Source organism: Mauremys mutica, chromosome 1, assembly GCF_020497125.1.
Source record: "Mauremys mutica isolate MM-2020 ecotype Southern chromosome 1, ASM2049712v1, whole genome shotgun sequence".
NCBI classification, from domain to species: Eukaryota; Metazoa; Chordata; order Testudines; family Geoemydidae; genus Mauremys; species Mauremys mutica.
In genome coordinates, this window is record NC_059072.1 from 1568045 (window position 1) to 1710096 (window position 142052).

The window sequence follows — 142052 nt, forward strand, 5'->3', positions numbered from 1 at the left end:
AGGTGCCACAGGACTCTTTGCTGCTTTTACATATCCAGACTAACACGGCCACCCCTCTGATATTCTGTTTCAAAACCAGTTCCTTAAATTTACCATAGCTTGAAGCATCATCAATAGGCATCCTATTGAATATGTCCAGAGCTCTACCAGTCAATTTTGCTATCAATGTGGTCATCTTTTGATCTTCAGGGATCGCATGGAGGGTGCACAGTCTCTCAAAGGTGATGAAATATTTGGCAGTATCGCTGGATTCATCATACTGTGGACATAGTCGCTCCCATTGGTGGATTTTTGGGGAAGTGGAACCAGCAGCTGGAGGGTTTTGTCTCTTCAACTCCATAACAGCCAGTTCATGCTTCTGGGACTCCATCTGGGCGTGTATTTATCTGTCTCTTAACTCCAGGGTAGCCGCCTTCCTGGCTGCCTCTGCCTCTTTGAGTTTCAATGGAAACTCCTGGTCCTTTGCCTTCTCTGTTTCCAGTCTAGCCAGCTCCAGTTTAGTAACTGCTTCACTGGTAGTCATTGTCCTGCTTTCTTGTGCTGGGCCTCATCCCGTCTGCAGTTCACTGAAACTGGGATGCACTCAGCTCAGGGGCAGCTTAGTTAACAGAGACTTTCGCAGCGCCCAGTGTTCAGTCTTTCTGGGCAATTTGCACCCTGTGCAGTTCTAGCTTCTTCTGATCTTCACTCTTACTTTTTTGCTTCCTTTTCTGTCCCTACTTCCCTCACTCGAAATAAGCAAACAGAAAATAACAAACCAGTAACCACTTTGTCTGTCCTCCAGCCACCACACCTAAAACTCACTTAAAATCACTACCAGTGTCTCAGAGCAATCAGCTGTGCCCAGACCCTGCTCGACTACGCCACTGTGATGGGTTGGATCACAGAAACCCCCTGGGAACTGCCAACTGAAGTGCCAAGACTACTTCTGCCCTTGCCCTCCCTGCCAGCCTGGGACTTCAGTGCCCTGCCTGGTTTGAGCCAGACCCGCTAGCCTGCTGCAAACCCAGACCCGGGTCTGAACCACGTCCCCTAACAGCTGTAGGCTTAACTGAAAGCAGTTTAATAAGTGTTCCTGTTTTAACACTCAGATGCCCAACTTCCAATGGGGTTCAAACCCCAAATAAATCTGTTTTACCCTCCTGAATGGTGGCCTCCAACACAACCTTCCCGTACATTTTGGAGGCCGCCACGATGGTCGTGGGCCCCACCACCTGCGCCAACACCTGCTTTGAGCAGGGGGTTGGACTAGATACCTCCTGAGGTCTCTTCAAAACCTAATATGCTCTGATCCTATGGTGTGAGTCCAGTGACCCCCGTGGAGCTCTGGCCAGTTCACACCCGCTGGGGTTCTAGCCCCGGTGATTCCAACGGAGCGCTGAGCAACGCCCACCCGCTGGGGCTCTGACCCCAAGGACTCCAGTAGCCCCACAGCAGCCTGTACCCGCTGGGGATCCCCCCACTGACTTCAGGGGGCTCCAGCTGATTTACATTCCCTGGGGCTCTGCCTGGAACTTTCCATGGGACGAGATGGACGTGAGCAGTTGGGCCAGTCAGGGCCAGGGCACGATGGCTCCCCACAGCCACACTGACCTCAGCGCTGACCGACGGCGGGTGGGGAGGGGGAGGAAACAGCTTTTATTGTATCTGTTCTCTCAGCCCTGACAAACGCTTCCTCCTGCTCCCAGCCCGGCCGGTGGCTGGGCCCTGGCTCCTCTTAGCTCTGTCTGCCTGGGCGTTCAATGATTGTAGCTGCCATCAGCACAGATCTGCATGTTCAGTACTGACACCCGGTCCCCTCCCCGCCCTGGTCTATAAATGCCCCGGGCCCGGCCAGTGTCCCATGCAGGCTGCACTTGGACTGGCCTTGCACCAGAGCAGCTACCCAGCGAGACACTCAGGTGAGACCCTGGCTTCCTCCAGCTTCTTCTTCCTCCTGCGCTGGGGGCTGGCGGCAGCTGATCTGTTACAGGGGTGGGTGGCCAGGCTTGTCCCGTGTGTGTCCCCTGAGCCTGGGGCCGTCTCTGTCTCCCCCCTTCCTCCCCCCCAGCACAGCCCTGCACGCGGCACCCTAATGCCCTGCGGAGCTGTGCCCAGCGCTCTGCCCCTCCGGGAGCTGGGCCCGGCCTCCAGTCCTGTGTCCAGTCCCTGCTGGAGCATCTCTCTGCAGGGCGGCTCTCCCATTCGACCCCTTCTTCCAGTCATGGTGCAACGGGGGTCCCAGCCCCCACCATGGGGTGCTGTAACTATAACCACACCCTTCCCCACAACCACACTGTGTTGGATTTCCAGACACCCATTGTCCCTGGAGCTGGAGATCTGAGTGTGATTCAAACACCTGTTAGTGGGGAAAGGCCCCAGGGGTGTGGTCAGTGGGTGTTTCATGTACCAGGTGCTGGGTGATAACACGAGAGGCTCCGTGTTTCTAACACTAGCCCAGCTCTCTAGTCAGAGAACGATTGCAGAGGTGCTGCACCTGCAGCTGGCATTCCAGCCACGTGCACACAGACTGGCCTCCATCCTGGTGGCACTGGGGCCTCTTCCAAACTCTCCCTCCTGCCACCTGTCCCCTCCCCCCAAGTTCTATGTAGGTGGCTACTGAGGGGACCTGCCAGCCCCAGCACTGGGGGAGAGAGGGGCAGCGGGAGATGGCAAATGCCCCATCTGAGTGACCACGGCCTCCCTGCTGACCCCCCCTTTGTCCCCACCTGCAGCCCTGGGCTGAGGAGTTCCTGGAGATGCTGCTTGCAGAGCCCAGCCACTGAGGAGCTGGGACCTGGCTCCCTGCTGGGTGTCCAGTTCTGTCCCTGGGGCCCGGCTCAGTAAGGGGTGGAAGAGGAAGGGCCCTTCGGACCCAGGCAGATGGGCACCTTCCCCTGTGAGATGCCCCATTGGAGAAGGGGGGCTGCTCCTGGGGGTGTCTCAGGCTCTCGTGGCCCCATCTCCCTGGTGTGTTTTCTCCGCAGGGGAAGCGAGACGATGAAGTAGGCCAGTCGCCTACTTCAGCCTCTGCCTCCTCGGGTGCCTGATTTTTAGCCCCTCGTTGGCCAGTGAATACTTGCCCGGCCCTCGGAGCTGGAGTCCCCGGGGGCTGGTTCCCATGGTGGGAACTGGGAAGTGAATTCATTTCCCTCGTCGCTCCCAGAGCCACTGCCCATCTCCTGCTGCTGGGGGTCACTGCCCGGGGGGAGCCCAGGCCCTGCGGCCCCTCCCCAGGGAGCGGGTGAGAGAAGGTGGGTGAAAGGCCCCCCAGGGTCGGCTCTTCCCATGAGGATTGGGTGGGGCCAGTCCCTGGGCAAGGGGCGCTCAGCCCCCGTCAGCTCCAGGCTCCCATCCCACCCTCCCGTGGTCCCCTCCCACTGGCCGGCCGTGTCCCCACGGGGTCCCTCTCCAAGGGCTGCTCATGGCTCCGCTCCAGCCCCAGCTTCTCCCCCATCCGGCCTCTGCTCCCGGCTGGGCTGCCCCAGTCCCTGCACACTGTGTCTTTCTCCTCAGACTGTCCCGTTCTTCCCCCCGCTGGGACACGGCTCCACCCCGTCCCTCTGTGCCCCCAGGCCTGAGCAGGGCAGAGCCTGCCCAGTGTTCCCCTCCCCTCTGCCCCAGCCCCACAGATCCCTGCTATCCCCCCTCTATGTCCCATCTCCCTGGGCACCTCTCTCCCCTTCCCTCCTCCTACAACCCCCAGCTCCTTTCATCCAGAACTGGGCCCCTGCCCCGATTTCCTGCCTAGTCCCAGTCTGTGCCAACCCCACTGCTCCCCCAGCTTCACCCCGTGGCCCTGGGGTTCCCTTCCTGCCCCGCTGCCAAGTTCCCTGGCCCCACTGTCCTGCATGGCCCAAGGGGAGAAGCTCAGGGTGGCAGGAATTCCCTCTGCCCGAGGGCTGCAGCTCAACGGGGGCCACTGTGGCTGGCAGCTCCATATTTCCCTGTTCCCAGGGCTGGGAGTCCATGGGGCTCTGTGGGGCAGGGGAGGGTCTATCAGCCACCCCACTGTGCACTGCCTCCTTCCTCCACTCAGGGAGCCATGGGAAAGGAGCCCCTGCCCCATTCAAACCCAGAGGCCCTGCCCTGCTGGGATCCCTGCTCAGGGCTGGGTTCCAGGGGCCCCGTTCTGCCAATGTGGGGTCTGGGCAAACTCAGCTTCTTCCTGCAGCGCCAGAGCCTGGAGGGTCCTGCCAGCCAGACACAGCCCCAAACGGGCTCCCGATGTTTTTGTGCTAATGGGAAAGCTGTGGCTGTGCCTCCGAAACAGCCTCTAACGGCGGTGTCCTGTCCCCACCATCGGCCACCCCCATCCCCCTCTCTCTGCAGGGGCACAGGCTGGGCCCTGTCCCAGGGGCTGGCTACTCTTCCATGGCTACTGCTATGGATACTTCACCCAAGAGAAAACCTGGCTAGAGGCTGAGGTGAGAGGCTGGGGGCATCGGGGCTCAGGGGCGCTGGGCTGGAGTCGGAGGCTGGAGGGATGGGGAGGTTTAGGTTGAATATCAGAGTCAGTGAGCTGGGCTGGGGCTGGACTGGGGAATCCACTCCGGTGGGAGGGGTGGGAGCTCAGGGCTGGCACATTTCCCACTGCCCCAGACAGAGCCCTGGGAACAGGCTGTGAGGGAACAACCTGCCCTGGCCTGGCTGGGGAGCAGAATACAATGGAAACGTAGCTCCCGGTGGGGCACGATCTCCTCTGGACCCGACGCGCTTGTCATGCGCTGTGTCTGCCAGGGACAGCAGGGACGGCCTGGGCCCAGGTGGGGTCTTGTCTCCCTCTATCAGGCAGCTCTGGAAGGGCCTGCTCCTTACTCGGTGTTACCAGAGCAGCTCCCTGAGCTCCGGTGGCAGGGCTGTGCTGAAGGTCTCTGGTTCAATCCCCATTGCTGGCTGGCATGTGGCCAGGGAGTCACTGCACAGGACATGAGGGTGGTGATGGGGCCCTGTGTACATAGGAACGGCCATACTGAGTGAGAGCAATGGGCCATCTAGCCCAGTGTCCTGCCTTCTGGCAGTGGCCAGTGCTGGGTGCTTCAGAGGGAATGAACAGAACAGGTCAATTATCGAGTGGTCCATCCCGTTGAATGAGAGGAGAGGCATTTCTTGATTTAGTCCTAAGTGATGCACAGGATTTGGTTCAAGAGGTGAATATAGTGAAACTGCTTGGTAATAGTGACCATGGTATAATAACATTTAACATCCCTGTTGGGGGGAGGGGAGAACACCACAGCAGTCCACCAAGGTAATATTTAATTTCAGGAAGGGGAACTATACAAGAATGAGGAAGTTAAATTGAAATTAAAAGGCACCGTGCCAAAAGTGAAATCCCTGTCGCCCATTCCCAGCTGCTGGCAAAGAGATGCTAGAGACACCATCCCTGTCCATCCTGGCTAATAGCCATTGATGGACCTGTCCTCCATGAATTTATCTAGTTCTTTTTTGAACCCTGTTATGGTCTTGGGCTTCACAACATCCTCTGGCAAGGAGTTCCACAGGTTGGCTGTGTGTTGTGTGAAAAAACACTTCCTTTTGTTTGTTTTAAACCTGCTGCCTATTAATCATTTCGTTGGGTGACCCCTAGTTCTTGTGTTGTAAGAAAGAGTCCCCACCTGGCCAGCCCCCCTTCCCAGCCCAGGGGCATCGTGCTCTCCCTACCCCACGTTTTGCCTGCCCCCCGGCACTTTTTGGCATTCAGTAGGGAGCTTGGACGGGGAGCAGGAGGGAGCTGTTTCTAACGCCGGCCCATCCCGGTCGCTGGTCTGCAGCCTGGCAGCTGCCTGACAGAGCCTGGCTGGGGAGGTGGCTTCCACTCCCTTCCCAGCTCGGCTGCCAGGGACCATGGCTGAGCGAGCCAGAAACATGCCGGGGGCAAGGGGGCTCTGGCTCGTTCTCCCTCGGTTCCTGGCACCCGAGCCCGGACGGGGAGCAGAAGCCGCCTCCCCAGCCAGGCTCTCCCAGGCAGCCGCCAGCCCACCATGCAGCAGAGCAGCGTGTTAGTGGCTGGGAGGGGCTGGTCCCGCCCCTTCCACTCCCCAGCATCTTGGAAATCCCCCCTGATGCAGCACTCAGCCCTGCCCCCACCCCTCCTCTTCCCACCCCATTCCATCCCTCCCCGCACCTCTTTCTGCCCCCCACTCTTCCCCCTCCCCCCAGCACCTCCTGCACACTGATTGCTGTGGGCGAGTGGCACTGGAGGGCAGCGGGAGGACAGGCCTGCCTATGAGTTCTGAGTATGCACTATTTTTTCCCGTGGGTGCTCCAGCCCCAGAGCACCCATGGACTCTGTGCCTGTGCAGGCTGGTTTCCAGGCCAGGCTCAGTCAGTGTCTCTCCCTGGGGTCCCGCCCAGCCGCTGCTGTTCCCCCATAAACCCTGCATAGAGCCAGGGCCGGCTCCAGACCCCAGCATGCAAAGTGCGTGCTTGGAGCGGCATGCCGCGGGGGCGCTCTGCCGGTCGCCGGGAGGGCGGCAGGTGGCTCCGGTGGACCTCCCGCAGGTGTGCCTGCAGAGGGTCCGCTGGTCCCGCCGCTGCCTGCGGATGCTCCACCGAAGCCGCGGGACCAGGGGACCCTCCGCAGACACGCCTGCGGGAGGTCCACCGGAGCCGCGGGACCGGCGACCGGCAGAGCGCCCCCCACGGCGTGCCGCCGTGCTTGGGGCGGTGAAATCGCTAGAGCCGCCCCTGCATAGAGCTGCCCCCAGCTGCAGTGTCTGACAGTTACAGCCTGCTCCACACGCTGCTCCCCAGCTCCTGGTGCTGCATGTTGTTCCTCGGTGGGTTCCTCTGCATCCAGCGTCTCTGCTGCTCCGGGCTCGCTGTGCTGCTTGTCCCTGAGCCAGGCCATTAGGTTTCCTAATATCCAACCTATACCTCCCCCACTGCAACTTGAGACCATTACTCCTTGTTCTGTCATCTGCCACCACTGAGAACAGTCTAGATCCATCCTCTTTGGAACCCCCTTTCAGGTAGTTGAAAGCAGCTATCAAATCCCCCCTCATTCTTCTCTTCTGCAGACTAAGTAATCCCAGTCCCCTCAGCCTCACCACGTAAGTCATGTGCTCCAGCCCCCTAATCATTTTTGTTGCCCTCCGCTGGACTCTCTCCAATTTATCCACATCCTTCTTGTAGCGTGGGGCCCAAAACTGGACACAGTATCCAGATGAGGCCTCACCAATGTCAAAGAGAGGGGAATGATTACGTCCCTCGATCTGCTGGCAATGCCCCTACTTATACAGCCCAAAATGCCATTAGCCTTCTTGGCAACAAGGGCACACTGCTGACTCATATCCAGCTTCTCGTCCACTGTAACCCCTAGGTCCTTTTCTGCAGAACTGCTGCTTAGCCACTCGGTCCCTAGTCTGTAGCAGTGCATGGGATTCTTCCGTCTTCAATGCAGGACTCTGCACTTGTCCTTATTGAAGCTCATCAGATTTCTTTTGGCCCAATCTTCTAATTTGTCTAGGTCCCTCTGTATCCTATCCCTACCCTCCAGCGTATCTACCACTCCTCCTAGTTTAGTGTCATCTGCAAACTTGCTGAGGGTGCAGTCCACACCATCCTCCAGATCAGTAATGAAGGTATTGAACAAAACCATCCCCAGGACTGACCCTTGGGGCACTCTACTTGATACTGGCTGCCAACTAGATATGGAGCCATTGATCACTACCCGTTGAGCCCAATGTTCTAGCCAGCTTTCTATCCACCTTATAGTCCATTCATCCAGCCCATACTTCTTTAACTTGCTGGAAGAATACTGTGGGAGACCGTATCAAAAGCTTTGCTAAAGTCAAGGAATAACGCGCCCACTGCTTTTCCCTCATCCGCAGAGCCAGTTATCTCCTCATAGAAGGCAATCAGGTTGGTCAGGCATGACTTGCTCTTGGTGAATCCATCCTAACTGTTCCTGAACACTTTCCTCTCCTCTAAGTGCTTCAAAATTGATTTCCTGAGGACCTGCTCCATGATTTTTCCAGGGACCGAGGTGAGGCTGACTGGCCTGTAGTGCCCCGAATCCTCCTTCTTCCCTTTTTTAAAGATGGGCACTACATTAGCCTGTTCATTTTCACTCAAGGTTACGGGCAGCTCCCTTTGGAGGAGGATGCACAGAAAAAATCCACTTTTATCATTGACATAGGACTCTATGAATTCCCAGTTTTACCTTTTGGTTTGGTCAATGCGGGTGCGACCGTTCAGAGACTGGTCAACAAAGTAATAAATGGTTTATAGAATTTTGCAAGGTCATTGTCATAAATATAAAGGGAATGGTAACAACCTTTATGTATGAAGTAACATCAAATCCCTCCTGGGCAGAGGTACAGAATTACTTACCTGTAAGGGGTTAATCAGTTCGATTAACGTAGTTGGCACCTGACCAGAAGGACCAATGGGGAAAGAAGATATTTTCAAATTGGGGGCGGGGAGGAGGTTTTGTTTGTGCTCTCTTTGTGTTCCCTCTTGAGACAAAGAGAGACACCAAGCAGGTAATCCAGCTCCTACTAAAATGATACATCTAAAATTCCAGAAATTGGAAGTAATAGCAAGGAAATGCATTAGATTATCTTTTGTTTTAGTTTGTGAATTTTCCCTATGCTAAGAGGGAGTTTTATTTCTGTAAAATTACCTTCCATCCTGATTTTACAGAAGTGCTTCTTTTACTTTTTTTTTTATAATAAAGTTCTTCTTTTAAGAACCTGATTGGTTTTTGGTGTCCTAAAAACCCAAGGGTATGCTCTGTGCTCACCTTGTTAACCTATTTGGTTGGTATATTATTCTCAAGCCGCCCCAGGAAAGGGGGTGAAGGGGCTTGGGGGGATATAGGGCTCCAAGTGGTCCCTCCCTGAATGTTTGTGTAAATCACTTGGTGGTGGCAGTAATCCAAGGACAAGGAAAGGAATTTGTGCATAGGGGAAGTTTTAAACCTAATGTCAGGGACTCGAACCCCGACAGCGAAGTTCGTTGTCTGACCGCAGAGAGACAGGCAACACCAGCAAGGTCCGATCAAAAGCTCTTTATTGACAAGTGCACGCATCAATAGAGAGCAGCTCGTCTCCAGAGAGAACCAGCTGCTCTTTACTTCTTAGTATCAGCCTATATAGACAGTTTTATTACGTCATAGATCATTTACTTGAGCAACCCACCCCCCTTTTTCTAACAACTAGAAACTAGACACTTTTAATATACACGCATGCCTAGTCCCCTATGTCTACAACATTAGATTGTTAATAATATTTTAACAAGCACCAAAAGTTAGGAATGTAGGGGAGTTAAAAACAAACCGAAAACCAAACCAGGGAGTGAGAGTGAGGACGCTGGGAGGCTGGGCTTTCTTATCAGTTCTTCAAACAAACTGTTCCTAACACAGCACAGCTGGTACTATGCCAGGAATCCAGCCCCTCACTTATCTCACTTTTTCCCAGCGCTTTGTGAAACATGCTGCTTCTCAGTATTTTCCACTCCACGATTACCCAGAAGCCCTTGTTAGCCTGACTTCGGTCAGGTTGGCATAACTGGTTTTGTGCTACATCTCTATTCAGGCCTAACACTAAGATGGTGGAATATGAGCTTAGGGGGTCTTTCATGTGGGTCCCCACATGTGTACCCCAGAGTTCAGAGTGGGGAAGCAACCCTGTTAGTCATACACATAGGACATAGCGGTGCTCAGCAACACATGGGATGATCATGGAAAGCACCTGGGGGTTGAGCTGCCAAAGCTCAAAGAGGCTGGTCTAACCAGGGAAGGAGAGGAATTATTTCAGCTCAGTGCTAATGTGGACAGGAGGACAAACGGATATAAATTGTCAGTCAGGAAATTTAGGCTTGAAATTAGACGAAGGTTTCTAACCATCAGAGGAGTGCAATTCTGGAACAGCCTACCGAGGGAAACAGTGGGGGCGAAGGACCTCCATGACTTTAAGATTAAGCTAGATAAGTTTATGGAGGGGATGGTTGTGACGGAGCGATTCTGGCGGGACCCAACTGAGAGTGCCAAATCAGGACCAATTGCTTAAACTGGGCAGTCACAGCCCTAGGCTGGGGTTTTTCCACCTCTAAGGCAAATCAAACCAGCCAGACAAAAAGGACTTTGGTCTCACCCCACTGGCTAACCACAAGTCACACAAGCAATTTCCTTAGACACTCCAGTCTCCCAGCATCACCACCAGTGCACTCGTCCTGGGGATGAATAGTTATGAAAACCAACACCCCAATAAAAGAAAAAGGTTCTCTCGATCCCAAAGGACCAAGCCCCAGACCCAGGTCAATAGACACATCAGACCTTACCCACAAATCACGCTGTTGCCAATCCTTTAGAATCTAAAATCTAAAGGTTTATTTACAAAGGGAAAAAGGTAGAGATGAGAGGTAGAATTGGTTAAATGGAATCAATTACACACAGTAATGGCAAAGTTCTTAGTTCAGGCTTGCAGCAGTGATGGAGTAAACTGCAGGTTCAAATTGAGTCTCTGGAATACACCCCCGCTGGGATGGGTCATTCAGTCCCTTGTGTAGAGCTTCAGTTTGTAGCAAAGTCCCTCCAGAGGTCAGAAGCAGGTTTGAAGACCAGAGGGAGATGATGCATCAGCCTTATATAGACTTTTCCAGGTGTAAGAATCTCTTTGTCCTCACTGTGGAAAATTACAGCAAAATGGAGTCTGCAGTCACATGGACAAGTCTTTGCATACCTTGCTGAGTCACAAGGCGTGTCTGCCTTCTCTCCATGGGTCAATTGTGTAGCTGATGGTCCTTAATGGGCCATCAAGCCAGCTAGGCAGGGCTAACACCAGCTTGTCTGGGATATTTCCCAGAAGCAGAGCATAATACAAAATACAGACAGTACAGAGCCAATATTTATAACTTCAACTACAAAATGATACACAGACATACAGACAGCATAATCATAACCAGCAACCCGGAACCTGGTCTTAGACACCTTATATGACCCCCTTTACTTAAGATTTGGTGCCACTACAGGACCTTGGTTGCAACCCATGTTCTATATGGTCCCAATTTATATCAATAACGTCACAATGGTATGATAGGATAACGGGTTTAGTCAATAGGTCAATTACGTGCCACTGGTACTACTGGTAATTAGTACAAAGGGTCAATGATGGGATATTGTTAGCCTTTTTCCAGAGGGTCTGGCTGGAGAGTCTTGCCCACATGCTCGGGGTTCAGCTGACCGCCATATTTGGGGTCGGGAAGGAATTTTCCTCCAGGGTAGATTGGCAGTGGCCCTGGAGGTTTTTCGCCTTCCTCCGAAGCATGGGGCAGGGGTCGCTTGCTGGTGGATTATCTGCTACTTGAAGTCTTTAAATCATGATTTGGAGCATTCAACAGCAGAGTCAAGGGAGAGAATTATTTCAGGAGTGGGTGGATCGGCTTATGTGGCCTGCATCATGCAGGAGATCAGACTAGATGATCATAATGGTCCCTTCTGATCTTGAATTCTATGAACCATAAAACCCTCCAAGTGCAAAATTGGAGCAGACAAAGCCCCTTATCTAGGGCATTAGGTTGGACGGGGACAAATATTCCTTGACCCACTTAAAGTAGAAGCCATTGTAGCCTCTAGGGCTGCCTGCTGACTTGCCTATATATCTTTTCTTATAAGTTTCTTATTTTCTTATGGTTTTGATTGTTTGTTTTATTATAATAGATTTATATTATAGTTTGCCTGTAACGCAAGGGACCTAGAGGCCACATCCACCAGGACAAATCTTCTAGTTAATCCACACAACCAGCTGCCGAGGCTGAACGGGACGTTTCTGAGAGCTCGGGACTGGGCGCACGTGGTGGGTGCTGCTGGCCCTGCTGGCCGGCTGGCAGCCGCAGAGCAATGCCGCCGGTGGCACCGATGGGAGACGGGGGAGCTCCGGGGGCAGCACTGCTGGGCAGCACAGATGCACCCTGCTGCAGCCGCTCCTGTCTGGCCCCAGAGCGCAGGAGAGGCTGGTGTTTCGGGGGGTGGCGGCGCAGACTCCTGCACGAGGCTCCCTCCAGCCCACAGGCTGTTGTCACTTGCTAAAGACGCCCGACTGCTCTTGGCCTCCTCACTTCTCACCGTGACAAAATGCCAGAGACAGAGACCTCCTGGGCCACGTCGCAGCCTTTCACCCCTCGGGGGGTCCACGGAGCCTGGGGCAGCGTCAGCCTCTGCCCCTCGGCAGCTCCCCCTGCACCCGCCCACGGAGGAGCTGCCCACGAGGGACACGGCCCCGTACAAAACCCTGGGGAATTAATAACCCAGAACTCTGTTCAGGGACAGGGAAGAGGGGATCAGGACCCACCCGAATCCCTGAACACATGGATAGAACAAGGGGATCGTCACCAACATTCCCGGCTCCTTCCATCGGCTGAGGTGCTGGCAGCCCACTCCAGGCGCATACAGCTTCTGCTTCCCTCCCCAGCAAACAGCCCAAGGGACACACGATAGAGGCGGGGCCGTGGGCTGTCAGGCCTAATGGTCGGAGCAGGAGCAGAAGCAGGACACGGCTCCAATACAAGGGTCAGAGCCGGAGTCAGGCATTAATAGCCAAGCCGAGGGTCAGAGGCAGGAGGGGACCCAGGCGGCACATCAAGTGTCAGAGCCGGAGCCCAGGGGCAGGGTAAGGAAGCCGGGACCAGGAGCAAGCTGAGGCGGCCAGGACTGAGCAGGAGCAGGGCTGGGAAACAAGCAGGAGCAGCAGCAGGAGGAGCAGGGCTGGAGCAGGACAGGAGCACGGGGAGGAGCAGCAGGCACAGGGAGGATGGCGGCCGTGGCATGAACACACGGAGCAGCCCGAGAGCTGCTGGGCTAAGAGCCGGCCAGCTGCCCTTCCTGCCCAGGCAGGGGGTGCAGTCAGGCGGGCGGCCTGCAGCCGGCTGGCTGCGCTGGGTGGGTCGCCAGGTGACTAATTCTGCTGCAGCCCCTGATCCCCGACAGTGCGACCCCCAGCTTCATCCAGCGCCCCCGTCCCCCAGACCGACCGCCGAGATCACTGCAGTGGGGAGCAGAGTAACTCTCCTGTGGCTGGGCTTTGGGAGCGTCGTCGCGGGGGTCTGTGCACACGAGAGAGACTGGGGGCAGCAGCGTGGGGCTGCGGGACAGCGCGTGGGATGACGCTGCAGGTGCTTCCTGTTGGGCTGTGCTGGAGATGGACGTGGAACCTGAGGGCAGGTCGGGGTGTGCTCCCCTCGGCGATGTACGGACGGCAGGAGCAGGGGGTGCTGGAGACTCTCCCTTCACTTGCTATTTTCATGCGTCTGAGGCTTGGACAGGTCCTGGTGTAACTTCAGCTGCCAGTAAATGTAGCCCTGGTTGTCAGCGCTGACATTATATAGCAATGATCAGTGTCTCCAGGGTCACTGGGCAGCCTCTGCCTGTGACCTGCCCATGTTACTTTTATAAACTATTTGTAAATTACATTAAAAATATGTTAATGTACATGAACGTGCTAAAGTGCAGGAAGTGCGAGACTAAGGCTGCCCATGTAACCTTAACTCAGCCCCTGGTACATGTGAGTCATGATACAGTCTTGAGTTACAGGCTCACTGTCCATCAGGCCTGATGCTGGCAGATGGGCACAGCCAGGGCTGCAGTCACTGGACGGGGATAGAGTCAAAGAGCAGCAGAAACCCGCACCCCAGGGAACAGGGCACTGAGAACGGCCTATACCCCCCGCGGAGCTCCCTGCTGGGCCTGGGGTGCTGCTGAGGGGCTGAGCCCACCCAGCCCAGCCCCAGGACTCTCCTTCCCTGGGCGCTCTCTGGCCTGACTACGCAGGAATCCGACTGCCGGGCAGCCCCCGGGCACGGGCACAGACACCCCCAGAGCAGAGGGGTAACGGGGTCTGAGGGAGAAACGTGCTGCTCCGTGCACAGCAGGCCGGTGACACTGACTCCTGGGGCAGGGACACATCCCCTCTGCACGGCGGCTGAGCCCTGCCTGGGACAGAGGTTCCCCTGGGTGTAGCCAGACCCAGGTGGGCAGGACATGGAGGGGGCCTGGCTGGGGGCAGCTCACTCAGCAGGGAGGAGGCAGCAGCCCAGTTCCTGAGCGGGTGCCCCAGTCGCGGGGCAGGGCTCTCGCTCTCTCCTCTGCCCTCTGGCTGGGGTGGGGGCACGTGGGGTGGGGGAGGTAGGAGCAGTAGCACATGGACCAGGCGTCTCCCCTTTCACACTGAGCCTCGGCCTCTCTTTGCAGGATGGGGCTGCCCCAATCTGGGGCGCTCAGGGCTCCATCCCACCCTCCTCTTCCTCAGGGCTGGGCACAGGAGCTGGGATCTTCTCCCAGGGGCACGGAACGGGGCGGGGGAGGGGTCACCGTATGAGCAGGGACGGCCCAGCCTGCCCCACCCCACGGGTCATCTCTGTTTTTCTTTCTAGGTTTTCAGAAATGGCACGATTATCCCCTCAGCACCTCAGAGCCAGCCCTTCGGGGGAGGAAGGGGAACGAATGACTAACGAGGAGAGGCCTGTCCTTGTGGTAAAAACACTGGGGATCAGTACCTGCAAGGCACAGCCCCTTCATCTCGCTCCCCTCTGCCCTACCCTGGTTGCTCATCCCTCCTGTCCTCATCTCAGCGCTCTCCAGAGCAGGACGTGTCTAGCCTGCCTGCCATGCACCTGCCCATCTTGCAGAACAGGAATACAAACCAAAAAAGACTGAGCCAGGACTCCTGGGTTCCAATCCCAGCTCTGCTGGAGGGATCCTGTGTGACCCTGGGAACATCCCTTCTCCTCTTCCCTCTTACATTTATCACTGTCCCTGACTGATGGGGTGTTCTCTGCCCCCAGCCTTCACACAGCCTCTCCCAGAGTGTCCCCTTATTGTGCTGGCCCCAGGCCTCTCCTCCAGGGACAGGGGCTCTCCTGCTTCAATCCCATTCAAATAGCAGCTAGAACAGTCACCAAGCTGCCAAACCCAGTTTGTGAGATTTCAGCTTTAAAACCAAACTGGCCTCCTGGCAAAGCCACAAACGTGAGCCCCGTTCAGTGGCACCAGGGGTAGGGACCCCACAGTACAGCTCCTTTCAAGGAATCTGTTGGTTTAGCACAAGCTGGACAAAATCAGCCCTGTGTATGTGAGCGGGATCTGAACGGGCTCCCCCCTGCCCTCTGGGGTGAGCTGGGGAACAGACTGTATCTGACACACCTGGGCTGCCGAGGTGCTCGGCAGACAGACCTGCTTTGCCACAGAGCTCAGTTTGGGCTGCTCGGGGTTAATCTGGGAGGCAGGGGTGTGAAATGTTGTTATCCTCATTGTACGAGTCGAGGGCAGCAGAACCGTCCCCAGCCTGCCTGATAGACCCTCAAGCACTGAGCTGGTGGGGCCAGGGTCCTGATCTCAGGCGGTGTTTGTCATGGGGGAAAATGTCCACAAGGGGGTTCTCAGGAGGCAGAGGGACCTGCCAACCCACCAGATACTGACAAACAAGGAGGGAAAGTGAGGGAAATGCTAGGTCCCGTTGCTGCATGTCCCCTGTACAGCCCTGCAGCCCTCCCGACTCAGCCAGCAGCTCATAGGCTGCAAGGCCAGCAGGGACCATTGTGACCATTTAGTCTGACCCCCTGTGTCACACAAGCCAGAGAAGGTGCCCACAATAATTCCTAGAGCAGAGCTTTTAGAAAAACAACCAGTCTGGATTTAACACCTGTCAGTGATGGAGAATCCACCACGACCGCAGTAAATTATTCCAAGGGTAATGACTCCCACTGTTCAAAATTTATGCCTTATTTCCAATCTATATTTGTCTACCTTCAACTTCCAGCCATTGGATTGTGTTTGGCTTCTCTGCCAGACTGAAGAGCCCGTTATTAAATATTTGATCACTAAATAGATAATTACAGACTGTAATCAAGTCATCTATTAACCTTCTCTTTGTTAAATGAAATAAATTGAGCTCTTAGAGGTTGCTGGCAAGTTAAAGTAGTATGGGCCGGATGATTGGACTATAAGGTGGATAGAAAGCTGGCTAGATGGTCGGGCTCAACGGGTAGCGATCAACGGCTCCATGTCTAGTTGGCAGCCGGTATCAAGTGGAGTGCCCCAAGGGTCGGTGCTGGGGCTGGTTTTGTTCAATATCTTCATTAATGATCTGGAGGATGGCGTGGACTGCACTCTCAGCAAGTTTGCAGATGACACTAAACTGGGAGGAGTGGTAGATACGCTGGAGGGTAGAAATAGGATACAGAGGGACCTAGACAAATTAGAAGATTGGGCCAAAAGAAATCTGATGAGCTTCAATAAGGACAAGTGCAGAGTCCTGTATTGAGGACGGAAGAATCCCATTCACTGCTACAGACTAGGGACCGAGTGGCTAGGCAGCAGTTCTGCAGAAAAGGACCTAGGGGTTACAGTGGACGAGAAGCTGGATATGAGTCAACAGTGTGCCCTTGTTGCCAAGAAGGCTAACGGCATTTTGGGCTGTATAAGTAGGGGCATTGCCAGCAGATCGAGGGATGTGATCATTCCCCTCTATTCGACATTGGTGAAGCCTCATCTGGATACTGTGTCCAGTTTTGGGCCCCACACTACAAGAAGGAAGTGGATAAATTGGAGAGAGTCCAGCGGAGGGCAACAAAAATGATGAGGGGGCTGGAGCACATGACTTATGAGGAGAGGCTGAGGGAACTGGGATTGTTTAGTCTGCAGAAGAGAAGAATGAGGGGGGATTTGATAGCTGCTTTCAACTACCTGAAGGGAGGTTCAAAAGAGGATGGATCTAGACTGTTCTCAGTGGTGGCAGATGACAGAACAAGGAGTAATGGTATCAAGTTGCAGTGGGGGAGGTTTAAGTTGGATATTAGGAAACACTATTTCACTAGGAGGGTGGTGAAGCACTGGAATGGGTTACCTAGGGAGGTGGTGGAATCTCCTTCCTTAGAGGTTTTTAAAGTCCAGCTTGACAAAGCCCTGTCTGGGATGATTTAGTTGGGGATTTTTCCTGCTTTGAGCAGGGGGTTGGACTAGATGACCTCCTGAGGTCCCTTCCAACCCTGATATTCTATGTCAATTTCTTAAATGTTTTACTGGTTCTGCCCTTTAAAACTTCCTCTTACCTGAATTAATGTCAGAAATCACCTGTTTCAAATTACCTGGTGTAATGGGAGCTGAGGGCAGCTGGAGGATGTTAGGGAAACATTAGCCACTTTGCAAACATTCCATGGAAGCCTCCTTTAAACATCCTTTAATCTCCAAGTATTTACTATCACGCAAATGTCCAGTTGAGGTGCTAGAGTTGATGAGGAGGAGCCCTCAAGGTTAAATCAGCAGGATCCCAATTTGGAAAATTCTTTTAATGCTCTTCTTAGTTTCTATGCACTCCAAAATGACTTGGACACCGAACCCCAAATGTTTTATTACCTAGGCCTGGCCAGGGAGCGTTTGAGTCCTTTTGGAGGTTAAACTGCAGTTTTCAAATAAATGCAGAGCCTTATGTGGCTGATGAGGCAGAACCGCACCTGATGATAATGTCCATGAGTATCAGGAAAACAAACTGATCTATGTTTGTTATGTTGTCTGTAATATTTACTTTGTAATACCAGGCTAATGATAAAAGATTTACAAGCTTGTAAAGCTGGGCGTCGGTCCAGGGGTTGTATTAATTATTCCACAAATATCAGTAATCAGCAAGGAAATGTTTGTTTAGGAACATATTTTTGTGACAGAATCATCTAGGCACCAGGATGTGAGATGTAGCTGTCATTTGGGATGGGAACTTTTCTAGCTCTTGTTATCTTTAGTATCAGAATTATGGAGAGGCAGCAGCCTCTGCATAGTTAAGCTTACCATTGAATTTCAGTTTAGAGCTGAATTTTGCATGGTCTCTAAAATCTAGAAAAAGAATCATAGAACTCAGCTCCCGAAAGAACTTCAACACCAGCCCCTTTGGCGCCAGAACAGGAATGTGGAGGGGACATGTGGAGCCACTTACTGGCTTCTCAGAACACGGTCTGAGCCTACAACAACAGCACAGGTCTCTGCTCTTTGAGCTAGAGGAGTAACTCCTTCACCCAGTAGTAGTAGGCTCTTATCCAGATGAGTGACTAGCAGGGAACACCTAATGAACCAGTGAGTCATGCTGACTTAGCCCCATAATTATAGCTTTGAACCTAGGGGAAACAGGTGTCATTCACCTTTTACAGCGAGAGTAGCTGAAACCAAGGTCTGGAGACAAGGAAGATGATTAGACCTTGATTTGGCCCTTTGAAGTGACAGGAGGCAGTGCTGGGGATCGAGGAATGGTTGCTGTGCAGGGCTCAGACTCCTTAACTCAACTCCCAAAGAGCTTCACCATCAGCCCCCCTCCGAGCCCGAGCAGGAACATGGAGGGGATGAGCTGAAGGAGTATCTCTTTCATCCAGTAGTAGTTGACTCTTATCCAAATCAGTCACCAGCAGGGAACATCTAATGAACCAGGGGTCACATTAACTCAATCCCATAAAGATACCTTTGAACCTATGGGAAGAAGGTATCCTTCACCTTTTATAGCGAGATAAATTAACCGAACTCAACTGATACCACAAGGTCATTAGCGGCCGAGTCAGAGCGAGCATCTAGGTCCTTCGCAGTCACTTAGCCACCCTGAAGAACTGGGCCTGCTGTCTGTGCTTGGCTATGCAGACTATCCAAGGAGGCCTGTGTGACGTTATTGATATAAATGGGGACCATATAGAACATGGGTTGCAACCAAGGTCCTGTAGTGGCACCAAATCCTAAGTAAAGGGGGTCATATAAGGTGTCTAAGACCAGGTTCTGGGTTGCTGATTATAATTATGCTGTCTATATGTCTGTATCATTTTTAGTTGAAGTTATGAATGTTGGCTCTATGCTGTCTGTATTTCAAGTTTGTGCTGTGCTTCTGGGGGAAGCCTCCCAGACAAGCTGGTGTTAGCTCTGCCTAGCCTGTTTGATGGCCCATTAAGGACCATTAAGGACACAATGGACCCATGGAGAGAAGGCAGACACGCCTTGTGACTCAGCAAAGTATGCAGGGACTGGCCCATGTGACTCCAGGCTCCATCTTGCTGTAAATTTCCACAGTGAAGACAAAGAGATTCTTACACCTGGAAAGGCCTATATAAGGCTGATGCTTCATCTCCATCTTGTCTTCAATCCTGCTTCTGACCTCTGGAGGGATTTTGCTACAAACTGAAGCTCTACACAAGGGACTGAATGACCCATCCCAGCGGGGGATGTTCCAGAGACTCAATTTGAACCTGCAGTTTACTCCATCTCTGCTGCAAGCCTAAACTAAGAACTTTGCCATTACTGTATGTAATTGATTCCATTTAACCAATTCTACCTCTCATCTCTACCTTTTTCCCTTTGTAAATAAACCTTTAGATTTTAGATTCTAAAGGATTGGCAACAGCGTGATTTGTGGGTAAGATCTGATGTGTATATTGACCTGGGTCTGGGGCTTGGTCCTTTGGGATCGAGGGAACCTTTTTCTTTTATTGGGGTGTTGGTTTTCATAACCATTCATCCCCAGGACGAGTGCACTGGTGGTGATGCTGGGAGACTGGAGTGTCTAAGGAAATTGCTTGTGTGACTTGTGGTTAGCCAGTGGGGTGAGACCAAAGTCCTTTTTGTCTGGCTGGTTTGGTTTGCCTTAGAGGTGGAAAAACCCCAGCCTAGGGCTGTGACTGCCCAGTTTAAGCAATTGGTCCTGATTTGGCACTCTCAGTTGGGTCCCGCCAGAATCGCTCCGTCACAGTGGCGTAGTCGTGCTTGGATCCACAGAACCAGGTCAATTAAGTTTTGGGTCAGAACCCCACGCTATCCAAATTTTAACTTTGGGATTGAGAGTTTGGTTGGTTAAAGATCAGTGACCATGAGACAGAGAGCATCAGGAAAAGCAAGGAAACTGCAAGCCTTGAGAGACAGCCTGCAGTTTGATTATGAGCAAGAACTGGCAGAAATTCGAATGGAGAAAGAGGCTGATGAGAGAAAGAAAGAAGTTGCTAAGAGAGAAGAAAAAGCTCGTAAGAGGCGTCTGGAGCTGCTGGCTGCTGAGGAGAAAACTCGACAGATGCAACAGGAGACAGCTAGACTCCAAATCCAAGTCAAAAAAGCAATGGAAGAACAGCAGAGACTGTATCCTCTTGAAAGTCCAGTTTGTAACAATGTTGGTATGTTGTATAACTCTGAGCAGTTGTCTGGGGGTAACCAAATGTACCCCAACAATGCCACCTTTTATGTCAATGCTGCTACTGTGTGTTCAGTAGGGGGTGGCCCCATAAATTGTGCCAGTGCTATGGTTGGGAATGGTAATGGAAAATTCATAGAGTGTGTAGAAGTCAATGGTAAAAGCTGTTTAGGGCAAATTATGGCTTCTAACATCACTCTTGTTAGAGCAGATCTGGTCAAAGAGGAAGATTATTTACCAAATCAGAGTGTGAATGTTGTAATCCTCTGTGAGTTTACTGTCCGTGTGCCTTTAGCCAGAATCCACCTTGAGTGGAATGGGGCTCAGCATGAGGTGATAGCTGGCGTCAGGAAGTTATTGCCTAAAGATCTTTTAATTGGGGAAAATGTTAAAGCTTTGTTCAATCCAGGTAGCCAGTCACAGGAGAGGAATAATCTTAAACCTGTGTCTATTGTGAGCAATAATTTGCCTGAGGTGGGTTGCTCCAAAGGTTTGTCTGTGCAAAAAAGCAGTGTGTCTGGAAATGAAGTTTCTGAATGTCTGTCTAATGTCTCAGAAGTTAATCTGGAGTTAGATCAAGAGCAGAAAGATCTCATTGGGGAGGAAAATGTTTCTCAGGAGCAGATTAAAGTAGATGGTCAGGTTAAAGCCCTAACTAAGGAAGGAGAGGGTAAATTTGTAATGGGTAATGGATTGGTGGCTAGTGCAGCTTGTAGAAGTAAACCTGAAATGGGTAACTGTGATTTGCTAAAAGTAGCTCAGTGTAGTGAAAAGAGCAGCAGCTTATCTGTTGGGAGTGGCAATGTGCCTGGTAGGGAAAGTTTGGAGGAGCCTAGGCAGCCTTGTGAGCTGATGGCTTTGTCTAATCAGCAGTTTGGGGAGGGAGGGATAGTGGAAGATGAGTGTCCATATCCCTTACCTGTTTCCTGTGTGGAGAAATGTGACAGTGGAGGGAATGTGCCTGTCTCTGTCAGGAGTATTGACTTGCCTATGAAGGAAGCTACCCCAGTCTCCAAGCAGTTGTCTGTGAACAGCCCTGTGTGCTGGGACGAGGGAAATGAAATCCCAAGCTGTGTGTCTGGTGAAGGAGAATGTGTCTCCGGCTCTTCTGTGTCTGTGGAGCAAACAGAAGGGGCCTTTCAGCCTGTGATGGTTGAGGGTGATTCAGTTGTCTCGAAGTTGGTTGTAAATACAGCTAAAGCCCAGGAAGGGAATGGTCCTGAGTTTGTGTCTGCTGGGGAAAATGGCACTGTGACTAGGTTGCATCCAGTTAGTGTCTTAGCAAAATCCCAGAGAACAGACAATTCTGGTGCTTGTAGTTTGCCAGTTGCTAATGTGTGGTTGGAAAAGGGTGTAGCAACTCTGTCTGATCAGGGTGATACCCTAGCCAGGGCACAAGGAGAGCATGAAGGTGATTTAATGGTGTTACTTACTGACAGTTTGACAACTTGTAGCAAGAAGGAAAAGATTCCTGAACTTGTTCATGGCCAAGGGAAGGAGACTGCTTCTGACCTGTTATCTAGAAAGTCTGTAGGTGTGCCTAAAAGGGGATTGTGTAGAAATCCGCCTGTGGGGCCTGAAGTGAGTCTAAGTGTAGGTGAGACCCAGAAAGCGGCTGTGGTTGCTCAGGGAAGTGTTCCTGTAAAGCAAGCCCTAGGTGGAGAGGGGAAGGGCAGAATTTCTGTGAGGGGTGAATTGCTGCTTAGAGAAGCTCCTAGGGAAAGGAATCCTCGTGGTAGCCTGTGCAAGCAGTTTACTGCAACTGAAGGGTGTAAAAGTGATTTAATCAGGGAAGTTTCAGTTCCTAACAGCCAGAAATTTTCTGTTGTGAATGGATCCACTGACTTTCCTTTTGAAAGATCCAGTGTGGGCAGCTTTGAAAAGGTCTCAGGTGGAGTAGAAGCTGTTAAGGAAGTTGAGCAGCCCTATAACCACCTGGCTGTGTGTAGCCAGCTTGTTGGGGAGACAATGCTGTTGGGACAGGAATGTCTCCATGCTGAATCGGTAAGTGAGCAGTCTGTGCTTCAGGATCTGAGGACAGATTCAGTTACTGGTTTTTCAAAGCAGAACAGTTTTATGGCTGAATGCTTGAGGAGGCAGGGGAGAGCAAGCCAGCTCTCACCCTCAGACTCTTTGGATTTGTGTGGTATCTCTGTTAGACAAAGTCCAGCCGTGGAATCCATAGCAGCTAAGAAGTTAAAAGCTAGTGTCTGTGTTGATGCGAATTACTTGGCTGGCAGGGAGAAGAAAGACTTGCTAATAGCTGTTAGCACAGAGGGCCCACCCCATCAGGCAGTGATCTCTGTTAAGCAAGAGAAATCAGGGTTTAATCCTAAAGGACAAGAAGGAAAGAGAAGACTGAATTTTGCAAAGGGAACTCACAGGTTAACCCTAAAAGGCCCAAACTCCAATGGTATTGAGCCAAGGATGTGGCATGACAAACATGTTTGTAGATGGACACTTGCAATCAATTTGTTGTTATTGCTAATGCTAACTGTAACAATGTATAATGTGCCTAATCTTTTGGAAAATCCCTTGAACATGTTGAAAGGAATACATGAAAACCCACTTTATGTTAAAGGGCCTTGCTATACAGATGTTTCACAGTTAATGCCTGTAAACAGTGTTGGAACTTTTCACAGGGGAAAATACATTCCAGACCTGATGTGCTGTATGAAAGGGGAAACTGAGGCACACTACCATATTGCGTTCATGGCTAAATGCCGAAAGTCCTGTACTATGAACAACATCAATATCTACATTGGTTTAATGTTAATTGGGTTCAAAACATTGGCCAAAGCTGGTATGGATAAAGTAGCTGTTTTCTTTAGCTCTTGGCAAGATCACCTGAAACATACAGGAACCATGCTGCAAAAGCTAACCAAGTTATACCTTAAGTTTGTAAAAAGATTCATTCATGTTATTGAACATGACTTTGATAAACCATTTCGGTTATACACTGGTACGGCCTCTAGCCCAACACTAGCTGTAGTGAGACAGACCCAAGGAAAGGGGGCTCTTGGGATGCAGTCAGCGATGTTTTGTCATCCCTTCCTGCATCAATTTTGCGTTGGGGGTGTGACGTTATTGATATAAATGGGGACCATATAGAACATGGGTTGCAACCAAGGTCCTGTAGTGGCACCAAATCCTAAGTAAAGGGGGTCATATAAGGTGTCTAAGACCAGGTTCTGGGTTGCTGATTATAATTATGCTGTCTATATGTCTGTATCATTTTTAGTTGAAGTTATGAATGTTGGCTCTATGCTGTCTGTATTTCAAGTTTGTGCTGTGCTTCTGGGGGAGCCTCCCAGACAAGCTGGTGTTAGCTCTGCCTAGCCTGTTTGATGGCCCATTAAGGACCATTAAGGACACAATGGACCCATGGAGAGAAGGCAGACACGCCTTGTGACTCAGCAAAGTATGCAGGGACTGGCCCATGTGACTCCAGGCTCCATCTTGCTGTAAATTTCCACAGTGAAGACAAAGAGATTCTTACACCTGGAAAGGCCTATATAAGGCTGATGCTTCATCTCCATCTTGTCTTCAATCCTGCTTCTGACCTCTGGAGGGATTTTGCTACAAACTGAAGCTCTACACAAGGGACTGAATGACCCATCCCAGCGGGGGATGTTCCAGAGACTCAATTTGAACCTGCAGTTTACTCCATCTCTGCTGCAAGCCTAAACTAAGAACTTTGCCATTACTGTATGTAATTGATTCCATTTAACCAATTCTACCTCTCATCTCTACCTTTTTCCCTTTGTAAATAAACCTTTAGATTTTAGATTCTAAAGGATTGGCAACAGCGTGATTTGTGGGTAAGATCTGATGTGTATATTGACCTGGGTCTGGGGCTTGGTCCTTTGGGATCGAGGGAACCTTTTTCTTTTATTGGGGTGTTGGTTTTCATAACCATTCATCCCCAGGACGAGTGCACTGGTGGTGATGCTGGGAGACTGGAGTGTCTAAGGAAATTGCTTGTGTGACTTGTGGTTAGCCAGTGGGGTGAGACCAAAGTCCTTTTTGTCTGGCTGGTTTGGTTTGCCTTAGAGGTGGAAAAACCCCAGCCTAGGGCTGTGACTGCCCAGTTTAAGCAATTGGTCCTGATTTGGCACTCTCAGTTGGGTCCCGCCAGAATCGCTCCGTCACAGCCTGTCTGGCCAAGCCACCTCTCTAAAGCACCCTGAGACACCAGTGAATTTGCCTAGCAAAGAACTGAGTGTGCCGGGATTTCTGAGAGCACAGGGAGCAGTTAAGGAGGACAGGGACATTGCAGAGAAGAGAAATGTTTTCTTTGTATCAGTCTTCACCACGGCAGTTGTTGGGTAGATTGCAGCCCTGGACCTGCTCTTTCCAGCTTATGAAGATTGGGAGCTGTCGGGGCTGGGCGTGCCAGAAGAGGAGATACTGGAGCAGACTGACAATTTAAAGACTCCAGGCCCAGTTGAGATTTCCTGTGCTGAAAGGGGATTTATGAATGAAGTGACTGAGCAATCGGCAATAGTATCTGATCTCCCATTGATAGCAGGTTCTGGACTGGAGAGTAGCAGATGGGAGACCTCTATTGTTAAAAGACTCTATGGGGATCTAGGGAATTGCAGAGCAGTGAGTCTTACTGCAGGACCCAGTTAACTGCTTGAGTTGGTCGTTAAAATCATGCGATAACCAGCTAGCAGGGCACGCTATGGGACGGACAGCCCAGCATGGCTCTGCGAAGGAAATGGGCCTCACTGAATCTCTTAGGCTTTGTCTACGCTGGCAAGTGAATGACAAAATTTTTGTCATTCAGAGGTGTTAAAAAACCACCCCTCTGAAAGACAAAAGTTTTGCCGACAACAAGTGCTGGTGTGAAAAGCACTTTGTCAGCGGATGAGCTCTCCTGCCGACTACGCTAAAGCCGCTCACTGGGGTGGAAGGGTTTTGTCGGTGGGAGAGCTCTCTCCTGCCGACTACGCTAACGCCGCTCACTGGGGTGGAAGGGTTTTGTCGGTGGGAGAGCTCTCTCCTGCCGACAACGGTAACGCTGCTCACTGGGGTGGAAGGGTTTGTCGGTGGGACAGCTCTCTCCTGCTGACAACGCTAACGCCGCTCGCTGGGATGGAAGGTTTTTGTTGGCGGGAGAGCTCTCTCCTGCCGACAACGTTAATGTAGCTCGCTGGGGTGGAAGGGTTTTGTTGGCAGGACAGCTCTCTCTTGCTGACATACAGTGACTACACTGAGCGCCTTTAGTGGCACGGCTGTAGCAGCACAGCGCTGTCGCTAAAGCTGCGTAGTACGGACACAGCCTTCGATTCTTTGAGTGTGTCAGTGAAGCCGTTGATAAAGAAGAACCAGCTGACTGACTGCATTTAGGCTTTTGAAAGGCCTTTGACAAGGTGTCCCAGATCCGGCCAGGCTCCCCTGCTAGCCGCTGACCAGACTGCTGTGAGGGGGCCCAGACCATGAATCCCTGGTTCGATTTTGGCTGCCCTGGCTGGTTTTGCTACGGACTTGCCAGTTGCTGGACCAAGGATGTTATTTACTGGAGGCTTTTGTTGTTGCTGGTTTTCTGGGTGTTTTTGCCGGGAATGCAGTGATCACATCATGGCTGGGAGCAGACCACAGCCTGAATCCAGGCCCACTGTGCAATGCACGAGCAGAATGCAGTGTGCTGGGTGCCAGGCCCTCACTGCTGGCTGCTGAAACTGTGGTGGCTCCTCTATCTCGGCCCCTGGGAAGCAGGACAGATGAAATTCACCAGCAATGCAGGGGTCAGGGGCTCCTTGGAGGGGATGGTAGAGGACTCCCTCACAGACGAGGTGGGGTGGGCGAGTGTAGGGGCTCATGGCCCAGAAGGGTCAGGTTACAGGGAAGGAGGAGGGTCAGGCTAGTGTAGAGAGACCATCCATCCTGAATTGGGTTGAAAGTCACAAAATGCAGAATTCATGTCCTGGTCCTGGGCTGAATGACTCCGGGACAGCATTTTCCTGGTTTCCCTGCGATGCTGCTCTGCTCTTGTCCGAGGTTCAGGAGTGGCACCGGCCTCTTCCTGGTGGGAGGTGCTGAGGTGGTAGGGTTGCCAACTTTCTACTCGCACAAAACCAAACACCCTTGCTCCCCCCCTGCCCTCCACTGAGGCCTCACCCCTTCTCTGAGGCCCTGCCCCCTGCTCACTCCATCCCCCATCCCTCTGTCGCTCACTCTCCCCACCCTCGCTCACTCGCTCATGTTCACCGGGCTGGCTCAGGGGGCTGGTGTTCGGGAGGGGGTTGGGGATCTGGCTGGGGGTGCAGGCTCTGGGGTGGAACCAGGGATGAGGGTTTTGGGGTGCAGGAGGGAGCTCCGGGCTGGAGCTGAGGGGTTAGGAGTATGGGAGGGGCCTCCAGGCTGTGGCAGGGAGTTGGGGTTCGGGAGGGGGTTGGGGCTCTGGGCTGGGGGTGCGGGTTCTGTCGTGGGGGCCAGAGATTAGGCGTTCAGGGTGAAGGAGGGGGCTCTGAGATGGGGCAGGGGGTTGGGTGTGGGCTCAAGCTGGGTGTGCGGGCTCTGGTGTGGGGCTGGGGATGAGGGATTTGGGATGTGGGGCAGGTCTGGGCTGGGGCTGAGGGGTTTGGCGGGCAGGAGGGGGATCAGGACTGGGGCAGGGGGGTGGGAGTGTGTGGGGGGGTGAGGGATCCAACTGGGGGTGCGGACTCTGCAGTGGGACTGGGAATGAGGGTTTGGGGTGCAGGAGGGGGATTGGGATTGGGGCAGGGGGTTGGGGCATGGGAGAAGGTCAAGGGTGAAGGCTCCACGTGATGCTTATCTTAAGCAGCTCCTGGAAGCAGCGGCATGTCCCTCCTCTGGCTCCTATGTGGAGGCGAGGCCAGGTGGCTCTGCACGCTGCCCCATCTGCAGGTGCTGCCCCTGCAGCTCCCATTGGCCAGAGTTCCTGGCCAATGGGAGCTGTGGAGGTGGCACTTGTGGCGGGGGCAGTGCATGGAGCCCCCTGGCTGCCCCATATGTAGGAGCCAAAGGGGGAACATGCATCTGTTTCTGGGAGCCGCAGAGTCGCGGCAGGTAGGAGCCTGTCTTAGCCCTGCCACGCCGCCGACTGGACCTTTAACTGCCCGGTCAGTGGTGCTGACTGGAGGCACCAGGTCCCTTTTCAATCAAATGTTCAGGTTGAAAAACAGACACCTGGCAACCCTATGAGGTGGGCCTTAGCCACCCCCGCAAAAGGCCCTGCCCCATGCTCCTCACCTTCCCCCGAGGTCCCACCACTGGCCAGGCCAGAAGCTGGGCAATGGTAAGAGCCACCCAGGGAGCCCGGACCACTGTGGGGAGCCCTGGACCTCCACCTGCCCTGAGCGTCGCACCCCGGGGGGGAGTACAGGGGTCAGGGGCTGCTCTCTGGCACCTCTGATCTGGCAGCCCTGGGCATTCTGGGTGGCTCTTACCACAGCCCGGCTCCAGCTTCTGGCCTGGCCCGACTCAGGGCCTTAGGGGAAGAGGAGGAGCAGGGGCCAGGCCACGGGGGAGGGCGGGATCCTGCATGTGTCCCTCTCTTGCCTTAGAAAAGGTGATCACCCAGGCTGGTGGGGGAGCAGGGGCCATGGGCAGTGGCTGTTCTCTGCCTCAGAGTTGCCAACTCTAACACCTGCTATTCCAAGCTCCCCGGAGCATCAGCGGGCTGCAGCCCTTTGTCCCCTTGGTCCCTTTGGCTCATTCTTGGGCAGCGACTCTCTGCCTGGGAACCCTTCACAGCAACAGAGCCCCTCACCCCGCTGCCCGAGGCCCCAGGACCAGGACTGGCCCCCGAGACACCCCAGTAGCCTAGGGCCCCCGAGGATCCCACCAAAGGCTGCAGCACTTGGGCTTTCAGGGCCCGTGGTGGGTGCTGCATCGCACACAGGCCGGCATCGCACGGGCCTGACATGGTCGCTCTTCACTCACCAGAGGAAGCACAGGAGAGCACAGATAACCCAGAGCCCAACAGCAGAGTCAGATGCATTTACCTCCATCCTCATTCTGTGCATCAGTTCCAGCTCTCAGTGGAGCAGGAGAGCTCCTCCACCTGCTACCAAAATGATTTAGCCAGTAGTGTTTATTGTGAGGAGAATCCATATTTATGGCCCTCTGGACACCTGGCCCCTCACCAGCTCCCCTGCCCTGGAGAGTCCTTGGGGGCCGTCGGAGTTCAGCAAGGCCGGGTCCCCCAGCTCGTCAGGCTTCTCCAGGCAGCTCCTCAGCCTGAGCGGGTGAGAATGGCCGGAAGAGCAAACAGCTCTGCTCCTACCCTGTTGGGACCAGCCAGACCCTCTGTCACTCTCACTAGGTGACCTTGTTGCTAGGCGGCCTTTGCCGTGCCAAGCTGGTTCCTCTGGGCAGGGGCAGCCTTTTGTCTAGAGCGGTTACGTGCCCGTGGCTGGCCTCTAGGTAGGCGGCCCGCGTTGGTTAGCCCATAGCCCCTTTCACGTTCCAGTCCAACACACGGGGCAGACGCACAAGAGAGACAACAGCCGATGCCCACACTCAGAACGGAGATTGCAGCGTGGTGAAGATACATCCAAGGCGTTCGTCACTTAGCACAGAACTCATCGATGGCACAGACCGACTCCCCCGCTCGTCACCCAGGCTCCTCGCCCAGCCCTAACGAAGGTGGGTGGCCTTGGGGTGAGGGGTGACGTATTGTCAGGATCAGACTCCGGCTAAGGGATGGGAAACACAGAGCAGGGTTAACAGGTCAATGTTCACCATGACAGGAGATAAACAGCAGAGATCTCAGGGGGCCCTACTTGGTTCTGTGTTGTTTCCTGCATTTCCTAACGCTCTGGAAAGGGGGGTGAGCAGCGAGGGGGTGAAGTGTGCAGTTGACACAGAGTTACTGTGGTTAGTCAGGCAGAGCGAGGACTGTGAGACACTTCACAGGGCCCCAAAGAAGCCAAGGGGATGGGTGACACGATGGCAAGGGAAGCTCAGTGCTGCCAAAGGCAGGGTATTGCTCCGGGGAGGGAATGCTCTGAACTGTCACACGTGAAAGTAGAATGAATTATATTGTAGAAGTAGAATGAATTAAAGAAATGCTGTATGTTCCTTTAAGCAGGACTGAGGAATTTTGAGATAAAGTTGTCAGGAAGAGGAACATTAAGGTATTAAACAATGGGTCCACTTAAGCTGATGGTGGGACATTAACAAGAGATTGGTGAGAGTTAATAAGGACATGATATATGTGTCTAGCCCCAGGTAAACTTTTCAGTTCTGCTCCCTTTGTCATCTTGTTAATTTCACACCTTTTTTTCTGTATAAATAAGGTGGTTTGAGCCTTGTATGGCGCTCACATTTTCTGAGTGTATTAGCAGAGGTCTGTGCTAATAAACAGAGTGGTCTGACAAATTGTGAGTCCTGAGTCTGAATTTGATACACACTTGGTGGGGTTGTGCATCAGCCAGGAAAGGGCCCTGGGTGTCAGCGTGGAAGCTCCGTGGAGACATCTGCTCGATGTGTAGCTGTGGCCAAAAAAGCAAACGCTGTTAGGATGCACAAGGGACAGGATGGAGAATAATACATAAGAACAAAGAACGGCCAGATTGGCTCAGACCAAAGGTCCATCTAGCCCAGTATCCTGTCTTCCGACAGTGGCCAATGCCAGGTGCCCCAGAGGGAATGAACAGAACAAGTAATCAACAAGTGATTCATCCCGTCGCCCATTCCCAGCTTCTGGCAAACAGAGGCTAGGGACACCATCCCTGCCCCTCCTGGCTAATAGACATTGATGGACCTGCCCTCCATGAACTTATCTAGTTCTTTTTTGAACCCTGTTATAGTTTTGGCCTTCACAACATCCTCTGGCGGGGAGTTCCACAGGTTGACTGTGTGTTGTGTGAAAAAATACTTCCTTTGTTTGTTTTAAATCTGCTGCCTATTAATTTCATTTAGCTACCCCTGGTTCTTGTGTTATGAGGAGTAAATAACACTTCCTTATTTACTTTCTCCACACCAGTCATGATTTTATAGACCTCTATCATATCCCCCCTTAGTTATCTCTTTTCCAAGATGAAAAGTCCTAGTCTTATTAATTGCTTCTCATATGGAAGCCATTCCATAGCCCTAATCATTTTTGTTGCCTTTTTCTGAACCTTTTCCAATTCCAGTATATCTTTTTTTCAGATGGGGTGACCACATCTGTACTCAGTATTCAAGATGGGGGTGTACTATGGATTTGTATAGAGGCAACATGATATTTCCTGTCTTACTATTTATCCCTTTCTTAATTATTTCCAATATTCTGTTTGCTTTTTTGACTGCTGTTGCACATTGAGTGGATGTTTTCAGAGAACTATCCACAATGACTCCAAGATCTCTTTCTTGAGTGGTAACAATTAATTTAGACCACATAATTTTATATGTATAGTTGGGATTATCTTTTCCAATGCGCATTAATTTGCATTTATCAATATTGAATTTCATCTGCCATTTTATTGCCCAGTCACCCAGTTTTGTGAGATCCTTCGCAGTCTGCCTGGGACTTAACCATCTTGAGTAGTTTTGCATCATCTGCAAATTTTAGCATCTCACTGTTTACCCCTTTTCCAGATCATTTATGAATATGTTGACTAGGACTGGGCCCAGTACAGACCCCTGGAGGACACCACTATTTACCTCTCTCCATTTTGAAAAATGACCATTTATTCCTACCCTTTGTTTCCTATCATTTAACCAGTTACTGATCCATGAGAGGACCTTCCCTCTTATCCCATGGCAGCTTACTTTGCTTAAGAGCCTTTGGTGAGGGACCTTGTCAAAGGCTTTCTGAAAATCTAAGTACACTATATCCACTGGATCCCCCTTTTCCACATGCTTGTTGACCCCCTCAGAGAGTTCTAGTAGATTGGTGAGGCATGATTTCCCTTTACAAAAACCATGTTGACTCTTCCCTAACAAATTATGTTCATCTATGTGTCTGGCAATTTTGTTCTTTACTATAGCTTCAACCTGTTTACCCGGAACTGAAGTCAGGCTAACCGGCCTGTAATTGCCCCGGTCACCTTTGGAGCCCTTTTTAAAAATTGACATCTGTGACATTATTGACAGAATCTGTAACTGCATAGATCACTGTTGTAACCACTGTTTTATATTTGCAGCAAATATTGTACAAAGGTTGTCATGTGAGGTGTCTATGGGAAGGTTAGGATCGGCTGTTTATAATTATGCTGTCTATATGTGTGTATCATTTTTGTAGTTGAAGTTATGAATATTGGCTCTATACTGTCTGTATTTCCAACTTGTGCTGTGCTTCTGGGGAACACCCCAGACAAGTTGGTGTTAGCTCTGCCTAGCTTGCTTGATGGCCCATTAAGGAGCATCAGCTACACAACTGACCCAATGAGGGAAGACAGATATGCCTTGTGACTCAGCAAGGCTGGCAGGGACATGCTTATGGACAGAACTTTGAGGTTTTCCATGCCATGTGCTGGGTGGCTTGTCCTTGGAACAAAGAAAGCAGAGACCACATGGCAAGAGAATATCAAAAGCTGCTGCAGCTTCTCCAACTTGTTTTCAGTCCTGCTTCTTACCTCTGGAGGAACTTTGCTACAAACTGAAGCTCTGAACAAAGGACTGATGACCCATCCCAGCTGGGGATGTTCCAGAGACTTGATTTGAACCTGCAGTTTATTCCATCACTGTTACAAGCCTGAACCAAGAACTTTGCCATTACTGTATGTAATTGATTCCATTTAACCAATTCTAGCTCTCATCTCTATCTTTTTCCTGTTATGAATAAACCTTTATGTTACGAGATGGACTAATGGCGGTAGACAGAACAGAAGTGTACCCACTACCCGTCGCTCCACTAGTGGATTCATTAACTTGAATTGTGGTTTCCTCAGTTTTTAGTGGGGGAATCACTGTCTTGGGCCCCGTAGGGCTATCCTTAGAGGTTTTTGCCAGAGACCCACCCATCTGTCTGCTGACACTCAACCTGAAAAGATAATTACTCAGAGATCAGTGGGAATTATAGTCTAATCCAGGTTTTCCTACTTCTATTACACTGTCCGTTACAGGGGGCGGGACAGAAGGATCTCAATACAACCTCAGAGCTTCATCGCACACATGGCTTCCACTCTGGGGAATTACGAACGAGAAGTTCAGTTCCGCCCACACACCTAACGCCCAAATGAACAGAGCAGAAAAACAACAGTAACCGGTTAAACAGAACAGAACAAAACCAAATAGTGCACCAAAACCAGATAGTGTTTCCTTATCCTATTAGGGCTCACTTTATCGGAACATGAACCCCAGGGGCCACGGTGAAGCAGAGAAAGAGGGGCCAAACACCCCGTTGGCACCGTTCCCAGTTCACCGCAGCCGTCCGGAGTCCAATGTCCGAGCTAGGAGAGTCCCGTCTGGAGTCGCCAAAAACTGTTACCGAAATATCGGGTCTGCCTAGCTGAGAGCCAATAACAGCCTGACAGGGATAAAGAAAAATGCTTTATTCTGCAGAAGAAAGGAGAGCTCTGTAGTAAATACAGAAAACTCTACTGCACACAAGTTTCACAAGCTTTTTATACACTTTCAGACAAAGACCATGCCGTGTTAACACTTTATTGGTGGGTGTCAAGCCCCGTAATACCGTTATCTGTTCAAGAAAGACTGGCTTGAAGCGGAATCTTTTCTGTCTCTGACTGCAAGCAGAAAAAATTAGTTACAAGGTTCAAGGTACTGTACGTGAGGCCTTTTGGAGGCTTCTGCCTCCACCTACTGGCCGTTTGCAAAACTATTAATAGGACTAAATAGCTTTCACATTTAGATTTTAGATTCTAAAGGATTGGCAACAGCGTGATTTGTGGGTAAGATCTGACTTGTATATTGACCTGGGTCTGGGGCTTGGTCCTTTGGGATCAGGAGAACCCTTTTTCTTTTACTGAGGTGTTGATTTTCATAACCATTTATCCCCATAATGAGTGGCTGCTGCTGGTGATACTGGGAAACTGGAGTGTCTAAGGGAATTGTTTGTATGACTTGTGGTTAGCCAGTGGGGTGAGACCAAAGTCCTCTCTGTCTGGCTGGTTTGGTTTGCCTTGGTGTGCAAAGGAACCCAACCTTGGGATGTGACTGCCCTGCTCTGAGCAGTTTGTCCTGAATTGATACTCTCAGTTGGGTCCCGCCAGAACCAGCATCGTTACAGTGTCACATTAGCTGTCCTCCAATCATATGGTACAGAAGCTGATTTAAATGAGAGGTTACAGACTACAGTTAGTAGTTCTGCAATTTCACATTTCAGTTCCTTCAGAACTCATGGGTGAATCCCATCTGATCCTGGTGACTTATAACTGTTTAGTTTATCAATTTGTTCCAAAACCTCCTCTAATGACACCTCAATCTGAGATAATTCCTCAGATTTGTCTCCTAAAAAGAATGGCTCAGTTTTGGGAATATCCCTCAGATCCTCAGCCGTGAAGACTGATGCAAAGAATTCATTGAATTTCTCTGCAATGCCCTCGTCCTTTTGTGCTCCTTTAGCATCTTGATCGTCCAGTGGCCCCACTGGTTGTTTAGCAGGCTTCCTGCTTTTGATGAACTTAAAACAATTTTATTCTTATTTTTTGCATCTTTGGCTAGCTGTTCATCAAATTCTTTTTTGGCCTGCGCAATTATATTTTTACACTTCATTTGCCAGAGTTTATGCTCCTTTCCATTTTCTTCACTAGGATTTAACTTCCACTTTTTAAAGGATGCCTTTTTGCCTCTCACTGCTTCTTTTACTTTGTTGTTTAGCCACGGTGGCACTTTTTTGGTTCTTTTACTATGTCTTTTAATTTGGGGTATACATTTAAGTCGAGTCTCTATTATGGTGTCTTCGAAAAGTTTCCGTGCAGCTTGCAGGGATTTCACTTTTTGTGCTGTACCTTTTAATTTCTGTTTAATGAACCTCCTCATTACAGTGCTGTTACATAAATCAATGGTGTCGCCTTGTCTGCATGCTGTGTGCAGTCTGGGTCAGCCCCAGGGGTGGAATGATGCCCATATGGAGAGAGAATAACAGATTGGGATGTTTCATAGTAGCAGCTGTGTTAGTCTGTATCCACAAAAAGAACAGGAGCACTTGTGGCACCTTAGAAACTAACACATTTATTTCAGCATAAGCTCACGTGAGCTACTGCCCACTTCATCGGATGCATGCAGTGGAAAATACAGTAGGAAGATATATATATACACAGAGAACATGAAACAATGGGTGTTACCATACACATTCTAACAAGAGTGATCAGTTAAGGTGAGCTATTATCAGCAGTAATGAAAATGGCCCATTTCCAGAAATTGACAAGGAGATATGCTTATTTTACCCCCCATACAGTTCCTCATATCTCCTTGTCAATTGCTGGAAATGGGCCACTGCCATTACCACCACAAAAAGTTCTTTTTCTCTCTCCTGCTGATAATAGCTCACCTTAACTGATCACTCTCGTTAGAATGTGTATGGTAACAGCCATTGTTTCATGTTCTCTGTGTATATATACATCTTCCTACTGTATTTTCCACTGCATGCATTTGATGAAGTGAGCTGTAGCCCACGAAAGCTTATGCTCAAATCAATTTGTTAGTCTCTAAGGTGCCACAAGTGCTCCTGTTCTTTTTGCAGATTGGGATGGTTACCTTACAGAGATGATGCAGGACAGGGGACACACTAAAGATACACAGAATAACGACTGCTCTAGGGAAGGGAGATCAGGCACATTGGTTCAGCCCATCTCCTAGCACAAGAACACAGGGACTGTTGAATACTGAAAGGCACCAGAAAGGAAATACTTTTCTCAAACATCATGTGATTAGACTGTGGAACTCACTGCCACAATATATTGTTGAGGTCAATAGCTTAGCTGGATTCAGAAAATGTCTCAACATTTACGTGGATAACAAGAACATGCAGAGTTCTAACAGTGAGGATAAAACGATCCCAGAGCTCAGGCTGGGCTATAAACTCTCCTGCATCAGGGCATGAGCTGGGTGCTGAGCACTGCGGGTCAGGCAGCATCTTCACCAAAGCAGATTATCCCCTCGCTGCCACTGCTGGGATTCTTGCCCCGGCCCATGTAGCAGCTGGTCCTGGCCACTGCCGGAGACAGGAGACTGGCTTACAGAGCCCTGGACTGATCCTTCCTGAACCCCCGGGATGGCAAAGAGCCAGCTGCAGCCTGGCCTAGGGAGACGGCAGTGATGGCGGGGAAGGACTCAGGTTTGGGCAGAGGCCAAGGATGGACCCATTACCCAAAGCCTCTGCCTCTGACCTCACCCTAATAAAGGCTTCCTGATGGTCCCAGCTCAGCTGCCAGGCAGGTCACAGAGTCTCTGTTTGCTGTGGGCTGGGATCCTTGTATTTGCCAGCTGGGCTGATTTGCATGTTCAGCATCCTCACCCTCTCCCTTCTCACCCTCCCTCCCCGAACCCCTAGTAGGTCTATAAATACTCCGGAGAGCCAGCGCCCTGCACAGGCTGAGCTCCGATCCTCATCGCTCCAAACAGACGGACAGGTGAGTCCCTTCCCCTCCCGACCCTTCTCCCTCCGCGCTCGGGGCTGGGCTCTCGGTGGCAGCCGAGCCCTGTGACGGGGCCTCATGGCCCGACTTGCCCTGTGTGAGTCCCTGGGGCCGTCTCTGTCCCACCCCTTCCCCCACAGCGCGGCCCCTTACCCCCGTCCCCAGGTGTCGGTGCTGAGCATCCTCTCCCTGGGGTCTGCTCCCCGCACCCCTGCCCTGCCCTGCCCTGCCCGGCTGGAGAGGAGGGGCAGGGAGAGCCGCAGGCTGACGGGCCCTTGGGAACCAGCCCAGGGAGGGGGCCCCGCACAGCTCCCCTGCCCCACGGGGGCCTCTGAGTTGAGTCCCCTGGGTCTGGTATCCTTCTTGGGGCCCTTCCATCCCAGCCAGGCCCTTTAACAAACAGCCCAGCTCTGAACCACCTCCCCCGTGTAATGCCACATGGGGAGGGGAGGGTCGCTCCGGGGGGTGTCCCAGGCTCTCATGGCCCATCTCCCTGGTGTGTTTTCTCCCCAGGGGAAGTGAGACGATGGGGCCAGTCGCCTACTTCAGCCTCTGCCTCCTCGGCTGCCTGATCTTTAACCCCTCGCTGGCAGGTGAGTCCCTGCCTGGCCCCTCGGGAAGTGGATTCATTTCCCTCGTCACTCCCAGAGCCACTGCCCGTCTCCTGCTGCTGGGGGTCACTGCCCGGGGGGAGCCCAGGCCCTGCGGCCCCTCCCCAGGGAGCGGATGAGAGAAGGTGGGTGAAAGGCCCCCCAGGGTCGGCTCTTCCCATGAGGATTGGGTGGGGCCAGTCCCTGGGCAAGGGGCGCTCAGCCCCCGTCAGCTCCAGGCTCCCATCCCCCCCTCCCGTGGTCCCCTCCCACTGGCCGGCCGTGTCCCCACGGGGTCCCTCTCCAAGGGCTGCTCATGGCTCTGCTCCAGCCCCAGCTTCTCCCCCATCCGGCCTCTGCTCCCGGCTGGGCTGCCCCAGTCCCTGCACACTGTGTCTTTCTCCTCAGACTGTCCCGTTCCCTCCCCTGCTGGGACACGGCTCCACCCCGTCCCTCTGTGCCCCCAGGCCTGAGCAGGGCAGAGCCTGCCCAGTGTTCCCCTCCCCTCTGCCCCAGCCCCACAGATCCCTGCTATCCCCCCTCTATGTCCCACCTCCCTGGGCACCTCTCTCCCTTCCCTCCTCCTACAACCCCCCAGCTCCTTCCATCCAGAACTGGGCCCCTGCCCCGATTTCCTGCCTAGTCCCAGTCTGTGCCAACCCCACTGCTCCCCCAGCTTCACCCCGTGGCCCTGGGGTTCCCTTCCTGCCCCCCCGCCAGCTTCCCTGGCCCCACTGTCCCGCATGGCCCAAGGGGAGATGGGGAGAAGCTCAGGGTGGCAGGAATTCCCTCTGCCCGAGGGCTGCAGCTGAACGGGGGCCACTGTGGCTGGCAGCTCCATATTTCCCCCCTTTCCCGGAGCTTGGAGTCCATGGGGCTCCCTGGGGCAGGGGCAGGGAGGGTCTATCAGCCACCCCACACTGCACTGGCTCCTTCCTCCCCACAGGGAGCCATGGGAAAGGAGCCCCTGCCCCATCCAAACCCAGAGGCCCTGCCCTGCTGGGATCCCTGCTCAGGGCTGGGTGCCAGGGGCCCCGTTCTGCCGATGTGGGGTCTGGGCAAACCCAGCTTCTTCCTGCAGCGCCAGGGCCTGGAGGGTCCTGCCAGCCAGACACAGCCCCAAATGGGATCCCAATTTTATTTGTGCTAATGGGAAAGAAATGGCTCTGCCTCTGAAACAGCCTCTAACTGCAGAGTCCTGTCCCTACCATTGCCCCGCATCCCCCTCTCTCTTCAGGGGGACAAGACGTGTCCTGTCCCAGGGGCTGGCTACCCTTCCAAGGCTACTGCTATGGATACTTCTTCCAAGAGAAAACCTGGCTGGATGCTGAGGTGAGAGGCTGGGGGCATCGGGGCTCAGGGGCGCTGGGCTGGAGTTGGAGGGATGGGGAGGTTTAGGTTGAATATCAGAGTCTGTGAGCTGGGCTGGGCTGGGCTGGGGAATCCGCTCCGATGGGAGGGGTGGGAGCTCAGGGCTGGCACATTTCCCACTGCCCCAGACAGAGCCCTGGGAACAGGCTGTGAGGGAACAACCTGCCCTGGCCAGGCTGGGGAGCAGAATACAATGAAAACGCAGCCCCCGGTGGGGCACGATCTCCTCTGGACCCAAAGCTCTTGGCATGGGCTGTGTCTGCCAGGGACACAAGGGACGGCCTGGGCCCAGGTGGGGTCATGTCTCTGTGATGGGTTTCCCAGGTTGCAGCCTGGAACTGGGGTATCGCTGAGCCCTCTGGCTTACCAACCTGGGCTCCCTCTCACACTGTGGTAATGTGACAAGCTGCAAACCCCTCCAGGTCCTGCACTTGCACAAACATCCACAGGCAGGGACACACCCAGCTTCAGTTACACGAGTGCTTTCACCAGCCGCTCATGAACCAACAGAGAGACTCCAACCAGTTCCCCACAGCTCCCCAGCCTGGGACCCCAGAGCTGGACCATCTTGCCCTGGTCAGAAGCCTGACGAGTGTAAGTTATTACCCAGTCTGCCCCCCCCCCCAATGTGGAGAGGACAATGCACCAGCCCCTCTTCCTGAGCAGATTTCCCTTGTACTTCAAGCAACACACTGTCTTAGGTAACAAAATATAAAACAGGGTTATTAACTACAGAAAGAGAGAGATTTTAAGTGATTATAACTAAGTGTATGGATCAAAGTAAATTACCTAAGAAATAAAATAATCATAATTTGAGTTCTATAAAGTACACAGGATCAGAATCACAGAATCATAGAATATCAGGGTCGGAAGGGACCTCAGGAGGTATCTAGTCCAACCCCCTGCTCAAAGCAGGACCAATCCCCAACTAAATCATCCCAGCCAGGGCTTTGTCAAGTCAGGGACCAATTTCGTTAGAATCTAGATCTATCCTCTTTGGAATAACACGTCCACTGCTTTCCCCTCAGCCACAGAGTCAGTTATCTCATCATAGAAGGCAATTAGGTTAGTCAGGCATGACTTGCTCCTGGTGAATCCATGCTGACTGTTCCTGACCATCAGTACATAAGAACGGCCGTACCGGGTCAGACCAAAGGTCCATCTAGCCCAGTAGCCTGTCTACCGACAATGGCCAATGCCAGGTGCCCCAGAGGGAGTGAACCTAACAGGCAATGATCAAGTGATCTCTCTCCTGCCATCCATCTCCATCCTCTGACAAACAGAGGCTAGGGACACCATTCTTACCCATCCTGGCTAATAGCCATTTATGGACTTAACCACCATGAATTTATCCAGTTCTCTTTTAAACTCTCTTATAGTCCAGCCTTCACAACCTCCTCAGGTAAGGAGTTCCACAAGTTGACTGTGCACTCTGTGAAGAAGAACTTCCTTTGATTTATTTTAAACCTGCTGCCTATTAATTTCATTTGGTAACCCCTAGTTCTTGTATTATGGGAATAAATAAATAACTTTTCCTTATCCACTTTCTCAACATCACTCATGATTTTATACACCCTTAGTCTCCTCTTTTCCAAGCTGAAGAGTCCTAGCCTCTTTAATCTCTCCCCATATGGGACCCATTCCAAACCCCTAATCATTTTAGTTGCCCTTTTCTGAACCTTTTCTAGTGCTAGAATATCTTTTTTGAGGTGAGGAGACCACATCTGTACACAGTATTCGAGATGTGAGCGTACCATTGATTTATATAAGGGCAATAATATAGTCTCAGTCTTATTCTCTATCCCCTTTTTAATGATTCCTAACATCCTGTTTGCTTTTTTGACCACCTCTGCACACTGCATGGATGTCTTCAGAGAACTATCCACGATGACTCCAAGATCTTTTTCCTGACTCGTTGTAGATAAATTTGCCCCCATCATGTTGTATGTATAGTTGGGGTTATTTTTTCCAATGTGCATTACTTTACATTTATACACATTAAATTTCATTTGCCATTTTGTTGCTCAATCACTTAGTTTTGTGAGATCTTTTTGAATATCTTCACAGTCTGCTTTGGTCTTAACTATCTTGAGCAGTTTAGTATCATCTGCAAACTTTGCCACCTTACTGTTTACCCCTTTCTCCAGATCATTTATGAATAAGTTGAATAGGATTGGTCCTAGGACTGACCCTTGGGGACCACCACTAGTTACCCCTCTCCATTCTGAGAATTTACCATTAATTCCTACCCTTTGTTCCCTGTCTTTTAACCAGTTCTCAGTCCATGAAAGGACCTTCCCTTTTATCTCATAACAGCTTAATTTATGTAAGAGACTTTGGTGAAGGCCCTTGTCAAAGGCTTTCTGGAAATCTAAGTACACTATGTCCACTGGATCCTCCTTGTCCACATCTTTGTTGAACCCTTCAAAGAACTCTAATAGATTAGTAAGACACGATTTCCCTTTACAGAAACCATGATGACGATTGCTCAACAGTTTATGTTTTTCTATGTGTCTGACAATTTTATTCTTAACTATTGCTTCGATTAATTTGCCCGGTATCGACGTTAGACTTACCGGTCTATAATTGCCAGGGTCACCTCTAGAGCCCTTTTTATATATTGGCATTACATTAGCTAACTTCCAGTCATTGGGTACTGAAGCCGATTTAAAGGACAGGTTACAAACCATAGTTAATAGTTCTGCAACTTCACATTTGAGTTCTTTCACAACTCTTGGGTGAATGCCATCTGGTCCCGGTGACTTGTTAATGTTGAGTTTATCAATTAATTCCAAAACCTCCTTGTGATGTTATTGATATAAACTGGGACCATATAGAATATGGTTTGCAACCAAGGTCCTGTAGTGGCATCAAATCTTATGTAAACGCGGTCATATAAGGTGTCTAAGACCAGGTTATGGGTTCCTGGTTATGATTATGCTGTCTGTGCATATGTATCATTTTGTAGTTGAAGTTATGAGTATTGGCTCTATACTGTCTGTATTTCATATTTGTGCTCTGCTTCTAGGTGACACCGCAGACAAGTTGGTGTTAGGTCTGCCTAGCCTGCGTGATGGCCCATTAAGGACCATCAGCTACACAATTGACCCATGGAGAGAAGGCAGACACACCCTGTGACTCAGCAAAGTATGCAGGGACTTGCCCATGTGACTCCAGACTCCATTTTGCTGTAATTTTCCACAGTAAGGACAAAGAGGTTCTTACACCTGGAAAAGCCTATATAAGGCTAAAGCAGCAAAGAATCCTGTGGCACCTTATAGACTAACAGACGTTTTGCAGCATGAGCTTTCGTGGGTGAATACCCACTTCTTCGTCTTGCATCCGAAGAAGTGGGTATTCACCCACGAAAGCTCATGCTGCAAAACGTCTGTTAGTCTATAAGGTGCCACAGGATTCTTTGCTGCTTTTACAGAACCAGACTAACACGGCTACCCCTCCGATATATAAGGCTAATGCCTCATCTCCATCTGGTCTTCAATCCTGCTTCTTACCTCTGGAGGGACTTTGCTACAAGCTGAGTCTCTACACAAGGGACTGATGACCCATCCCAGCTGGGGAAGTTCTCCAGAGACTTGATTTGAACCTGCAGTTTACTGCATCACTGCTACAAGCCTAAACTAAGAACTTTGCCATTACTGTACGGAATTGATTCCATTTAACCAATTCTAGCTCTCATCTCTACCTTTTCCCCTTTATGAATAAACCTTTAGATTTTAGATTCTAAAGGATTGGCAACAGCGTGATTTGTGGGTAAGATCTGATGTGTATATTGACCTGGGTCTGGGGCTTGATTCTTTGGGATCGAGAGAACCTTTTTCTTTTATTGGGGTGTTGGTTTTTATAACCATTCATCCCCAGGACGAGTGGGTCTGGGGGTGTGTAGCAGGGTGGACCCTGCTCCTGCCCTGAGGGGTTTAAAAAGTGGCCTGGCAGGGCTTGAGAGCGGCTGCTCAAAAAGCTGGGCTGACTGGGGTAGTGGCTGCAGCTGGGGCCATGCCCCAAACTGAGCCAAGGGCCTTATAAGAAGGCCAGGGAAGCCAGAAGCCAAGACAGTCTTCCTCTGCCTGAAGAGGAAGAAGGGCCTGGCTGCAGGGGCTATAGGCAAGGTACCTAGGGTGAAGCAGGGCTGGGGAAAGGCTGAGGAGCTGGGGAGCTCCAGCCTAGAAAGCCCCAGGCTGCGGCCTAGCGAAGGGCCAACAGGTACTGGGGGTTGCAGAGGGCAGCCCAGGGGTAGGCCAAGGCAGCATGTCCAAACCCTCCTTGCCTGTGATGAATAGGCTGATACTGCAGTCTGCCCCAGAGTGTGGGGCTAGACAATGGCTGGCAGTAGCCAAATACTGAGGCAAGGTGGGGATAGAGGGTGAGGGTTCCCCAAGGAGGGGAGACCCAGAGAGAAAGGGGTTACTGCCAGGGGGCAGCACCCCATGTAAAAGGGCACCGGGTCCAGGGAGGGACACGGGGGCCAGAGGACAGGTGGATCACCAGCCTGCAGAGGGCGCTCCAGCGCTGGAACAGAGCTAATTCCCGGAGTCACCAGCAGGAGGCGCCGCAGGGGTGAGTCCGACCCGTCTACAGGGTGATACTGGGAGACTGGAGTGTCTAAGGAAATTGCTTGTGTGACTTGTGATTAGCCAGTGGGGTGAAACCGAAGTCCTTTTTGTCTGGCTGGTTTGGTTTGCCTTAGAGGTGGAAAAACCCCAGCCTAGGGCTGTGACTGCCCTGTTTGAGCAATTGGTCCTGAATTGCTACTCTCAGTTGGGTCCCGCCAGAACCGCATCGTCACACTCCTCTAGTGACACTTCAATCTGTGACAGTTCCTCAGATTTGTCACCTACAAAAGCCAGCTCAGGTTTGGGAATCTTCTGAACATCCTCAACCATGAAGACTGAAGCAAAGGATCCATTTAATTTCTCCGCAATGACTTTATCGTCTTTAAGCGCTCCTTTTGTATCTCAATCATCAAGGAGCCCCACTGGTTGTTTAGCAGGCTTCCTGCTTCTGATGTACTTAAAAAACATTTTGTTATTACCTTTGGAGTTTGTGGCTAGCCATTTTTCAAACTCCTCTTTGGCTTTTCTTATTACATTTTTACACTTAATTTGGCAGTGTTTATGCTCCTTTCTATTTGCCTCACTAGGATTTGACTTCCACTTTTTAAAGGAAGTCTTTTTATCTCTCACTGCTTCTTTTACATGATTGTTAAGCCATGGTGGCTCTTTTTTAGTTCTTTTACTGTGTTTCTTAATTTGGGGTATACATTGAAGTTGGGCCTCTATTATGGTGTCTTTAAAAAGCGCCCATGCAGCTTGCAGGGATTTCACTTTAGTCACTGTACCTTTTAACTTCTGTTTAACTAACTGCCTCATTTTTGCATAGTTCCCCCTTTTGAAATTAAATGCCACAATGTTGGGCTGTTGAGATGTTCTTCCCACCACAGGGATGTTGAATGCTATTGTATTATGGTCACTATTTCCATGCGGTCCTGCTATAGTTACCTCTTGGACCAGCTTCTGTGCTCCACTCAGGATTAAATCTACAGTTGCCTCTCCCCTTGTGGGTTCCCGTACCAGCTGCTCCATGAAGCAGTCATTTAAAGTATCGAGAAATTTTATCTCTGCATTTTGTCCTGAAGTGAAAAGTTCCCAGTCAATATGGGGATAATTGAAATCCCCCACTATTATTGGGTTCTTAATTTTGATAGCCTCTCTAATTTCCCTTAGCATTTCATCATCACTATTACTGTCCTGGTCAGGTGGTCGATAATAGATCCCTAATGTTATATTCTTATTAGAACATGAAATTTCTATCCATAGAGATTCTATGGAACACATGGATTCGCTTAAGATTTTTACTTCATTTGATTCTACATTTTCTTTCACATGTAGTGCCACTCCCCCGCCTCCACACGACGTGTTCTGTCCTTCCGATATATTTTGTACCCCGGAATGATTGTGTCCTATTGATTGCTCTCAGTCCACCAGGTTTCTGTGATGCCTATATCCTCCTTTATCACAAGGCACTCTAGTTCACCCATCTTATTATTTAGACTTCTGGCATTTGTGTACAAGCACTTTAAAAACTTGTCCCTGTTTATTAGCCTGCCTTTTTCTGATATGCCAGATTCTTTTTTATGTGACTGTTTATCATCTGATCCGGCCCTTACATTATACTTCTCATTCCTCTGCTCCTGACTATAACCTGGAGATTCTCTATCATCAGACTCTCTCCTAAGAGAAGTCTGTGTCCGATCCACACGCTCCACTGCAGCAGTCGGCTTTCCCCCATCTCCTAGTCTAAAAACTGCTCTACAACCTTTTTAATGTTTAGTGCCAGCAGTCTGGTTCCACTTTGGTTTAGGTGGAGCCCATCTCTCCTGTATAGGCTCCTCCCATCCCAGAAGTTTCCCCAGTTCCTAATGAACGTGAACCCCTCCTCTCTACACCATCGTCTCATCCACGCATTGAGACTCCGAAGCTCTGCCTGCCTACCTGGCCCTGCGCGTGGAACTGGGAGCATTTCTGAGAATGCCACCATAGAGGTCCTGGATTTCAGTCTCTTCCCTAGCAGCCTAAATTTGGCTTCCAGGACATCTTTCCTACCTTCCCTATGTCATTGGTACCTACATGTACCATGACCACTGGCTCCTCCCCAGCACTATACATAAGTCTGTCTAGATGCCTCGAGAGATCCGCAACCTTCGCACCAGGCAGGCAAGTCACCATACGGTTCTGCCGGTCATCACAAACCCAGCTATCTACATTTCTAATGATCGAATCTCCCATTACTAACAGCTGCCTTTTCCTAGCAACTGGAGTTCCCTCCCCCGGAGAGGTAACCTCAGTGCGAGAGGCGACCCCAGCACCATCTGGAAGGAGGGTCCCAACTACAGGAAGGTTTCCCTCTGCTCCCATTGACTGCTCTGCTTCCCTGGGCCGTTCTTCCTCCTCAACAGCACAGGGGCTGTCTGAGCGGAGGTGGGACAATTCTACAGTGTCCCGGAAAGCCTCATCAACACCTCTCTGCCTCTCTCAGCTCCTCCAGTTCCGCCACCCTGGCCTCCAAAGTCCGTACATGGTCTCTGAGGGCCAGGAGCTCCTTGCACCGACTGCACACATATGCCACCTGCACACTTTCCTCTCCTCAAAGTGCTTCAAAATTGAGTCAGTGATAAACCAGGGCTGCCCGGGAAGGGGGGGCAAGTTGGGCAATTTGCCCCAGGCTCCGCAGGGGCCCCCACGAGAATGGCTGAGGCTCCCTTCCTGGCCCAGCCCGACCCAACCCCGCCCCCACCCCTCTCCCAGAGCCTCAGCGCATCCAGGAGCTTCGCTCGTCAGCGGCAGCGTGTCTCCGGCGGGGCCCCTGAGCTCCGCCCTGCTCAGAGCCGCGTGGTCAGGGGGCGGGGCTGGGAGCTCCATGCTGAGCGGAGGGAGCTGAGCTGAGCGTGGAGCTCACAGCCCCGCCCCGTTACTACGTGGCTCTGAGCGGGGCGGAGCTCAGGGGCCCCGCCGGAGACACGCTGCCGCTGATGAGCGAAGCTCCTGGATGCGCTGAGGCTCTGGGAGAGGGGGAGCTGGGGGTAAGAAGCCAGGGCCGGGGGCGTTGGCTAAGGGACAGGGAGGGGGCAGAGGTGCGGGGGGGCGGCCAGGGGACAGGGAACGGGGGGGTTGGATTGTGGGCGTTCCGGGGGTCTGTCAGGACTCAGCGGGGCGGGGGGGATAGGGGTCGGGGCAGTCAGGGGACAGGGAGCAGGGGTGGGGTCCCAGGGTGGGGGGGGGTGGGGTCTCTGGGGGACGGTGAGGGGACAAGGAGCAGGATGGGTCGGGGATTCTGAGGGGTGGGCAGTCGGGGGGGCAGGAAGTGGGTGGGGGTCGGATGGGGGCAGGGCCAGGCTGTTTGGGAGGCACAGCCTGCCCTACCCTAAAGCTCATTCAGCAGTTTGAGGCTTGCAGAAGAGCCGAGCTGTGAGCTTCTCCCTTAGGGCTCCCATCCCTTCCACTGCTCAAATGCCAAATTCTAGTCTGTATTTAATTTCAGTGCCATAGGGAGATTCATGTCAGGGGAGGGGAGCTTCATTTCAGATTAGCCTCTGGGGGAGGGATCACATGAGAAGAGCAATATCCTGCCCAACCCTACCAAGGGAGCCCCCCACCCCCCGCATTCCCTGAGGCTCCAGAGGGGTTAATTCAGTGGGTCTCAAGCTTGTATACTGGTGACCCTTTCACATAGCAAACCTCTGAGTGTGACCCCCCCCTTATAAATTGAAAACGCTTTTTTATATATTTAACACTATTATAAATGCTGGAGGCAAAGCAGGGTTTGAGGTGGAGGCTGATAGCTCACAACCCCCAGTAATAACCTCGTGACCCCCTGAGGGGTCCTGACCCTCAGTCTGAGACCCCCTGGGTTAATTTAATTTTAGCACCCTGTGTCCATTCACAGGCATGTGCGATTTTGAGCATTTCAGTTTTCACAACATAGGCTCATCCCAGATTCTGGAACAAGCTCAAATGCTCAGTTCGTGGCGTATGTACATAAGCTATACTAAAGGCAAACCCACAATAACCGTCTCCAGTTTGTGAGGGACCCCATGGAGCCAGTCTCTAGAAAACAGATAAATGCATGGAGGTTAAGTCCATTAATGGCTATTAGCCAGGCTGGGTAAGGAATGGTGTCCCTAGACTCTGTTCGTCAGAGGGTGGAGATGGATGGCAGGAGAGAGATCACTTGATCATTGCCTGTTAGGTTCACTCCCTCTGGGGCACTTGGCATTGGCCACTGTCAGTAGACAGGATACTGGGCTGGATGGACCTTTGGTCTGACCCAGTCTGGCTGTTCTTATGTTCTAACCTAACTGAACCCAAAGTTATGGAGACAGATATGAGTTAAGGAAGCCACCAGAGTATCAGAAACCTGGAAAAATCTCTGACCGGATGGGCTCAGGCATTTGGTCACAAGCTGAAGTGGTTCAAAAGTTTTGGATTTTTTTTAAGCAGAATTTTTTTATTGTTTCTTTAAACAATCAAACACAGCAAGCAGCAAATATTTGGCCACACACTTCTGAAACCCCAAAACATATTCAGATTTTGGCAGACTAATTTCAGCTTTTCAATTAAAAAAACCACAACAAATTTTGAAGGAAAGCAGACATTGTCCGTGATTTTTTTCCGCTTTTTTAAAAACCCCTAGTTTTTGATCCAAAAAATGTTTTGATGAAAAATATTTGTCCAACCCTTTTAATGAGCTTTAGTGCCTTTTAGCACTAGCTGATGCTGAGAACCAATGATACCTTGTAAAGAAGTTTTCTCAAAACTGGGTTTGTGCCAAGATGCAGAAGGTTTATTTTTCCCAGGGCTGCCTGTGGGTGCGGAGCAAGTGGGGCAATTTGTGCCGGGCCCCACAGGGGCCCCCACGAGACTATAGTACTGTATAGTATTGCAATTTTTTTTTATGGAAGAGGCCCCCAAAATTGCTTTGCCCCCGGCCCCCTGAATCCTCTGGGTGGCCCTGGGATCAACCCTTGAAAGGGGGTTCCAAAGAGGATAGATCTAGACTGTTCTCAATGGTACCAGATCACAGAACAAGGCGTAATAGTCTCAAGTTTGGGTGAGGGGAGAGATAGCTCAGTGGTTTGAGTATTGGCTTGTTAAACCCTGTGTTGTGAGTTAAATTCTTGAGGGGCCATTTGGGGAAAAAATCTGTCTGGGGATTGGTCCTGCTTTAAGCAGGGGGTTGGACTAGATATCTCCTGAGGTCCCTTTCAACCCTGATGTTCTATGATTCTTCTTTTCTGCAGACTAAACAATCCCAGTTCCCTCAGCCTCTCCTCATAAGTCATGTGCTCCAGTCCCCCAATCATTTTTGTTGCCCTCCACTGGACTCTTCCCAATTTTTCTACATCCTTCTTGTAGTGTGGGACCCAAAACTGGACACAGTACTCCAGATGAGGCCTCACCAAGTCCCATAGAGGGGAATGATCACATCTGCTGGCAATGCCCCTACTTATACAGCTCAAAATGCCGTTAGCCTTCTTGGCAACAAGGGCACACTGTCGACTCATATCCAGCTTCTCGTCCACCGTAACCCCAGGTCCTTTTCTGCAGAACTGCTGCCCAACCATTCGGTCCCTAGTCTGTAGCAGTGCATGGGATTCTTCCATCCTAAGTGCAGGACTCTGCACTTGTCCTTGTTGAATCTCATCAGGTTTCTTTTGGCCCAATCCTCTAATTTGTCTAGTTCCCTCTGTATCCTATCCCTACCCTCCAGCGTATCTACCACTCCTCCCAGTTTAGTGTCATCTGCAAACTTGCTGAGGGTGCAGTCCACACCATCCTCCAGATCATTAATGAAGATATTGAACAAAACCAGCCCCAGGACAAACCCTTGGGGCACTCCGCTTGAAACTGGCTGCCAACTAGACATGCAGCCATTGATCACTACCCGTTGAGCCCGACGATCTAGCCAGCTTTCTATCCACCTTATAGTCCATTCATCCAGCCCGTACTTCTTTAACTTGCCAGCAAGAATGCTGTGGGAGACCGTATCAAAAGCTTTGCTGAAGTCAAGGAATAACACATCCACTGCTTTCCCCTCATCCACAGAGCCGGTTATCTCGTCATAGAAGGCCGTTAGGTTAGTCAGGCATGACTTGCCCTGGTGAATCCATGCTGACTGTTCCTGATCACTTTCCTCTCCTCTAAGTGCTTCAGAATTGATTCCTTGAGGACCTGCTCCATGATTTTTCCAGGGACTGAGGTGAGGCTGACTGGTCTGTAGTTCCCCGGATCCTCCTTCTTCCCTTTTTTAAAGATGGGCACTACGTTAGCCTTTTTCCAGTCATCCGGGATCTTCCCCAGTCACCATGAGTTTTCAAAGATAATGGCCAATGGCTCTGCAATTACATCCATCAACTCCTTTTGCACCCTCGGATGCAGCGCATCTGGCCCCATGGACTTGTGCTTGTCCAGCTTTTCTAAATAGTCCTAAACCACTTCTTTCTCCACAGAGGGCTGGTCACCTCCTCCCCATGCTGTGCTGCCCAGTGCAGTTGACTGGGAGCTGATCTTGTTTGTGAAGACAGAGGCAAAAAAATCATTGAGTACATTAGCTTTTTCCACATCCTCTGTCACTAGGTTGCCTCCCTCATTCAGTAAGGGGCCCACACTTTCCCTGACCTTCCTTTTGTTGCTAACATACCTGTAGAAACTCTTCTTGTTACTCTTAACACCTCTTCCTAGCTGCAACTCTAAGTGTGATTTGGCCTTCCTGATTTCACTCCTGCATGCCTGAGCAATATTTTTATAGTCCTCCCTAGTCATTTGTCCAAATTTCCACTTCTTGTAAGCTTCTTTTTTGCGTTTAAGATCAGCAAGGATTTCACTGTTAAGCCAAGCTCCTTGCCTGCCATATTTACTATTCTTTCTACACATCGGGATGGTTTGTTCCTGCAACCTCAATAAGGATTCTTTAAAATACAGCCAGCTCTCCTGGACTCCTTTCCCCCTCATGTTATTTTCCCAGGGGATCCTGCCCATCAGCTCCCTGAGGGAGTCGAAGTCTGCTTTTCTGAAGTCCAGGATCTGTATTCTGCTGCTCTCCTTTCTTCCTTGTGTCAGGATCCTGAACTTGACCATCTCATGGTCACTGCCTCTCAGGTTCCCATCCACTTTTGCTTCCGCTACTAACTCTTCTCTCTTTGTGAGCAGCAGGTCAAGAAGAGCTTTTCCCCTAGTTGGTTCCTCCAGCACTTGCACCAGGAAATTGTCCCCTATGCTTTCCAAAAACTTCCTGGATTGTCTGTGCACTGCTGTATTGCTCTCCCAGCAGATATTGGGGTGATTAAAGTCACCCATGAGAACCAGGGCCTGCGATCTAGTAACTTCTGCTAGTTGCCTGAAGAAAGCCTCGTCCACCTCATCCCCCTGGTCTGGTGGTCTGTAGCAGACTCCCACCACGACATCCCCCTTGTTGCTCACACTTCTGAACTTAATCCAGAGACTCTCAGGTTTTTCTGCAGTTTCATACTGGAGCTCTGAGCAGTCATACTGCTCTCTTACATACAACACAACTCCCCCACCTTTTCTGCTCTGCCTGTCCTTCCTGAACAGGTTATATCCATCCATGACAGTACTCCAATCATGTGAGTTATCCCACCAAGTCTCTATTATTCCAATCACATCATAATTCCCTGAATGTGCCAGGACTTCCAGTTCTCCCTGCTTTTTTCCCAGGCTTCTTGCATTTGTGTATAGGCACTTAAGATAACTCGCTGATTGTCCCGCTTTCTTGGTCGGAGACAGGAATCCTCCCCTCTTGCACTCTCCTGCTTGTGCTTCCTGCCGGTATCCCATTTCCCCATTTACCTCAGGGCTTTGGTCTCCTTCCCCCGGTGAACCTAATTTAAAGCCCTCCTCACTAGGTTAACCAGCCTGCTTGAGAAGATGCTCTTCCCTCTCTTCGTTAGGTGGAGCCCGTCTCTGCCTAGCACTCCTCCTTCTTGGAACACCATCCCATGGTCGAAGAATCCAAAGCCTTCTCTCCGACACCACCTGCGTAGCCATTCGTTGATTTCCACAATTCGACGTGGCCTTTTCCTTCCACAGGGAGGATGGGTGAGAACACCACTAGTGCCTCAAACTCCTTTATGCTTCTTCCCAGAGCCATGTAGCACCTCACCAGGCTGGTACAAACAGTTCACCAATCTTCCATACTCAGGCTGAGATTCCCTCTTTCTCACCTGGGACAACCTCCCCAGTCCAAGTCTTTATCCTCCAGACATGTTTTCAGGTGTTCAGTTGTGTGGTGAGTGAGGCCAAATGATGATGTCACTTCCCCCTTCTATAGCTTCTTCCAGCTTGCTGGAAAGGTCTTTGCTCATGATGTGGGGTCTGTCCCCCCGTCGATCAGGAATCCTCCATTGCCTACGTGCTCCCTCTGGGAAGCCTCCATTGTACACAGTTCCTGAGATAGTCATTAGCACTGTCTAGCTTCTTCATTGTTGCACCTGAACAGCTGGTTGTGGGTGTTCCCAACCTCACAACATCTTTCAGTAACACACACAGCAAAACTTCATAACTTCAAATACAATGACAGCACGTATAATCCAACAGGATATTAATATCCAACAGATCAAGACTTTTAGATTGATACTTCACAAGGTACACTTTGTACGAAATGCATCATAATCACATCCCCATGGTAAATGTGGGGGTGTCAGGGTGTTGCTTTGGGGTATGGCGTGTCAGTCTCCCTCTAGGCTGGCTCTGGAAGGGCCTGTTCCTTACTTAGTGTTACCAAAGCAGCTCCCTTAGCTCCGGTGGCAGGGCTGTGCTGAAGGTCTCTGGTTCGATCCCCATTGCTGGCTGGCATGTGGCCAGGGAGTTGCTGCACATGTCCTGATGGGGGGCTGGAGCCCCGTGTAATGCCGTGTGGGGCACTGAGTGAATGTGGCTGTGCCAGTGAGGCTGGGAATTCCCTGTGCTGGGTGGGCTGTGGTTTCTGCTGTCTCTGCTCTGTAGTGCCCCTGCAATTCTGTTTAGTGCTTTGGCCTATAGGTATTGTGGGAGCAGTTGCTCCGGGTCGGCATAGAACAGGGGCAGGTCACAGACCCATTACCCAGCCGGGCTGTGTGTGGGGCATGGGGACAGGGCAAGGCCATCTGTGGGGACCTCAGCTAGGAGCCAGGGAAGGCTTCCTCTCCTCATGGAGCTGGGGGATGGGAAAGGCCGGTAGCAGGAGTGCCCGGCTGGGCTGGCAGCTGGCCCAGGGACGGTGCCTCCCCAGGGCAGCTATTATGCTAAACCCTGGCCACGTCTCTCTGGGAAGCTGGGCCTGGAAGGAGGGACAGTCACAAATCTTCTGGCTTTCCTGCAAGTCTCCCTCCGTGAGGCAGGTTTTCCAGACCTCGTGTCGTTCTTGGAGCTCTTTTCTGAGCTCTCCAATTTGCTAACGTCCTGCCTGAGGAGCGAATCCCAGACCGGGACACGGTGCCGGATCACTGGTGCCGAATATGTGTAACACCCCTTCCCTGCTCCAACACGATCACCCTGTGCTTGCACGTTCAAGGCTCACACCTGCCCTCTTGTGCAGCACGGCACTCAGAGCTCACATTCAGCTGGTTGCGGCCATGACCCCTCAGTGCTTTTCAGTCCCGGCTGCCAGGCTACATCCCTCAGGTGTCAGTGTGGCCGGCTGTCTTGGTTCCCGGCCGTGCGACCCTGCGTTTAGCTGTATTACAGCACACGTGGAACAACTCAGCCCAGCTCACCACGCGATCCCGATCCCTGCGTAGACCTGACGTGTCCGTCACTATTTACCGCTCCAGCAACCTCACTGTCACCGGCAGCCTTCACCCGCACTGATTTTGTTTTGTCTCCCAGATCCCTGAGACAGAGACTGAATAGCCCTGGGCCGAGAACAGGCCCCTGGTCCCTGTTTAACTGGCTTTGTTTCTTCTTGTCCCAGGCTGAGTGCCAGCACCACTGGCAAGGGGCCCATCTCGTCTCCATTCACAGTGCTGGAGAAAATAATATGATGACCTATTACATCAAGCGGTACCACAGAAAGAACGGTCCCGTCTGGATCGGACTGTGGGATCTTGAGGCGGTGAGTGCCCGGTGCCCGCTCTGCCTCTGGCAGCCCCTCCCCAGCCCCTGGGCTCTGGGTCTCTGCTCAGGGAGGTTGTTGTTTGGGGCGGGGGTGGCGCCAGAGCAGGATTTCCATTGGAACGGGGTGAAAAGGGGCTGTAACCGCCTGGGTTTTCAGTCACAGGATCGATCCCCAGCACCCGGTGCAGAGTATAAGCTGCTGTTACTAATATTCACATTAGTGACACTAGCGCCCAGGGACCCACCACACCGGGGGAGGGGGAGCTCTCCAGGCCAGTCTCTAGTCCAGCAAACAGCCTGGCATAGGCACCGACTTCCTGATTTCCAGGGGGGGTTCGACCCCTGCTCCGTCCAAGACCCTGCCCCCACTCCGCCCCCTCCCCCAAAACCCCACCCTGCCTCCTCCTGCCCCCACTCCGCCCCCTCCCCCAAAACCTCACCCTGCCTCCTCCTGCCGCCATCCCATCCCCTCCCCCAAACCTCACCCTGCCTCTTCCCGCCCCCGCTCTGCCCCTCCCCCAAGGGCGCCCCTTAGATGACTGGTGCCTCCCCCTACTGGTCTAACGGGGAGGTCACATGTCCCCCCCCAGCCATCCCTCCCCCGCACCCAGCCCAGGGCCGCCGCACTCTCCCCACCCCACATTACCTGTGTGTGTGTGGGGGGGCAGGGACCGTGTCCTCCCACTGCCCCGTCCCGTGCCCCGGCACGTCCCGCCGCCCCTCCCGGTCGCTGCTCTGCAGCCGGACAGAGCCTGGCTGGGCAGGCGGCTGCTGCTCCCTGCCCATGGGGGTGGGGGAGCTCCGGCTCCCTCCCTCCCTGCCCCCGGCACCCGAGCCCAGACCGGGAGCAGAAGCCGCCTCCCCAGCCAGGCTCCCAGGCAGCCGCCAGCCCGCGGTGCAGCAGAGCAGCAGGAGAGGGGCTGGTCCCGACCCTTCCACGCCCAGCCCAGCCCAGCCTCCACCCCCCTTCCCACCCCGTCCCGCCCCCCGCCCCGGAGCACCCACGGACTCTGGGCCTGTGCAGGCTGCTTTCCAGGCCAGGCTCAGTCAGTGTCTCTCCCTGGGGCCCCGCCCAGCTGCAGCTGCTCCCCCCTGGACTCAGGGCAGGACACCAGCAGGGACACTGTGTGTGGTCGTGTGTGTGACGTGGGACTTGCACGAGGACAAATCTTCCATTCAATCCACACACCCAGCTGCCGAGGCTGAACGGGACGTTTCTGAGAGCTCGGGACTGGGCGCACGTGGTGGGTGCTGCTGGCCCTGCTGGCCGGCCGGCAGCCGCAGAGCAATGCCGCCGGTGGCACCGATGGGAGACGGGGGAGCTCCGGGGGCAGCACTGCTGGGCAGCACAGACGCACCCTGCTGCAGCCACTCCTTTCTGGCCCCAGAGCGCGGGAGAGGCTGGTGTTTCGGGGGGTGGCAGCGCAGACTCCTGCACGAGGCTCCCTCCAGCCCACAGGCTGTTGTCACTTGCTAAACACGCCCGACTGCTCTTGGCCTCCTCACTTCTCACTGTGACAAAATGCCGGAGACAGAGACCTCCTGGGCCACGTCGCAGCCTTTCACCCCTCGGGGGGTCCACGGAGCCTGGGGCAGCGTCAGCCTCTGCCCCTCGGCAGCTCCCCCTGCACCCGCCCACGGAGGAGCTGCCCACGAGGGACACGGCCCCGTACAAAACCCTGGGGAATTAATAACCCAGAACTCTGTTCAGGGACAGGGAAGGGGGGATCAGGACCCACCCGAATCCCTGAACGCACGGACAGAACAAGGGGATCGTCACCAACATTCCCGGCTCCTTCCATCGGCTGAGGTGCTGGCAGCCCACTCCAGGCGCATACAGCTTCTGCTTCCCTCCCCAGCAAACAGCCCAAGGGACACACGATAGAGGTGGGGCCGTGGGCTGTCAGGCCTAATGGTCGGAGCAGGAGCAGGAAGCGGCTCCAATACAAGGGTCAGAGCCGGAGTCAGGCATTAATAGCCAAGCCGAGGGTCAGAGGCAGGAGGGGACCCAGGCGGCACATCAAGGGTCAGAGCCGGAGCCCAGGGGCAGGGTAAGGAAGCCGGGACCAGGAGCAAGCTGAGGCGGCCAGGACTGAGCAGGAGCAGGGCTGGGAAACAAGCAGGAGCAGCAGCAGGAGGAGCAGGGCTGGAGCAGGACAGGAGCACGGCGTGGAGCAGCAGGCACAGGGAGGATGGTGGCCGTGGCATGAACACACGGAGCAGCCTGAGAGCTGCTGGGCTAAGAGCCGGCCAGCTGCCCTTCCTGCCCAGGCAGGGGGTGCAGTCAGGCGGGCGGCCTGCAGCCGGCTGGCTGCGCTGGGTGGGTCGCCAGATGACTAATTCTGCTGCAGCCCCTGATCCCCGACAGTGCGACCCCCAGCTTCATCCAGCACCCCCGTCCCCCAGACCGACCGCCGTGATCTCTGCAGCGGGGAGCAGAGTAACTCCCCTGTGGCAGGGCTTTGGGAGTGTCGTCGCGTGGGTCTGTGCACACGAGAGAGACCGGGGGCAGCAACGTGGGGCTGCGGGACAGCGCGTGGGATGACGCTGCAGGTGCTGCCTGTCGGGCTGTGCTGGAGATGGACGTGGAACCTGAGGGCAGGTCGGGGTGCGCTCCCCTCGGCGATGTACGGACGGCAGGAGCAGGGGGTGCTGGAGACTCTCCCTTCACTTGCTATTTTCATGCGTCTGAGGCTTGGGCAGGTCCTGGTGTAACTTCAGCTGCCAGTAAATGTAGCCCTGGTTGTCAGCGCTGACATTTCATAGCAATGATCAGTGTCTCCAGTGTCACTGGGCAGCCTCTGCCCATGCCCTGCCCATGGCCCCTCGGCTCCGGGGCACGTCTCTAGCTGTGTAACCTTGGGTCTGACAGGGGCTCTGCTCTCCTTTGTCTCTGCAGAATCGCGGTTGGAGATGGGCCGATAAATCCCTGGTCAGCTTCAGTGCTTGGGATAAAGGGCAACCTAACAATCGGGTAGGAAATGAGCGCTGTGTGGTGTTAGACCACAGAACAGGTAAGTTGGCAGCTCAGACCAACATGCACCTACCACCCTGGCAGCGCTCTGACCACACAGGTCCTGAGATACTGATCCTGGCTGGCCCCAGCGCGCTCTGGAGTGCAGATCCTGGCGCCTCTCTCTTCCCTGTCCCATGCTGGGAGGGCAGTCAGGAGAGAACCCCTTGTCTCACCTGGTAAAACTGCTGCCTACCAGATCTCCTGGGTCAGTTCACGTCTCTGCTCCAGTGACAGGAAGGAGAGACATGTGCATGCACACGCACACGCACACGCACACACACCCCCACCCCCACCCCCGTCTGGCCTCAGAGGGGGACTCTGCAGATCTGTTAAAGGGTGATGGCTCTGAGTCTCTGTCGCACCCCTACTCCACTGCACCAGGGTGTCAAGCCGGCTGAACTGTGCAAACACTGATCCACCCAGTGATTTGGACACAAGAGCTGCATTTGGCGTCCTCGTGGGGTCATTTTACTCACAAGCATTCGCACACACGCCGGCTGCTTGTGAAAGTGCTGCCCAGTCTCAAAACATTCACACAATGAACATGAATGACAGTTCCCATGGAAACTGGCACCGGGAGGGGATCGTTAGCAGAAGCTACAGCCAGGGAGCAGACCCCGCAGGACGTGGTGTAAGTGACCGGTGCTCACAGCGCCAGCGGGGAGGGGAAGAAGTTCTGAGTGGCCCAGACAGCGACTAGCCAGCGTTGGTGGATTCGAGGGGTCGCTTTGCAGACAGCCTGTGAACAGGAAAGGGGTGAAATTCACAACGAATCCCCTGCCTGGTCGTCATCATTGGGTGCTGTGTCTGCATGGGGCCTGCACTGCCAGTGGGTGTGGGGAGTGAGGGGCAGGGCCGGGGCTCAGACCAATTCCATTTATCACTGGGACAGGCCTGGGCTCGCCATGCGCCGGGTGTGTTAGACAGTCACACGCTGCGGTAACAAGCAGCCAATTGAGCACTGGGCTCTGTAGCAATTGTTTAACCTTTGATTAAAACTGTCGTTTGTGCTGCGGAAGGTTGTTCCCTCTGCAAGGTGCTAAGTCTGCTCAGTGCTGCAGTGTCTGGAGCTCTGCTGCCAGCTGCGCTAGCAGAGAGTGCACCTTGCCGTCCCGCCAGCCTCCAGCTTACTCGTAAAGACGGACCACAGGCTCCGTTCGGTGGCAAAGGCGCTCGGCCAGGCTGACTGCCAGCAAAGCACAGTGCTAATGCCCTGTGCAACGGGTCCCAGGGACACTAACACAGGTGTGCTTGTGACGAGGGAAAGGCTCAGTCCTGTCCCCTGGACGAATACACAGATTTCCCTCCGATGACTTCCCCTGGTACACACCGATACAAACCGGTTACGTGTGTCACTCCAGATGTTGTTAGGTACCACCCAGATTTTATACCTGCTAGTTCAAACAAGCATCCTCATCCATTATCCTGTCATCCCCTCCTTACCTTTATAAGAGTCGGGGAGTTCTTGTGCCCTCGCGTCGGAATTTGTTTGCACAGTTACTTGGGAACTCTGGATGTTCTTCTACCATCCTCTCCGGTCAGGAAAGTGCTCACTTAGTTAACCAATACCTGGTGCGTTGCTATTCTGCCAAATCAGGCCTACGCGGGATCACAGCCTTTGATTCACACTGCTAGTTGTGCCTAGGGCTCCAGCAAGGCCTACAAACTATTCACAATTTGTTACTTTTATAAACTATTAGTAAATTACACCCAAAAAACTGTTAAAGGAACATGAAGGTCCCAAAGTCAAGGAAGTGCCAGATTAAGGCTGCCCATGTAACCTTAACGGAGCCCTGGTACATGTGAGTCATGATACAGTCTTGAGTTATAGGCTCACTGTCCGTCAGGCCTGATGCTGGCAGATGGGCACAGCCAGGGCTGCAGTCACTGGACGGGGATAGAGTCAAACAGCAGCAGAAACCCGCACCCCAGGGAACAGGGCACTGAGAACGGCCTATACCCCCCGCGGAGCTCCCTGCTGGGCCTGGGGTGCTGCTGAGGGGCTGAGCCCACCCAGCCCAGCCCCAGAACTCTCCTTCCCTGGGCGCTCTCTGGCCTGGGTACGCAGGAATCCAACTGCCGGGCAGCCCCCGGGCACGGGCACAGACACCCCCAGAGCAGAGGGGTAACGGGGTCTGAGGGAGAAACGTGCTGCTCCGTGCACAGCAGGCCGGTGACACTGACTCCTGGGGCAGGGACACATCCCCTCTGCACGGCGGCTGAGCCCTGCCTGGGACCGAGGTTCCCCTGGGTGTAGCCAGACCCAGGTGGGCAGGGCATGGAGGGGGCCTGGCTGGGGGAAGCTCACTCAGCAGGGAGGAGGCAGCAGCCCAGTTCCTGAGCGGGTGCCCCAGTCGCGGGGCAGAGCTCTCGCTCTCTCCTCTGCCCTCTGGCTGGGGTGGGGGCACGTGGGGTGGGGGAGGTAGGAGCAGTAGCACATGGACCAGGCATCTCCCCTTTCACACTGAGCCTCGGCCTCTCTTTGCAGGATGGGGCTGCCCCAATCTGGGGCGCTCAGGGCTCCATCCCACCCTCCTCTTCCTCAGGGCTGGGCACAGGAGCTGGGATCTTCTCCGAGGGGCAGGGAACGGGGCGGGGGAGGAGTCACTGTGTGAGCAGGAACGGCCCAGCCTGCCCCACCCCACGGGTCATCTCTGTTTTTCTTTCTAGGTTTTCAGAAATGGCACGATTATCCCTGTGAACACAGACACCCCTTCATTTGTGAGCGCAAACCCTAGGGGAGGCAGCTCGCCTGGCTCTGGGGACTCCCAACACCTGGGCTGTGAGTGAATCGTGTCCCTCCGGCTCCCCAGGGAGACCAGATCCTGTGTCACCGGCTGCAAAGTCCCTTCTGCAAAGCATCACTGAGTTACGCTGTGTCACTCCCACTCTGCTCTGCCCCCTTCTCTCCCTGTCGCACCCACACTCTGCTCTTCTCAGCCATCTCAGCACAGTGCAGTGATAATAAACTTTCCCTCCAGCATTCAGCTCAGTCTGTGTCTCCTTTCTCGTGTTCCTGACTCTGGCATGGCCAGTTCCCTGTGTCGCCTGGCCCCAGCCTCAGCACCCCAGAGCCAGCCGGGGAGCAGGGGGGAGGGACTGAACAAGGAATGAGGTCTATGGACTTATGGTAAAAACATGGGGCATCACTACCCCTGAGACACGGCCCGTTCATCCCGCTCCCCTCTGTCCAGCCATGGGTGCTCATCCCTCCTGTCCTCATCTCAGCGCTCTCCAGAGCAGGATGTGTCTAGCCTGCCTGCCATGCACCTGCCCATCTTGCAGAACAGGACTACAAACCAAAAAAGACTGAGCCAGGACTCCTGGGTTCCAATCCCAGCTCTGCTGGAGGGATCCTGCGTGACCCTGGGAACATCCCTTCTCCTCTTCCCTCTTACATTTATCTCCATCCCTGACTGATGCCCCCAGCCTTCAAACACCCTCTCTCAGAGCATCCCCTTATTGTGCTGCCCCAGGCCTCTCCTCCAGGGAAAGGGTCTCTCCTGCTTCAATCCCATTCAAATAGCAGCTAGAATAGTCATAGAATCATATAATATCAGGGTTGGAAGGGAACTCGGGAGGTATCTAGTCCAACCCTCTGCTCAAAGCAGGACCAAACCCAACTAAATCATCCCAGCCAGGGCTTTGTCAAGCCTGACCTTAAAAAACTCTAAGAAAGGAGATTCCACCACCTCCCTAGGTAACCCATTCCACTGCTTCACCACCCTCCGAGTGAAAAAGTTTTTCCTAATATCCAACCTAGGCCTCCCCCTCTGCAACTTGAGACCATTACTCCTTGTTCTGTCATCTGGTACCACTGAGAACAGTCTAGATCCATCCTCTTTGGAACTCAGGGGAGCAGGCGGAGCAGAGGTGAGCTAGGGTGGTGGGGGGGGGGGCGCAGGAAGTAACGGTGGATAGAGGAACCACTCCAAGGTCCAGCTCACCTCCGCTCCACCACTGCCGCCTCCCCCGAGCGCCTGCCGCTCGGCTTCTCCTCCCTCCCTCCCAGCCTTGCTGCACGAAACAGCTGTTTCGCATGCAGCAAGCCTGGGAGGGAGGGGGCAGAAGCGGTGCAGTGGCACGTTCAGGAGAGCAGGCGAAGTGGAGGTGAGCTAGGGTGGTGGTGGGGCACAGGAAGGAACGGGGGGTAGAGGAACCGTTCCCCACTCCAGCTCACCTCCGCTCCACCGCTGCCGCCGCCGCCGCCCCCAAGCACCCGCTGCTCGGCTTCTCCTCCCTCCCAGACTTGCTGCGCAAAACAGCTGTTTCGCGCACAGCAAGCCTGGGAGGGAAGGAGGAGAAGAGAAGTGTCGGTGGTGTGCTCAGGGGAGCAGGCGGAGAATGCCGCCCCTAGAAATGTGCTGCCCCAAGCACCTGCTTGTTTTGCTGGTGCCTGGAGCCGGCCCTGTTTAGTACCCTCGGATGCAGCGCATCCGGCCCCATGGACTTGTGCTCGTCCAGTTTTTCTAAATAGCCCCGAACTACTTCTTTCTCCACAGAGAGCTGGTCACCTCCTCCCCATACCGTGCTGCAGAGTACAGCTGTCTGGGAGCTGACCTTGTCTGTGAAGACAGAGGCAAAAAAAGCATTGAGTACACTAGCTTTCTCCACATCCTCTGTCACTAGGTTCCCTCCCTCATTCAGCAAGGGGCCCACACTTTCCTTGACTTTCTTCCTGTTGCTAACACCTGAAGAAACCCTTCTTGTTACTCTTAACATCTCTTGCTAGCTGCAACTCCAAGTGTGATTTGGCCTTCCTAATTTCACTCCCACATGCCTGAGCAATATTTTTATACTCCTCCCTGGTCATTTGTCCAAGCTTCCACTTCTTGTAAGCTTCTTTGGGCTTGGCTACACTGGAGAGTTGCAGCACTGGTGGCGGCTTTACAGCACTGCAACTCACTCACTGTCCACACTTGCAAGGCACATACAGCGCTGTATCTCCCTGGCTACAGCTGCTGATGCAGCGCTGCTCCGCCAGTGTGGTCACCAAAAGCGCTGTTATTGGCCTCCAGAGGTACTCAGAGGTATCCCAGAATGCCTGTTCAGCCACTCTGCTCATCAGTCCGAACTCTACTGCCCTGGCCTCAGGTGACCAAGCATCAGACCCGCCCTTTAAATGCTCCAGGAATTTAAAAAATCCCCTTCCTGTTTGCTCAGCCAGGTGTGGAGTGCAATCAGTGAATCTTTCCAGGTGACCATGCCTCCACGTGCCAAACGAGCCCCAGCATGGAGCAATGGCGAGTTGCTGGACCTCATCAGTGTTTGGGGGGAGGAAGCTGTGCAGTCCCAGCTGCGCTCCAGCTGTAGGAATTACGATACCTTTGGGAAGTTATCAAGGGCTATGCTGGAAAGGGGTGTCAGGGACTCAAACCCCGACAGCGATGTTCGTTGTCTGACTGCAGAGAGACAGGCAACACCAGCAAGGTCCGATCAAAAGTTCTTTATTGACAAGTGCACGTGTCAGTAAAAGAACAGCTCGTATCCGAAAAGAACCAGCAGCCTCTTTTACAACTAAGTATAGGTTATATAGATAGTTCCGTCGCGTCACAAATTATTCATTTCACACAACCCATATCCCACCCCCCTTTGGTTAGTAACAAACCCTAATAACAAAGCACATCTGTCTTTCTTTATAATGTAAGCAAGTTGTGATGCCCCAGCAACTTTCTTATCAGCATGGTTGCCAAGCACCAGAAACTGGAAGACAGGAGTTAACACAGCTGGTAACGTGAGGAATGCACCTCCCTCTCTTATCTCACTTTTTCCCAGGGCTTTGTGAAACATGCTGCTTCTCAGTATTTTTCCACGCTGGGATTACCCAGAAACCTCTGTTAGCCTGACTTCAGTCAGGTTGGCATAACAGGTTTTGTGCTACATCTTTATTCAGGCCTAACAATCCCCCCTTTGTCCCTAGAGGACCAACGGGACTCTTGGGACAACAAATTACCGCTTGGCAGGGCACAACCGGGTTATGGTTTCTTCAGTTGCAGACGAAGCTTTAAATCGCCTTCAGGGGTAACAGTTCATTGGTCTGGGGCACTGACTAAAAATCAGTTAGGTATACCAAGTGGTCTAATTTCCCAGATGTCTCAGTAAAGAATTCAGTCCCACATGCCTCCTCCCCATGGACCCGGCAGGATCTGGTATGTGGGATCCCACACCCACCCTAACCAGTCCAAATGCTTGGAAGGAGCACTGTGAATATCCACACTTTCATCCAGAAAGTGTCCAAGTATGTCTTCATGACCACAGATCAGATGGTGCTCCTGATGTGTCTGTAAGGGCAGTGGGCCAAGTCCGGTGCTCAAGATTATTCTGAATGGCCATCAGCTGGTCATTCAGGAAAGCCTGAATTTCTAAACATACTAGATCCCACTGCAATGCCTTCCCAGCCTCAGTGATATTCAGTACCATCTCTGTCAGTAACTTCTGGGTCACAGAACCAAGGGTGGAAATGACATGTAACTCACCAACTCCAGCCTGTACTTAAGATAGCTGAGCTTCAAAAATAAGTCTAGTGGCCTTTTCTAGGTGGCCCAATTTCTCATCATTTTCTTGGCTTTCAGGTCCCTTTTTTTTCCAGAGGAAATAGCCCAGGCTCTCTGTTATACTAATCCAATGGCAGCCCCTTGTGAGCAATCTGGGTATGTAAAAGCGATCTGAAAACTGGATAAGGACAATGTTATTTAAAATCCAATTAGGGAGGGCAATACATGCTGAAGGATTTATCCAAAACACAGGGCGCAGCCTGTAGAATAAACCCCAAAATCCAATTAATATCACATTGCCAAGCATGGGTCCCACAAATTTTCTGCCAGTGTATAATTCTTTGTTTCTTCACCAGGGTCAGTTCTCAATGTCCTTTCTGGTCAGGAATTCCTGGACTTTGGCAATGTCAGTGGAGTGAGTGTTTCTTCGTCTTTCCCAAAACAGATGTAGTTCAGCATTCTACAGGGGAAAGATTACAAGTACATCACCCTGTAATGGTTTTGCTTCTTTTAGAAAAATTCAAAGGCACAGGAGATTTGTCCGTGGACAAGGGAGAGGTTTAACCAGCACGTCACCTTGTCCTGTTTTCCCTGCTGTCCAGAAGACACAGTAAAACTAGAAAAAGAAATAGGCTAATCATCAGGAGGAGAATTCTTCTGAGGTGGAGGGGTCTTTTTGCAGTAAGAATCATGGGTCCAGGCAGTCAATCTTTGGCACTTCACAGCGGTGTTGGTGGTTAACAGGACTTGGAAAGGGCCTCTCCAGCGTGGAGCCAAGGCAGTCTTTCGTTGATGGACCGTTACAGCGAGCCCGTCTCCTGGTTCCAAGGAGTGACAGGGTTGCACAGGATCCTTCGGTAGTGCTTCCTTCACCTGTGTATAAAAAGACTTAACACATTTCATTAGTGCCTGACAATACTTAAGTATTATGTTATCCATCAAATGAATGTCCATCTGAGCTAGGGTTAGTGGGGGTGCAGCTGGTAGTCGCATTGGGCGTCCTGGCAAAATTTCATGAGGGCTGAGTCCAGTCTTTCGATTGGGAATGGCTCTCATACTCATCAGTGCCAAAGGAAGGGCATCTGGCCACTTTAAGTTTGTCTCAGCACAAATCTTGGCCAGTTTATTTTTTTAAATCCCGTTCTGGCATTCCACTGTCCCAGCAGACCATGAGTTGTGAGGGCAGTGAAGGTTGTGTTGGATCTGCAAAGCTGCACATAACTCCTTTACAAGCTGTTCAGTAAAATCAGTTCCACGATCACTGTTGATACTCACAGGGATGCCAAAACGTGGTACAAAATCTTTAAGCAAAATTTCACAACAGTCCTGGCATCTGCTTTCCTACAGGGAAAAGCTTCAACCCAAGTGGTAAATACATTAACTAAAACTAATACATATTCATACCTACAACATTTAAACATTTAAATAAAATCAATCTGAATATGTACAAAAGGTCCCCAAGGAGGAGGGTGGGCTGCCCATTGCACACCAATCTCGTTTAACTGCAGCAACCATCCTCCCTTTCCTTGTCTTAACTGTGAGCGGTGTCCTTGACCAGAGTCAGTGTCTCATCTTTAAACTGAGCATGTTAACTATTTTTTCTCAGTCAACTTGGTTTTTTTTTTTCTCTTCCCTTCTTGGCTTTTTTTTTTTTTTTTGAACCTACAAAAAAACTTTTACTTTTTACTTATACACCTTTTGTTAACAATGAACACATACACATTGCTGTCATACAGTACATTAGTCTTATCTAATATATGCCACATATACCGTTTCACTAAAATAATCTTATTACAGAGCTTGAGAACAACAAACCAAGACAAGCACACCCACTTTGATGAGTTCATTCAATACAAACTCTAGTCCAATAGCTTTCCACCATCCCCAGTCCTCTGGGTAGAAATCTGAGGTAGCCAGAAGGATCCCATGTACAATATGGGGAGTGGGTTAACTTTCCACGTCCTTGCTTCCAAAGACTGTTGGTATGCAAAGTTCAATAACAATTGTCAATTAAAAGATTTGGCCAAAAACATTTCTGTCTCTTACTTAAGGAAATGTATAAGACTTTAGTATATCACATTTTTCTGATGTATCCAAACACTTTGTATTCTAAGTTGAACAGAACCAGTATCTGCATTTCAATCCAACCCTTCTGCTCGATTTCAAATCAGACCATCCGATAAAAATATTAAATACATCAATTCTGGCCACAAGACAAACACCACAAGACAGAACATAGAACACAAAACATAATTTTTACTCTGTTAGTAAATGCATGGTATGTTGAATGCTGTTCAGCTGGCATTAGTTTTCTTTGATTATCTGAAAGACAAAAATAGAGGTCTACCCCTTCTGGGCAGTCAATCATTACTTAAAATACACAAATACCCTTGTTGATTCCAGGCAAAACAAAGGAATTACCCCATATTTTCTTGTATGTGTTTTATAGGCAGCCCCTGTTTTAGTGGCTCCTATCTTATTAGTTAGATAATTTGTATTAATACAGATGCTCGCTGGTTCGCTTTTTACTTGTAACTCCTGCTTGTAAACACTGAAAGAAAACATCATCACTCACAGTGCTCTTAGAGCCTAATACAATTTTAATTACATAGCACTGTATACATTCTTCAGCTAATTTAACAAAATTGTTCATAGCCAAATGATTACAATCTAATAATTTCTTTGCCTGAATTTATTTACAAACATTTCAAAGACACCAAGAACTTTTTACTTTAGTACGTTTACAAGGTTCAACTGCTGTTCCCTCCAGCAACTACAGAGTTAACTTTTCACTGTACCTTAAATCACTTGCTTGTTTTGCAACAGCCACTTATTAACTCAGATCACCATTCCAAATATTCCTCTGAGTATTTGAACACCCATGCGCATACTTACTTACTCTGGTTTTTTTTTCACTACACCCTAAAAGTTTTCAACCTGTTTAACAATTTGTTTGTCTGTTGCCTGCCCGCCTGGGCCCGATCCTGCTTTTCTCGCTGAACCGTGCCTTTCATGGGCACTAACTTATTCCACTACCAGTTAGCTAGGAGGGTGGGCTTCTGAACCAGCCCCCACCCTTCAGGTCTCTTCTGTATAACATTTTTACTTACAAGACTACCTGAGTCCTCCCTTGTGAGGCTTGCCACCTAGGCAAAAATGCATGGCCCACTGGTGTTTAACTATTCAATTTCCTCTTGTAGCAAACACACTGCTGTTACGGCATATGCTGAGCACGAATGGTTAAATTTTAACAAGTCCCTGAAGGACTGGTACTTGCTTAGGCAGGGCTTCCTTTTCTAACTGGAAGACCTGTCTCAAGGCCTGCAACTTGCCCTGGCGCAGGTTTGAGTTGCCGCCTGGTTCATGATCTATGCTCTTAATTGCTCAATTCTAGTTATTAAGTACACATCTCGTCCCTTTTCTCCAACTACTCTATTGCCCAGTCCTGCTACGACTGGGGGTAGATCCACCTGCCACCCTTCCGGTCAACCAGGGTGGAGAGAAAAATGCTAAACCCCTCTCCAGTTCTGAGACTTGCAGCGGAGAGTGGGCACACCTTTAATTATGCAATCCTCAACATATAACACCAACAGTACCAAATAAAACAAACATAAAATAACAAGGGTAAAACAAATAGATGGTGTAAATTCTGCAGGGCTCCCCCATTCTCAATTGCTCACCAAACTGTGACAAATTTGTTACCAATTTATCTACTGCAGGACGTTGGGGGAACACACCATATAATCAAATTTTAAAGCTTAATTAAAAATAATAAAACAACAATGAAGAGTGTTGGGAACGCTCCCACATTACTCAGGAAGAACATGAATGCTTCAACCCTTAAGCCACTTTAATACTCACACATGTCCAAACTGGCCACGTCTGTATAACGTTCAGAGAAGGGGAATAGGCAGACGGGAGATTATCCTGTATACAGCTTGTCCAGAATTTCCAACATGCTTCCGCTCTTGGGAGAGCTGTTCTTTACACCCTGGAATCTCCTGCAGTGTCTCTTTCAGAGATTCCAGTTCAGATTCCAGCCTGTGGCTTCTCCAGTTTCACCAAGTCAAGCTGAATTTCAAATTAACCCGTTCCTAGACAAATTGCTCACACTGTGTCAGAGGCTTTTCTTTGGTGATTAAAAGCTCCTTTGAGATATATGATCTTATCTAGATTGAAGGTACCTTCTAATGGGCATTGTTTAGATAGATTTTCATGCGTGTAAAGATTCCAATTCTCTAAATACCTGCAGGTTTTAGGACCATAATGTACGTACATGTAATATGCTGGGGTACCCTTAGGGGGTGAGGTGGAATATTTAGACTGTCCCTCCCCCATTTTCCACACACACACACACCAAGGCCATTATTTCCTATTACCACAATGCATCTTATCTTGCTGCACAGTCAATAAATTCAGATGGCGTGAGCCCGACAGAGACAGACGTCCCCACGGACAGTCTTCCTCCCAGTGTGGCTCTGGGGCATATGCTGGGGGATTTTTACATGAGCTCTCCATACAGCTTTAAATATACAGCTCCAAAAGCTACCCGGTTCCAGAAATCTTCTTTCAATCTTTAAGTATTAGAGACAATGGGGCGTCCCCCAGGCACTTACTGCCAACTTGTCCCATTTTGTAAGGGGACTCTAACCCCTCTTCCAGGTAAAGGGACTCTAACCCCCACCTCCAGCGCTCACTTACCTCTCCAGGGGACTCAAACACCTGGACTGGGACTCAAACCCAGGCTGGGACTCTAACCCAGACTACTTGGATCCTGCGCAAACCTGGACTGGGACTCTAACCCAGACCTGGACTGGGACTCTAACCCAGACCTAAGTTGTCAGGGACTCGAACCCCGACAATCTGCACTGGGACTCTAACCCAGGCAACCGTGACCCTACTCAACGGGTAGGTGGATGTTGCTGGATTTCTACGAGCTTCAGCTGGTTCACAGAACTCGCCTTATCGCCGACGCAGAGATCAGATTACCAGGCAAGGCTCCTCTAAACCAGAGGATGCGCGCTGCGTTGCCTCAGAGTCTGATCCCCCGCCGGAGAGTCAGACAAAGTCCCGGCGGAGTCGCCAAAGATGTCAGGGACTCAAACCCCGACAGCGATGTTGGTTGTCTGACCGCAGAGAGACAGGCAACACCAGCAAGGTCCGATCAAAAGTTCTTTATTGACAAGTGCACGTGTCAGTAAAAGAACAGCTCGTATCCGAAAAGAACCAGCAGCCTCTTTTACAACTAAGTATAGGTTATATAGACAGTTCCGTCGCATCACAAATTATTCATTTCACACAACCCATATCCCACCCCCCTTTGGTTAGTAACAAACCCTAATAACAAAGCACATCTGTCTTTCTTTATAATGTAAGCAAGTTGTGATGCCCCAGCAACTTTCTTATCAGCATGGTTGCCAAGCACCAGAAACTGGAAGGCAGGAGTTAACGCAGCTGGTAATGTGAGGAATGCACCTCCCTCTCTTATCTCACTTTTTCCCAGGGCTTTGTGAAACATGCTGCTTCTCAGTATTTTTCCACGCTGGGATTACCCAGAAACCTCTGTTAGCCTGACTTCAGTCAGGTTGGCATATCAGGTTTTGTGCTACGTCTTTATTCAGGCCTAACAGGGGCCATGACCGGGATGCGCTGCAGTGCAGGGTTAAAGTGAAGGAGCTGCGGAGTGCCTACTGCAAAGCCCATGAGGGAAACCGCCGCTCTGGCGCTGCCCCCATGACCTGCTGTTTCTACAAAGAGCTGGACGCGATACTTGGGGGTGACCCCACCTCCACTCTGAGGACCACGATGGACACTTCAGAGTGGGGGGAGGAAGAGGAGGAAAGCGAGAGTGAGGGTACTGAGATGGGGGGAGACACCCCGGATTTCCAGGTGGCAGGCAGCCAGGAGCTCTTCTCAAGCCAGGAGGAAGGTAGCCAGTCGCAGCAACCGGTACTTGGTGGAGGACAAACAGAGGAGCGGGTTCCCGGTAAGCGGCTTTTATTTTCAGGATGGAAATTTTTTGGGAGAGGAGGGAGGGTTAGGGCTGCATGCATGCATGCCTAGATGTGGAATAGCGCATTGATGTGGTCTATCACGTCGCGGTGATCGGCCTCGGTAATCTCTTCAAAAGTTTCAGCCAGAGCATGGGCAATGCGCTTGCGCAGGTTTCTTGGAAGAGCCACTGTGGTTCTTGTCCCAGTCAGGCTAATGCGTCCATGCCACTGTGCCGCGAGGGGTGGGAGGACCATTGTAAGACAAAGGCAAGCTGCATAGGGGCCAGGGAGGAATCTGCATTGCTGTAGAAGACCCTCCCATGCTTCCCAGGTGACTCGCAGCAGCGAGATATCTTCCAGGATTAACTCCTGTGGAAAATGTTGGGATAGTGTTCAGTGTAGGTGCCCCCTGCAGCTGTTTGCTTTCCCAAACGCACAGAAACCCCGAGGACAGTAGAGCCCTGAAACAATCAGTCCCCTTTACTTACCATTTCAGGGCTCCCGTGGGTTATGTGCGCTCTCTTTGGGATGGGAAAATTATGCTATTGTGAAGAATGTTACCCTCCTTAACTGCGGGGGAATAACTGTCTGGTATAAACAATGCTGCCTCTGTTAAGTGTTGCATTTTTGCCTTTACAGATGCAACCTTGAAATCTCGGCTGCCCGTGTTATCAACGGCTGAGAGACTGCAAAACCTCCGGAAGAAGCTGCGATAAAGCAAAGAAGACCTGCTGCAAGCAGTTATGGATCACTCTTTCACAGAGAATCAAAAAGTGCAGGACTGGAGGGAAAGGGAAAGCAGGATCCGCCAGAGAAATGCAGCGGACAGGAAGAAAAGCACAAAGCAGCTGATAAGCATCCTGGAGCGCCAAGCAGACTCTATCCAGGCGCTCGTAGCCATGCAGGCAGAGCACTACCGCGCCCGCCCCCCCATCCCAAAGCACTTTCCCTTGTGCCCCCATGTCAGCTCAAAACCCCCTTCCCCAGCATCCAGGTTCTTACCACCACCAGCTGCCCCCAACACCTGTACGTTCACCAACCAGCCCTGAGAACTACGACCCTTACCCTCCGCACTCAACCCCCATCACCATGCAGTATAGCCATCCTGAAGTGCAGCAGTCATTGCACAGCACTCCAGACAGGACATATTCAAACCTGTGACTGCACAGTTCCCCACCCCACCCCCCTGCCCTTTTAGGTTCCCAAAAACTTGTGTGTCTGTCAATAAAGTTATTTTCTTTTCAATAAATGAATTCTTGGCTTTGAAAAGAGTCTTTACTATTGCAGAAAGTTAAAGATACCTTAGCCCAGGAAAGAAACAGGCACTGCAAATCAACTTAGCAAACACAGATTTCTACTAACATTGTAACCACTGCACTTCACTCCCGTGCAAGGCACCAAACATTACTGTTGGTTTTCAGCCTCAAATTCCTCCCTCAAGGCATCTCTAATCCTTGCAGCCCTGTGCTGGGCCTCTCTAATAGCCTTGCTCTCTGGCTGTGCAAATTCAGCATCCAGGCGTTGAACCTCGGTGGTCCATGCCTGACTGAATCTTTCACCCTTCCCTTCACAAATATTATGGAGGGTACAGCATGCGGATATAACCGCAGGGATGCTGCTTTCCCCCAAGTCTAGCTTCCTATACAGAGATCGCCAGCGCCCCTTTAAACGGCCAAAAGCACACTCCACAGTCATTTGGCACCGGCTCAGCCTGTAGTTGAACCGTTCCTTGCTGTTGTCAAGGCTCCCTGTGTACGGTTTCATGAGCCAAGGCATTAACGGGCAAGTGGGATCTCCAAGGATCACAATGGGCATTTCGATGTCCCCTACTGTGATCTTCCGGTCTGGGAAAAAAGTCCCAGCCTGCATCTTCCTGAACAGGCCAGTGTTCCGAAAGATGCGTGCATCATGCACCTTTCCAGGCCAGCCTGTGTTAATGTCAATGAAACGCCCACAGTGATCCACAAGCGCCTGGAGAACCATGGAGAAATACCCCTTCCGATTAACGTACTCGGATGCTAGGTGGGGTGGTGCCAGAATAGGAATATGCGTCCCATCTATCGCCCCTCCACAATTAGGGCAAAGCCATCCACAATGTCCTGTATGTTCCCCAGAGTCACGGTTCTTCTTAGCAGGATGCGATTAATGGCCCTGAAAACTTGCATCAACACGATTCCAACGGTCGACTTTCCCACTCCAAACTGGTTCCCGACCGATTGGTAGCTGTCTGGAGTTGCCAGCTTCCAGATTGCAATAGCCACCCACTTCTCCACCGGCAGGGCAGCTCTCAATCTCGTGTCCTTGTGCCGCAGGGTGGGGGCGAGCTCAGCACACAGTCCCATGAAAGTGGCTTTTCTCATCCGAAAGTTCTGCAGCCACTGCTCGTCATCCCAGACTTCCATGACGATGTGATCCCACCACTCAGTGCTTGTTTCCCGAGCCCAAAACCGGCGTTCCACGGTGCTGAGCATGTCCGTGAATGCCACAAGCAATTTCGTGTCGTATGCATTACGCGACTCGCTATCATCGTCGGACTCCTCACTGTCACTTTGGATCTTAAGGAATAGCTCAACTGCCAAACGTGATGTGCTGGCGAGACTCGTCAGCATACTCCTCAGCAGTTCGGGCTCCATTTCCCACAGAAATTGCGCAGCACAGAAACCGTTGAAAGAGGCAAGATGGTGCCAAACGTGGATGGAAAAACAGGGATTGCTGGGATGTGAAGCGATGCATCATGGGGTGTTGGGACAGGAAGCAGAATGACCCGCACCCTTCGCCCCCTTCCCACAACGCCAGAATGGGAAGAGGTGCTCTGTGGGATAGCTGCCCATAATGCACCACTCCCATGCTGCGAATGTGGCCACACTGCAGCGCTGGTAGCTGTCAGTGTGGCGCTTTCCCTACACAGCTGTACGAAGACAGCTGTAACTCCCAGCGCTGCACACCTGCAAGTGTAGCCAAACCCTTTTTTGTGTTTAAGATCAGCAAGGATTTCACTGTTAAGCCAAGCTGGTCACCTGCCATATTTACTATTCTTCCTACACATCAGGATGTTTTTTTCCTGCAACCTCAATAAGGATTGTTTAAAATACAGCCAGCTCTCCTGGACTCCTTTCCCCTTCATTTTATTCTCCCAGGGGATCCTGCCCATCAGCTCCCTGAAGGAGTCAAAGTGCTTTTCTGAAGTCCAGGGTCCATATTCTGCTGCTCTTCTTTCTTCCTTGTATCGGGATCCTGAACTCAACCATTTCACAGTCACTGCCTCCCAGGTTCCCATCCACTTTTGCTTCCCCTACTAACTCTTCTCTGTTTGTGAGCATTAGGTCAAGAAGAGCTCTGCCCCTAGTTGGTTCCTCCAGCACTTGGACCAGGAAATTGTCCCCTACACTTTCCAAAAACTTCCTGGATAGTCCTGGATGCAGAGGAAAACAAGCAAACTCTCAGGCTCAGACCCTTTGGATTTGTGTGGTATCTCTGGAAGACAGAGTCCAGCATTGGAATTGGTAACAGCTAAGAAGTTAAAAGCTGGTGTTTGTGTTGATGCAAATTACCTGGCTGGCAGGGAGAAGGACTTGCTAATAGCTGTTAGCACAGAGAGCCCACCCCATCAGCCAGTGACTTCTGTTAAGCAAGAGAGATCAGTGTTTGGTCCTTAAGGAAAAAAATAACTTAATTTTGCAAAGGGGAGCCACAGGTTAACCCTAAAATACCAAAACCCCAATGGTATTGGGCCAAAGGTGTGGCATGACAAAAATGATTGTAGATGGACACTTGCAATTAATTTGTTGTTATTGCTAATGGTATAAAATAAGTAATAGGAGATATACTTATCCCCTAGAACGGAAAGGTCATTGAGTCCAGCCCCCTGCTTTCACTAGCAGGACCAAGTACTGATTTTTGCCCCACATCCTAAAGTGGCCCCTTCAAGGATTGAACTCACAACCCTGGGTATAGTAGGTTAATGCTCAAACCACTGAGCTATCCCTCATTCTAACTAATATGTTACTGTTACCAAAAAATGTAAAAATGTACAATGTACCTAAGCTTTTGGAAAATCCATTGAACATGTTGAGAATAATGTGTGAAGATACACTTTATGTTAAAAGGCCTTGTTATACTGATGTTTCACTGTTAGTGCCTGTAAACAGTATTTGAACTTTTCACAGGGGAAAAGACATTCCAGACCTGATGTGCTGTATGAAAAGGGAAACTGAGGCACACTACCATATTGTTTTCATGGCTAAATGCCAAGATTTCTATACTATGGATAACATTCATATCTACATTAATTTGATGTTAATTGGGTTCCAAACATTTGCCAGAGCTTGTATAAATAAAGTAGCTCTGTTCTTTAGCTCTTGGCAAGATCACGTGAGACATACAGGAACCTGCTGCAAGAGCAGATCCAATCCACTATTGTTCTAACCAAGTTTTACCTTGAGTTTGTAAAGAGATTCAATCATGTTATTGAACATGACTTTGATAAATCATTTCTGTTACACACTGGTACGGCCTCTAAGCCGGTCCTAGCTGTAGTGGGACAGACCCAAGAATGGGGGGCTCTTGGGATGCAGTCAGTGATGTTTTTGTCATCCCTTCCTGCATCAATTTTGCATTGGGCGTGTGACGTTATTGATATAATCTGGGACCATATAGAACATAGTTGCAACCAAAGTCCTGTCCTGGCACCAAATCTTGTATAAAGGGGGTCAAATGAGGTGTCTAAGACCAGGTTATGGGTGGCTGGTTATGATTATGCTGTCTGTGTGCCTGTGTCATTTTTGTAGTTGATGTTATCAATATTGGCTCTGTACTGTCTGTATTTCAAACTTATGCTGTGCTTCTGGGTGGCACCCCAGACAAGTTGGTGTTAGCTCTGCCTAGCCTGCTTGATGGCCCATTAAGGACCATCAGCTACACAATTGACCCATGGAGAGGAGGCAGATACGCCTTGTGACTCAGCAAAGTATGCAGGGACTTGCCCATGTGACTCCAGACTCCATTTTGCTCTAATTTCCCACAGTAAGGACAAAGAGGTTCTTACACCTGGAAAAGCCTATAAAAGGCTGATGCCTCATCTCCATCTTGTCTTCAATCCTGCTTCGTACCTCTGGAGGGACTTTGCTACAAATGGAAGCTCTACACAAAGGACTGATGACCCATCCCAGCGGGGGATGTTCCAGAGACTTGTTTTGAACCTGCAGTTTACTCCATCACTGCTACAAGCCTGAACCAAGAACTTTACCATCACTGTGTGTAATTGATTCCATTTAACCAATTCTAGCTCTCATCTCTATCTTTTTCCTTTTATGAATAAACCTTTAGATTTTAGATTCTAAAGGATTGGCAACAGCGTGATTTGTGGGTAAGATCTGATGTGTATATTGACCTGGGTCTGGGCCTTGATTCTTTGGGATCGAGAGAACCTCTTTTCTTTTACTGGGGTGTTGGTTTTCATAACCATTCATCCCCAGGACGAATGGGACTGGTGGTGATACTGGGAAACTGGAGTGTCTAAGGAAATTGCTTGTGTGACTTGTGGTTAGCCAGTGGGGTGAGACCAAAGTCATTTTTGTCTGGCTGATTTGGTTTGCCTTAGAGGTGGAAAAACCCCAGCCTAGGGCTGTGACTGCCCTGTTTTAAGCGATTTGTCCTGAATTGGCACTCTCAGTGGGGTCATAGAATCATAGAATCATAGAATCTCAGGGTTGGAAGGGACCTCAGGAGGTCATCTAGTCCAACCCCCTGCTCATAGCAGGACCAAACCCAACTAAATCATCCCAGCCAGGGCTTTGTCAAGCCTGACCTTAAAAACCTCTAAGGATGGAGATTCCACCACCTCCCTAGGTAACCCATTCCAGTTCTTCACCACCCTACTAGTGAAAAAGTTTTTCCTAATATCCAACCTAAACCTCCCCCTCTGCAACTTGAGACCATTACTCCTTGTTCTGTCATCTTCTACCACTGAGAACAGTCTAGATCCATCCTCTTTGGAACCCCCTTTCAGGTAGTTGAAAGCAGCTATCAAATCCCCCCTCATTCTTCTCTTCTGCAGGCTAAACAATCCCAGTTCCCTCAGCCTCTCCTCATAAGTCATGTGTTCCAGCCCCCTAATCATTTTTGTTGCCCTCCGCTGGACTCCCTCCAATTTATCCACATCCTTCTTGTAGTGTGGGGCCCAAAACTGGACACAGTACTCCAAATGAGGCCTCACCAGTGCTGAATAGAGGGGAATGATCACATCCCTTGATCTGCTGGCAATGCCCCTACTTATACAACCCAAAATGCCATTAGCCTTCTTGGCAACAAGGGCACACTGTTGACTCATATTCAGCTTTTCATGCACCGTAACCCCTAGGTCCTTTTCTGCAGAACTGCTACCCAGCCATTCGGTCCCTAGTCTGTAGCAGTGAATGGGATTCTTCCGTCCTAAGTGCAGGACTCTGCACTTGTCCTTGTTGAACCTCATCATATTTCTTTTGGCCCAATCCTCTAATTTGTCTAGGTCCCTCTGTATCCTATCCCTACCCTCCAGCGTATCAACCACTCCTCCCAGTTTAGTGTCATCTGCAAACTTGCTAAGGGTGCAGTCCACACCATCCTCCAGATCGTTAATGAAGATATTGAACAAAACCGGCCCCAGCACCGACCCTTGGGGCACTCCACTTGATACCGGCTGCCATCTAGACATGGAACCATTGATCACTACCCGTTGAGCCCGACCATCTAGCCAGTTTTCTATCCACCTTACCGTCCATTCATCCAGCCCAGACTTCTTTAACTTGCTGGCAAGAATACTGTGGGACACTGTATCAAAAGCTTTGCTAAAATCCAGAAATAGTACATCCACTGCTTTCCCCTCATCCACAGAGCCGGTTATCTCGTCATAGAAGGCAATTAGGTTAGTCAGGCATGACTTGCCCTTGGTGAATCCATGCTGACTGTTCCTGATCACTTTCCCCTCCTTTAAGTGGTTCAGGATTGATTCCTTGAGGACCTGTTCCATGATTTTTCCAGGGACTGAGGTGAGACTGACTGGCCTGTAGTTCCCTGGATCTTCCTTCTTCCCTTTTTTAAAGATGGGCACTACATTAGCCTTTTTCCAGTCATCCGGGACCTCCCCCGATCGCCATGATTTTTCAAAGAACCGCATTATTACAAGCAGAGTGTATTTATATGAATACACCCTCTCTGCCTAGGTATCCAGGAGACAGGGCTGTGTTGCCCAAAGTGATCAGCTTTGGCTGGTGTTGGGTTACAAATCACTTCAGTACTGAATGCAGGGCAATGAAATATAGCCATTTTTATTGTATGAGTAAAGGGCAGCAGAACTGTGTTTAGCCTGCTTCGACTCAGGGGGTCACCCTCAACTGAAATGAATTGCTAAACCATGGGATTGGACGCAAACCGCTGTGACAGTAAGGGGATGATGAGGAGTTCCAGCCCCAGCCCCAGCCCCGGTCTGAGCGGCCGCTCCCCAGTGTTAAAGGACAGAGCTAGGTAGGCTCCACTGGCAGTGTTTTGTCTGGTTAAGTGCTCACAAGAGCTGAAATAGCAATTTGTGGGAGAGTGTTTTTGCCCAGCCTGCTTCAGCAATGAAGCTCCCCTGCTAGGAGGTGACGATTGCTGAGCGCTGGAAATCACTGTGCGCTGGGGGGAGCCTCAGGAGACTGAGCTGCAGAGGTCACAGTAGAGGAGCAGCTGACAGTGCAAGGTGACTGCATGCAGCTTGGCAGGGTAGCCAGCCAAAGCCAGGTGCCGTCTCCCTGCTGGGAGGTGAACTCACCCAGATGTATGGACCAGACAGTGTTTCCAACACTCGTAACCAGAGCTGGGCAAAACTCTTCATTTGGAAGTTTTTTTCAGCAAAAAATGTAGGTTTGATGACACCAAAACATTTTGTGATTTTATGTCATTTTTGCCAAATTGTTTCAGTCACTGGGGAAAAAGAAAACCCTAAAGCACAATTCTGAAAAAATCAAAACCTTGTGTTTTGACATTTTCCAAAGCAACATTTCCATTTTTCGATTCAAAGTGACTTTTTGTTTTGAAGCTTCCTTTAATTTTATTGTTAAACGATTAAAAACCATTTGGAAAATGGTTGAAATTGAAATGAAACATTGTTTCAGGTTGAACAAAATGTTTGTTTGGCCCCAAATTATTCTTATTTTACTTTCCAATTTGCAAAAAGTTTTGAAATTTTTCAGTTTGACCCTTTTCTTGGTATTGCGAGTGCACTGAAAAAATCCGTTCTTCTCGTAAGTCTCATGATAATGTACTGTTTGTCTGCTTTAAAATACCTAGCTCTTGGGGTAACTGATTGTGAGAATCTCAGCTTTAATTTAAAGAGAGTTTTCAGCCTTCATCATTTCAGAGAAAAGTCTGCAAATATGTCCCAAAATGTGACCCTAATCCCTAGAAAGCATCAGGCAAAGAAAAGGAACCCCAAATTTCTTATTTTTAAAAAATCTCTTTTAAGCCACTCTCCTGATTTTTGGGGGTGTGACTCATGACTGTTTAATGCTTAGGGTTAGTAATAGCAGACAGGACATTTCTGGGACCTCGTTTTAGAAAACATTTGACCTGATGTTTGAAGCGGTTGTTAAATGTTTAGGTTATGTCTTGCAGCTTGAGTAGACATACCAAAGCGGGCTTTGATCTCGCTAACAGAGATACCAGCAGCAGCACAGGTTTCAGTGTGGATTAGCCATGTGGGCAATTGCTCAGGGTCCCATACAGGCTTGTACAGCGCATGCTGAAGTCCATCTCACTGTGTCTTCACTGCTGTTGGCAGGTGACCTAGCTAGATTAAAACTAGCTCGGGTATGTCTACATGAGCTGCAATCCCACCTCCTGATTGCAGTGTAGAGATACCCTTAGATCCAGATGCAGACTGTGTGTGAATAAACATTAAAGGGAAACTGTCCATTTAAAATCCATTCAGTTTCAAAAAATGAGCAAGGAGTGGTCTCAGATGCTGCATCTAGGTCAACATCTGCCATTTTATTATCTGAATTTCTCCATTTTTCAAAAATGTTTTTCACTTCTCTCTTGCTGCATGAAAAATCCCAACAGGCAGATCGACTACTGTGAAACAATGAAATGGATGCAGCACAAAATATTGGCAAAAGCACACAGGAAATCAACTGCGGAAAAATGGAGCACAAGGACCATTTCCTCTCCAGTTGCTCTGAGTTACCGGGTGAATGATCTCAGCTTGTTTCTTTCAAGAAGGGCAGGTACAATATTTCATTTGAAAGATAAAAGTGTCTCTGTACAGGGCTGCATCTCCAAAAGTTCAGCATCCCTCACTGTAAATGACCTAGTCTCCTTCCAGCACCCTGCAGTGAAATCCCCCTGTTCTCTCCCTGGCTCTGCTGAGTATCTCTGCCAGGTCTATCTGGTTGATGTCTCCTAGCACCTGCACAGTTACCTCCACCCCGTAGCACTCTCCATGGTGACTGATCAGTAGGTTGCTAACATCCATGGGGTCCCCCTCCTCCAGCCGTCCCCAGGAGATGGCTTTGTACCCCTCCTCCAGTTGGGCTGCTCGCCGCTTGTTTTTGAATCTCTTGAGATCACCCTCCCCAAGATCATCCAGGGCCTCCAGCAGGAGGTCTCTCCCTGTCCTCTCCATACCAGTTCCTCAGACGGGACCCTGCGCAAACTGCAAGGCCACCCAAAAGTGAAAGAGAGTTGGGAAGTAGTTAAGATCATCCTCGTCGACGTCATGGTCTCCTTTGAGAACAGGACCCCGGCATTTTGCGAAGCCAGAGCTTGTAAGCTGGAAAAGGACGCCCCCTTGGCTGACACCCTGAGAGTGAAGGGCTACGAGGTGCAGATGGACACCCTAATCGTCAGAGCCCTGGGCGCCTGGGACCCCTGCAACGAGCGTGTGCTTCAGAGCTGCGGGATCAGTCGACGCTACGCATGGCTCATGCAGCGCCTCATGGTCTCAGACACCATCCGATGGTCCCAGGACATCTACATCGAGCACAACACCGGCCACCGACAGTACCAGGAGGCGTGAGCGAGAACGACATCGTTCTCCCACTGCGAGAAAGGGACCAAGAGACCTTCTCCGTTGGATCATATGAACTGGGACCATAAACTCCCTTAACATTAAATCTCACCAAATGAGGGTCAATCCATCCTCATCATCATATCCACTCATTATACTCCACACCCGAACATAGCCACTATATGAACTGCATACCCTCTGTCATAGGTTTGTTCCCCACTCTGAACTTTAGTGTCCAAAAGCTGGGGACCTGCATGTACCCTTCTAAGCTTAATTCCTAGCTTAGATCTGATAGCGCTGCCACCAACCAAAAATATAGTGTTTTGGTCACTTTCCATTCCCCCCAAACCTTCCCTGGGGAACCCAAGACCCAAACCCCTTGGGTCTTAACACAAGGGGAAATAAACCATTCCCCCCACCTTTCCCCCTCCCAGACTTTCCCTCCCTTGGTTACCCTGAGAGGCTACACTGATCCCAACTCCTTGGATCTTAAAAAAAACAAAGAGGAATTCACTATTCCCCCTCCTTCCCCCCCTCCCACCAATTCCTGGTGAGTCCAGACCCAATTTCCTGGATCTTAAAACAAAGAAAAAACAATCAGGTTCTTAAAAAGAAAGCTTTTAATTAAAGAAAAAGAAAAAAGTAAAATTTATCTCTGTAAAATCAGGATGGAAAAATGTTTACAGGGTATTCAGTTCATATAACCTAGAGGGACTCCCTCTCCCCTTGTAAATTTCAAAGTTACAGCAAACAGAGGTAAAAAATCCTTCCAGCAAAAGAAACATTTACAGGTTGAGAAAACAAACATAAGACTACATGCTTTCCTGGCTGGGTACTTACAAAATTAAAACATGAGACTGATTCAGAAAGATTTGGAGAGCCTGGATGGACGTCTGGTCCCTCTCATGATCCCGAGAGCAAACAACCCCCAAAACAAAGAACACAAACAAAACCTTCCCTCCACCAAGATTTGAAAGTATCTTGTCCCTTCATTGGTCCTCTGGTCAGGTGTCAGCCAGGTTTACTGAGCTTTTTAACCCTTTACAGGTGAAAGGGACATTAACCCTTAACTATCTGTTTATGACACCCTCATATCTCAATTTCTGTACTTTGACCCATTAACCTTTTACCCCCAATTGAGGATATTGCAGATTTTGTATTCCTTATGCCACCTGATCTTAAACCAAACTTTGCACCGTCGATAATCTGTACATTATTCCCTGATAACCAGAAATGTCTATGCTCAAACTCTGTTTACTTTTATTTTTTTTAACATCATATTAATAAAATTTTTAAATCTGCATCTGCAAACAGGATGCATGGTTGGGGGCGGGGGGTAGTAAAGCTAATACAGATATTCAGGCCTGGTGGGACTGCAGTGTAGATCTATAACAAACACATTTTGGCAGCCAAATCATACAGATTGGCTTAGGTTTATGTGCACTGAAGGGTTTATACAAATAGTTATAAATACAAAAGATTAAATTGGAAAGAGGTTTCTAAAGCGTTGCTGTAAGCTTTGATGGAGTAAACATGGCCTCAGTGACATTCACTGATTGTACTCAGGTCTGTGAGACTCTGCCACCCTCAGAAACGTTAACGGGTAAGTACAACAGGAGAGAAGAATATTTACCAGCTGGAAGAGGAGATACAGCAGAAAGCTGCAAAATGGTTCCCTGTTCCCGGCCAATGGGAGCTGTGGGGGGAGGTGCATGCAGGCGAGGGCAGCACGCAGAGCCTTCCACCCCCCTTTGCCCCAGGGGCCACAGGGACTTGGTGCCGGCTGCTTCCAGGAGCAGCACGGGGCCAGGGCAGGCAGGGAGCCTGCCTTAGCCCCTCTGCGTGCCGCTGCCACCCCGGAGCTGCTCCAGGTAAGTGGCGCCGGCCCGGAGCTCACACCCTGAACCCCTTCTGCACCCCAACCCCCTGACCTGGGCCCCCTGCCACACTCCACACCCCCTCCTGCACCCCAACCCCTTTCCCTGGGCCCCCTCCCGCACTCCACACCCTTCCTGTGCCACAACCCTTTCCCCTGAGTCCCTTCCTGCACACTGCACCCCTTCCTGCACCTCAACCCCTGCCCCAGCCCTACATTCATGGCCCTGCATGCAATTTCCCCACCCAGATGTGGCCCTCGGGCCAAAACGTTTACCCAGCCCTGGGTTAAAATGAACATTTAAAAGTTTGTGAAAGGGGAAAGTAGTATTAGAGACAAACTACACCTCTACCATGATATAACACGACCCAATATAACATGAACTCGGATATAACACAGTAAAGCAGTGCTCTGGGAGGCGGGGCTGCACGCTCCAGCAGATCAGCACATCAGAATGTCTGGCTCTGACACGCTGCTCTGAGCGGCGTTAAGGGTGCTAGGCTGGGGCCGAGGGGTTGGATAAGGGGCAGAGGGTCTCAGGGGTTGGTCAGGGGACAGGGAGCAGGGCGAACCTGTCACAGAGTCCCCGGGCGATGCTCTGGAACTGCTCCCCACAAAGCCAGGCAGGACTCTGGTGAAGTTTCCTCTCCCTTGGAGCAGACTGTCTCCAGCGCAAGAAGCTCACACGGCTTCACCTCCTGGGTCTCTCCTTGGAGCATTCAGCATCCTCTGCCCCTCCGTGTGCTTCCCACAGCGAGTCCGCCCAGGCGGGGTCCTGGGGAAGCCACCGGGTCCTGCACCCCCACTTCGCAGTCAGACGTGACTCTTAGCCAGCCACTAAAACAGAGGTTTATTTAGATGACAGGAACACAGTCTAAAACAGAGCTTGTAGGTACTGAGAATGGGACCCCTCATCCGGGTCCATTCTGGGGGGCAGCGAGCCAGATACCCACATCTGCCCCTCACTTCCCATCCCCAGCCAGCTCCAAACTAACTAACTCACCCTCCTGCCCTTCCTCCTCTGGGGTTTGTTCCTTTCCCGGGCCAGGAGGTCACCTGATCTCTTTGTTCTCCAACACCTATAGCAGGGAGGAAGGGTCCTGGCCATTAATTGCCAGGATATAGACTGTCAGCCATTTATGTGCACTCCTCCTTTGCTCTGCAACAATTTCACTCCCTAGAGACTTAAGAAATGCACAGGGGAAACTGAGGCACCCACACAGTATTCAGAGGCAACATTAAGAACAGTCCCACTTCGTCACAGCCCGAGGAGGGGAGCTGCAGTGCAGGGGAATGTCACATAGGCTCCAGCCAGCGCTGAGAAGTTGGGGAAGACTGGTTCACATGGGGAAGTTGCGGATCCAGGGCAGGTTCCCATCCTAGATGGTGCCCTGCAGGTACCCCTGTCCCGGCACTGGAGGGCTTGGCACAATGGGCCCAGCTTGCAGGCTGCACCCTGCTCACAGCAGTGCCGGGCAGGCTCTCCGGGTCCATAGCGCACTGCACTACCTGCCCGCAGTCAGGGGCTCCGTGCACTCTGGAGGGCAGCTCGCCGCGGCATCCTCACTGGAGACTGGCTGTGAGGGGCTCTGTGGAGGAGGAGAGATGGGCTGAGTGTGGGCACGCATGGCAGGAGCCGCCTGCCGATGGCTCACTCTCACCTGGCACTGCGTGGGCATGGGGCGGGGACCAGGTGCACGCGGGCACCTCAGGCGAGGCTGCCTGCCCTGCTCCTCCTCGCAGGCTCAGCTGCCACGCCGGGCTGGGCGCGCTCCATGGACAGAGCAGCGGCCGCCGGGCCAGTTCCCCCTGCCCAGCCCCCGCGGGGATTGCCCCAGCTGATGTGGTTGAGCAGGTGTGAGTGCTTCTGGGCACCGGCTCCCCAGGTCCTAGCACCTGTCCAGGTGCAGCGCATGGCTCAGCATGGGAGTCCTGGGGGTGATTAGGGATGGGGGGCGGTTGGATGAGTTGGGAGTTCTGAGGGGTCAGTCAGGGGGCGGGAGGTAGGTGGGGGGTCAGATAGGGGGCAGGGCCTATTCATAATGGAAATGCTCGAGGCCAAAGCAAGTTTGATATAACACGGTTTCACCTGTAAAGTGGTAAGATTTTTTGGCTCCCGAGGACCGCATTATATCGGGGTAGAGGTGTATGTGCATTAATTAACAAATGAAGGGGGGATGAAATTAATGATGGCTCAAGGGTAGCTGAGGTACCAAACTTTAAAGAAAAAGCTCTTAAAAAGTCACCATATAGAGTGTAACTAAATGATAGATGTTAGTGTAACCGGTACACCTCCTGGGTGTGGTGTTCTGGCCCATCTAGTAGCACCAAGACCATTAGTGAGAGTTAAATGAGTTTGCTCTGCAGCCTTTGGTAACAGGCAGTTGGCTTTTGGCTCATGCACTAACCTCCAGGGGTCCCAGGTTTGATCCCACCTGCTGATGACCGGGGTGTGTCCATGTTACATTAACAGCATGGGTCTATAATACATTTTGGGTTCCGAATTGTTCAGATTGGTTTGGGTTTACCATGCACTGAAGGCTTTATACAAATAGTTGTGATAAATACAAAGGATTAAGTTGGAAGGATAAACTTGACTTCAATGAAATTCACGGATGGTTCTCAAGTTTGTGAGACTCTGCCACCCTCAGAAATATTAAAGAGTAAGTAGCCAGGAGCAAAGATTACTGACCAGCTGGAAGAGAGAAACAGCCCAGCAGAACACAGCTATAAAATGGCTGTTTGAGGGCAGCAGCTACTTGTATCTGCACATGTAAAGGAGCAGCAGCTCCTCAAGAGGGGTTCTAGGAAAAAGGTCCAAGAAAAGTGCAACCCTGGGGCGATTTGGTAAGATCAAGGCATTCATGGAGGAATCAGCATTTGTGTGTAATAGCCTATATGGTAACGTGACCCAAAACCCATCGTAGGTGAAGAAAAGGCTCTCACAGACAAGTGGAACTAAGGGCTAGTCTACACTGGCCGCGCTTTAACGTGGCTTGTGTGGTCATGGTGCAGCTCCCAGCGCTGCGGCACTGTCTACACAGGCGCTTTACAGCGCTGAAATGTGCTGCACTCAGGGGGGTGTTTTTTCACACCCCCAAGCCAGAAAGTTGCAGCGCTGTAAATTGCCAGTGTAGACAAGCCCTAAATGGTGGAATAAATGGCCACATTGGGGCACTGCCATTGACTACAAAATTAGAGAGTTGGAAAAAATGGGAAAGTTTTAAGTGTCATTCCAACAATATTTGTGGGAGTGGCAGCACATGTTTGTTCCTTGACAGCAGGGGAAGATCCTAGGGGGTCATTCTTCAGCATGGCTCTTGCAGCCTGAAACCCACAAAGCTGGGCTGACTGTGGGGATAATTATTGCCTGAATGTGCCTGGGGCAGCAGCCCCCTCCCCTGCCTGAGCAGCCCTGTGTCTCCTGGTGTCCCAAGGGCCTGGCTCCTGCCTTTGTAACCTGGCACCGTGGGAAGGTAAATGGCAGATTGTGATGAAATCTGCCACAGGCATCATCTGACCTAAGCCCAGAGCTTCCTCCCCATCCCTCCCTCCCCCCACAATCTGGTTTGTGTCAGGGAAATGAATTTGAAAAAAGTGCTGCAGAAGCTCCCAGCCCTGCTATTGGCCCTGCCAGATACACCTCTGCATTCCTATTGGCTGAGCAAAAGGTAGCCAGCCCAGGGAGGAGAGGAGGGAGTCACATTGCTCCTGGCTGGGGAGGGGAGGGGGAGAGGAGCAAGCAGTGTTGCTTCCCAGCTAGATGTATGAAACTCGGGGGGGGGGGGGGCTGCAGCCCTGCCCCGCCCTCCCTCAATGGCAGCCTTGTGGAGCGCCCAAGGGCACTGTCTGAGACTCCCTGTTAAGGTCACGGCCGTCACACTGGGCACTTGGTTGGTGAAATCTAGGTCTAGAACTCACAGCCAGTCTGGGGTTGTGCCCTGCTTCTTGACAGCCTGCCCTGAGGTTGGCACTCGCAATCGTGAGCCGCTCCAGCCACCCTGACAGGTGTCTAAACCCCAAGACAGACACAAACCAGTGACAGGACAGGGCAGGGCAGGGCTACAGAGTGATCCGAGCCGCTTGGTACCTGGGGCGCAACCAAACAACGTGCATCTTAACATAGGAAAACTCAAGGTCACGTGTGTAGGGACTGAAGGATGAGGATGGCAAAGTGATGGGACTTGGGTGTCTGACCTGAGTCATGTCCACAGGGCCTGATTCTCAGGGGCTGACAGCTCAACATTGCTGCCCCTTTATGGGGTCTGCAGCTGAGGACCCCAAACCTGAGCCACTGTAGAAGTTCTTGACCAAAGAACATAGAGCCGCTGCGGTCAGATCCAGAGCCCTGACGAAATGCTTCGGGGTGTGAAGGCTTTAAGCTAAAACCTCGGGGCAGCAGGATGTTACAGCACCTGACCCCTGGGGCAGGAACTTTCCCATGTCCCGTTTGTTAGCTGTAGGGACAGGATGGATGTTGTGATTCGCCTGCTGGGTGCAATTCTCTCAGCCAATCAGAGCCCAGCAGTCCTGCTCAGTCACTGATTCAGACCTCGGACCACCAGCCCCTGCACCCTGGCTGGGTGGGGTGTTGTGGTTTGTGGGTTCGCTGGATGTCATTCACCCCCCCGCCCCCGGCTGGTGTTAGAGTCATCGGGCCCTTCCCTGTGCTGCAGCCGAGCCACGTCAGTGACCACGTGGGGCACCTCCTAATTCCAGTCACTGGCGTGGGGCTAGGTACAAACTGGTCTTGCTGCCCACCCTTCTCCTGGAAAGGGGAACAGCAGCCGGGTTCCTGCCAGAGCCGCCACCTGGGTCAGCCCCCGCCAAGCCCCAGGCAGACAGCGAGACGTGCAGGAGTGGAGAGCTGACACCGCTGGCACTGCTCAGCCCACTCAGGGCAGCTCTGGGTGACAGAAACTGCCCTCAGCTCAGCCCAGAGCCAGGCGGTTCCTGGCTGGAGCAGGAGGTGACACCCCAAGGCCAGGAAGGCTGGAGGTGAGCTCTTGCTGGCATACAGCCCCTCTCGCCAGCTCTGAGCAGCGCCGGTGACAGCCAGGACCCAGGCCATGGATGGTGCCTTGAGGGACGGGAAAGTAACAAACACAAACTGACCCAAAGGAAAACGCCAGCCCCCTCTTCTTCCCCTCCCCCATCCCCTTCGGGGGTTCTCTGGGTGCTAGACTATCTCGGTTCACGACAAGTGACGCTGACTAATGTGGGTTTCCAGTGCCTGCCTGTGGCCACGTCTGCTCAGCTCAGCTCAGAGCTGAACACCGCAACCTGGGACGCTCTCCGAATGTATCAGCCAAACCCAGCTCTCACCTCTAGTGGACAAGCTCAACGCTGCAGAAGGCCATCAAGCTGTCAGTCCGGATGCAGAGAAGGCAGAAATCTTCAACAACTGTTGCTGTTCTGAATTTGGAGAGAAGCAGGAAGATGTACTTGTCTTTTACAGTGATAATGACATACCTGCTATTCCCCCTCTAGCTGGAGAGGATTTAAACAGCAACTAATAAAATGAAACATTTTTTAATTCAGCAGGACTGGGTAACTTGCACCAAGAGTATTACAAGAAGTGGCCAAGGAGCTGTCTGAAGAAATAATGTTGATTCCAAGAAATCTTGGAACACCCGGGAAGTTTCATGACTGGAAAAAAGTAATGTTGTGCCAGTATTTAAAAAGAGTAGATGGGATGACCTGGGTAACTAGAGGTCAGTTAGCCTGATTTTGGTCATAGGCACAGAAACTGTGTTGACATGATATGTTCAGACTCTGTAAGACATTGGTTTAGTGCCTCTGGACAATTGATTAGAATCTGCACTTTACACAATCAGTGTGGCCCACATTAAATGAACTGACTAATGGATAGATCTCAAAAAGGAATTGGAAAAAGGGAAAAATCATCCAGCAGGGGTGTTTCTGGGGAGAGGATCCCATCCAGGGATTGGTTCTCAGACCAGTGCTATTCAATATCAGCATCAGTGATTTTCAAGAAAATCTAAAATCATTGATTGTGATATTAACAGATGACAGAAGACTTGGTGGAGCGGTAAATAAAATATGGTTCATTTTACTGGCAGGGGTCCACATAGCAAAACCAGAATTTGCAGACATCTTTGTTCTCAATATAATGTGGAACTTGCACCACATTTTAAACTTCACTTTGTCAGAGAAATGTGGCTGAATTAACGACTGGTGTAGTTCTACTGACTTTAGCAGAGATGATTCAACAATGAATTTGACCTAATTAGTAGAAAAAACATTAATCAGATTATAATTACCAACTTGGGAAATGTTCTTTCCCTTTGTTTTTGGAAGTGTGGATATATTAAATAATTGAATGCATCTGAATTCCTTTCGGTCCCAAATACACAGAGCCAACAAGCCTTCTATTTATACACAAAAAGAGCAGTAAAAGGCTTCCATATTTCTCATAAAAATAGTAAATCTCTCAGGTTCTAAAATCTATGTTTTCTCTAATGTTGAAAGGTGTAGGCAAGCACAAGTCTGAATTCTACAACCTTCTCTGCACTAGCTGCAGGAATTATACCCTGATCTCTTTCCCGATGAAAAATATTAACCCTTGCCAAGTACGGTAATTAAAAAGAGGTCTAGATGGTTTATCAATCAAGATTTCCGAGACATTATAGTGAACAGATGCTACGTCCAGCTCAGATGAAAGCGTCACATTATCATGATCACAATTTATGCACTATATGGTTCTATAACCACAGCTAAACTCAAGGAATATTAAAAAAGTGTGGTTTTCTTTGTTTGAAAAAGGAGAATTCATTCCCTGCTTCCAATAAGTAGGTGAAAAGCCTGCATCAGAATTTCACGGATAAATGCCTCTTTGAAAAGGGATCTTACATGTGTACTTGATAGGCTGAAGGTGAACCAAGGCATCTCCAGAGAAAATTACTCCTGGGGGAATTTTGAGCCACTGTACGCACCCATATTTCATGTGCTGCTCATATTTTTATTTATATATATATATTTTTTGCAGAAAATAGCTTCCACTGAAAAGTTGCTGCCGTTCTGCCTTTTACCCACCTGAGGGTGCTGTGGTGCTAGAACGCAGCAGCTGCTCCTGGCAAGCCCCAGGCAGGACAGGGAAGAGAAAGAGGCTGCCTTCTTCGCAGTGGCTGTCGGGCCAGGTCAGGAGAGAGGGGATATGAGAAGACAGAGAGTGTGGGGCAGCTGAGGGGTCAAACAGGGGCTCATAAGGGCTAGTGGGGGAGGACAGACTGGGGAAGGGGATGAATGGGAGTAGAGGAACAGGGCCACACGGGGGAGGGGATGGCTGAGTGGGGGCACAGAGACACGTGGGGGCAGGGGTTCAGAGCCACACGGGGAAGTGGCATGGCTGAGTGGGGGCACAGAGACACATGTGGACAGGGGAAGGGACACATGGAGATGGAGGACTGGGTGTCTGAGTGGGGGTGGAGGGACTCATGTGGACAGGGGTTGCAAGGACACATGGGGTGCAGGGACACATGGGGATAGGGGCAGCTGTGCCTGACTGAATGGGAGGGGCTAGGGATCAGCCAGGGTCTGCATGGGGGATCCTCCCTAACGATCCCTCCCCGCCCCCCCCCCAAAACCTGTTCCAGCCTGTTCCAACCCACACCCAGCAGCCCTTCAAGTTCATACCCAGGCTCCTTTCCTGCAGCTACTCCCCTCTCCCTCAGTCCCTCCATTAACCCCGACTCCCCCGAAGCCTTTGCACTGCTTCTGAGGGGTGCAGGAAATACGGTTCTGTCCTGTAGTTTAAACGAACTGTTACTCAGCGTTCTGAATTAATATGCCTAGTAAGGAATCTATTTGTCAAATAACATTTCCTAATCTGTCCTGTTGTCTGTATTGTTACTGACATACTTGCTGACCGTGTAGACGGGCTCGACCGAGGCTCGTCCCTCTGTGGGGGGCTCTGGGCCCAAGCCCTGGGTCAGGGCTGGCCAGTAAACAAACGGCCAGGGGCTCGGGCTCTTAGGCAGGGGCTGAGCCAGTAGTTCAGTATGAGCCCAGGCCTTAGGTCAGGGCAGGGCAGCAAAGACACAGTCAGGAGCTCCGGCTTCTGAGCGTCGGGTGCAAGGGGGAGATGCCACCCGTGAGTGGGGGGGTGGGGGGGATCCTGACCGCAACACACTGACACCGGTTCTGGCTGGCCTGTGGCCAGACCAGGGTCAACTGCCCCCGGGCTACTTCCGGACTCCCCCTCGTAGGGTATCTGGGCTAAGGCAGTGTCCTTGGGGGTTTCCAGCACCATTGGTTCCTCCAGATAACGGGCAAGGGGTAGGCGTGGCTCCTCCTCGGGGTAGCTGGCTAGGGCTAGGCTGGGCTGGCCTGGCCAGCCCTCAGGTCAGCCACAGCCTGCCGGCACGTCCCACCCCGGAGCTAGGCCACAGGCACCTGACCTCTGCAGTTGCTCTTTTCCACTTCCTGTCCTGTGCCCTGCCCTCTGGGGGGGGGGCGGGGGCGGGCGCAGGACATGCTGGCTCCGCCCACGTTGGTGCTAGGGGAGGCTCGTCCCTCCGCGGGGCAGTGGGGGATCCCACCGCCTTACTGCAGACAGGTATTTTGAAATAAATTTACAAAATAATTGAAACCGGTGTGATTATATTGTGTGATATGGAAAAATAAAATATGCAGTATTTTAAAATATTGTGTGCAGTATTTTTTATTTTTTTTGGTGCATAATTTATTAATTTATTTATTTATGGCACACAATTCTCCCAGGGGTAGAAAGTGAATGAATAGTGGTTGTAGCTGAAAAATGATTGTTAAATCTGTAGGGAATGAATTATTCCAAAATACAGTTTCAGAGTGGGGTGACCAATCGGCTACAGAAGCCAGGGTTACCGCTTTTTAAAACTTGGGCTGTCTGACCTTTTCATTTAAAGCACAAATAAGGAGAAGATGACAAGTGCCCTTCAACTCCCAAAAGCAACAGAAACAAACTGTAATGAATGTGGCTCAGTAGGTTACACTAAGTGCTTTGAAGTGAATAAATTTCTCAGGATTGTGCTTATAAATGCTGCATCTAAATGCTAGCGCTACAGCCAAAGCCAATCCACCCAGGACATGTTCATTTACTGCTCAGATCATCTGATGAGCTGACTCACTGGTGAGAAAAGACGGTTACTCACCGTAGTAACTGTTGTTCTTCGAGATGTGTTGCTCCTATCCATTCCAGTTAGGTGTGCGCGCCGCGCGTGCACGGCTCTTCGGAAGATTTTTACCCTAGCAACTCCGGCGGGCCGGCTGGGCGCCCCCTGGAGTGGCGCCACTATTGCGCTAAATATATACCCCAGCCGGCCCGTCCGCTCCTCAGTTCCTTCTTGCCGGCTACTCCGACAGTGGGGAAGGAGGGCGGGTCTGGAATGGATAGGAGCAACACATCTCGAAGAACAACAGTTACTACGGTGAGTAACCGTCTTTTCTTCTTCGAGTGATTGCTCCTATGCATTCCAGTTAGGTGATTCCCAAGCCTTACGTAGGTGGTGGGGTCGGAGTTAGATGTTGCAGAACGCAACCGCTAAGCCAGAGGCTGCAACAGCTCTGGACTCCCGGACCAATGAGGCAAAGGTGTGGACCGAGGACCAGGTAGGTGTACAACACATCCCCCAAAAGGGAATGCGAGCCAGGAAGGCAGCTGAGAAGCGTGAGCCCTGGCGGAATGTGCAGCAAGGTGGCTCTATGGCACATGGGCCGAAACAGAAGAGGTGCAGATGCACAACGTCACTGAAGATGAAATCCTCTAGGAGGAGACAGGTATGCCCTTCGTCCGGTATGCCGGTACGATGAAGGCTGTGGGGGCGTTACGAGAGGGCTCTGTCCGCTAGATATAGATTGTGGACGCCCTGCAGATGTCGAAGGAGGGCCCCGTTGCTCTCCTTGCACAGAGAGTGGCTTCGGAAATAAGACCGGAAGGAAGATATCCTGGTGGATATAAAAGGCCGACACCTCCTTGGGGAGGCAGGTCGGACGTGGTAATAACTGCCCTTGTCCTTGAGGAACATAGTATCCCTTGGGCCTATTGTGAGAGTCTGAAGCTCGGAGACTCGTGTGGCCGCAGGAAAGACTACAGGAAACTGCCTTGCAGGACAGTTATATCAATGAGCATGTTGACATTGGCTCGAATAGGGCAGTCATAAAACTGGGTAGAACCAGATTGAAGAGCCAGGTTTATGGCGGGGCCCCACTTGGGGGGGGGTGTGCATAAACGCTCCAAGCCCTGAGGAACCAGATGGAACGGAGCGGGATCTCGGCGGGAGAAACATTGCGCGTTTTGGAGCAGCATGAGAAACGCTTCCACTCGGCCAGATACTTTAATCGAATGGACGAATTTTCTACCACCCCGGAGAATCCCGTAGAACCGAGGCCGAACAACGTAACTCGGATCGGTTTAGCCACGCAGGAGTCCTGCTGTGAGGTGCAGGGATTACAAGACCGGGTGGTGAAGGTTGTCGTGATTCCGCGTCATGGGTTCTGTGCCAAGAGGGTTGCTACCGAGAGGTGTAGCAACATGGTGTGCCAGTGCTGCCCAGGTTACACTGGAGCGAACCCGATCAGGGGCGCTCTGTCCCTGCGGAGTTTGAGCAGGACCTTGTGAACCAGCGGGGACAGTGGACAGCGTACAGCAGATGGCTGATCCATGGCCTCAGGAAAATCCTCCAAGACCGAGCCTGGGGAGAGGCCTTGGAACGAGGAGAATTTCTCTCCCTCTTTCCGTTCTCGCGAAAGCGAGGAGGGCTATGCGGGGGAAGACCCACTTCTGGAAAACGGAATAGATAAAGACGGGAGGAAACCACCACTTCTGAGACAGGAAGGATCTGCTGAGACGATCCGCCAGCTGAATCGCCTGGTACACAAGGCAGACTGCTCTCAGCTCTCGGACATTGATGTGTAAGGCCAGCTCTTGCGCTGACCGAAGGCCGTGAGTGCAAAACTACACCAGGTGCGCACTCAGACGAGAGATGGGCTGTCTGTCACGAGGGACCCCGAGGGGTGAGTGAAACAGCATCCCCGGATACACCGGGGAGGACGCCGACTCCCGGTCGAGGGAGCCTAGGCTGCTCGGTGGAAACGAGACGACCACGAGTATGCCATCTCTGCCCGGGTGGCACCCCCAGGTGAGCCACGATTGAAGTGAACAGAGGCAAAGCCTGGTATGTTTAGTTGCAAACGTGTAGACAGCCATGTGACTCAGGAAACCGAGGCAAGAGCGAGCCCAAGTTGGCGGGAAGGTCCGTAGACCTTGTACAATTGTTACCCTCGCCTGAAACCAAGGCTGAGGAAAGCAGGCTCTGGCGAGTCTGGAGTCCAGGACGGCCCCAATGAATTCCCTTCCCTATATGGGAATCAGAGTGGATTTTACTATTGATCATCAGGCCTAGACACAGGAAAAGGTTCGTGTCGATGCCCACATGACTGGTACTTTGGGCCCGGGGGTTCTTCGAATGAGCCACTTGTCTAGACACGGAGAATGTGTATCAGACGGTGGCGAAGAAAGGCGGCGATTACAGCCATGCACCTTGAATACCCCTGGGCTGTATAGAGGCCAACCGGGAGGGCCGTATACTGGGAATAACGATGGTAGGCCCCAAACCGAGGGTACCTTCTGTGTGGAAGAGAAATGGCAACGTGAAAAACATGCGCCCTTCATATCGAGAGCGGCATACCAGTCTCCGGGATCCCAGGATGGGATGACGGTCGCCCTGGGTACCATGCGGAACTCATCTGCATCGTGACTTGTTGAGTTCCTGCAGGCCTAGGATAGGTCTGAGACCTCCCTTCGCTTAGGGGAATAGGTTTCGCCCTTAGGTACCTCCTGTATAGCTCCGATGAGGAGGAGCGTCCGCACCTCTTGCCAGAGGAATCGCTCGTGAGAGGGGTCCTTAGGAGGGGCGAGGATGGGTAGGCTTTTGCCCCATTGGTGGTCAGAAGGACCCTAATTCTGGCTCCTTTGGGGTGCGGATTGATGGCCACGACCGTGTAAGCCATGCCCGCTGGCCATGTCCTGACCTTGTCAAGGCGCAGGGTAAGAGCGGAGGTTGGGGACGGAAGCGTCGGCGCTGAATTACCGGCGTGTGCATGCCGAGAGAAAGAGAGAGCAAAGTGACCCTGCTGCCCTTTAGGTTCTGCAGCCTAGGGCCAGTGTTGTCAGAGAACAGGCCTGTGCCACTGAAGGGCAAGATCTGTATAGCGTGCCGCAGCTGCGAGGGAAGGCTCGATAACCGGAGTCCTGAAACGCGCCGCGTGGCAACACCCGAGGCCAGAGTCATGGCAGCGGAGTCAGCTGCGTCCAACGAGGCCTGGAGGGAAGCTCTCTCCAGCTCCGTCCTTTGCTGCAAGAGGGCATCGAACTCTTGACGGGAGTTCCGAAGAACCGACTCTGTAAATTTGCCCACCGCCACCCACAGTAGCGGATAAGCAGGGCTTGCTGGTTCGCTACACGAAGTTGCAGGGCCCCCTCCGGGTACATCTTATGGCCCAGTAAGACCACACGCCCAGCCTCTTTGGATTTAGGGGCTGGTCGCATTTCGATTAGAGGAGGGCCGGAGGGGTATGTTCCTGCCCCCGCCTCATCTGGGGAGGAGGAAGAAGAAAGGCCCGGGACAAGCGGGTCCTGTGTGGGCTCGAGCTCCTGGACGACCTCCTGATCCGGTGGGATCTGGGAGCCCGGTGCCGAACCGGGGGTTGCTCTGTACCGGTCGGACGGGGACGACTAATTGTCACCTCTGGCACCCAGAGCTCGGAGGGAACGGAGCGAGATGGGATCACCGGTACGCCTCTGGCGTGGTAGTACACCCACGGCATCCAGAATGCCCACTGATAGGTCTCCTGGAAGACTCTGGAGGGCACATCGGAAAACAGAGTGCTACGCATATGAAGTGTCCGCACGGGACGACACTGATGCGTGGCTGGCTGGCCCTGGAGGAGCTGAAAGCTCTTGGTAGAGTCTCCGTCTGTAACTGACGTCGCTCGATGCGGCACCGGGGATCGGTACCGGTAGACAGACCGGTACCGAGAACGGGACCTGCCACCGAAGCTGTGCCGGGCGGTCGACCGAGGGCGGTGCCTGAGGCTTGATCGGAGCTGAGTGTCCCGGACCGGCGAACGGGATGCTGACCGGTGCCGCGAGCACTACTGGTACCAACAGGGAGAACGGCGCCGAGACCTAGATCGGTGACGGGACCGAGAACATCTGCGGAACCGCGACCCTGAACGGTGCCGCTGTGCGGTGCCGAGGTAGGGTGGTCTGATCAAGGCAGGCTTGCCCATCGACTATGTAACCCCCACCGGCGGTGCCGGGGGTTGAGGCAGCGTAGATGCTGTCGTTGCAATCAGCCCCCTCGCCGTGGACACTGTCTCCGGCATGGAGGGAATAGTGAGCTCGACCATAGCTGGCACCCCGGATGCAGCTTCATAGTGAGCTCGACCACGGTCCATACCGGGGAGTGTTCCAGCACCGGACTCGACGGCTTTTGCCTGGCCGGAGTTAATGGTGCGGGCATTGTCGGTGCCGCGGTACACATCGGTGCCGGGCGATCCGACGGAGCATAGCGCTCGGCTGCGGAGCAGGCGGCTCGGACGCAGCTTCAGGGCGAGCTCGACCACGGTGCATACCGGGGAGCTTTCCGGCACCGGACTCGACGGCTCTTGCCTGGCCGGAGTTAATGGTGCGGACATTGACGGTGCCGCGGCAGACATCGGTGCCGGGCGGTCCCACTGAACATAGCGCTCGGCTGCGGAGCAGGCGGCTCGGACGCAGCTTCCTAGCGAGCTCGACCATGGTCCGTACCGGGGAGCTTACCAGCACCGGACTCGACGGCTCTTGCCTGGCCGGAGCTAACGGTGTGGATACTGTCGGTGCCGTGGCAGACATCGGTGCCCGGCGATCCAACTGAACATCGCGCTCGACTGCGGAGCAGGCGGCTCGGACGCAGCTTCCGGGCGAGCTCGACCACGGTGCGTACCGGGGAGCTTTCCGGCACCTGACTCGACGGCTCTTGCCTGGCCGGAGTTAACGGTGCGGATATTGTCGGTGCCACGGCAGACATCGGTGCCGGGCGATCCGACGGAGCATAGCGCTCGGCTGCGGAGCAGGCGGCTCGGACGCAGCTTCAGAGCGAGCTCGACCACGGTCCGTACCGGGGAGCTTTCCAGCACCGGACTCGACGGCTCTTGCCTGGCCGGAGTGAAAGGTGCGGATATTGTCGGTGCCGCGGCAGACATCGGTGCCGGGCGATCCGACTGAGCATAGCGCTCGGCTGCGGAGCAGGCGGCTCGGACGCAGCTTCCGGGCGAGCTCGACCACGGTGCGTACCGGGGAGATTTCCAGCACCGGACTCGACGGCTCTTGCCTGGCCGGAGTAACTCTTCATCCTCCAGGAGAGAGGTCCATGCCGAGGGTACGTCGGAGTCAGCGACGGTGGTGCCAGGAGGCCTTGGCGGCACCGGCGGTCCGGTGCCGAGGGAGCGCGCCGTGAAAACTAACTAGCGCTCGGCGCCGAGAGCGGAGGAGCAAGAGCTGCCTCCCTCAGGAGCTGTTTAAAACGAAAGCCCCGCTCCCCTTTGTTCACTGATTAAGGGCCTCACAAATGCGGCACTTATCTGTGAGGTAAGATCCCTTGAGGCACTTAGGAGAAGATCTCTTGTCGGCAGCGGCTTGTGGCCGGCCGAGCATTAGAAAACCCTGTGGACCGGGCATCGGACCCGGCCCCGGGTGAGGGGAAGGGGATAAACCCCAACCCCTGTAAAATAAATACACTATACTATTCTGCAAACAAACAGAGTTAACTACAACTATAAACAGAACGAGAGAAAACTACGAGTAGCTAGGGAAGTGGAGGTCAGCTGAGCTGTGCTCCACTGTTCCAACGGCCGTCACGGGCGGAAAGAAGGAACTGAGGAGCGGACGGGCCGGCTGGGGTATATATCCTGCGCTATATCGGTGCCACTCCAGGGGGCGCCCAGCCGGCCCGCCGGAGTTGCTAGGGTAAAAATCTTCCGAAGAGCCGTGCACGCGCGGCGCGCACACCTAACTGGAATGCATAGGAGCAATCACTCGAAGAAGAACCCTCAGCTTCCTGCCCTCACAGTCTCAACACTGATTGGCTGAGCTGGGGGCTAACACAGTCCCCTTTCTACTCCATCATTTTATCTGACAGCCTAGAGAGTTTGACAGGCTGTAGCTCTCCTTCTTCGCAGCAACAGAGAGCTCCTGTCCCCAAGAGCACCGCCTTGCCACTGAGTCCTGATGGGCCTTGTCAGGGCCAGGTTCTCGACAATCAACTGCCTACATGGGCTCCTTCCTTTTAAATTAGCTTCCCATACGTAACCTGGGCCCAGATTCCCCTTAAAGGGACCAGCAACCCCATGACACCTCGGCACCGACGTTCATTAGTCGCCATGGAACACGGGAGCTATTTATCTAGGTTTTTCAGTTGGTGCCCATCACCATAGTACCTGAGAGCCAAGTAGCCGAGTGCCATTTTTCCTGAGAGGAGGCAATCTCTCTTCCCTCTGAACAAGAGCCCGACTCTCTTGGTTTAATTCAGTATAAAGGTGCATGAGTGCTGGTGAGCAGGGGCTTGTTTACACTAGAAAGTTGTGCTGCTTGAGTGCACTAGTATAGTTAAAGCGGTACAGCCCCCCTAGTATGGACACTGTCATATCAGTGTAAAGGTGCTTTGTACCAGGATATCCCAGTACAGGGAGGGGAATAAGCTATATTGTTGTAAAGCACTTTTACAGAGACACGGCTGTGTCCACCCTAGAATTTGTGCCAGAGCAACTATTTAGGTAGCACTAAATAAATAAATGCATCCTAACCAAAATAGTTGTATTAGTACAAAGAACTGTGTGCAGAACAGGCCTTTACACATTAGGAAACACCAGCGTTGAGGTTGCTTGTACAACCTTAGCACAGTGCCGTTGTGCACATGAATTGTGATACAGACTCACAAGTGTGGCTTTGGCGTCATTTCCCTTCCCCTCACTGCATCAGTTTCCTCCAAACTCCCTAGGGAAGTGGTGGTTTCTCCACCTACTGGTGTCTTCTAATGAAGACCAGGCTTTGGTCCTCAACTAGCCACTTTGCTCTACAGGAGGCCTGTGATATGCCGGGGTGGGGATGGGTCAGGTTAGATGATGTATTGGTCTCTTCTGGCCTTAAAGCCTACACATCTATGATAAACCGAGAGTGGCACGTGAGCAGCATCTGATATTTTCATGTGCAGCCTGCCTGATCCCTAGAACTAACAGTGAGTGAGTGGGGGGTGATACAAGGGGAGCAGCTCAAACATCCAAAGGGTTTGGCCAGGGGCAGGACATCAGCCCTGCAGGGCAGTGGTGGGTGAGGATGTGACACCACAAGGGCCTTTTCCAGGGCCTCAGCTTATTGGTCAGAGGAGGTTGGGAGTCGGTGACCTCACAGAGAAACCCTGACAAGGGCCAGGCAGGACAGGCTGCAGGGCAGGGGCAATCTCAGAGAGCCCCGTGGCTTTGCTGCAGCCAGTCTCCTTCTCGAGGTCACTCCTTGAAGACTGAGAGAGAATTCAGGTTCAGGTACATGAGCATGAGGAGGAGCCTCTCTGGAGTTTTCTCCTTTCCCAGTAATAATTTTACTAGAAAACAGACGTCCCTGTTGAGGAGGTAAGAGCCTCAGAGAAGTTTGGAACCTTTTTAACCTGATCCACCTGGTGCCGGCCAAATTCTAGGCCTGGGAAATACTAGGTGAGGGTGGCAGAGGATTTTTCCCACCTAGGCCTTTGTCCCTTAGAATCGCTGGAGACATTGAGGTTTTGGTTTCCCTTTTCCCTGCTCCCCTCCCTCCACTGGCGAGGAGGGGGCTGCTTTCCAGCCCTCATGGTGGGAGGCCCTCACAAAGAGGTGGGACTGGAGGAGTGCTCTGACTGTCATCCCCACTGTTCTTTGGGACATCTGTGAGAACCCTCAGCCTCCCGCCCCTCAGGGTCTCCATGCTGACTGGCTGCGCTGGGGGTCTAGTGACAGGGAGGAGACTCAGGACTTTATTGTTCTCTTTATGACTAAGCAAATAAGCCATAACCAGTCATGTGCTTGATGAATTTTGCTGCTTCTCTCCATTAATTGTCTCTGAGCAGTTCATGATTCTCTCTAATGTTCCAGTGCCTCTAAAATACTTGCTGAATAATTACTGTGAACAGTGGTTGGTCTGTAGCTCATTTGAGATCACTTTGTTCTGATCATTCAGTGTATGAAATTCAAGATTGATGGTTAGTTTGAAAGTCAGGAGTCCTGGTCCTATTCTCAAGTCAGCCACTGCCTGGCTGTGTGACGTAAGACAAGTCCCTGCACCTTTCTCAGCCTTAGGATATGTCTACACTACCAGCCGGATTGGCAGGTAGTGATCGATCTATCGGGGATTGATTTTATCGCGTCTACTGTAGACATGATAAAATCAATCCCCGATCATTCTGCCGTCGACTCCGGAACTCCACCGTGCGAGAGGTGGAAGTGGCAGCGGTTGACTCGCCGCTGTCCTCACGGGCAGGTAAATTGACCTAAGATACACAGACTTCAGGTCCAGCAGCCGGCGATTTCTCTTATGGCTCCTAGATGGCGCTGCAGCCTCACACTTTCCCATTCTCCAGATTATCCACATTTCTTTGGTAGGTTTGCCTGAACTCAAGTTTCACGCGGTGTCTACACTGACATTTTGTCGAGAAAACTTTTGCTTAAAAAGCCCCATGTCTCTCGTCAAGGTGGTTTTATGATGTCACCATAGCTGGAGAGTTTTGTCAACAAATGTGGCACAGCAGTGTGTACATCTCGGATACATGCCATTGCAGGCAGTCACATCATCCCATCCACTCCATAAACTTATCAAGCTCAGTCTAGAAGCCAGTTAGGTTTTTTGCCCTCACTTGTCCCCTTGGGAGGCTGCTCCAGAACTTCACTTCTCTGATGGTTAGAAACCTTCATCTAATTTCAGGCCTAAACTTGTTGATGGCCAGTTTATATCCATTTGTTCTTGGGTCCACACTGGTGCTTCACTGAAATAACTCCTCTCCCTCCCTGGTATTTATCCCTCTCATGTGTTTATAGAGAGCAGTCATATCTCTCCCCAGCCTTAGGCTGAGAGGGGGTTTTGGTTTGGCCTTCCCAAATACCAGGAGAAAGGGGAAGGGCCGAAGAAGAATCAGGAACCTGAGACTGACAGTCCCCAGGCCAATGGGGAGAGGCCAATGCTCCAGGTCAGCCTAATTGACAGGGCAGGCAGACCAATGAGGGAGTCAGGAGCCTGGGGCCCGTCTCCTGTGTGAGCTGTGGCTGCCTGAGCCAGAGTAGGGCAGAGCTAAGGGGAGAGCAGGGGCCCGAGCTGGGCTGGGGGCAGCGCTGAGACAGAGGTGGTGAGCTGGAGGCAGAGCTAGGGAGCTTGAGCTGGCCAGCCCAGAGCCGGGAGCTGGGGCATTCCTTGTTCAGTCCCTTTCTTGCCCCTCAGGGCCTGGCTCTGGGGTGCTGGGGCTGGGGCCAGGCGACACAGGAAACTGTCCATGCCAGAGTCAGGAACACGAGAAAGGAGACACACACTGAGCTGAATGCTGGCGGGAAAGTTTATTATCACTGCACTGTGCTGAGATGGCTGAGAAGAGCAGAGCGCGGGTGCGACAGGGAGAGAAGGGGGCAGAGCAGAGCGGGAGTGACACAGCGTAACTCAGCGATGCTTTGCAGAAGGGACTTTGCAGCCGGGGACACAGGACCTGGTCTCCCTGGGGAGCGGGAGGGACCCGATTCACTCACAGCCCAGGTGTTGGGAGCCCTCAGGTGCAGGCGACCTGCCTCCCCTAGGCTTTGCGCTTACACATGAAAGCGAATTTGGAGTCACAGGGATAATCGTGCCATTTCGGAAAACCTAGAAAGAAAAACAGAAATGACCCCTGGGGTGGGGCAGGCTGGGCCATACAGGGACCCCTGCCCCACCCCATTCTCTGCCCCTCAGAGAAGATCTCAGCTCCTGGGCATGGGACCCGAGGAAGAGGAGGGTGGGATAGAGACCTAAGCGCCCCAGCATAGGCAGAGTTTGGCTTCTAAATTTTGGAGGGAGGGAGCTCCTGTCAGCCAACGTCCCTGTGCAGTGGGGAGGGGGGAGGATTTCTTGCCCGCCCAGAGTGACACCATTTCAGATTTGGCGGGGCAGGCAACTTTAACTGAAAATGCTGGGGTTTCTTTTTTGTGGGGGGGCAGATAGCTTAGAAATTATCTGACAGGAACATTGTATCTAATTCCTATATCAAGAAAGAAAATTAAATAAATATTAGACCCACTGAGCTCTAATACTAACACGTTCTGACATCCTGTGGCAAGTTAGGTTAAACATTGTAATGTGTATTCTTACTCAGATACTCTTCCTAATGTCCAAAGGGACCATTGGGATCATCTGGTCTGAACTCCTGCACATCGCAGGCCACAGATCTTCGCCCACCCACTGCTGGAATAGACCCCTCACCTCTGGGTGAGTTACTGAAGTCCCCAAATCATGGTTTAATGACTTCAAGTTACAGAGAATTCACCATTTACACTAGTTTAAACCTGCCGGTGACCCATGCCCCATGCTGCAGAAGAACGTGAAAACCTCCACAGTCTCTACCAATCTGACCCAGGGGAAAATTCCTTCCTGACCCCAAATATGGTGATCAGTTACACCCTGAGCATGTGGGCAGGACCTGCCAGGCAAATATCTGCGAAAGAATTCTCTGTAGTAATGCAGAGCCCTCCCCTTCTAGTGTCCTGTCTCTGGCCGTTGGGAATTTTTGCTACAGGCCGTCGCTGTTGGGCCACACACCATTGCAGGCAGTCCTGTCATACCAGCCCCTCCATAAACTGATCCAGCTCAGTCTTGAAGCCAGTTAGGTTGTTTTGTCCCCACTAGTCCTCTTGGGAGGCTGCTCCAGAATTTCACTCCTCTGACGTGAGATAATTTGTAAATCTTCTGAAGCTGGAGAAGGAGTTCAGGATGATAACGTATGACAAAGTGGCAATGTTTTTAATGTTTTCTTTGAATACCAGGTGGGTGCCTGTGATGCAGCAGGGAGTGGGGAGTATTGACCTGGGAAGGTTGCAGGGGAGTTTTGCTGGGACAGTCTGCATTGGGGATGGGAGACTTTCCTTGCTGGAGGATACCTGACCATGGGGAAATGGAGGGGAGGCCAGACCAGGGGTGGCTCCAGGCCCTGCGGGAGGTCCACCAAAGCCACAGGACCACCAGAGCCGCCTGCCGCCCTCCCAGAGCGCCCCCCACAGCACGCCACTCTGCTTGGGCGGCAAAATGTCTAGAGCCACCGCTGGGCCAGACAGACCTCCTGGTTTCCCAGATAGACATGACTGAGGGGGGTCCTGTTGTCCGTACTTGCAAGACCTGTCTTGAACTGTGTTCCAGTCCTCTAAATAAACCTTCTGTTTTACTGGCTGGCCGAGAGTCACAGCTGACTGTGGAATTGGGGTGCGGGGCCCTTTGGCTTCCCCAGGAGCCTCACCTGTGGGAAGCACACACTGTGGAAGGGGATGCTGAGTGCTCCAAGGCCAGATCAAGGAAGGTCATAGAATATCAGGGTTAGAAGGGACCTCAGGAGGTATCTAGTCCCACCCCATGCTCAAAGCAGGACCAATCCCCAGACAGATTTTTGCCCCAGATCCCTAAGTGGCCCTCTCAAGAATTGAACTCACAACCCTGGGTTTAGCAGGCCAATTCTCAAACCACTGAGCTATCCCTCCCTCCATCAAAGCTGTGTAAGCTTTTTGCCTGGAGACAGTCTGCTCAGAGAGAGGAGGCTCCCCAGAGTCCTGCCTGGCTTCGTATGGAGCAGTTCCAGAGCAGCGCCTGGTGATTTAGGGGCACAGTGAGAAGGATTTATAGATTGCAGCACTCTGGTGCATACTGCTTCCAGAGTGCTGCAAATGACCAAGATCTCTTTCTTGATGGGTAACAGCTAATTTAGGCATGGTAATTTTGAATGTATAGTTAGGATTATATTTTGCCATGTGCATTACTTTGCATTTAACATTGAATTTCATCTGCCATTTTGTTGCCAATTCACTCAGTTTTGTGAGATTCCTTTTTAACTCTTCGCAGTCTGCTTTGGACTTAACTAGCTTGAGTAATTGTGTATCATCTGCAAATGTTTCCACCTCACTATTTACCCCTTTCTGCAGATCGTTTGTGAATATGTTGAACAGCCTTGATCGCATTACAAGCCCCTCAGGGAAAACCGCTATTTACTAAAAGGGGACTGGATAAATTCATGGTGGCTAAGTCCATAAATGGCTATTAGCCAGGATGGGTAAGAATGGTGTCCCTAGCCTCTGTTCGTCAGAGGATGGAGATGGATGGCAGGAGAGAGATCACTTGATCATTGCCTGTTAGGTTCACTCCCTCAGGGGCACCTGGCATTGGCCACTGTCGGTAGACAGATACTGGGCTAGATGGACCTTTGGTCTGACCCGGTACGGCCTTTCTTATGTTCTTCTCTCCATTCTGAAAATGGACCATTCATTCCTACCCTTTGTTTCCTGTCTTTTAACTTGAGTGCCTGGCAATGCTTTCAGGATCGTCTAATGATCCTTAATTTAATTTAATGACAAACCTTTTGTTATCAGGGCTTGGCTACACTTACAGTCTGCAGCGCTGGTAGTTTGCAGCGCTGGTCATCCAGCTGTGTAGGAGCAGCGCTGGTGTGTGGCCACACTCACAGCTACCAGCGCTGGTGCGTGGCCACATTTGCAGCATTTCCAGCGCTGTTGGGAGTGATGCATTATGGGCAGCTATCCCAGCATTCAAGTGGCCGCAACGTGCTTTTCAAAAGAGGGGGGTGGAGTGGGGTCTAGTGTGACAGGGAGCGGGGGGAAAGAGAGAGTGGATTTTTGGAGCCAACACTGTGTGTTAGCTTCCTGACTTGAAAAATCAGAACATTTTTCCGACCCCTTAGTCTTAACTCTTAATTGCAAACAGCATGTAGGCAACACGACTCCCCGCTGTTTCCCTGCCTGCCTCTCATTTGATTGTTTACAGCCAAGTACAGATGATCACAGCAAACAGGAGCTGTGTTTGTTTTTTAGATAGCAGCAGCAACGGAGGAGCTCCACAGAGCTCGTTCACAACAGGGAGGAGGATCTCATTTGATTGTTCACAGATTGATCACAGCAAACAGGAGCTGATAAGCAGCTCCGGTAGAAACGGAGCGAAACGGAGCTCCTCCGGAGGTTCACAACAAAACAAAGAGAGGCTGCATAACAAAACAAAGGGAGTAATTTAGTTTAAAGCATTCTGGGATATCTCCTTATTCCCTGGAGGCCAATAAAAGCGCTGGTGTGTGTCCACACTTGATGAGCAGCGCTGGATCACCAGCGCTGCAATCGCTACACCCCAACCTGGCCAGGTGTACAGCCAGCACTGCAGCCAGGGAGTTGCAGCGCTGGATGTGCCTTGCAGGTGTGGACAGTTACTAATTGCAGCGCTGGAAAGCCTCTACCAGCGCTGCAACTTGCAAGTGTAGCCAAGCCCTTAATCACCTGCCTCTGTGTATAACCAACTCCCTGCCCCAAGGACAGACATTGTAAGCAGCACAGAACTCATCACATTCCACAAGCTCTGGCTCCTGGGTGCTGAGCACCCATTATTTTTTTCCCTAGTACCCATGGAGTCAACGCCTGTGCCTCAGAGCATCCTGGTAGCCATTCTCTGCACCTGTTGGAGTTTGAATGAATCTTTATTAAACATGGGAGACTAGATTTGCACACAATACTCCAGATGAGGTCTTACCAGTGCCTTGTGTAATGATTGTGACACTACACCCCATATTCATTCTAGAAACATTATTATGATCTGATCATGGCACAACTATGATGCATTCTGTACTAGACGGGTCATGTGAGGTGTCATTGGAAGAGTTATGATTTGCTGAATATGATTACTCTATTTGTGTACATGTATCATTTTTGTATCTGAAGTTACGAATATTGACTATGTATCTTTATTTCACATGTAGTCACGCCTGGGTGACACCCACTAGGCAAGATGCTTCCAGTCTAGAAAGCTGGTTGGGAAGGGCCCGTTCAGGGGAAGTGCCCTGAAGGTGAGCCTTCCTGAGACCGCTCCAGACAGCCTGTCAGTAATGGCTGCTCTGATTCAGCAAGGGCATGTGACAAGCTCACATGACTCTGGACTCCATTTTGGGTGCCTGTGTTTTTCCACAAACTGGCCTGGGAGCCAAGTTTGAAACAAAGGGTTCCCGCCCCAGGTTAAAGCTATATAAGGCCGGGAGTGACATCATCTGTTGTTCTTCACTGCCCCACAACTGAACACCTGAGAGATGCTCCTAAGGAAAAGGACTTGGAACCAGGGTGGGGATCCCAAGGTGCAAAGTAAATGCACTTGTCTCTTAAGAATCTACAAGCCTGCCTGTGCCCCAGCAGTCAGAGCGAGAAGCTGCTAATTCATATCCAATCTAGCTAGTGTGTTAAGTTTAAGTTGCATTTTTGTTTATCTGCTTTGATCTGTTTGCTATCCCCTATAATCACTTTTGTTCTTAATACATTTGTTTTGCTTCATCTAAACCAGTGAGTTTGAATGAAGTGCAAAGGCTGTTATATTTCCTCTCCACACTGAGGGAGAGGAGAACTTTTTGTGCCATGTTTTGTGCCAAAGTCAGTAATAAAAATGTTTGTTAAATAAGATTGGTCCCAGGACCAATCCCTAAGGAACTTCTCTGGTAACCTCCCTCTAGCCTGACCGTTCCCCTCTCAGTGTGACCCACTGAAGGCTCCCCTTTAACCAGTTCCTTAGCCACCTTTCAGTTCTCATATTAATCCCCATCTTCTCCAATGTAACTGATCATTTCTCATGTGGAACTGTATCCAATGCCTAACTGACATTGAGGTAGATAAGATCTATTATATTTGCTTTGTCTAAAAAACCAGTTATCTTCTCAAAGAAAGATATTAGTAACTTTGTTACCACCCCTTGAATACAACAATTGAAACCATTCTACAAAAACCTACAGTTCCCAGCCAATGAGAGCTGCAGAGCTGGCTCTGGGGGTGGGGGAAGCATGTGGAGCTCCCCTAATCACAGCTGTGCCTAGGAGCTGGACTTGCCGGCCGCTTCCGGGAGCCACACGGAGCCAGGGAGCTGCACCGCTAACTGGACTTATAATGGCCTAGGGTCACCAGAATCACTTTTCTATCTGGTGTTCCAGTCAAAACCCGGATGCCTGGCAACCCAAGATAAATGGAATTGGTCTGAGAGCCCCGGCTCTGCCCCTCGCTCCCCACACCTACTAGCACTGCAGGCCCCACACAGACACAGCACTCAGTGATTGGGGACAGACAGGGGATTAGTTGTGATTTTCGCCCCTTTCCTGTTCACAGCCAGTCTGCAAACCAACCCTTTGTCATACACCAACACTGGCTAGTCGCTGTTGCTGGCTGGGCCATTCAGAACTTCTCTCCCTCCCCGCTGGTATCGTGAAAGCCGAATCACTAACCCCACCTCCTGCAGGTTCTGCTCCCTGGCTGGAACTTTTCCTAATGATCCCCTCCCAGGGCCAATTTCCATGGGAACAGTCATTCGTGCTCATTGTATGAACGCTCCGAGGCTGTGCAGCACTTTCACAAGCAGCCGGCATGTGTGCGAATGCTTGTGAGTAACACGACCCCACGAGGGGGCCAAATGCAGCTCCTGTCCCCAAATCACTGTGGGGATCAGTGTTTGCACAGTTCAGCCGGCTCGACACCCTGGTGCAGTGGAGTAGGGGTGCAACAGAGACTCAGAGCCATCACCCTTAACAGCTCCACAGAGTCCCCCTTTAGGGCCAGGTGTGTGTGTGTGTCCGTCCGTCCGTCCATCCGTCCTGCCTGTCACTGGAGCAGAGATGTGAACTGACCCAGGAAAGCTGGTAAGTAGGATTTTACCAGGTGAGACAAGGGGTTTTCTCCTAACTGCCCTCCCAGCATGGGGCAGGGAAGAGAGAGGAGCCAGGATCTGCACTCCAGGGCGCGCTGGGGCCAGACTGAATCAGTATCTCAGGACTTGTGTGGTCAGAGGGCTGCCAGGATGGTAGGTCCATGGGGGTCTGAGCCGCCTGCTTACCTTTATGGTAAAATAACACCGCACAGTGCTCGTTTCCCACCAGATTATTGGGTTGCCCCTTATCCCAAGCTCTGAAAGTGAACGGGGAATTATCTGACCATCTCCAGCATTGATTCTGCAGAGACAAAGGAGACCAGAGCCCGTCAAACCCCAGGTTACACAGCTAGAGACGTGCCCCGGAGCCGAGGGGCCATGGGCTGGCCACGGGCTGACGTTGCCCCAGGCTCAGTGGACCCCCCGAGGGGTGAAAGGCTGCGACGTGGCCCAGGAGGTCTCTGTCTCTGGCATTTTATCACAGTGAGGAGGCCAAGAGCAGTCTGGCGTGTTTAGCAAGTGACGACAGCCTGTCGGCTGGAGGGAGCCTCGTCCAGGAGTCTGCGCCATCGCCCCCCACCCCCCAAAACACCAGCCTCTCCCGCGCCCTGGGGCCAGACAGGAGCGGCTGCAGCAGGGTGCGTCTGTGCTGCCCAGAAGTGCTGCCCACGGAGCTCCCCCGTCTCCCATCGGTGCCACCGGCGGCATTGCTCTGCGGCTGCCGGCCGACCAGCAGGGCCAGCAGCACCCATCACATGCGCCCAGCCCCGAGCTCTCAGAAACGTCCCGTTCAGCCTCGGCAGTTGGGTGTGTGGATTGAATGGAAGATTTGTCCTCGTGCAAGTCCCACGTCACACACACGACCACACACAGTATCCCCACCGGCGTCCTGCCCTGAGTCCCCAACTGTCCCATGAGGCATGAATTCAGCTGGAGGAATCAGGGGTTGGTCGTGACCTGGGTTGGGGATAACCAGCGACACAGCGAGCCAGGAGCAGCAGAGACCCTGGATACAGAGGAACCGACCGAGGAGCAGGCTGTGACTGTCAGACACTGCAGCCGGGGGCAGCTCTGTGCAGGGTTTATGGGGGAATAGCAGCAGTTGGAAAGGACCCCAGGGAGAGACACTGACTGAGCCTGGCCTGGAAACCAGCCTGTTTACTGGACTGCAGACCCCCCCACCCCCCAGCACTGGCCTGCAGAGCCTTGACTGGCGACTGCACTGGCCCAGGGGCCAAACAAGAGCCGCGGTGGCTCCCTTTGAGCTGTAAGTGATGAAGCCTCTGTAGCCAGGGGGGATCTGCAACCTCCCCATTCCCGCCAGCCCCAGTCGCTGCCCTTTCCTGGACCTGTGTCGGGTGGGTATCGGGACCCACCGGGGCTCCCCCTACAGGCCTGGAGCTGACGCACCTCTGGCCAGGTGACCCCCCCTCACTGAGCCCACCCTGAGGACGAATACACAGAGCGACAGCACTCCCAGGGCTCTGCTGCCCTCGCATTGGTCGCTCTGCCCGTGGGGCTGCCCCTTTCCCCGAGCCCTCGTCTAGACGTCTCGTCCATGTGGGGCGGGGCTGACTCTCGGGCCGGGCGTGCACGGTCTGAGCACAATGGGCTGGTGTGGTGGGTCCCTGGGCACAGGGCCAGCTCCAGACCCCAGCGCGCCAAGCGCGCGCTTGGGGCGGCCTTTTGCTGGCAGGGCGGCAGGCGGGTCCGGTGGACCTTCCGCAGTCATGCCTGCGGGAGGTCCAACGGAGCCACGGGACGACCGGACTTCCCGCAGGCATGACTGCGGCGGGTGCGCTGGTCCCGCGGCTCGTGTGGACCTCCCGCAGGCATGACTGCGGAAGCTCCACCGTAGGCGCGGGACCAGCGGCACGTCTGCGGGAGGTCCCGCGGAGGCGCGGGACCGGTGCCCGGCAGCGCGAGCGGCGCAGCGCACCGCCCTGCTTGGGGCGGCAGAATTCGTAGAGCCGCCCCTGCCTGGGCACTAGTGTCACGAACGTGAATATTAATACCAGCAGCTTATACTCTGCACCGGGCGCTGGGGATCGATCCTGAGACTGAAAACCCAGGCGGTTACAGCCCCTTTTCACCCCGTTCCAATGGAAATCCTGCTCTGGCGCCACCCCCGCCCCAAACAACAACCTCCCTGAGCAGAGACCCAGAGCCCAGGGGCTGGGGAGGGGCTGCCAGAGGCAGAGCGGGGACCGGGCACTCACCGCCTCAAGATCCCACAGTCCAATCCAGAAAAAACTGTAAATTTTGTGGTACCGCTTGATGTAATGGGCCAGCATGTTATTTTCTCCAGCACTGTGAATGGAGACGAGATGGGCCCCGGGCCTCTGGTGCTGGCAGTGAGCCTGGGAGAAGAAGAAACAAAGCCAGTTAAACAGGGACCCGCTGTCATGCTGGGAGGAGAGCACGGGTGGGGCGGATGAAGGGCACGGTGCTGACCCAGGCACTCGGACTCTGCCAGGCGCTCGGCTTGTGCCCGTGAGCAATTAGCACCACATGACCTCAGTGCAGCCCTGACCGAGGGGATTTCCTGGCAGATCTCACACGGTCCGGGTGCCCGGGCTGCAGCCAAGCCCGGAAGCCTACACAGCAATGAAACTGCCCCGCAGCCTGAGCCCTGTGAGCCTGAGTCGGCTGGCATGGCCCAGCTGCGGATTTTTCTGCACTGTGTAGACAGACCCACAAGGGCCTGTTCTCGACCCAGGGCTATTCAGACTCTGTCTCAGGGATCAGGGAGACAAAACAAAATCAGTGCGGGTGAAGGCTGCCGGTGACAGTGAGGTTGCTGGAGCGGTAAATAGTGACGGACGCGTCAGGTCTACGCAGGGATCAGGATCGCACGGTGAGCTGGGCTGACTTGATCCACGTGTGCTGTAATACAGCTAAACGCAGGGTCGCACGGCCGGGAACCAAGGCAGCCGGCCACACTGACAGCCAGGGGATGTAGCCTGGCAGCTGGGACTGAAAAGCACGGAGGGGTGATGGCAGCAACCAGCTGAATGTGAGCTCTGAGTGCCGAGCTGCACACGAGGGCAGGCGTGAGCCTGGAACGTGCAGGCACAGGGTGATCGCGTTGGAGCAGGGAGGGGGTGTTACACATATTCGGCACCAGTGAGACCAGCACTGGGCACCGTGTCCTGGTCTGGGATCCGCTCCTCAGACAGGACGTTAACAAACTGGAGAGCTCAGAAAAGAGCTCCAAGAACGACACGAGGTCTGGAAAACCTGCCTCACGGAGGGAGACTTGCAGGAAAGCCAGAAGATTTGTGACTGTCCCTCCTTCCAGGCCCAGCTTCCCAGAGAGACGTGGCCAGGGTTTAGCATAATAGCTGCCCTGGGGAGGAGCTGTCCCTGGGCCAGCTGCTGCCCAGCCGGGCACTCCTGCTACCAGCCTTTCCCCTCCTCCAGCTCCATGAGGAGAGGAAGCCTTCCCTGGCTCCTAGCTGAGGTCCCCACAGATGTCCTTGCCCTGTCCCCATGCCCCAGACACAGCCCTGCTGGGTAATGGGTCTGTGACCTGCCCCTGTTCTATGCTGACCCGGAGCAACTGCTCCCACAATAGCCAAAGCACTAAACAGCATTGCAGGGGCACTATGGAGCGGAGACAGCAGAAACCACAGCCCCTCCCAGAACATGGGGAATTCAGCCTCACAGGCACATCCACGTTCACTCAGTGCCCCACACAGCATTACACGGGGCTCCAGCCCCCCATCAGGTCCCGTGCTGCAACTCCTTGGCCACATGCCAGCCAGCCAGAGACCTTAGCACAGCCCTGCCACTGGAGCTGCTCTGGTAACACCGAGTAAGGAGCAGGCCCTTCCGGAGCTGCCTGCAAGAGGGAGACAAGACCCCACCTGGGCCCAGGCCGTCCCTGCTGTCCCTGGCAGACACAGCGCATGACAAGCATGTCGGGTCCAGAGGAGATCGTGCCCCACCGGGGGCTGCGTTTCCATTGTGTTCTGCTCCCCAGCCAGGCCAGGGCAGCTTGTTCCCTCACAGCCTGTTCCCAGGGCTCTGTCTGGCCCTGGGAAATGTGCAGCCCTGAGCTCCCACCCCTCCCACTGGAGCGGATTCCCCAGCCCAGCCCAGCTCACTGACTCTGATACCCAGCCTAAACCTCCCCATCCCTCCAGCCTCCAGCTCCAGCCCAGCGCCCCTGAGCCCTGCTTCTTCCACCCCCACCGCCTCTCACCTCAGCCTCTATCCAGGTTTTCCCTTGGGTGAAGTATCCATAGCAGTAGCCGTGGAAGAGTAGCCAGCCCCTGGGACAGGGCCCAGCCTGTGCCCCTGCAGAGAGAGGTGGTGGGGGGCAATGGTGGAGACAGGACACCGCGGTTAGAGGCTGTTTCAGAGGCAGAGCCATTTCTTCTCAGGGCTGGGGGCACAGAGGGACGGGGTGGAGCTGTGTCCCAGCGGGGGGTGGGGGGGGGGAACGGGACAGCCTGAGAAGAAAGACACAGTGTGCAGGGACTGGGGCAGCCCAGCCGGGAGCAGAGGCCGGATGGGGGAGAAGCTGGGGCTGGAGCGGAGCCATGAGCAGCCCTTGGAGAGGGACCCCGTGGGGACACGGCCGGCCAGTGGGAGGGGACCACGGGAGGGGGGGATGGGAGCCTGGAGCTGACGGGGGCTGAGCGCCCATTGCCCAGGGACTGGCCCCACCCAATCCTCATGGGAAGAGCCGACCCTGGGGGGCCTTTCACCCACCTTCTCTCACCCGCTCCCTGGGGAGGGGCCGCAGGGCCTGGGCTCCCCCCGGGCAGTGACCCCCAGCAGCAGGAGACGGGCAGTGGCTCTGGGAGTGACAAGGGAAATGAATCCACTTCCCTAGGGGCCGGGCAGGGACTCACCTTCCAGCGAGGGGTTAAAGATCAGGCAGCCGAGGAGGCAGAGGCTGAAGTAGGCGACTGGCCCCATCTTCTCACTTCCCCTGGGGAGAAAACACACAAGGGAGATGGGGCCAAGTCCCCCTGGAGTGACACCCCTCATAAGAACAGAACATAAGAACGGCCGTACCGGGTCAGACCAAAGATCCATCCAGCCCAGTATCTGTCTACCGACAGTGGCCAATGCCAGGTGCCCCAGAGGGAGTGAACCTAACAGGCAATGATCAAGTGAGCTCTCTCTCCTGCCATCCATCACCACCCTCTTTCAAACAGAGGTTAGGGACAGTTAGGGGAAGTTAGAAATTCCCCCTTCCCCATGCAGGAAAAATCAGGCAGGACGTCATATTAACAAAAGGGGGAAGAGACCAGTAGCCACACTTACAGCTCAACAAGCTGAAGAGTGGCGCTTGAAATTCCCCTCAGTGTGGACTCAGAAGAAAATAGATTGCGGTGAAATTAACGCTTGTGTTAGGGTTAGGCCCGTCTGCCTGTGTAGTATTAGGATTTTATGTTTGTATTTTGTATAATTGAGAATGAAAGATAAAGAATAACACAGTAATAATGCAGCATGTATTAAATATATTGATGTATTATTTGACCATATCCTGCCAGCCTCCCTTTCTGAAAGCAGGAAGGAATGGCCTAATGCGCCATTGGTAGAGATGCATCAGCCAGAATCTGTGTCTGGGCTGATTTCAAGGCAGTAACAGACCTTTAGGGTCACCACTTTGTTGTAGGTTTAGTATTTTAAAATAAGTAAAAGAATGCAATGGTTGCAATGCAAAAGAAAAACAATTTGATGATCCTATTCAAATGTTCTGTGTAAATCAATCCTGTTTTGTGTGTGAATGAGGAATGTGTGTGTTAGAAGATAAGTGTGAAGGCCATCACCAGACCAGATGTTCTAGGAAGGAACAAAGGACAGACGCAAAGGTGCCAGGATATTTCAGTAGGGGGGTGTTGCAATGCCAGAGGAGGGCAGATTGACGACTCTAAAGATGAGACAGGCACCTATTAATGGGGACAAGGTAGCTGTGATCAAACCCAGCCTGGGATAACTCCCTGAGAGACTTCATGAAAGAACAAGATGAAGGATGAGAAGGACAATTTGAGAAAACGTGCACTCATCAAACAACAATCGATTACAGCATTACGGTGCAAAACTCATTGGTCCTAATGAAGGAAAATCACTCTATAAACAGGGGCCTTGCCATGAACCTTTGGGTTCATCCTGCCAAGACTTTCCCGGAGCATTGTGTCACAACTGACAGAACCTGGCTCCTCCCTACCAGTGATCAACCTAGCTGGCCACTAGATGGATCCGGACTCTGGACTGTTAACTATAACATCGATTGGCAGGACAGTGTGTGTGTGTGTGTGTATCTGTGTGTGCGATTGAATACATATGCTAATTGTATTTCCAATAAATGCAGCATATTGCCTTCTCCCCTGAAAAAGATCCCATGTGATTCTTATAAGCATAACGTTTTTGGTGGAGAATTGCAATAGAGGGAAGACGCACAGTGACTGTTGAAAATACTGCTAAAAGGTGTACCATACATATAAAGTGCACACCCCTGGTCATACAGATACCAGGCCATAAGGGGGAGGATTAGCATCCTCGCTACTCCTACCCATCTGTCAGGGAAAATTGCATAGGTGAATATACCCTTGGTCATAGTGGGATTGAGCCCAAAAGGTAGGGGCTTAGCGTTCTCCCCTCCTGCTCTGTCAGTCAGGGTTGTTCCACCACAGCTACAAGCCTGAACCAAGAACTTTGCCATTACTGTATGTAATTGATTCCATTTAACCAATTCTAGCTCTCATCTCTACCTTTTTCCTTTTATGAATAAATCTTTAGATTTTAGATTGTAAAGGATTGGCAACAGCGTGATTTGTGGGTAAGATCTGATGTGTCAGTCAGGGTTTTTAGTGGGTATAGACGTCTTCTGTTGTGTAAGTCCCAGCATGAACGTGGGCACAGAAGAGTTATAAAGGTAAAAGATTCATAACGAAAATATGTTCAGGTGAAATGAGTCCCCTAAGGACAAAGCTCAAGAAGAGCAGAAAAAATTGCCATTCATACAGGAAATGATTCCTTTTAAGAAAATTTTGCAAAAGTTTGGGAACAGCCCATGGATTGAACAAGCATTAGCTAATGTCCATACTATGGCTGATTTGGAAGATAGATTGGCAAAATATTTGTTAGTCTACAGGCCATCAACTCCAATAAAAAGAGACTTGGCTACAATTTGGCTATTGTGGGGAGCATGCAATGAGGCATTCCTTCGCTTGGCTAGCTACCATGAGGAAACCGCCGCACTGCATGAGAAACTTGGTGTATCTGAACGAGAAACTGATACATGGAAAATACTGGCCCCTGGGGTCCAAAGCCAGTTAGATATTCTCAGAGGTACATGAAGAGAAGTTAAAATGCAAGAGGGGGGACTATCTAAACAGATAGAGGAAAAAGATAAAATACAAAAAGAGAATCAGGTTTTACAGGGAACGGTAAAGCAGCTAACGTTAGAACAAGGTAGAACCCCCTGCCAATCAAAACCGCTGTGAATCTATTATTAAATATCTCAAAATAAAACTGGGCTTTGCCACTTGACAGGTAGCGGCTGGGACAGCATGAGAATGGGACCAAGCCCAATATGGTGAGATCCTCGAATGGGAGGGAGACTGGGACCCTAGTGAAGCTTGGAATGGAGCTACATGGGGATGAGCCCCAGGGATTGGAACCTATTGAACAAAACAGCAGCATATTGACTTTAATGGGACATTTTGGGGAGCAAATGGGCAGGCGCAATTTCATAGCACAAGCCGTAGCCAGAACCTAAGAGCCCAGTGAGGACCCCGAGAATTACTTAACCCGATGGGGTTTGATGCAGGCAATGGCCAGCTTAACACTGGTGGGTGGCGCCACCACGCTGGACACAGTGACATTCAGCATACAATCCTTAGGAGACTGCTGCTTCCCTAGCTCCCTACTACGCCGGGAGACTTGGAATTTGGCAGGAGGATCACTCAGCTACCCTAGGGGAACTAAGAGGCTTGGTCCAACAAATAACCACCCATTCCGGACCACAGTCCACCATAAAAAAAAGAAACAGCTGCCCATGGAGCTGTGTTAGAACCAGCCGTTACATACACCAATGAGAGCGGCACAAAGGGAATCACGGGGTCCCGAGAAGGATACACTAGAGGCCGCTCCCATGGCTGGGGAAACCGGGGGCGACAAGGAGATCGGTTATTCCCAGACCTCCGGCAGTATCAGACAGCTTCCTCCCAGCAATCAAAAGAGGGAGGTGGGTACATGGAAAATGGGGTTCACCGGCTAGCCTGGTGAACACTAACGCAGCACGGGGCAAACTGAGAACAGTGGAATGGGGCCCCCACCCTAGAACTAGTCAGGGAAGCCAGGAGGTTGCAAATCCCACCAAGAGAGGTGGCTAGCGTAACTCCTAGTGCACCATCCCCTTCTTCCTCGCTGCCATGCTTCCTGGACTCACTCCCTTTTCCGGGACATGAATAGAGGGGCCTGCTGAATGAGGAACCCCACCACCAGTAGGGGCACAGAGTGGAGGTTCATGGGCAAGTCTTCTGAGATCCTGGGGGATGACCATGTGTGTACGTTCCACAGAGTGGACACACCGCTACAGTAGCTTTAATACCTACTGGGGCTGCTGTCTCCTTAATCAAAACAACCCCAAAGCAGGGAAAAGATTAAAACAAGTAGCTCTGAAATACTTTCAAGGGAAACCTCGTCTCGAGTGGAATGGACCCAAGTCCTCTTTTCGGTATGAGGGTTTGAGACATTAGGGGCTTGGATCCAGACTCCCGATATGGTTAATGAAATTATTCTGGGATCTGATTGGTTGTTCAAAAACAATGTGGTGATTGATATGCCTAGAGGTACCCTTGGGAAGTTAGAAATTCCCCCTTCCCCGTGCAGGAAAAATCAGGCAGGACGTCATATTAACAAAAGGGGGAGAGACCAGTAGCCACACTTACAGCACAACAAGCTGAAGAGTGGCGCTTGAAATTCCCCTCAGTGTGGACTCAGAAGAAAACAGATTGCGGTGAAATTAACGCTTGTGTTAAGAATGTGTGCCTCCCCAAAAACAATACTCCCCCCGAGAGAGGCAGAGGCCCAATTGCTGCAAACTGTCCAGGAATAGAGCAACAAGGGGTCATTCGAAAAACAAATTCACCCTTTAACTCCCCTGTGTGGCCAGTGCTAAGGCAGACGGCCAGTCCTGGCGTTTAACATCGATTATAGAAGAATCAGTAAGGGCACCATTGTGGCTGATATGACACAGGCCTTACAAACAGTGCAGGCCACAGCTAAATATTCCTCACTTATTGATCTGGCCAAGTGTTTCTTTCCCATCCCCCTACATCTGGACTCCCAAGGTCGGTTTGCTTTTACAATAAAGGAGCAACAATGGACCTTTTGTCGGTTGCCCGGGGATATCACAACAGCCCGGCTATTGCCCAGCGGCAGGCAGTGGATTTGCTAGAACAGTTGAGCCCGCAAGAAAGGCCATTTGTGTTTTCATATGTAGACGACATTATAATATCTGGGGAAACTGAGGCACAAACTCAAACACTAACGAAAAAGTGATGGCACTAATTCAGGACATGAGGTTCAAAGCAGCCTTAGACAAGGCTCAGTTGGTGCCACCTCAGGTTCACACCTGGGCGCAGCCATTGGACAGGAAGGGAGACAGGTCGAACAGAGGACGATCAGGGCACTGGTAGGAATGCCAGCCCCTACCGACACCCACTCTTTAAGGGTACTGCTAGGAGGATTCAATTTTCTTAGACCGCACATTTATAAATATGCTGAAATAACTCCCCCATTATGGAAACTGCTAAAGAAAAAGACAACATGGGAATGGGGAGAAGAGCAGGACTCCGCTTGAACCCTGCTAAATCCGAAGGCTCCCACAGCCCCAGCCCTGCGTTTCCCTGATGAATCTCAGCCTTTTCTTATTCGTTTGGCGGCTAATAACACACTATTACAAAACAATGAAGAGGGAAAGCTAGTGCCCAGGGCCATTCCTAGATATTCTGGGGCCCTATGCAGCCCCCCCACGAGGGGGGCCCCAGGCCTCTGTGAAAGGAGCGGGGTGCTGGCCCCAGGCCTCCGTGGGGAGGGCGGGGGCGGGCGAGAAGTGGGACCCAGGCCTCCGCAGGAGGGGCGGGGCTGGCTTGGGGGGCAGGGGGGAACCACCCCCCAGCACTCACCACCACCGCTGGTGAGTGCAGCCCCGGCCCTGCTGCAGAGGAGTGGGGGAGGGGCGGGGGCAGAGCAGGGCCGTGGGCCGTGGGGAGGAGCCAGAGCAGGGGCTGGAGTAGAACATTTCCTGGGGCCCGACGCAGCTGTGTACTTTGCCTGTGGGTAAGGGCGGCCCTGCTAGGGCCGGTAGCATGTGAATCCAGGAAATGACAAGGAAATAAATTGTGACCCCTGTGAACGTAAGTGTCTAGCAGCCGTCTGGGCAGCACAATCTTCTGAACCACACACAGGAACAGCCCCTGTTACTAGCCAAAGCAGCCACACTCCTCTCAAGGACATTTTATCTGGTGGATTGAGGGGAGGTAAAGTCTCAAGCACCCAAATGGCCCAATGGAGGCTTAGTGTAGTTAACAGAGGGGTGACCACGGAAACGGTGTCCAGGCCGGACATGCTGACACATGCCCTGATTGAAAATGAGAACCAACATGACTGTCCAGAGGTCACTCTGGAGCAAAGAATTGCCTTGGCAGAGGCACCCCCAGTGGAAGAATTCGATACCCTGGGCCAAGAAAAGCACGTCTGGTTCACTGACGGGAGTGCAATGCTAGTAAAAGGGAAAAGATGTGTAAAACACGCTGCCATTAACAAGAGGAAGTCATTCAGGGACATTTAGAGCATGAATCAGCTCAGCATGCCGGGCTCCAGGCAATTTATAAGGTTTAAGGTAATATGAAATTTCCCCATGGCCCATGTCTATTTATGCTGACAGTGATGTGTATGTGACGGGGATACAGTTTTGGATACATGATTGCTATAGGAATGGGTGGAAGCAGCAGATGGAAAGGATAGTGCATATCCAGAGGAATGGAAATGGATTTACCAGAGGGTGACAAAGAACCCTAAACAGTTAAAGGTGTGACATGTTGTGACATTATTGACATAATCTGTAACTGTATAGATCACTGTTGAGACCACTGTTATAGATTTGCAGCAAATATTGTATGACGGTTGTCATGTAAGGGGTCTATGGAGAGGTGATGGGTTGCTGGTTATGATTATGGCGTCTATATGTGTGTATCATTTTTGTAGTTGAAGTTATGAATATTGGCTCTATACTGTCTGTATTTCAAACTTATGCTGTGCTTCTGGGTGACACCCAGATAAATTGGTGTCAGCTCTGCCTAGCCTGCTTGATGGCCCATTAAGGACCATCAGCTACACAACTGACCCACTGAGAGAAGGCAGATATGCCTTGTGACTCACAGGGCCAGCTCTAGACCCCAGCGTGCCAAGCGCGCGCGTGGGGCGGCATTTTGCCGGAAGGGCGGCAGGGGGCTCCGGCGGACCTTCCGCAGGCATGACTGCGGAAGCTCCAACGGAGCCGCAGGATCCGCAGGCACGTCTGCCAGGAGCCGCGGGACCGGCGACTGGGAGCGCGCCCCCTGCGGCATGCCGCCTGCTTGGGGCGGCCAAATTCTTAGAGCTTCCCCTGGTGACTCAGCAAAGTATGCAGGGACTTGCCGATGTGACTCCAGACTCCATTTTGCTGTAATTTTCCACAGTGAGGACAAAGAGGTTCTTACACCTGGAAAAGCCTATATAAGGCTGATGCCTCAACTCCATAGAATCATAGAATCTCAGGGTTGGAAGGGACCTCAGGAGGTATCTAGTCCAATCCCCTGCTCAAAGCAGGACCAAACCCAACTAATCCATCTTGTCTTCAATCCTGTTTCTTACCTCTGGAGGGACTTTGCTACAGACTGAAGCTCTGAACAAAGGACTGATGACCCATCCCAGCTGGGGATGTTCCAGAGACTTGGTTTGAACCTGCAGCTTGTTCCATCACAGCTACAAGCCTGAACCAAGAACTTTGCCATTACTGTATGTAATTGATTCCATTTAACCAATTCTAGCTCTCATCTCTACCTTTTCCCCTTTTATGAATAAACCTTTAGATTTTAGATTGTAAAGGATTGGCAACAGCGTGATTTGTGGGTAAGATCTGATGTGTATATTGACCTGGGTCTGGGACTGGGTCCTTTGGGATCGAGAGAACCTTTCCCCTTTATTGGGGTGTTGGTTTTCATAACCATTCATCCCCAGGACGAGTGGCACTGGTGGTGATACTGGGAGACTGGAGTGTCTAAGGGAATTGCTTGTGTGACTTGTGGTCAGCCAGTGGGGTGAGACCAAAGTCCTCTCTGTCTGTCTGGTTTAGTTTGCCTTGGTGTGCAAAGGAACCCAGCCTTGGGCTGTGACTGCCCCGCTCTAAGCAATTTGTCCTGAACTGACACTCTCAGTTGGGTCCCGCCAGAACCAGCATCGTTACACATGTAAGGGCACACAGTAAAGGAACAAGTATGGAAGTCACCTGGAGTAATCGGGTAGATACAGTAGCCCAACAGCGACATAGCAGTTGTAACCAGGGTCAGAAAAGGAACGTCTGTGCTGACACATCTGAGCCAATAGATGGCGCTACAAACTGCCCAAACTGAGTTCCAGGAAAAACAGAGACAGGAGTTACTTAATGTTGCCCATCAGTTTATGCATGGAGGAGTGGAAGGAACTTTGAAAAAGCGAAAGCAAGTAGCAGAATGGGAGTGTACGGAGGGTGATGTTAAAACAGGGGTGTGAAATTGTGTGTGGTGCGCTCAGGACAAGGCTCATCCTCCGCACTGGCAACCCAGGATGCATCAACAAAATTTTATTGATAAATTGCCAAGGAGTAAGGAAGGATTCCAGTACTTATTGGTGATAATTGATTCCTTTTCAGAAAGGGTGGCTGGCAGGATATGGTCAAATCATACACCCACACATAGAACACATGCTAAAATATTATTCTTTATCATTCCTTCTAAATTATACAAAAGACAAAGATAAAATCCTATGACACCACCTGTGGCTCTCACTGCCCCTCCTCTCCAGCTTTGCAGGGCAGGGATGCAGAAAGCAGAGCCCCAGGGAGAGGATGTGGGGCACCGACACAAGGGGATGGGGTGCAGGCTGGGCCATTCCCACCGGGGAAGGGGTGGGACAGAGATGGCCCCTGGGACTCACACAGGGCATGTCCGTCCATGAAGCTCCGTCCCAGCGCTTGGCTGCCACGGAGTGTCCAGCACCCAGTGTGGAGGAGAGAAGGGACAGGAGGGGGCAGGGACTCACCGGTCTGTCTGGGCGGCTGGTCTGGAGCGATGAGGATCGGAGCTCAGCCTGTGCAGGGCGCTGGATCTCCGGGGTATTTATAGACTTACTGAGGGTGCAGGGAGGCAAGAAAGGGAGGAGCTGAGGATGCTGAACATGCAAATCAGCACAGTTGACAAATACAAGGGTCCCAGTCCACAGCAAACCGAGACTCTGTGAGCCACCCAGCAGCTGAGCTGGGACCATCAGGAAGCCTTGGTTAGGGTGAGATCAAAGGCAGAGGCTTTGGGTAACGTGCCCATCCTTGACCTCTGTGTAAGGGCACTGTTGGGCCATTAGTGAAACTTGGTGTGGTTTTTGGTTGGTCATTTCCCAATGCCAAAAGAAAGGGGAGGGGCTGAGGAGAAATCAGGACCCTGAAACTCACAGAGTGGGGTTACATGTTTTCCATTAACCTTTCCCATTTTTCCTTATTTTTAAATTGGTTGCTGTTTAATAAATTGTATTTGCTTTGAACTGTGTGTAATGCTGAGTGGGCCAGGGACATGTCCAGAGCAGAGGGAGCACGTCAGAGTGGGCCACCCTAGCCCCTGTCCTAGGTGACCACAACAAGATTGGGGGTCGAGCCCCCTGGGAATCCTGGGCCAGCCTTGTTGGGGTTAGGAGGACTTTGCTGCACAGGAAAGTGGAAGGGGAGTCTCCGAGGTCAGGCAGGGCTCTGGGTGAAGGAAGTGGGAGCGAGAACTCAGATCCTTTTGCTAGCCTGCTTCACCAAGGTAGTGTATAAGCCAGGAAAGTTCCCCACAATAGCGGGACCCTTCCCCCTCTTACATAATTGGCATTACAAAGAGGATCCTATCCACAGGGTCCACCCCATTGGTTTACTGGTTGAGTTCTGGTAGCACATTCCAGGCCTGATCAAGAACCCCACCATGGAGAATTACGGGCTCAATTTTTTGAACTTCAGTGCAGATTATCAGACCAAGCTGAGGCATTAAAACAAGCTAGAACAGAACAGAGAGAAGCCTTATCGCTGGCTAAGGCAGTCATAGACCAACAGGGAGCAGAAGCTAAGAACCTCCCTACTATTTATGTCCCTTGGGAACAGAAGATCACAGAGTTCCTGACTAGACCAGGAGACATTACGGTAGAGGAGCTGGTCAAGTCTTGAAGGTGGCTCTGCGTTTTCTAAGAGTAGCTGAAGAAGATTGTGTGGACTTCAAAGAGCAGCACTTCTCAAATTGTGGGTCACAATCACGTTCTAATGGTCTCCTTGGAGCTAGATTAAGTGTAGTCTCCGTTTTTATCCGTTTAATTTCTTTTTGAAAGACACCTGCAACATCTGCTCCAAAAATGGATTTTCTTGCTGCCATTTTTGAAAAAAAAATCGATGCTGCTTTGAAGATGTATTCCGCTGCTGCTACTTTGGAAGAAAATCCTCCCTCTGGTCCTGAGACACCCCTAGCTGCACCCCGTAACACTACTGCTGCTGCTTTGCAGAAGGTCTCTCGGATATTGACTACGAAGAAGATCCTCGGCACCTTGAGGACATCGCAGACCAGCAGCGCAAAGGGGAAGAATGGTTCCTTCTTGAAGGACACCCCCGGCACCGAGATGCTGCTCCAGAAAGATCCTACATCCAGAGGCTGGCCTGTCAGGACATCACAGCCAGAAGGAACATCCCCCCTGCTCCCCAGCAGCCAGCGACAGTCAGCCCCCCCGCTCTCCAGCTGCAAGATGCTGCGAGACGACCACCTCCCACACCCCCACACCCCCCAGCTGCCCAGGATCCAGATGCTGGTGCTGCTCTCACTGCTCTACACACCATCCAGGGAGGAATCTCCACAGACGGGACCAGCATTTCTCCAGAGACCACCCAGAGGCTCACAAGCGCCTTGCTGGATGCTTGCCCAACCTCAGAAACCACCCAGAGGGACCACAGGACCTTGCCAGACGCCCGCCCAGCTGGACCTCTCGATCCCACGCACCCACACCAGGGAGAACCAGCCAGCGATACCGCCAAGGTGGCTGGAACACCCTGCCCCCTCCCCGCTGCAAGGTAACGAGGACACCATCTACCTGCAGTATCCTCTGGCTGCGGATGTGCTCATCTGCCCCATCTGCTCCCTGCCCCAAAGCGTCCATCTTCTCGGTGGCATGCATGATTCCATCTGAGTGTCTCTATAACTACTTCAATGATGTATTCGACTGGATAGCCCGGATCGACACGCAGCGCCCAGAGTGCCTCCACCCCCTGCCCCATGTCAACGATGCAGGTGTCCTGGAGACTGACTTTATGCCCAAGGAAGTGATGTCCAGACTCTCAAAAACAAAAAGCACAGCTCCTGGGAAAGATGGCATCCCCTACAGCCTCCTGAAAAAGTGAGACCCTGGCTGCCTGGTCCTTGCCACGCTCTTCAACCAATGCAAGCGGTTCTGCCGGAATCCCAGTTCCTGGAAGAAGGCCATGACAGTGCTGGTGTATAAGAAGGGTAAGCGGGATGACCCCAGCAACTGGAGACCCATCTTTCTCTGCTCAGCGATGTACAAGCTGTATGCCAGCTGCCTGGCATCGAGGATCACAGCGTGGTCGGTGAGTGGGAGAGCCATCAGCTCCATCCAGAAAGGCTTCATGTCCTGCAAGGGCTGCTACAAACACAACTTTGTCCTCCAAACCGCCATCAAAATGGCCAGAAGGGTGCGGCAGCAGTGCGTGGTAGCATGGCTCGACCTGGCTAACGCCTTTGAGTCCATGCCCCACCACCACATCTTTGTCACGCTCCAGGAGTTCGGGATGCCAGAGAGCTTCCTTCTTGTCATCCAAGAGCTGTACGAGGGGTGCAGCACCACTATCCGCTCGGTTGAAGGGGAGACTGCCGAGATTTTGATCCGGAGTGAAGTAAAGCAGGGCTGTCCCCGCAGCCCCATCATCTTTAACCTTGCCATGGAGCCGTTCCTGCGCGCAATCTCCAATGGCACAGATGGCTTCAACCTCCACAGTGAGAGGGTGAGCATCCTGGCTTACGCGCACGACCTGGTCCTGACCATGGATGACCAGAGAGCCTCCAAGGTATGCAAGGCACCACCAGTCAAGTTGCTGACTGGGTGGGGCTTTGCTTCAATGCAAAGAAGTGTGCAACTCTCCACATTGACGGCAGCAAAAAGGACTCGGTGCAGGCGACGGGTTTCCAGATCCAGGGCGAGCCCGTCATCCCCCTGGCAGAGGGGCAGGCGTACCAGCACCTGAGCATGCCAGTGGGTTTCCATGTCCGGCAGACACCCAAGGACACCATCCAGGAGATCTTGCAGGATGCCACCAAGATTGACGCCTCCCTGCTGGCACCGTGGCAGAAGATAAACACTCTGAACACCTTCCTGATCCCCTGCATCTCATTTGTCCAAAGGGGATCCACCGTGGCGAAGGTGCCCTTTAACAAGGCAGACAAGATTGTCGGGTAGCTGGTGAAGAAGTGGCTGTTCCTTCCCCAGAGAGCCAGCAATGAGCTGGTCTACATCAGGCAGGGCGGCATCAACGTCCCCTGCATGGGCAACCTGCGCGATGTCGCGGTGATCACCCACGCCTTCCACCTGCTGACATATCCCAACCCCACGGTAAGGAACATCACGGTGAACGGCCTCCGTGATGCAGCAAAGAAGTGGCTCGACAGAGCCCCCTCCCACCAAGATATCACCACCTCCCTGAGCGGCTCCCTGGATGGCGAATTTGGATGGGACGGGTGTGACATCGCTTCACTGTGCCTTGCGTTGCCGGGGGAAGCGTGTCGGCTGCCGCTGGGAGTGGTGCAAGGAGCGCCAGGAGCTGGGAGTCCTGGTGCCACAGATCAGGTCCAACGACACCACCATCATCACCCCAAGCGCCAGGGGCTTGCTGGAGAGGACCCTGAAGGCCTCCGTCCACTCACTGTACATGGAAACCCAGAAGAATAAACCGGACCAGGGTAAAGCCTTCGAGTTCACCAGCAAGTGGGATGCCAGCAACCACTTCCTCGCCGGGAGCAGCTTCACCCATTTCACTGACTGGCGGTTCATCCACCATGCCCGGCTCAACTGCATCCTTCTCAATGGAGCCGCGTGCCATGGGAACCGAGACAAGCTTTGCAGGAAGTGTGGCTACTCCAATGAGACCCAGCCCCACATCCTGTGCAGCTGCAAACCCACTCCAGAGCCTGGCAGCTGTGCCACAAGCCATCCAGAACCTCCTGGTGAAAGCCATTGCACCACGCCTGGGGGAGGTCATTGAGAACTGCACCATCCCAAGAACCGACATCCAACTGTGACCTGATGTCATCGTCACCGATGAGGCCCAGAAAAAGATCATCCTCATCAATGTCATGGTCTCCTTTGAGCAGGGCTGGCTGCCCCTAGCAACAGAAAAAAAAGTGATCGGCAGCACTTTGGCGGCAGTTCTAGCGCCGCTGCTTCGGCGGCAATTCAGCGACAGGTACCTCCCTCCAAGAGGGACTGAGGGATCCGCCGCCGAATTGCTGCTGAAGAGCCCAACGTGCCGCTCCCTCCCCTTGGCCTCCCCAAGCACCTGCTTGCTGCACTGGTGCCTGGAGCTGGCCCTGCCTTTGAGAACAGGACCCCGGCCTCTCGCGAAGCCCGTGCTCGTAAGCTGGAGAAGTACACTCCCCTGGCCGACACCCTTATAGCAAAGTGTAGGGATATTAAAGAAGGTACTAACAGTGATTCCCCCAAGTGACAGTGCCCCACCCCCAATTTGTCCCCCACACTTTAAAAATCTAACAGTTTCACCAAGTACAAAAATCTCTTTTACTTCTTCTGCTAAAACTTGTAAGCTACTGTCTGTAGAAACCATTGATTGTATCTGTCCTGTGAAAGATACTCTATTACTATGTAAAACTTACGAACAAGTTAATTGACTTTGTTTGGGAGGAGTGGTTGATACGCTGGAGGGTAGGGATAGGATACAGAGGGACCTAGACAAATTAGAGGATTGGGCCAAAAGAAATATGATGAGGTTCAACAAGGACAAGTGCAGAGTCCTGCATTTAGGACGGAAGAATCCCATGCACTGCTACAGACTAGGGACCGAATGGCTGGGCAGCAGTTCTGCAGAAAAGGACCTAGGGGCTACGGTGGACGAAAAGCTGAATATGAGTCAACAGTGTGCCCTTGTTGCCAAGAAGGCTAATGGCATTTTGGGTTGTATAAGTAGGGGCATTTCCAGCAGATCGAGGGATGTGATCATTCCCCTCTATTCAGCACTGGTGAGGCCTCATCTGGAGTACTGTGTCCAGTTTTGGGCCCCACACTACAAGAAGGATGTGGATAAATTGGAGAGAGTCCAGCGGAGGGCAACAAAAATGATTAGGGGGCTGGAACACATGACTTATGAGGAGACGCTGAGGGAACTGAGATTGTTTAGTCTGCAGAAGAGAAGAATGAGGGGGGATTTGATAGCTGCTTTCAACTACCTGAAAGGGGGTTCCAAAGAGGATGGATCTAGACTGTTCTCAGTGGTAGAAGATGACAGAACAAGGAGTAATGGTCTCAAGTTGCAGAGGGGGAGGTTTAGGTTGGATATTAGGAAAAACTTTTTCACTAGTAGGGTGGTGAAGAACTGGAATGGGTTACCTAGGGAGGTGGTGGAATCTCCTTCCTTAGAGGTTTTTAAGGTCAGGCTTGACAAAGCCCTGGCTGGGATGATTTAGTTGGGTTTGGTCCTGCTTTGAGCAGGGGGTTGGACTAGATGACCTCCTGAGGTCCCTTCCAACCCTGAGATTCTATGATTCTTGAAGTGAACACTATGCTACCACCCCTGCTGTGAGCCTTAAGTTGTAATTGACACAATGTAAACAAACCCTATAAGCCCTTAAGTGACTTTCACTTCATTGTAACAGCAAGGGCTTCTAGAAACAGACCCCCACCCTCCGGGAGTCTCAAATGAATTAGCACACACTATGGAATGTATGTTGATGAATGTTTGATGTACATGAATGGTTAGGGAGGTGCCAGCCTAGAAAGGGAGTATCAATCGGCCGAAGAATGTGTCAAGTGGACCACCAGACAACCCCCGGAGGGTAAACTGGGATCCACCCCAACACCTGGAAGGATGAGAAACACAAACTTTGGACAGTGTGGAGCCACCAGGAATGTGCCATCTGCTGATTGAGTCAGCAACAGCAGGATGAAACAGTTCCCATAGACTAACATAGGAATTAATTCCTGTAAGAATGGACTCTAAAGACTCAGGACTTTGAGTCCCGGGTTCTGCTGCCAACATCCAGGAGCATCAGGTGCATCTGACACAGACTCGGCTCCATCCTCATGACCAAGATACCTGGCCAGTAACTTGGCATGAGCAACTTCTAGGTTGGTAACTATAACATCTATACAGAACCTGAATGAATGATTGTGTGAATGAATATATATATGTGTGTGTGTGTATAGGGAATAAGTAGTGATAGGAATAAGTAGTTAACAATGTTGTTTATGTTTATCTTTTGCTTTATTGTTATATTTACAATAAATGTGGCATCTTTGCCTTACCCCTCTTAATAAGATCCTGCTGGTTTTTAGTCTATTGGTATAACAAACAGGCTATGAAGTGCACATGGATGCCCTGATTGTTGGAGCCCTGGGCACCTGGGATCCCTTCAATGAGCATGTGCTGCGGACCTGTGGGATCGGTCAATGCTACGCACGGCTCATGCGGTGCCTCATGGTCTCAGACTCCATCTGATGGTCCAGGGACACCTACACCGAACACATCACCAGCCACCGACAGTACCAGGAGGCGTGAGCCGGAGCGACATCATGCTTCGACTATGAGAAGGGGACCAAGAGACCTTCTCCGTTGGATTATATGAACTGGAACCATAAACTCCCTGAACTTAAATCTCACCAAATGAGGGTCAATCCATCCTCATCATCATATCCACTCATTATACTCCCCACCCAAACATAGCCATTATATGAACATCATATCTCAACGTCTGTACTTTGACCCGTCAACCTTTTACCCCCAGTCGGGGATATTGCAGATTATCTATTCCTTACGCCATCCGATCTTAAACTGATCTTCACACCCCTTGATAATCTGTACGTTATTCCCTGATAACCCGAAATTTCTATGCTTAAACTCTGTACCATTCATCATTTTTAAACATCATCTTAATAAAATTTACATATTAACTTCAATAAAAGAGTGTGAAGTTATTAACTCCGTGCTTACTTGACAATTGGGTCAAGGGGAACAACCACTGCAATAAAAAAGCCTGTTTCCTCACTTCGTCTCTAGGTCAGCCTGCTCCTTCTCTAACAGGGCTGTGGCTTCTTCTCTGCACGGCTAGACTCTGGCTCCGGCTTCAGCCCTGGGTGGCTGGGCTTGGGCTTGGGCTACTCAGCTGTGACTTGATTCCCAGGTGGCAGGGCTCAGGTTTCAGTTTCAGCCACAGGCAGCTGTGCTCAGGCTATGGCTTCCACTCCTGGTGGCTAGACTCAGGATTCAGCTTCAGCCCCGGGTGGCTGGGCTCAGACTCTGGCTTCAGTCCTGGGTGGCTGAAACACTGGGCAACTTTTTGGAGGACTGGAGGAAAATGAATTTTATGCTAATATTGAAGAAGAGAAAGGGGTTGCTCTGGGTAACTATATGTCAGTTAGCCTGACACTGATCCTGGGCAAAATCAGGGAAAGGTTGATCTAGGGGGCAATCAAGACTTCAAGACTCCTTATAAGAAATGGAAAGGGAGGGGGATAGTTTTTGCTGTTTTTAAAATTAAATAGGCAGCTAGTCTTGTTTTTAAAATTATTATGAAGAACAAGTTTAAGCTTTGTTGTAACGTGTGTTGTTTGCCTGGACTGCTCAAGACCTGAATGCTTGTGTAGGAGGAACTCTTTGAGTTGGCTTCTTAAATCCCTTCATGCTGTTTCACATCTGATACTCCTTGATGAAACATAGGAACCTTGTCTTATAACAGGTTTATTCAAAGTGATACAAGCCATGAAAGTGAGATCTTGGAAGAGTGTTGCCGTTTTCCTAATGTAATAAAAATACTGGAATGATAAATAATAAATGGTGTGTAATAAGCATGTCATAAAAACAAATTTTATATTTCCAACTCACTGCTTTTATCTTTATACTTGGGTAAAGGAGAAAATCCCTGGAGATATTCATTTTTAGGAGGGGGTTCGTGAGACTTGACATTTTAGTGAAAGGGGTTCACAGGTAGTTAAAGTTTGGGACCCACTGAGCTACACTGATTGTGTAAAGTGCAGATTTAATCAACTGTTCAGAGGCACTGAGCAAATAGAAGTTGCTGTAATGTGCCAGCTCTTTATGTCCTTCAGAGCTAACCCAGGCCAAGCCTGGGGATCTCTTCACCCCTCAGAGTTCAAGCAACACAGAGGTAACACTTTTTTTCTGACAAGGATATTTATTCCTTTCCCCCGGAGTTTGGGCTGCGCGGCTCCTAATCATGGGTGCGGCGGGGGTGGGGGGTGGGAAGCCGTCAACAAAGTCTCTGTTCTTTGATGTTTCACGATGCCTCATTTGGTTTCCAGGGGCCACCTTGGTGGGCAGGACCTAGCACCTTCTGTAGGCAGCCAGCATTTCTATGTTAAATGAGTGCTTGTTTCCTGTTTGATGACTTCCACAGGCACAGAGGGTTGCAATGCAAACAACTAACATAACCTGATCCCATGGGATTCCGGTGTTATAGGTAAGATTAAGTATCAGAGGGGTGGCTGTGTTAGTCTGAATCTGTAAAAGCAGCAGAGTCCTGTGGCACCTCATAGACTAACAGACATATTGGAGCATGAGCTTCCGTGGGTGAATACCCACTTTGTCAGATGCATGTCATGTATTCACCCACGAAAGCTCATGCGCCAATACGTCTGTTAATCTATAAGGTGCCAAGGGATTCTTTGCTGCTTAGGTAAGATTAAAACATGCAGCGTCCTACAAGCATTTCATAAAGTCTGAACCCTAAATACATTCTTATAAATCTAACCCCTATTTTAACAACGCTAACACCTGGGTGAGCCGGACTGGTTTTCAGCCATTCATTTGTCAGTGTTTGGTGAGGCCTGGGGCCTTGGCATGAGCGGGGACTTGCTCTGCCAGAGTCAAAAAGCTGAGTAGAAATGTTGCCTTTCCAAACTCTGGGTGCCTTGAACAATTGTTTAAAGTCACAATTAACCATAAAGGCAGAAACCAGCAGCAGCCTTGCCCTGCACAGCAGCAGCTGGCCAAGCCTAACGCAAAGGCCCAGCCATACTGGGCTCTGTCTTGCTGCAGGGAGAGTCAAAGGAACCAGGTTACCCCAGAGAGCAGTGAGCTCCTCCAGCCCCTGCCGAGATGCAATGAGCCAGCACTTTGTTATCTCAGCTCATTGTAGGGTGGGTAAATTGCTCACTCCAAGTTGGGTCCTAACCTACCACAACTGTTAGATTACAAAGAAAATCGCAATTGTGGCAGCAACTGTCACCTCTTAATGGGGCAATAAAATGGTGACACCCGTAATGGTCTGTGCAGGAGAGCTCTGTGCCTGGCCCTTCGCTCCGTATTCCTGGCAGTGTGGGGTGGGTGCTGAGCAGGAGGGGGAGTGGCTGGATCCCCGCGGGATGGTCTAGAGGAGATGTGGGGCGCTGGGGGGGCAGGATCTGGTGCCCATCACAGGTCTGTGGGTGCTGCCTGAGAGGGGTGGCTGAAGCCATCTCAGCGCAATGCCCCTGCCCCCTGCTACATCTGGGAGGTGGGACAGCAGGACATGAGTATGGCTGGCTGGCCCCGGAGCCTGGCCAAGAAGAGATCGGCCCTCAGAGCTCCCAGTGCCATGTGGTGGGGGCCTGGCCTGTCTGGATAGTTCAATCAGCTCCTGACCTCTGGGGCCTTGGGCTGTTCTCACCACTAACCAGGACACCCTGGTCTCCTCAGCGGCTCCCAGAGGGCTGTGCTGGGAATCAATACCTTGGGGTTATCAGCAATGAGCGTGAGTGACATTTGCTCTGTAACACAATGTGGGGGACAGGGAATTGCTAATGCACTTCAGGGAAAACTGAGTGCCACAGAGCCGGCCAATGAACCACAGCCCCACACAGAGCCAGAGCAAGTGTTTGGGGAGGAAAAGGTTTTCAGCAGAAACCCTGGGGCAGCAGGATTAATACATGCAGCATCTTCTCTCGGACAGAAACATTCCCACATTCTCTTTGTTAGCCATAAGCACCGCATTGATGTTATCAACCAGCCAGCTGGGTGGGATTATCTCAGCTAATTTGAGCCCAGATATACTCATCCCTTACAGTGCTATAGAAATACTTGCTATTCCATGACACAATTTTTAATTCAGCAGGACTGGATAATTGGCACCCAAGGGTATTAAAAGACATGGCTGAGGAGGTGTCTGAAGCACTAATGATGATTTTTAAGAAATGTTGCAACACTGGGCAACTTTTTGGAGGACTGGAGGAAAATGAATTTTATGCCAATATTGAAGAAGAGAAAGGGGGCTGCCCTGGGTAACTATATGTCAGTTAGCCTGACACTGATCATGGGCAAAATCAGAGAAAGGCTGATCTATGGTGCAATCAGCAAAGAATCAAGGCCTGGCAGCAGAATTACGGGCAATCAGCCTGAGGTTTTGTTCAGATAACAAATATGGTTGATAAAGGTAACTGTGTTGACATGATAGACTGAGACTGTGTAAGGCATTTGGCTTAGTCGCATGGGACATTCTGATTAAAAACCTACCACAGTATAAAATCATCAGTGTCCCTGATACTAAGTACAGTAAGAACTGGCCGACTCATAGACCCCAGAAGGTAACTGTCAATGGGGAATCACTATCCACCAGGGGTGGATGTAGCAGAGTCTTACAGGGATCAGTTCTCAGCCCTATGACATTCAATATCTTCTGCAATGACCTGAAACAAAATATAAAATCTCTGCTAGTGCTATTAGCAGGTGAGAGCAGAATTGTGGAGCGGTAAATAACAGTGGGGACTGGGCAGTTCTACAGATCTACCCCAGTGAAAGCAGACACTCTGGGCCGGACACAGAACTCACTGGCAAGGTCTCTGGTCCATGTGATGCAGGAGGTCAGACTAGATGATCTGATTTGCACCATCACTGTACGGTTTGGGTTGTCTCCCCTCCCACCCCATTCTCCGCCTCCCCTCATTATCAGCAAATACAAATGAACAGGGGGGAGAGAGACCTCAAGTTACAGCACATGGCATGAGGATTCCTGCCACAACAGCCACTCAGAACTTGGCTGTGCAGGACAGATGTGTGGGGGGTCACTCAGGCTGGCAGTTAAACCTTTGCTGTATCAGTCCATCACCCCCTGTGCTGCCCACGGAGCGATGAGCCTGGGCTGCCTGTTACAGACCGTGCTGGGGAAGAGGCTGTAGACTCAGGGTCTGTTATCCAGCGACTTGGGCACAGGCTCAATGTCGCTGGCTCAAAGGCCTGCGAGGGGCCTGGGGCTCGCTGGGAGCCTTGGTTTTCACAGATGTTAAAGCCAGACGGGGTCTCCTGTACAGCACAGGCCAGAGAACCAGCCAGGTGCAGGGGCTGGTGGTCTGAGCTCTGGAGTGGGTAACTGTACAGAACAGCTGGACTCTGATTGTCTGGGACAATTGCACCCAGCAGGTGACTCCTAACACCAGTGCTGTCCCTGTGGCTAACAAACGGGATGTGGGAAAGTTTCTGTCCCATGGGTCAGGTGCTTTAACGTGCTCCTGTCCCAAGGCATCTGCTGAAAACCTTCTCCTCCCCAAGCATTTCTTCAGGGCTCTGGCTTTGAAGGCTGCTGCTCTGTGTTCTTTGGCCAAGACTTTCAACAGTTCCTCAGTTTTGGGGTCCTCAGCTGGGGACCTGTGACGGGGCAGGACTCACCGCTGCAGTGCCTCCTGCTGGTTGTCTCTGGGAATTAGCATTTCCAGCCTCCGGAGTGCCCTCTGCAGGCTGGTGTCCTGCTGCCGCTGGTCCCCGTGTCCCTCCCAGGACCCAGTGCCACTTGTCTTTGGGGTGCTGCCCCCTGACAATACTCCTCCAGTCTCAGGGTCTCCCCACCCAGGGGAACCTCCAACCCCCTATCCCCACCTTGCCTCAGTCGTGGGCTACTGCCAGTCACCATCTAGCCCCCGCTCCCTGTAGCAGACTGCAGTGTAAAAGCCATTCATCATAGGCAAGGGGGGTTTGGACCCCCTGCCTCTGCCTACCCGTGGGCTGTTCCCTGCAACCTCAGTACCTAACTGGCCTTCCACTAGGCCGCAGCCTGGGGGTTTCCAGGCCATAGCTCCCCATCTCCCTTGGCCTTCCCCCAGCCCTGCTCCACTCCAGGTACCTTCTCTCAGCTCCCTGCAGCCAGGTCCCTCCCTCTCAAAGCTAGAGAGAGTCTGTCCCTGCTTCTGGCCCCAGCCCTCTTATAAGGACCACCTGGGCCCTGATTGCACTGGCTACACCTGTGGCTGCTTTCCCCATCAGCCACAGCCCTCTCCCGGGCAGCTTTAAGCCCTACCAGGCAGGAGCAGGGTGACAAGGCAAGAAAAAAGGGAGGAGGTGTTGGGCTGAGGCTGAGCTGGAAATAGGAGACAGGCCTGTTGAAAGTCTCTGGGTAAGGATAAAAGGGGTAAAAAACAGGATGATGTCATGGTAGGGATCTATCACAGACCACCTAACCAGGAAGAAGAGGCGGATGAGGCTTTTTTTAAACAACTAACAAAATCATCCAAAGCACCGGACTTGGTGGTGTTGGGGGATTTCAGCTACTCAGACATTTGTTGGGAAAATAACACAGCAGCCTCTCCCCTAGTAGTTTTCTCCACCTCTTTATTTCAGGAGGTGGAGAAAGCTACTAGGGGAGAGGCTGTTTGTGACGGGGTGTGACTCACCACTCCAGCGCCTCCTGCTGGTTTTCCTGGGGATTAGTTCTGCATGTTTATGCACCCTCTTCGGGTGGTGTCTCCTCATTGTCACTCTTGCTATAGGGCCCATGTCTCTCTAAGGACCGTGGCATCCTCTTCAGGGACACAGCCCTCTGGCCATGACACACACTGTGCTTCCCCCTTTCGGGGGATGTTACAATCCCTTAGTCCAGCCACTTCCACCGAGGCGAGGGGGTGGGGATCCGGGCCCGCCCACTACTCCGCGTCCCGGCCCAGGGACCTGTAGATGGCCGCTGCTTGTGGTACCCCCTCTGACTCCTCAGTAGATTTCCCTGGGCCACTCAGCCCCAGCACCCTCTTGGCCCTTGCCTCAGAGCCTCAGCCTGTAGATCCCTGCAGCCCACCAGGAGCTGCCTTTAGCTCCCCGGGTCTCTGCCAGCAGCTCTGTCCAGGGTGCTTGCTGCCTTCAGCCTGCAAGGCAGCCAGTCCTCCTCCCTCCTCAAGCTCCAGGGAGTCACTGAAGCTGCTCTGCTCTGCAGCCCTTCTTATATGGACCAGCCCGGTCTTGATTGGCTGCTCCTCACAGCCTTTCTCTGATTGGTCGCCTCCTGCGCAGCCTCCCTTAGGGCCCAGTGTGGCAGGTGCCCCATCACGCTGTTCTAGATTTGATATTGACAAATAGGGAGAAACTGGTTGAGAATTTGAAAGGGGAAGGCAGCTTGGATGAAAGTGATCTTGGAATGGTGGAGTTCATGATTCTAAGGAATGGTAGGAGGGAGGACAGCACAATAAAGACAGTGGATTTCAAGAAGGCGACTTTAACAAACTCAGGGAGTTGGTAGGTAATATCCCATGGGAAGGAAGTCTAAGGGGAAAAACAGCTGAAGACAGTTGGCACTTTTTCAAAGAGACATTATTAAGGCACAAGAGCAAACTATCTTGTGGCACTGCTTCCCATCTTTTTCATAGTAATGTGATATGATTGTGTCGTAATCATAACATATTTTATATAAGTTAGGTCTTGTGAGACATCACTGGAAAAGTTATGATTTATTGAATATGATTATACTATTTGTATGCATGTATCATTTTTGTATCTAAAGTTAGGAATATTGACAATGTGTCTGTACTACAAAAGTGTTTACACCTGGGTAACGCTCACGAGACAGAATGCAATCAGTCTGGCTGGCTAGCTGGCAACAAGTCAATGGACCATTAGGGAGAACAATAAATCTTTGAAGATATTAATCTCCCACATTCCTGAGAAGCTTTCCTGGGATGCTACAAACTGCCTCTGACTCATAGCTGCTTTGAGACTGCAGGGTCATGTATTCAAGTCACCTGGTACTGGACTCCATGATAGAATACCAGTATTTTTCCACTGGGACGAGGGGAACCACCATGGAAAACAAAAGATTCCTACCATATATAAAATCTATTTAAGGCAGGGGAGTGACAGAATGAATGTCCTTTCTTCACTGAATCCCCACCCAGGAGACTACTGTGAACATCTAAGAAACAAAGACAAAGGGGGCGGGGGGAGAAGGACTGAGCCCAGGCTTGAAAAGTGTCTGGCCTGTGAGAGAAATACCTGGAGTTTTAAGCTGCAAGCAAGAGCAGCTTCCCTACAAGAACCTCTGCAATATGCCTAAAACAACATTTAGGGTGAGAAATTATTGCCTGTAACCAGTTTCTTTAGTTTCTTAAGCTTATATTGCGTTTTTGTTTTATTTGCTGTGTAATCTGCTTTGATGTGTTTGCTACCACTTATAATCACTTAAAATCTATCTTTTGTAGCTAATAAACTTGTTTTTGTTTTTCCTAAAACCAGCGTATGGAATTCATAATGAGGCGGGGGGGAAGCTGTGCAGATCTTCCTCCACATTGAGGGGGGCAAATTTCAATGAGTTTACGCCGTACAGTTCTCTGTGCAGCACCATGCGATACCATTTGGGGTTTGCACTCCAGAGGGGGTGAGCACTTGAGTGCTTGGCAATTCCCTAGCTGGAGCCTTCCCAGGCAGAGCCGATTTCACTGTCTGTGTCTGTCTGCCACTGGGTGTGTCCTGCCTGTGTGTGCTGGAGGGGTCTTGAGGGCCTGGCTCAGCAGGGCAGGGTAAGGGAGCCCAGGCTGGTGGAACGGGCAGGCTCAGTGGTACCCCAGTACATCAGGTGGAACCCTAGAGGGGGTGGTAACCTGTGACATATCCCTCTGCATAGGAAAGACAGGAAGTATGGGAAGAGACCATCCTGGCTGAACTAGGAGATCTTCAATGATCTAAAACTCAAAAAAGAGTCCTACAAAAAGTGGAAACTAGGTCAAATTACAAAGGTTGAATATAAGCAAATAACACACGTATGTAGGGACAAAATTATAAAGGCCAAGGCACAAAACAAGATCAAACTAGCTAGAGACATAAAGGGTAACAAGAAAATATTCTACAAATACATTAGAAGCAAGAGGAAGACCAAGGACAGGGTAGGCTCATTACTCAATGAGGGGAGAAATACAATAACAGAAACTGTGGAATGGCAGAGGTGCTTAATTACTTCTTTGTTTCAGTTTTCACCAAGAAGGTTGGTGGTGATTGGATGTCTAACAGTGAATGCCAGTGAAAATAAGGAACTATCAGAGGCTGAAATAGGGAAAGAACAAGTTAAAAATTACTTAGACAAGTTAGATGTCTTCAAGTCACAAGGGCCTGATAAAATGCATCCTAAAATACTAAGGAGCTGACTGAGGAGATATCTGAGCCATTAGTGATTATCTCTGAAAGGTCATAGAAGACAGGAGAGATTCCAGATGACTAGAAAAAGGCAAATATAGTGTCCATCTATAAAAAGGGAAATAAGGACAAGCCAGGGAATTACAGACCAGCCAGCTTAACTTCTGTACCTTTAAATATAATGGAGCAAATAATTAAGCAATCAATTTTCAAACATCCATAAGATAATAAGGAGATAAATAACAGTCAGCATGGATTTGTCAAGAACAAATCATGTCAAACCAATCTGATAGCTATCTGTGACAGGGTAACAAGCCTTGTGGATGGGGGGGAAGCAGTGGACTTGGTATATCTTGACTTTAGTAAAGCTTTTTATACTGTCTTGCATGACCTTCTCCTAAGCAAACTAGGGAAATGCAACCTAGATGTAACTACTATAAGGTGGGTGCAAAACCGGTTGGAAAACCGTTCCCAGAGAGTAGTTATCAGTGGTTCACAGTCATTCTGGAAGGGCATAACAAGTGGGGTCCCACAGGGATTGATTCTGGGTCTGGTTCTGTTCAATATCTTCATCAATGATTTAGATAATGGCATAGAAAGTACGCTTATAAAGTGTGGAGATGATGCCAAGCTGGGAGGGGTTGCAAGTGCTTTGGAGGATAGGATTATAATTCAAAATCAACTGGACAAACTAGAGAAATAGTCTGAGGTAAATAGGATGAAATTCAGTAAAGACCAATGCAAAGTACTCCCCTTAAGAAGGAACAATCAGTTGCACACATACAAAATGGGAAACGACTGCCTAGGAAGAAGTACATAGGAAAAGGATCTGGGGGTCATAGTGGAGCACAAGCTAAATATGGGTCAACAGTGTGATGCCGTTACAAAAAAAGCAAATATCATTCTGGGATGTATTAGCAGGAGTGTTGTAAGCAAGATGTAACATTGCTGGCTTTGGTGGGACACTTCTGAGAGTGCCAATTCAGGACAAATTGCTTAGAGCAGGGCAGTTACACGCCCAAGGCTGGGTTCCTTTGCACACCAAGGCAAACTAAACCAGCCAGACAGAGAAGACTTCAGTTTTACCCCACTGGCTAACCACAAGTCACACAAGCAATTCCCTTAGGGCATGGCTACACTTGCGAGTTACAGCGCATTAAAGCAGCTCACTGCACTCTAACTCACAACCTGTCCACACTGGCAAGGCACGTAGAGTGCTCTGACTCTGTGGCTAGAGGTATGTTCCCAAGCTCATCCCAACAGGGCAGGGGGGAGCCCATTCAGATCCCGCTCATATAAAGGAGCTGTATTGTGGAGGGTCCCTACCCCTGGTACCCCTGAATGGGGCTCACATTTGTGGCTTTGCCAGAAGGCCAGTTCGGTTTTAAAGCTGAAATCTCACAAACTGGGTTTGGCAGCTTGGTGACTGTTCTAGCTGCTATTTGAATGGATTTGAAGCAGGAGAGCCCCTTTCCCTGGAGGAGAGGCCTGGGGCCAGCACAATAAAGGGATGCTCTGGGAGAGGCTGTATGAAGGCTGGGGGCAGAGAACATCCCATCAGTCAGGGACGGAGATAAATGTAAGAGGGAAGAGGAGAAGGGATGTTCCCAGGGTCACGCAGGATCCCTCCAGCAGAGCTGGGATTGGAACCCAGGAGTCCTGGCTCAGTCTTTTTTGGTTTGTAGTCCTGTTCTGCAAGATGAGCAGGTGCATGGCAGGCAGGCTAGACAGGTCCTGCTCTGGAGAGCGCTGAGATGAGGACAGGAGGGATGAGCGCCCGAGGTGGAGGGTTGGGGGGGCAGAAGGGAGCTAGATGAATGGGCCGTGTCTCAGAGGTAGCGATGCCCCATGTTTTTACCAGAAGGTCAGGGCCCTCGTTCCTTTTTCAGTCCCTTTCCTGCCCCTCAGGGCCTGTCTCTGGGGTGCTGAGGCTGGGGCCAGGCAACACAATGAACTGTCCATGCCAGAGTCAGGAACACGAGAAAGGAGACACAGACTGAGCTGAATGCTGGCGGGAAAGTTTATTATAAGAACATAAGAACATAAGAATGGCCGTACTGGGTCAGACCAAAGGTCCATCTAGCCCAGTATCTGTCTACCAACAGTGGCCAATGCCAGGTGCCCCAGAGGGAGTGAACTTAACAGGCAATGATCAAGTGATCTCTCTCCTGCCATCCATCTCCATCCTCTGACGAACAGAGTCTAGGGACACCATTCCTTACCCATCCTGGCTAACAGCCATTAATGGACTTAACCTCCATGAATTTATCCAGTTCTCTTTTAAACCTTGTTATAGTCCAGCCTTCACAGCCTCCTCAGGCAAGGAGTTCAACAAGTTGGCTGTGCGCTGCGTGAAGAAGAACTTCTTTTTATTTGTTTTAAACCTGCTGCCCATTAATTTAATTTGGTGACCCCTAGTTCTTGTATTATGGGAATAAGTAAATGACTTTTCCTTATCCACTTTCTCCACATCACTCGTGATTTAATAGACCTCTATCATATAAGACTGAGAATATATTATTGCCCTTATATAAATCCATGGTACTCCCACATCTCGAATACTGTGTACAAATGTGGTCTCCTCACCTCAAAAAAGATATTCTAGCACTAGAAAAGGTTCAGAAAAGGGCAACTAAAATGATTAGGGGTTTGGAGAGGGTCCCATATGAGGAAAGATTAAAAAGGTTAGGACTTTTCAGCTTGGAAAAGAGGCGACTAGGGGGGATATGATGGAGGTATATAAAATCATGAGTGATGAGAAAGTGGATAAGGAAAAGTTGGGTTTCGTCGCTGGCAGGGAGGCCCTCTGGGATGGTGGACACCAGGAATGCAGGATGGCAGGAATGGTGGTGACAGGCCTCCTGTTCCTCAGTCTCACGGCGGGACCGATGGTGTTCTTCACTCTCCAGCTCAGGAGCACTGTGAAGACCCGACCGTGTACGGGCCGTCGCTGGGGTGGAACAAGTCCTTATATCACTTTTGTGGCAGGAAAAGTTCTGAGGAGATGGAACACTGAGGGCTGGTTTTGGCGGGAAAAACCGGTTTGGACTGGTTTGAGCCTGTGTCTTCATGGTAAACAAGTCCCCTCTCAGAGATGGAGTCCAGGGGTCAATAGTTCATTTGCTCCATATTGGATCTTATTTTAAAGCCAGTGATTTACTTCATGAACATCTTATTAAACAACTAATTGAACATTTAAACAGTTTATACTTCTTACACCTAACACTGCAGAGACAAAGGACAGCAGAGCCCCTGTCAAACCCAAGGTTACACAGCTAGAGACGTGCTCCGGAGCTGAGGGGCCATGGCAGGGCACGGGCAAAGGCTGCCCAGTGACCCTGGAGACACTGATCATTGCTATGAAATGTCAGCGCTGACAACCAGGGCTACATTTACTGGCAGCTGAAGTTACACCAGGACCTGCCCAAGCCTCAGACACATGAAAATAGCAAGTGAAGGGAGAGTCTCCAGCACCCCCTGCTCCTGCCGTCCGTACATCGCCGAGGGGAGCGCACCCCGACCTGCCCTCAGGTTCCACGTCCATCTCCAGCACAGCCCGACAGGCAGCACCTGCAGCGTCATCCCATGCGCTGTCCCGCAGCCCCACGCTGCTGCCCCCGGTCTCTCTCGTGTGCACAGACCCACGCGACGACGCTCCCAAAGCCCAGCCACAGGGGAGTTACTCTGCTCCCCGCTGCAGAGATCACAGCGGTCGGTCTGGGGGACGGGGGTGCTGGATGAAGCTGGGGGTCACACTGTCGGGGATCAGGGGCTGCAGCAGAATTAGTCACCTGGCGACCCCCCCAGCACAGCCAGCCGGCTGCAGGCCGCCTGCCTGACTGCACCCCCTGCCTGCGCAGGAAGGGCAGCTGGCCGGCTCTTAGCCCAGCAGCTCTCGGGCTGCTCCGTGTGTTCATGCCACGGCCGCCATCCTCCCTGTGCCTGCTGCTCCTCCCCGTGCTCCTGTCCTGCTCCAGCCCTGCTCCTCCTGCTGCTGCTCCTGCTTGTTTCCCAGCCCTGCTCCTGCTCAGTCCTGGCCGCCTCAGCTTGCTCCTGGTCCCGGCTTCCTTACCCTGCCCCTGGGCTCTGGCTCTGACCCTTGATGTGCCGCCTGGGTCCCCTCCTGCCTCTGTCCCTCGGCTTGGCTATTAATGTCTGACTCCAGCTCTGACCCTTGTATTGGATCCGCTTCCTGCTTCTGCTCTGACCATTAATCCTGATAGCCCACGGCCCCGCCCTATCGTGTGTTCCTTGGGCTGTTTGCTGGGGAGGAAAGCAGAAGCCATATGCGCCTGGAGTGGGCTGCCAGCACCTCAGCGGATGGAAGGAGCCGGGAATGTTGGTGATGATCTCCTTGTTCTGTCCATGTGTTCAGGGATTCGGGTGGGTCCTGATCCCCACTTCCCTGTCCCTGAACAGAGTTCTGGGTTATTAATTCCCCAGGGTTTTGTACGGGGCCGTGTCCCTCGTGGGCAGCTCCTCCGTGGGCGGGTGCAGGGGGAGCTGCCGAGGGGCAGAGGCTGACGCTGCCCCAGGCTCAGTGGACCCCCCGAGGGGTGAAAGGCTGCGACGTGGCCCAGGAGGTCTCTGTCTCCGGTATTTTGTCACGGTGAGAAGTGAGGAGGCCAAGAGCAGTCGGGCGTGTTTAGCAAGTGACAACAGCCTGTTGGCTGGAGGAAGCCTCGTCCAGGAGTCTGCGCTGCCACCCCCCCCACCCCAAAACAGCAGCCTCTCCCGCGCTCTGGGTCCCGACAGGAACGGCTGCAGCAGGGTGCGTCTGTGCTGCCCACAGAGTCCCCCTTGTGTAAGAGGGGGATTGGTCCCATTATTGTGGGGAACTTTCCTGGCTTCTGCACTACCCCAGTGGGATCGGATGGCAAAAGGGTCTGAGTCCTCGCTCCCACTCCCTTTACCCAGAGACCTGCCAGACCTTGCGGGCTCCCCTTCCACTCTGCCGTGCAGCGCAGTCCTCGTAACCCCGAGAAGGCTGGGCCCAGGATTCCTGGGAGGCTTAACCCCTTTTCTCATCGTGGCCACACAGGATGGGGGCTAGGTGGTCCCTGCCCCTGGGTGCTCTCTCGTCACCAGCTGCTTCCCTGACCCCCTGCTCTCTGCATTAAGTTCCATCCAATCACAATCTATTAAACAGCAGCTGTAGGAGAAAGAAGAGAAAAGTGGAGAAGGTTGAAGGAACAAGGTACCCGCCCCATGGGCATGGGGACGCCGCAACCAGCCATCTCTGGCATGTAAGGGAAGTTCACAGCCTGATCCTCACATGTCCCAGACCTCCTGCCCTCTTGCAGTATCCACACTACAAGGCCTCTTATCAGTGATGTGCCCCCCACTGGGCCCTGCTGCCCAGGACCCCTCTCGCTGCCCCCAGCCGCTCACCACGCTTGGCTCCAATGTTACTTGTGGCACAGCCGGCACCCGCTAATCCTGCGTCTGGCCTTGTGGCTCCCTGTTAGTTCAGCCCTGGCTGCATGTCGGCGTGGCTGGTCCGCACTGTCCCATCTCCTGGCTCCAGGCTGCTCCTGCTGCTGCTCTGCCCCCAGCCCAGCTCAGGCTACAGCTCCCCCTTAGCTCTGCCCTGCGCTGTCCAGCTCACATGAAGTGTGGGCCCCCAGGCTCCTGACTCCCTCACTGGCCTGCCTGCCCTGTCAATCCGGGTGACATGGAGCACTGGCTTCTCCCCATTGGCCCTGGGGACAATCAGTCTCAGGATCAAAAGAACATAAGAACGTCCATACTGGGTCCATCTAGCCCAGTGTCCTGTCTGCCGACAGTGGCCAATGCCAGGTGCCCCAGAGGGAATGAACAGAACAGGGAACATCAAGTAATCCATCCCCTGTCACCCATTCCCAACTCCTGGAAAACAGGCTAGAGACACCACCCCTGCCCATTATATAGATAATTACAAACTATAATCAAGTTACCTATTAACCTTCTCTTTGTTAAATGCAATTGACTGCGCTCCAAGGGGTCTATCACTGTAAGGCAGGTTTTCTAATCCTTTAATCTTTCTTGTGGCTCTTCTCTGACCCCTCTCCAAATTATCAACATCCTCCTTGAACCGGGAACACCAGAATTGGGCACAGGATTCCAGCAGCAGTCACACTAGTGCCAAATGTAGAGGTAAAATAACCTCTCTGCTCCTGATCTCCCTCTTTATACATCCCAGGATTATATCCACCCATTTGGCCACAGCGTCACACTGGGAGCTCATATTCAGCTGATTATTGCCCGCGACCCCCAAATCTCTTTCAGTGTCGCTGCTTCCCAGGGTAGAGTCCCCCAGCCTGCAATGATGATCGACATGCTGTGTTTCTCGTCCCTAGAGATGGCCATGGCTGGAGACGGGACAATGGCTGGGGGAGGCCAATGCTCTGGGGTGGTGCTGAGAATTCGCTTTCTCAGTGCTTGGCCGATGGGCCTTGCTCACGTGCTCAGGGTCGGGAATTAATTTTCCCCCAGGTCAGATTGGCTTGGCCCTTAGGGTTTTTTTGCTTCCTCAGCAGGGTGGGGTGAAGGCCATTTGCTAGGATCACCTGGACTTAACCATGTCACTTAACCAGATCCCTGCCATTGCAGGGCCTTGTGTATTGGGGCACCTGGGTCCCTCCTGTTCTCTGCCTGTGGCACACAAAAGGTTAGTCTCCCAACTTCGTATCATGTGAGAGATCCACAGATTCCAAGGCCAGCAGGGACCATTGTGATCATCTAGTCTGACCTCCTGTACAGCACAGGCCAGAGAACCCCAGCCAGGTGCAAGGGGCTGGTGGTCTGAGAGCTGAATCAATGACTGTACCGGACAAGTGGACTCTGATTAGCTGAGACAATTCCACCCAGTGGGCAGGCTCATGACATCAGTGCTGTCCCTCCGGCTAACAAACGGGAGGTGGGGAAGTTCCTGTCCCATGTGACAGGTGCTGTAACATCTTGCTGCCCCAAGGTCTCTTCTGGAAACCTTCGCCTCCCCAAGCATTCAGGCAGAAGCCAGCAGTGGCCTCACCCTGCACAGCAGCAGCTGGCCAAGCCTAAGGCAAAGGCCCAGCCATACTGGGCTGTGTCAGGCCGCAGGGAGAGTCAGAGGAACCTGGTTACCCCAGAGAGCAGCGAGCTCCTTCGCCCCCTGCCCAGAGGCAATGAGCCGGCACTTTGTTATCTCAGCTCATTGTCCTCTAGGTAAGTTGGTCACTCAGAGCTAGGTCCTAACACACCACAACTGTTAGATTACAAAGGAAATTGCAATTGTGGCAGCAACTGTCACCCCTTAATGGGGAAATAAAATGGTGACACCTGTAACGGTCTGTGCAGGAGAGCTCTGTGCCTGGCCCTTCGCTCCGTATTCCTGGCAGTGTGGGGTGGGTGCTGAGCAGGACGGGGAGAGGCTGGATCCCTGCGGGATGTTCTAGAGGAGATGTGGGGCGCTAGGGGGGCAGGATCTGGTGCCCATCACAGGTCTGTGGGTGCTGCCTGAGAGGGGTGGCTGAAGCCATCTCAGTGCAATGCCCCTGCCCCATCTGGGAGGTGGGACAGCAGGACCCTCTGGTCAGTCGTACCTGGTGCTGGGGAGCAACATGAGTATGGCCGGCTGGCCCTGGAATCTGGCCAGGAAGAGATCGGCCCTCAGAGCTCCCAGTGCCATGTGGTGGGGGCCAGGCCTGTCTGGATAATTCAATCAGCTCCTGACCTCTGGGCCCCTTGGGCTGTTCCCATCACCAACCAGGGCACCTGGGTCTCTTCAGTGGGTCCCACATGGGCTCTGCCAGGAATCGATCTCTTGGGGTTATGAGCAATGAGGATGGGTGACATCTGCTTTGCAACACAACGTGGGGGACAGGGTATTGCTAATGCACTGCAGGGAAATCTGAGTGCCGCACAACCAGCTAATGAACCACAGCTCCTCGGAGAGCCTGAGCCTGAGCAAGTGTTTGGGGAGGAAAAGGTTTTTGGCGGAACCCTTGGGGCAGCAGGATGTTACAGCACCTGATCTCTGGGACCAAACCTTTCCCATGTCCCCTTAGTTACCTGTAGGCACCACATTGAAGTCATGAACCAGACTGGTGGGTGGAATTGTCTCATCTCATACACTCATCTCTTACAGAGCGATAGAAATACCTGCTATTCCGTGATAGAATGTTAACTAGCAGCTGTTAAAGAGAATCATTTTTAATGCAGCAGGACTGGATAATTGGCACCCAGGAGTATTACAAGACATGGCCGAGGAGGTGTCTGAAGCACTAATGCTGATTTTTAAGAACTGTTTAAATACTGGGGAACTTTTGGAGGACTGGAGGAAAGTGTAAGAAGGGAAATGGGCTGCCCTGGGTAAGTTGAGGTCAATTAGCCTGAGACCAACCATGGCAAAATCATGGAAAGTCCGATCAAAGGTCCATTCAGCAAAGAATCAAGGCGTGGCCAGGGGCGGCTCTAGACATTTCGCCGCCCCAAGCATGGCGGCACGCCGCGGGGGGCGCTCTGCCGGTCACTGGTCCCGCGGCTCCAGTGGACCTCCCACAGGCGTGTCTGCGGAGGGTCCACTGGTCCCGTGGCTCCACTGAAGCCGCGGGACCAGCGGACCCTCCGCAGGCTCGCCTATGGGAGGTCCAC

At 51.8% G+C, this 142052-nt stretch overlaps 3 protein-coding genes across 6 annotated transcripts in view; 2 read left to right on the forward strand and 1 right to left on the reverse strand.

Annotated features, from left to right (window-relative positions):
- The first annotated feature begins 1755 nt into the window (after positions 1 to 1755).
- On the forward strand, positions 1756 to 58198 carry LOC123375821 (C-type lectin LmsL-like). Of its 3 annotated transcripts, none has more exons than XM_045027136.1 (6): positions 1756 to 1901; positions 36128 to 36207; positions 37442 to 37536; positions 52057 to 52197; positions 55099 to 55213; positions 57886 to 58198. In XM_045027136.1, exons 1-6 carry the CDS (start codon positions 1819 to 1821, stop codon positions 57951 to 57953), a joined length of 582 nt encoding a protein of 193 aa, XP_044883071.1. In that variant the 5' UTR covers positions 1756 to 1818; the 3' UTR covers positions 57954 to 58198. The 3 variants fall into 3 exon arrangements, with proteins under 3 accessions (XP_044883071.1, XP_044883058.1, XP_044883066.1); XM_045027123.1 differs by lacking the exon at positions 1756 to 1901 and adding an exon at positions 35534 to 35608; XM_045027131.1 differs by lacking the exon at positions 1756 to 1901 and adding an exon at positions 35534 to 35608 and having other exon boundaries at positions 52057 to 52193; positions 55095 to 55213.
- A 39980-nt stretch (positions 58199 to 98178) lies between these two features.
- Positions 98179 to 118108, reverse strand: LOC123375831 (C-type lectin BpLec-like). Its single transcript, XM_045027149.1, has 6 exons — positions 117860 to 118108; positions 109414 to 109493; positions 108759 to 108853; positions 106771 to 106911; positions 104738 to 104852; positions 98179 to 98506 (listed from the first exon to the last, which is right to left on the reverse strand). Exons 2-6 carry the CDS (start codon positions 109478 to 109480, stop codon positions 98439 to 98441), a joined length of 486 nt encoding a protein of 161 aa, XP_044883084.1. The 5' UTR covers positions 109481 to 109493; positions 117860 to 118108; the 3' UTR covers positions 98179 to 98438.
- An 18382-nt stretch (positions 118109 to 136490) lies between these two features.
- The window catches only part of LOC123375766 (lithostathine-1-like), a 22710-nt gene continuing 17148 nt past the window's right edge, over positions 136491 to 142052 (forward strand). The window contains exon 1 of one of the 2 annotated variants that reach the window (XM_045027028.1): positions 136491 to 137781. Coding sequence is in view for 1 of the 2 variants with exons in the window: in XM_045027011.1 (XP_044882946.1) it covers positions 138648 to 138685 (38 nt within the window). In the remaining variant the exon portion in view is untranslated. Of the gene's footprint in view, positions 137782 to 138272; positions 138686 to 142052 lie in introns of those variants that run through there. The other variant, XM_045027011.1, reaches the window with a different exon arrangement.

Excerpts from the sequence above, each read along its gene's own strand:
- LOC123375821 (XM_045027136.1), top strand. The coding sequence starts at position 1,819 with ATGCCCCGGGCCCGGCCAGTGTCCCATGCAGGCTGCACTTGGACTGGC. Across the intron at positions 36,208-37,441 it reads CTTTAACCCCTCGCTGGCAG|GGGGACAAGACGTGTCCTGT; the intron begins GTGAGTCCCTGC and ends CTCTCTCTTCAG. Across the intron at positions 52,198-55,098 it reads GACTGTGGGATCTTGAGGCG|AATCGCGGTTGGAGATGGGC; the intron begins GTGAGTGCCCGG and ends TTGTCTCTGCAG.
- LOC123375831 (XM_045027149.1), bottom strand. The coding sequence starts at position 109,480 with ATGGGGCCAGTCGCCTACTTCAGCCTCTGCCTCCTCGGCTGCCTGATC. Across the intron at positions 108,854-109,413 it reads CTTTAACCCCTCGCTGGAAG|GGGCACAGGCTGGGCCCTGT; the intron begins GTGAGTCCCTGC and ends CTCTCTCTGCAG. Across the intron at positions 106,912-108,758 it reads AAACCTGGATAGAGGCTGAG|GCTCACTGCCAGCACCAGAG; the intron begins GTGAGAGGCGGT and ends TTCTTCTCCCAG.